The sequence below is a fragment of the Prionailurus viverrinus genome, chromosome B1 (assembly GCF_022837055.1).
Source record: "Prionailurus viverrinus isolate Anna chromosome B1, UM_Priviv_1.0, whole genome shotgun sequence".
Classification (NCBI taxonomy): domain Eukaryota; kingdom Metazoa; phylum Chordata; class Mammalia; order Carnivora; family Felidae; genus Prionailurus; species Prionailurus viverrinus.
In genome coordinates, this window is record NC_062564.1 from 72,186,460 (window position 1) to 72,330,638 (window position 144,179).

Below are 144,179 nucleotides of genomic sequence, written 5' to 3' on the forward strand. Positions count from 1 at the left end.
ATTTAGTGGTAGATGGAGTCTATTACTTGAGCTGCATGTGTCTATTCCAAAACAGTTCACAATTCTTAAAAGCCTCTAGATATCACATTACAACATTGATATTTTCTAGCCTACGTTCAGTTATATACTGAGTATTACTGATATCAAAGGAAACAGGAGAGAATGAGCCACTAATTCATTTGTTTGAATATTTGTTTGATTATCTTTTTTTGGTTGGAAAAAAAACAACAAAGAACAGGGTTATTAACTATGAGGACAATATAGTGTCATAGTTAATTGCATAGATTCTTTAGTCGGACTGCTTTTGCCCTACCATTTAGTAGCGGTGTCACATTGGACAGGTACTTGATTTTTTGAAGTGCAGTTTCATCACTTTTAAAATGGGAAAAATAGAATATTAAAAATATTACCTATCTCGCAGGTTTATTGTGAATAGCAAATTGCTAATGCAAATGTGTTGCTTAAAACAAGAGTGGCACCCTGAAGTACTAAGAAACTATTAGTTAATGGCCTTTTTGAAGTTGTTGCTGTTATTGCGGTTTTTACAATCAACCCTTAACATGAGTCAACTCCTTGCATCCCAGATATGTCATAGGTCCACTGGCATTGCACGCATGACGAAAAAAGCTGGAACACGGCAATTTAGAAGGTTTCAACCAGCCTTGTCAGTTACTGCTTGGCAGGTTAACCTGAGCTCCAAATTCCCCATTTTACAATGGTGATAACATTGCCTGGCCCACTTTCCTAAACTAAGGTTCAAGGAGAATCAAATGAGACATATTTGAAGGCTTCTCCATAAACCCTAAAGAGCTATACCGCCGAGTTACTGATTGTATGGGATTAGTAACTAAATAAGCCAAAGACTCACATAAGAAGCACTCAGTGACAAGTGACAATCTGACAATCTCTTGACTTTGTTAGAGGCCAAGGGCAGGCTGCCCCAAGATGGACCACTTTGGCATAAACATTGTTTTGAGTAAAGAGCAAATGAAACCTGGGGCGCCTGGAGGGTTCTGTGGGTTAAGTGTCTGACTTCAGCTCAGGTCATGATCTCGTAAGTTTGAGGCCCGCATTGGGCTTTGCCCTCAATGCAGAGTGCCGAGTGGGATTCTCTCACTCTCTCCCTCTCTTTCTGCCCCTCCTCCGCACCCACACACACTCTCTCTCTCTTAAAATAAATAAAACTTAAAAAAATATATATGTATAAGAACAAACAAAACCCAAAACCCAACAGGTTCAGAAAAAGCTCTTTAACTGTTCCCAACTGCCTGCAGGTACTAGGAAGAGAGCTATTAACAGAGATTCATCTTTATCTAAGATACTTATTTGTATAATAGGGGCACCCTTTGTTTTCCAAACATCTCTCAACTTCCTCCTAATGGTCTTTCTCATCTTTATATCCTTGGACTCCTGCCATCTCCTTCTCACATAAGCCTCATGTTGCCTTACTGTCTTTGGGATTTCATATCGATGTGGATTCCTCATATGTGTGAAATTCAATTTTTCTCCTATTAATCTGTCTTATGTCAGTTCAATTCTTAGTCCAGCTAGAAGGATCTTGAGGGCATAGTAAATTCTTTCTCCCCAACAGCGGCATCCACCTTTGACATTCATATTTGCTGTTCTTTAGCTTTTTGTTAAAAATAAAGTCCAAACATAATGGAATGATACAACAATGTTGTGCATTTTTTAACAAACACAACATGAGTAAAAATAATGAAATGAAAGTAAATTGACCACTGATCCATTTACACAGAGAATAAGCTTTTTTTTTTCTGAATGAGTACTTTTTCAGCAACATAAAAGGTTAAAATGTGATAAAATATTAATCATTTAATTGACATTTAAAGCAAAACAATTGCATTGAATGTAATCACAAGTATGTTTACCAAACCTAAGTACTTAATAAAATATCATTTAGAATGAATTTTGAATGTTCTTTAACTATGATTTCTGGTGTCTCCTTATGATGGCTCCCCACATAACAAAGAACATCAAACTAGAATGAATAAACAAACAGTCCTAAACTGTTTTAATTAGATTCAAAGAGCTGGCAGTGATGTTTCACTTGAGAAGCATCAATACCTTATTGAAAAAATTAGAGTGCAAAACAACATTTGCTCTACTAGAATGATTTTAATGCTATTTAGGTTTTTTTTTTAAATACATCTTGCCTCTAAATAGCCTTTGCCATTCACCTAGTACTTTCAAGCACATTATCCCCTTGTCTATGAGGGAGATGGGTTTGCTCATTTTAGATGTGAAGACCCAAGGGCGAAAAGGGTGAGGGACTCACACAATGATAAGGGCAATGGCTCTACTCATTGATCCCTTGGCAGGTCATTGATTCCAAACCCATAACTCTTTCCTTATGGCATCATTCTTTTCCTTTATGTGTCTGGAGAAATCAACAATTGGTGTTTGTTTATTATAATGCCTAATAGAGTAGAAAGAAATCAAATCAAAAGAGAAGTTATCTGCAATGAGCTATGTAAATTGGAAGGAACTAACATAAACCTCACTTTTCTTGTCTTTAAAACAAAGACATTATAAATAGTAACTTTTATGCCTTATGTAGGATTTTGGTAGGGATCAGATGAGTAAATACAAAGAAATTCATTTTATATACAGTACAATTAATGCACATTGTGTTTGCTCTCTTTATTATATGATTCTTTGAATGATATGAATGGTGAACATGAGTGTTTTCTTAACTCATGTTAAAATAAACTATGTACATTTTTATAAACACATTTCTTAAATGGATTGTAAATTCACATATGATGAGTATTTACTGTGCACCAAGCACTGTGATATGTCCTTTACATATATTATCATATTCCATCTCCACAATTGCCTTAAATCTTACAGCTTTAGACAGTTCAGTAACTGGTCCACAGTAGAACCAAATGCCAGCAGTCTTACATATCCCACTCTCCTATCTCCTTTGTGCTATTTTCTCACACGACAAAAGGGACTTTGTACATGTAAGTAAGTTAAGGATATTGATTTGGGGAGAGTCTCTTGGATTTTTCTGAGTAGGTCTAATGTAATCACAAAGGTTCTTATAAAAGAGGGACAAGAGCATCAGAGTCAGAGAAGATGTGGTGAGAGAGACAGAGGTGGGAGTGATTTGAGGCAAGAGCCATGAGCCAAGGAATGCAGGTGGCCCTAGGTAGGGAAGAAAATGGATTCTTCTCTGGAACCCCTAGAAGGAATGCAACGCTGCTGACACCTTGATTTTAAGACTTCTGACCTTCAGAACTGTAAGGAAATAACTTTGTGTTTTCAGGCACTGAATTTTTGGTGATTTGTTAAAGCAGCAATAAAATACTAATACAGTTTTTTCAGTATCTTTTCTGAACCAAATTCTGAGATCTCTTGAAGACCTTGTTAGGGACTGAATGTTTATATCCCCTAAAATCCATATGTTGAAGCATTTCTTAATTCCCAATGTGATGGGATTAGGGCCCTTGGTAGGTGATTAGGTTTAGATGAGGCCATAAGTGTGGGGTCCTTATGAGGGGATTAGTGTCCTTATAAGAAGAGGAAGAGGTCAGCCGTGTGAAGACACAACAAGAAAACAGGCATCTGTGAGCCAAGAAGAGAGACCTCACCAGGAACCAAATCTGTCAACACCTTGATCTTAGACTCCCTAGCTTCTAGAACTGTGAGAAGTATGATATTTAAGCCACCCCAGTCTATGGTATTTTGTTATGATAGCCTAAGATGACCAAGACAGACTTATAAATTATATTTTTATACTGAGCTTTCAGAGATGTTGGTAATAATAGCACATCTTCCACTCTATTCCATGCATATCCTATCACTATGTGTATAGATCTCTTGTTCTGCCATTGGCTATGTTGTGTTTACTGAGAAAAGGATCATACTGATAGAGCTGATATATAATGTAGGACCACCAGTGGGCCCCCTTCCCATGGTTAACCATAGCCTTCTTTGAAAGAATGATCTTTCCCCAGAATTATTGTCACAGAAATTGTTAGTCTTTCCATCAGTCCAAGTTCTGCATTGCAAGCAACATAAATTAGCTATGGCTAACTTAAACACAAAAGGAAACATACGAATACTGAGTAATTCACAGAATCACAAGGAAGACTGGAAAAATAGTGGGAAAAACATAAATTATGTGTAATTCTATTCATTTCCTGCATGAAGGGTGATCCAAGAGATATTGATTTGAGTCATCTGTATTGTATATATTACAAAAACATGTAGATTTGGGGACATTTCCTTTTTTACAAGAAGATAGATAGTTTTATTTAATAGTTTTTCATCTGGGGAACTAAAAAATATATCTCTGCTCTTTGTGCTGTAGCTGCCTTATAGGGTCTGAAGTTTTTTTCCTGCCTGTTTTCTTAGAGCTCTCCCTTCCACTACTATCAAAATATTTGGTCTGTTTCCCAACACTAATTAATTTTCCTTTTTTATAAATTGCACTTGAACATCAGGAATATGTAGAGGGAGGTAGTTCATCCTGAGAGTTGAGCATAAAGTTTGAGAAAATGCCAACAGTGAAACTAGAAGGCTGGGAAAGGAAAAGGGGAGCAACATATGAAACTAATCATCTCGGGGGTAGGGAAAAAAATCCCCAGAAGATGAGTCACATTTTAGTGATGAGTGTGAGAATAAAAATCAAAAGGCTATTTATCATGGGTTTAGCTAAAGATTCTGATAACGTATTTGAGAAAAAAATGCAGTGAAACCCCTGTAAACCAATTGATTGGCTTTTTTAGGTCTCAGTTCTACTATTTCATCTTCTGGTTCCTGACTTCCCTATTACTCCTTGGCACAGATTCTTACTATCTGTCATTTAGTCTTGGTCCCAAATGTAATCTGATGGTGTATGGTCTAGCATTTTAAGGTCCCTTTTACTCTAGACTCAGTGTACTGGACTGTACATATCATCTGCCTAACATACTGAGCCTTGGAGAGCTAGGAATAACCAAGATGGAAGGAATCCAAGGAAGCTGCATGTTCCTTACCTCTGTAAATACCACCATGGTCCAGAAAGTAGGGGAACTGTGAGTTGAAATGCTTACCAAGCAATCTACATAGTTAGAGAAATATTAGTTGTTAGCAGGTCTTTCCACCTGTTGGGTAAAACCTTAATAGTTACTCCAACACTTTGGAAAAGCTATAGTAGGTTATTGGGATTGAAAATGCTGATAAAAATCTCATGGGAAGTTTGTGTAAAATACAGATCTCTGGACCCCAATCCTGCTATTTAAACTGTTACGTCTGTGATTGTTTCCCTGGATTCTGCAAGTTTAACAAGCATCCTATTCCTCCAATGATTCTTTTATTTTGATGTTTATTTACTTTGAGAGAGAAAACAGGGGAGAGGCAGAGAGAGAAGAGAGGAAAGGAAAGAGAATCCCTAGCAGGCTTTGTGCTGCTAGCCCAGAGCCCAACGTGGGGCTCCAAAGGACGGTGAGATCATAACCTGAGCCAAAATCAAGAGTTGGATGCTTTTTTTTTTTTTTTTTAATTTTTTTTTTCAACGTTTATTTATTTTTGGGACAGAGAGAGACAGAGCATGAACGGGGGAGGGGCAGAGAGAGAGGGAGACACAGAATCAGAAACAGGCTCCAGGCTCTGAGCCATCAGCCCAGAGCCTGACGAGGGGCTCGAACTCACGGACCGCGAGATCGTGACCTGGCTGAAGCCGGACGCTTAACCGACTGCGCCACCCAGGCGCCCCAAGAGTTGGATGCTTAACTGACTGAGCTACCCAGGCACCCACCTCCAATGATTCTAAAGCAAGTGGCCCACATTTAGGGTTCCACTGTCTTGTTCTCAGATGAAGTCCAATGCGTGGTACTCTTGGTCTCCTCTTACTCCTTGTCAAGGTTGAAAAATGAATGACATCCAATGTGCAGGGAACACCCTGTAAAAAAACTATAATACATTTTTAGACAGGTTGGATCAGCTACAAGAAAATTCTATACAGACTCCTTCCAGCTCTGGCAGTGATTGGCTCCAATTAGCGATTGCTTTGTAAGGCTCCTATGCTTAGTGTAAAACGTGTCCTGAAAAAAACTGCCCTCAGTGTGCTGGTGGGGAGAGAACCAGCATGTAAGAACTGATTGGTCAGAGCATCTGGCCAATGAACGCTCCCAGAGTACCCTCATAGCTCATACTATAGCCAAAGAGTGGTGGCACCCACCATCCACATAAACAATCTAGAAGTAAGAGACATTTCCTTGCCTTGACTCATTATTTCTTATTAGGGGTGCCCTGTTCCCTCACCTGGGAACCACCAAGGTTTATAATAGGGAGTGCGATTTTTGCTCTTAACTCACATGTGTTTCATCTTTCCCTGGAGACAAAGGGTTCTGGGCTCCTGTCCAGTAGGCTCAGCAGATGATGGGCAAAATCCAAACAGCACCATCAATGGTTGTCCTGATATGGGAGAGGGAAAAGGGCACATCACGCTATCCCCACAGAAGCTTAGATGCATTGCCACATTGAGATTCTTCCTTCATTGTCACCTACTCTCAGTGCTACATGGCTTCCAGACTTGAGGATGGGCCTGATCTGGCCAAAAGCGTCCAGTCTCCTGAGTATGTAGAACTGCCAAATGATTTGTGGCACAAAGTACAAAGCACTGCCTGATCCCAGGTACGTCTTCCGTAAATCTTTGTGCCAGGAACTGCACTGATCAACCAAGTGATCAATTTCTTCCCCTGCCTTGCAGTGAAGCTGGCCATGTCACTTCGTTTAAGCTAACAAAATGTGAACCAAAGGGACATGGGTACAACCTGCCACACAAACATTCCCATTTTCTTTCCCCATCTGCCCAATGGGTATCCATGCTGAGGATGTTGCTGAAGATGAGAAAGTTTTGTCTGTCCAGGCCCTGAATGAATGGTGAAGCACCACTCTTCCCCATCCCTAGTTTGGTGAGAGATAAATAGCTCATGTGGGCTACAAACATTCAGGGTTTTATTTATTTGAGGGTTAGCCTACCTTAAATAACACAGGACTAGCTGAGGGCCTTGCAGACTGGATTACTCACCCTGGTAATAGGGTACCATATACAGCTTTCCTGGGACAGGAACTTGAGGAAATTGTTTCCCCTATATTCTGTCCATCCAAATGAGTGTGGGACTGTGCCTTGTCCTTGTGTTACTAATTTGATTCCAGTTAAAGGACACCTGGGTGGCTCAGACCATTAAGTGTCTGACCTCGGCTCAGGTCGTAATCTCACAGTTTGTGAGTTTGAGCCCCATGTTGGGCTCTGTGCTGACAGCTTGGAGCCTGCTTAAGATTCTGTGTGTCCCTCTCTCTCTGCACCTCCACCGCTCATGCTGTCTCTTTCTCTAAAAAATAAATAAACACTAAAAAAAAATAAATAAATAAAAAAAGAACTTGGTTCCAGTTAAGAGGATTACTTTTCCGTAAACAGGAAGCAAAGGTGTAATCTGCGACTTTATCTGGTCTCAAAATCATCAGCCAGAAGGTTTGGCATGAGTCATAATATTCAAGTTATTGACACAACAATTCTCTAGGGACCCCAAGCTGTGAATGTCTGTACTATTGGGCCAGCTCCAAAACACAAACCTACCACCCTGTGCCATCTACAAAATAAATACAGCTCTCTCGTAGCAGAACGATGAGAGAACAGTATTAAAGTAAATCTCACTTTGTAGAAGCTGTATTCCTGACAACTACATGCAGTTCTTAAGACCGTAAATCAAATCACATTTAGATGTACCAAGGGTAGATACTTAATGAAATCCTAAAATGAGCTAAGAGTTATAAAGGAAAGATTCTTTTGGCACAGTGAACATTCCATCTTCTCATAATTTTCGTAAAGCAGGTTTGCTATCCTGGTGAAATATGCAAGAGCCACAGTCTCTAAAGCCCACTGGGTTTGGGAAGGTAATATAAAGTGATGAGGCAGTTTGGATACATTTAAGATAAAAGAGAGTGTTGGGGAATGCAGTGAACTAGTCAGTATTTTTCCAGCCCCCGTGAGGCCTCTGCTACTCAGGGACAGCCTTTCATCGACAGGATAGATTGTGGGCCAATAATGCCAAATACACTGAAATTCCTTAGCGAGATCTATAACTAGATTTTTATGCAAAATAATCTAATTTTTGAATTTTGGCATTCTGTCCTACCTTTGCCTACTTGCAAGCTAACAAGTCAGCCTGAGGCAGTTCCAACGATGCTGGCAGAAAACTCCAGATTCAGGAGAGTGACTAAGGACTGTATTATTCACAGCAATAGCGATAGCCAGTTTCCTGAGTCCCAATTCCCACAGGGTGATGCAAAGTGGGCCAGGAGACACCTGTGTATGCAGTGGGTTAAAAGATAGGAGCCTTGACCTTAGGGAACCTAAGTGTTTTATCCTGAACTGTAAGGGCGCCTCCCTTTGCTCCAGAGGGAGATACTATCTGCATCTTCCAAAGTAGTTTGCTATACAAACATCCTTGAAAAAGATAGTGTGGAAAAAGACAGTCAGAGTCTCTGGTCATAACACCCACACAAATATGAGGGGTGCATGGAAAATGATCTCCCAACAATATTCATCCTTTGTTTCTACACCATCCTGGATTCTGGTGAATTTTAGAAGTATAGCACTCTGATTAATCTAATTGAAAGAGCTGAGTCCAAATTCGTTCAATTTGGCTCATACAACAGTTAATTATAGCTAGTGTCAACAGCACTTGGGCAACAGAATGAGGCCATGATGAAGTACTGACCTCAACCTTGCCCCAGAGTCCCAGACAGCTGAACAAGCCCCCAAAACCACCAGGTCTAATTTAGAAGGCCAGGTGGCTTTCTTGTCAAGTTTTTGTAGTGACCTCTCCACTCGGTTATGTTAGAGATTGCATAGACTCCACTTTGACCTGCAAGGGGAAAGTCTAGGGCAATTTTATCATCATTCACAATCACCCAGACCAGTCAGTTGAGGCTGAGTGTAATGCCTTGGAGGGCCTAGGTAGTGTCTTTGACTTTAGCTAAAGGCGGGGAAATTTTATTTTATTTTATTTTATTTTTTATTTTTTTTAACGTTTATTTATTTTTGAGACAGAGAGAGACAGAGCATGAATGGGGGAGGGACAGAGAGAGAGGGAGACACAGAATCGGAAGCAGGCTCCAGGCTCCAAGCCATCAGCCCAGAGCCTGACGCGGGGCTCGAACTCACGGACCGCGAGATCATGACCTGAGCTGAAGTCGGACGCTCAACTGACTGAGCCACCCAGGCGCCCCTAGGTGGGGAAATTTTAATTGCACCATTCTAACTGTATGACTCCCATCACAGGAACAACTGCTTGCAGTGTATGCATAAATAACCAGTCAGTTATTCATTCCTCCAGGAAGCTTCCCTGAGTAATCAAGGATGGCCCCACTCTGGAGAGATCTCTGTAGCTGTGTGCAGTTGTTTACTCTGTGTGTTGCATTAAACATTTGAAGGTCTCCTATTCCTTCCTTATTCCTCCATAACCCTACAGTACAAATCACTTGTTTTCAGAATGAAGGAAAATTAATGCTGTGCATCCACACAGGGAATACGGTCCCAGGTCGCATGCGGTGTCCCCAGAAAGGAAATGGCGTTGTTTACCATTCCTGGGATCTCTCAAGTGGATCCTGCTTTATTCGGGGGCACAGGTTGATAATGCCTCGTCTGCTGCTTCCCAGCAAGCTAGTAGACATTGGGGTGCCCAGTTCTGTTTCGATACATGAGTCTAGTCTTTGTTCGTGGAGGCACTGGGGGCAGATGGCCCAAGCTGTGCTGTAGATCCATGCCACCAGCCCATGGTATTCATTGGGTCCATGAAATGACTGAGCAACAGTCACAGGAATGGGGTGGAGAACACAGGTGGTTTGTGTAGGATACACATGTGCTACAGCCATCTCCTATCTGACAGATTCAGTAAAGTTAAGGGAGTGGTAATTAATTCATGTTCAGAGTTGTTTCAGAGGAAATGGCAGGCCAGTAATCAGCAAAAGTTAAGGCATTTAAAACAGTTTAGAGCCATATTAGAGCATTTTCTTTTATGAGAAAGGATCCAGGAGTGGCTCTGAATGATAAAGATCGTCAATATTCTTCCCTCTTCCACATCTCCTGGGGTTCAAAGTGTTTGCTCCCCGGGTGCCAGGGTTATTGCTCCTGCTTCACCACCATGAATCTGGGTCTTATTTTAGTAGTTATGACTTCATCTTTTTAAAATCTTCCTCTAATTGCACCCAAACCATTTATCTAGAAAGGTTAGATGGTGAAAGACAAGGGCATTTTTTAATGAAATTTAGAAAAATGGATTGAGTTCCCCACTTTGGCCTATCTGGGGACTCAATAAAAATTACAGTCAATCAGGGGCGCCTGGGTGGCGCAGTCGGTTAAGCGTCCGACTTCAGCCAGGTCAGGATCTCGCGGTCCGTGAGTTCGAGCCCCGCGTGGGGCTCTGGGCTGATGGCTCGGAGCCTGGAGCCTGTTTCCGATTCTGTGTCTCCCTCTCTCTCTGCCCCTCCCCCGTTCATGCTCTGTCTCTCTCTGTCCCAAAAATAAATAAAAATGTTGAAAAAAAAATTTAAAAAAAAATAAAAAAAAATTACAGTCAATCAAGAGGTCATCCTTATGATTTAGGACCATGTTAACACAACAAGGGAATCCAAGCGGCTAAACTCAAATTAAGTCTGAATTTTCTAGGTCCCATTGTATATGGGGTGCCAACCTAGAGGCTGGAGAGCTATGCTGGCCTGGGATTTTCTGTTAGGAACAGAAAGAAGCATCATGTCCAGAAAAAGTCAGAGCAAAATCCCAAATTTTTAAATTCGGTCTACTTAACAGCTCTTTATCCCTTTCATTCTGTTCATTATCCAAGAAGCAGCCTAGAAGAGATGATTCCTTTCTTCAGACAACTGCATTCAGTAATCAAACTTTCTTATTAAGGAAGGTGATGGGAATACTGTCAAAAAAATTGTAGTCAATTTTTGAGAAGCTCATTCTAGTCGTCAATGATACAAGTATTTGAGGATGGTAGGAAGTATGGAGGTGAAAATTTGAGTATCAGGGGCACCTGGGTGGCTCAGTTGGTTGAGCATCCGACTTCAGCTCAGGTTATGATCTCACAGCTCATGAGTTCAAGCCCCGCGTCAGGCTCTGTGCTGACAGCTTGGAGTCTGGAGCGTGCTTCAGATTCTGTGCCTCCTTCTCTCTCTGCCCCAGCCCACTTGCATTCTGTCTCTGTCTCTCTCAAAAATAAATAAACATTAAAAAAATTTTTTTTAAGAAGATTTGAGTTTCGGGGCGCCTGGGTGGCGCAGTCGGTTAAGCGTCCGACTTCAGCCAGGTCACGATCTTGCGGTCCGTGAGTTCGAGCCCCGCGTCGGGCTCTGGGCTGATGGCTCGGAGCCTGGAGCCTGCTTCTGATTCTGTGTCTCCCTCTCTCTCTGCCCCTCCCCCGTTCATGCTCTGTCTCTCTCTGTCCCAAAAATAAATAAACGTTGAAAAAAAAAGAAGATTTGAGTTTCAGCACATTGGTGAGGGGCTTTTGCACTAAAAACTACAGCATTGTTAGACTGTAAATGTTCCAAGAAACCTAAAACAATACAGAGCTTATGTGCAAGGACTACAATGCTTCAAGAAAGGGTCAAAGGTCTGAAACACATTGTTATGCCTGACCTATGATGGCAAATGTGTTGCTATGTTAGTTACAGTGATGGATCCAGGGTAGTGATGGTGGAAATCTGAATGGTGCAGTTTCATTCAGTCCCTGCATTTCATCCCGTATCGTTAGAGAACAGATTCTCATCGCAGGCATTTACATGAATGATTCAGCAATTGTCATTTGTTTTGAGTGTTCATGGCCCCAGAGAGGGGTGTCTTTAGTCTGCTAATATGTAGCCGTCCAAAGAGCCAGGACATTAGCAACAGCCCAAGAATAAGTAAAAATATAACAGGGCACCAATGGGTTTTAGCTTAGCTGAACCATCAGTGAACCAGGCCCAGAGAGGTGGGAAACCTCTGTCACCCAATGCCTCCACTGAGCCAGTAGCTTTCCTTTAAGTAGCAGAGTAGGATATAAAGTTTACCCCACAGTGACAGCTGTCACTTTTTCTTATAAAGCGGAGATGCTGCTCGTGTGAGGCTCGCTGCCTGCTTGAATATCCTGTTTCTATTTACCTAGTGAAGCTTGTGGACCATTCCCACCTTGTTAATTATTGAGGCTGAGTCAACCCACCCTGAAATGGGAATATCAGACTGGACAGTCACAAGACCCTTATGAGTAAGGCATTCAGTTTTGACAAGAGTCTAATAGCATGCTGCCCTTCCTTCCTTCCTTTATTCCTTCCTTCCTTCCTTCCTTCCTTCCTTCCTTCCTTCCTTCCTTCCAGAATTCCAGAATTCCTTCTGGCATTTAGGGAAAAAGGAAGTACAAGCATATAACACATCAAATATTAATATACATTCAGATATTGATGTGACAACAATGCACTGAATTAATCTAAAAGACCCCAAACACAAAGTATGTCTGCCTCCCTTCTCCACTATGATTCCTGCCTAAATCCCATTACTTTAATTCACTGCTCCATCCCACCAAGGACAGCTAGGATGATGATGTGTATACAACAGAGGTATACAATTTGATTTCCTTCCTTACTCCTCCCCAAAGGCCTCCCAGCTCCAGATATTTAGGCAAGAGCTTATTACCTTTGATTTTCCTTGACCCACCCATAATAGTCTTTCTCCTTAATGCAATTGAGGTCAGAGTAGAGAAGAAAGGATAGGTCAAGGGGTATAGAGGCCAAGAGTGGCTCTAATCCACTAAGCAAGGAACATCTACTATTAGTTTGGAGCACATGGTGGTAGCTCATGGATTGAAAAAATGAACTTCCAAAGTCTTTGACTCTGCACAACACTCTAGCAGGTGGACATCCTTTGATTCAGCAGCCACAGCAACATTGTATTCCAACTGGGGGCTTGGGGTTTGCTCACTTTAGCTGACAAGTGATTGACTTAGACAACAGCAACTTCTTTTTTTTTTTAATATATATATGAAATTTATTGTCAAATTGGTTTCCATACAACACCCAGTGCTCATCCCAAAAGGTGCCCTCCTCAATACCCATCACCCACCCTCTCCTCCCTCCCATCCCCCATCAACCCTCAGTTTGTTCTCAGTTTTTAAGTCTCTTATGCTTTGGCTGCCTCCCACTCTAACCTCTTTTTTTTTTTTTCCTTCTCCTCCCCCATGGGTTCCTGTTAAGTTTCTCAGGATCCACATAAGAGTGAAACCGTATGGTATCTGTCTTTCTCTGTATGGCTTATTTCACTTAGCATCACACTCTCCAGTTCCATCCACGTTGCTACAAAAGGCCATATTTCATTTTTTCTCATTGCCACGTAGAATTCCATTGTGTATATAAACCACAATTTCTTTATCCATTCATCAGTTGATGGACATTTAGGCTCTTTCCATAATTTGGCTATTGTTGAGAGTGCTGCTATGAACATTGGGGTACAAGTGCCCCTATGCATCAGTACTCCTGTATCCCTTGGATAAATTCCTAGCAGTGCTATTGCTGGGTCATAGGGTAGGTCTATTTTTAATTTTCTGAGGAACCTCCACACTGCTTTCCGGAGCGGCTGCACCACTTTGCATTCCCACCAACAGTGCAAGAGGGTTCCCGTTTCTCCACATCCTCTCCAGCATCTATAGTCTCCTGATTTGTTCATTTTGGCCACTCTGACTGGCGTGAGGTGATACCTGAGTGTGGTTTTGATTTGTATTTCCCTGATAAGGAGCGACGCTGAACATCTTTTCATGTGCCTGACAACAGCAACTTCTTAAGGAGATCACATTAGTCCGGGGAAATTGCCTCATTACTAAGAAAATATCTTTAAATTCTTGCCCAATTTAAATGTAAGGTCTAGGGGAGGTTTCCAAGGCTGCAGGTCTGCCTTCAATAATTGATCTATTTAAGTCTCTCGTTCTCCAGTTTGAGCTGCTCCACTTTGAGCAGCATTGTAAATCCAATTCAGAGCATTAAAAGTCCAAATATAGGCCAATGTCTGTATTAGCTACTAGGATTGCTGAAACAAGTATCTGGGTGGCTTAAACATTACAAATTTATTGTCTCCCAGTACAGAAGACAGTAAGTCCAAGATCAAGGTGTCAGAAGAGTTGGTTCCTTGTGAGGCTGTGGGAAAGAATCTGTCCTATGCCTCTCACTTAGCTTCTAGTTTTTCTTGGCAATAATTCATTTCCTTGGACTTGTAGAGTCATCACCTTGATCTCTGCCTTAATCTTCATATGGCATTTTCCCTGTGTTGTCTGTGTCTAAATTTCCCCTTTTTATAAGGTTATCAGTCAAATTGGGTTAGGGGCCTAACTGCTCTAGTATGACCTCATCTTAACTAGTTATATCTGTTCCAACCTCATTCCCAAATAAGGTCACATTCTGATGTAGTGGGACTGGAACTTCAACATATGAGTTTGCGGTAATACAATCCAACCCATAACAATGCCTTACTATAGTTTCCCATGGGAGTTTGTCTGTTTCAGGGAAATCTCCCCAAAAGAACCAAGCTCCCCTATGGCAGCCAGGACTATTGAAAAGAACATCAAGAACTTTAACTGTCATCTCTGAAGAGATCTAAGGTTAGCATGAAAGATTGCAGGAAGGGTTAAGCCTTAAGACTTCCCTCTACTGCCATCCTTCCTTCACGAGCATTGTGCATCCAGCAAGCTCCTTTCCCAAGTGAGCAATCTGAAATTTTAATAATTCACCTGGTTTATGCAGATTTCCTTCCTTTGCTTTGAGTGTAAATGTATATCTCAGTAACTATTGTCTGAAAAGGGTAGGAAACTTCTTTTAACCTGGGATTGTTCTTTCTACCATTTATGATATTGAGGTAGACTTGGGGCTGGCAGCCTGACTGGAGAGGAAGTCTTCTCCCCTAGGGGAGTATAAGCAACAATCAAGCTGCTGCTCAGGCAACTGGCTTTGAACATTCTTTCTGATACTTGACATGCAAATTCCTCTCTAATTCTTCCTCACTAGCAGACAACAAAATGGAGGACCATTTATCACCCTGCCGAACATACAATTGGGTCACCATCCTTGCCCCTGATTCTTACAGACTCGTCCCTCAAACCTTGTCTAATCAGCCCACAAGACCCTCATACCCTCTCTTCCAGGAAGCCATGTCTCTGTCAACATTCCATCCTCTGCCAAAACTGTTGATAACTATGAGGAGTGAGATTTTACACCATTTGCAAATTAACAAGTTAAAATGCCACAGTTATGTGGATGCAGCCAGAAGACACAAGATTCCTGGGTCAGAAATTAAAGACTTCATTTCTCACAACTATGATAGCAGACAGAGAACATCAGCTTTATCTTGCACTGGTTCCCTGGGTCCCAATTTCCACAGGGCAAAGGGGAGTTGCATTATAAAAAAGAAGCCCTGAGCTTAGGAACAGAAATTTTTATAATGGCCGCTAAATATGCCTGTCTTTTTGCTCAAGGGAAAACATCATCTCTATTTTCTAAGATGATTTCTTTTTTTTTTTTTTTTTTTTTTTAATTTTTTTTTTCAACGTTTATTTATTTTTGGGACAGAGAGAGACAGAGCATGAACGGGGGAGGGGCAGAGAGAGAGGGAGACACAGAATCGGAAACAGGCTCCAGGCTCTGAGCCATCAGCCCAGAGCCTGACGCGGGGCTCGAACTCACAGACCGCGAGATCGTGACCTGGCTGAAGTCGGACACTTAACCGACTGCGCCACCCAGGCGCCCCTAAGATGATTTCTTATACAAGCATCCTGAAAAGATAGTGTAGAACAAAGGCAGTCTGTCCTCCTGTTTCTCTACAAAATATAAAGGCAGTGATGGAAAGCATTTTTTTGGTGTTTTTTTTTGTTTGTTTTTTGGTTTTTTTGTTTGTTTGTTTGTTTTGTTTTTTTTAGCAGATTGTAGCTAAAACAAATTGTCCCCAGAGCTTATGCTACTAACCATTACACTTGGGTAGTCAGAGCACAGTTTTATTCTTTTTTTTTTTTTTTTTTAATTTTTTTTTTTTTTCAACGTTTATTTATTTTTGGGACAGAGAGAGACAGAGCTTGAACGGGGGAGGGGCAGAGAGAGAGGGAGACACAGAATCGGAAACAGGCTCCAGGCTCTGAGCCATCAGCCCAGAGCCTGACGCGGGGCTCGAACTCCCGGACCGCGAGATCGTGACCTGGTTGAAGTCGGACGCTTAACCGACTGCGCCACCCAGGCGCCCCGAGCACAGTTTTATTCTTAAGTTTAGGTTTAAAAAATAATTTGATATTATGGGTGACTTGAAAAACTTGGATGTGAGTTCTGTTGAAAATAAAAGCATTACATACCTAATGAAATGTATCTTGGTTACATTAGTACCATCATTAACTGCAACTTTTTGAAAAGGGATGATAGCTGTCAGTCCTGTTTTTCCACACTCTTGTGTTGGAGGTTCCCTCTATCTGTAGCAGCAAGACCTACATGAGAACAAATGTGTTTGTGCTACTTGAAACAGCATTGCTTTCACTTGATGCAACAGTTCATTTTTCTTTTTAGACAGCACTAGTTTTTAAATTTTAAAAAGGTTTTTATTTAACACTTGTTATAATATTTATGTGGCAGCACAAACAAGCTTCTGAGACACAGGATAACTTTTTGATAGACTTTGCAACTCTGCCAGAGGCAGAACTCAAAATAAATGTGTTATATAAAATATCACCTGTGAAAGTAATAATAAAAGGAGTGTTGTTAGTATCAAGGTTTTCAATGCAAGGTCCAACAGTGATTCTATTTCACATAGAGGAAAAGTGAAAAGAAGTACTTAAATTAGAAAAAAAAAAATTGGGATACTTCTAGCATACACATTTACCAAAAACTAGAGAAAAATAGGTCGAGAGATATGTTAAATATTGGCTGAAAAGAAACTTTAGTTGCCTATATGTGAAGCCCCATGAATTATTCTACAGAATAGTACCAAATAAACTAATTCCCTTTATTCCTCAAAAATCAAAAGTGGTTTCATCTAAACCAAAAGTCACTGACTTCTCCTGGTTGTACACTTCTCATTTCAAACATTATTTACTATTTTTCCCTCTCTTCTAGTAAGTTCTCAGTTTGAGGGTTATGCTACCTAACAAGAGTGGCCTAGGAATAGAATCCAGGGAGCCCTCTGGAAATACAGGTAAGTCTTAGGGTATAAGGTCATATGCACATTTTTGGAAGGATGATGGTCTGTATCTATCATCTTTTACCTAGTTCTCATAGTGATACAGGACTCAGTGAAAATGAAGACCCACTAGCCTATTGCAGCAGTTTCCAAAGTAAAATATAAAGATGATTGATTCACTCGGGTTAAGTGAAGAAAATATTAGAATTTTTATTTATATTCATGCTCATTCAAAAAATAAAATAAGTTTTACCACTATACCATAGTATATCAGATTGAGGGTAGCATATTATGTTTATAAATCATTAATCTTTGTAATATTTACATTTATGCTTATGTATTGATAATATACTGTCCATGTACCAAAATATCTTACTAATATTGTACAGGACTACAAAGATTGAAGAACACTGCTCTAGATTAGTGAATGTTAAGTTGTCATAAGATTTTGCAAGGCATCTTTAATTAACATGTGGGAGGAGGTGAAGGAACAGTATATTCTCAAATACTAATATATTTTTATTCACTTCAAATTTCCAAGACACAAGTTGTTTGGGGAAAAAGTTGGCTTATTGTAACTGAACTGTGCCTAGATGCTGCATATCCCTGTTTCACTGGTCATCACTCTCTCTGAAGGCACAGAATTCCGTGACCATTATCACTATAACTTTCTCTACCAGTTCAGTTTTGCCCCTTCCATTCTGCAATGTATTATGTGGGCTTGTCCAACTCCTGTAACTGTATGTTTGTTTCGCTGTGCTTTAATTTTCTCTGAGACTACCTCAGAGTTCTTTCTTCAATACAAATGGATTTGGCAACATTTCAGATGTAACAAATATCTTAGCAGCTACTTTAAGGTTTAGACATTATGCAAAGTCATTTTTCTGCCAAGCAAATTTCTTCACAATCTGTAAGGTTTATTTGCAATGTAATATGTTGACATTAAATACTAAAAAAAAAAAAAAAAGGAAAAGCAGCACAACTTTATCAAAAATCTTCTACCAGAATATCTGAAAAGTCCTAGATCTGCCATTTAAATTTTGTCCTGATTTCTACCCAGGTATTTAAATCTAAATTATTAACACTTTCCTGAAATGTAAATTCACTATGATGAAAAAGAATCTGTACTGATGATAAAAGAAGCCTGGCTTTTAGAATATCACCTTTTTTCTCCTTTTGCTTAGTTTGTTTTTATTCTTTTTAAATCAGAATCTATGCATTTATAAAACCTATGCTTTTTTGTTTGCTTTTTGTTTTTGTTTTGTTTTGTTTTTTCAGGCATTGAATAGAAGAAATGGGGGTAGGTAGGGGAAGAGCTTTGAATGAAAAACTGTGTAGATTGTGTGAGTTAGTCAAAACAGATGTAGGTGTGACAGGTTCAGAGCAAAGCTGCTTCACAGGAAATGTATAGATGGCAACAAAATGTAAAATGTTTGAGGTGCTTTAAAGTAACAATACCAAATGAGTGCATATCAACAACACAATAAAAGAAGCACTTAAAAGAAAGTTTGCACTTTACGTAAAACCTGGAAGCAGTGGTGGCTAAGAGCAGAAGGCTGAGTGCAACAAAGACTCCCAAGGACTAATTACTTCCATAAGCTTATGCTTTTCGGGACAGGAGTGATGCTTCACCTTCTCACTAGAGGATGCAAAGATTTCCCAGGCTTTCGGAAGAATCCTAACCGCAAATGTACATTTTTAACACTGTAAACTTTGATTAAAAATTACATTTTGGTGTTCTCTGCTCAATAAAGCAAGCTGTCCCTGCTTTTAGCTTGTATTTAGACAAGAGGATTGAACTTATCTAGGGTCTCTGTAGCACTCAGTTCTTGCACTGCAGAAGATGATAAGTCCTTCAACAAAGGAATTGCAACACCTTTTGCCTAGCTCCTTCCAGTACTGCCCTCCCACCCACAGGGCCGGGCCATATCCCCCAATCCTTCCACCTTTCAAATCTGCCTTTGTGTAACTTTCCATGTACAGCCATCTGAGTGAAATACCACCAAAGTGCACAATCAGGCAAAACACGTTTTATGTTGTATTGTTCAGTGAAAGATAATGACCTCTCAAGCCACCCCAATGAATGTGTATGAGAGATTCCTTTTCACTTTTTTTTTTTTGAGAGAGAGAAAAAGAATGCATGAGCAAGAGAGGGGAAGATGGAGAGGGAGAGAGAGATCGCCTTAAACAGGCTCCTTGCCCAGCATGGAGCCCAGTGTGGGGCTGGATCTCACAACCTTGAGATGATGACCTGAGCTGAAATCAAGAGTCATATGTTTAGCTGACTGAGCACCCAGGCACCTCTTCTTTTCACTTTTTAATAGTGATTTATCCAGGTAAAATCCACATGCTTAAAACTACTACAATAATTCATTAACTTATTCTTTTTGGGACTACTAACTCTTGCTTTAACAGGGATTTGAAAATTGCTTTAAAGCATTGTATAGCCCTAGACTTCATTGGGGCTTTGCATGTAAAACTCCAGTTTGGCACTTTCCCAGCTGGGGAGTCCCAGGGAGCCATGTCTATACCCCAGACACTATGTGGAGTAAACACTCCCCTTCGTTCACCTCTTCAGCTTGCTGGGCCCACCAGAGAACATCCTTTTCCATCCTAGGACTGCTTTTAACTTAACCATAGGACAAGACTGGAAAGGTCGGCCTTGGCATGACAGGCAATATGAGGGATAAGTAATTTGGAGAAAAGGTTAAAAAATGTTGAAGTAACTTTTCCTTCCTTTCCACCAAAGGTTCTGAAGGACTAATGGCCTTTAGAGTAATATGAAATTCCAATGCCTGACGCACCAGTTCCACCAGTTCATAACTACGTGTACACACCCAGGAAAAGTATCTTTTGAGATACAGAAGGAATAAGAAGCCACATATGGAGACAGTAAAACCAGAACTGAAGGAACAGTTCCTGGCATTCCTGGAGTTAGGAGAAGTAGGCTGACTGGGAAGCCCTTTTGGGACCCACATTACTTTTTAGAATAGTTGAACTGGCAACAATATTCAGAAGCGTTAGCCCCCAACCCCGTCATAGGCCCTCTCTGTCCATTTTTTCCTTTATCCTTAGTTCCACTCTTAACCTCAGAGGTGCTAGTTTGATCCCTTACTTTCCTTGAAAACTTACTCTCTTGGGTCTCTGGTTTCCATCAGTGGTCTGGATCTGAAAATGTCTCCATAACCACTACCCTCCAAAATGGATAAGAAAGAGAGACAAAAGGGACTCCTTAATGTGCTTGCCATCCATGCTGTGAATTTTGAACACACTCTATCATGGAAATGTATGTTAATCTTACTTATAATCCACAAGGTAATCTTTTGTAATTAATGTGCTTTTGTAGGCTGGGCTGGGTATCTATCACAGATGATTTCATTTCTCCATGAAAATACATTTCTGATAACTTTTTATTTGGGTAAAATGTCAAACTTATGGAGTAGTTACAGGAATAGTCCAAGGAATTCCCATATAGCTGTTACTCACATTGTTTACATTGTCTTCCATTGGTTCTGTGTGTGTGTATACCAAGAAAATACTTTTGAATTTTAATTAACTTACAAACTTAGAACATGAATTATTAAAATATTGGGGTGTGTTTAAAAATTTGATAAAGAAAACATTTTATTCTATGCTTTTTAATTTCCTTTAATCCCTTAATTCTTATTATTTCGCTATAATAAGGGTTCATTCCAAAATTCTGTTTTCCCAAGACCTGTGATACTTTCCAATAATAGGATTGGTATTTAGTGAGATATAATCAGTGCTTCAAGATGTTGGGATATCATTTAATAAATGATAATCATTGCCATATCTGTAGTAGAAAACTGGGGATGCTAGAGGTCAATGAATGGTGACTTTTTATTCCTGAGGTCAACAGGCTAGTGTATCAATGACTCTGCTAATACTGATTTAAAGATTGCAATGTTCATCTTTCTCCTGCTTTGAAACTGAGCTCTTTTAAAAATCAAATCCTTATCCAAAACCAAACTCTGTAGATTACTTTCTTCTTCAGAGAGCTTAGGCTAATGTCATTAAAAATAAAAGTTCCGGCTCCAGAAAAATGTTTAGGAATTTCCATAATGAAGTCGCAGCATCATTTTCATCAATACTAACATTCTCTTTAAAAAATAACATTGCGATATCTCAAATAGAATAGAAAAATTCACAGATGTGTACTTGATTAGACAAAAAAACTTGATGATTCTTAGGATATACATACACACCAAAGTGTCCAACACAAATACTTAAAAAAAAAGCTATTAGCAAAAAGAACAAGTGTCATTTCCCACTTCTGAACTTAAATTTCTCACTGGAACTTTATAGAACTCAACATGGCAATGCAGAATGGCTGCTGAAATAGATCCAAATCACTCTACGTGTGTGTGTGTGTGTGTGTGTGTGTGTGTTTAAATGTTTTGCATCTGTACTTCATGGTATATTCCCTGATCCTTACATTACTCCCATGTTACTTCTAATTAAATCAGAATGATATTACTGCATTTTTATATTGGCTATAAGCCTCTTGTATCCTGGATATTATGACATAAAATGAATTAATAGGAATTAAATTGCTAATATGAATGAAAATAGCCTTTACCAAAGTGCAGAATAATGTCAAACAAAAGTCAATATTTATTGATATGACACATTATGTTATGGCAGATATTTTTATAAAACAGTCTTTGATATTTATAGATGAACTATTTTATATTCATATTGCATCTAACCCATAATTGCTTATTTTCTTAAAAAATGGAGAAGAAACAGTGCAACAGAAAAAATACTCAACATATTTTGTTATCTATGCCAACAGTTAAATGAAGAAATGTAAGAAAAGGCAGACTTGAAAGGTTCAAAGAGCTTATGGTATCAAAGACTATCATTTCTATTCAGAAAGCTTTTTTAAGGCAACACTATCACAAATACACTTTAACAACCATTCCACTAGGGCACAGACTGCAGGTAACCCCATCAGTTTGTGCAAGTCAGGTCACTACAATTACCGGATATATGTACAAGGTGCTGAGTTTTGAGTACAGGTAATAAGTGTTTGTTATAGTAACAGAAATATCCCCCAAATGTCATTTTTGAGGCTTCTTTCCTTTTTTTTTTTCTCTGAAGACTTGAAGTATTGAAGTGAATACATTTTTGTCATGTTAAATGGAAGAAAAAGTAGATGGTGACTTAGCTCCTGAAATTTGAATATTGTTCTTAGTCATCTGCAATCTTAAAGTGCTTTCAGAGATTCCACACATGCTCATAGGAGTCAAAACCCAAGCCTAACAACCGGGTTTACATTTTGCTAATCTATTCCTGAGGCTTTGCCTAAAAAATTGGCATTGCCATCTTCAACATCTTTCGTTTGGAACCATGGTTTTGAATTTGCTCCTTGTTGATAAGCTTCCAGAAAATGACAGATTCCAGGAATTTCACTGGGGAAGTTTGGTGGGAGTTCCTCCCTTGATCGAGGGGTAAACACAAAACCAGGACAGTCTTTGAGTAATCTGAAAAAATTAAGATAAAAATATCAATATTAAAATCTACTACCGATATAACTGTCTACACAAGAAAAGACAACCTAAAAATGAATATTCCTGAAAATACAGATCTTCCTTGACTTATGATGGATTACATCTTAATAAATTGAAAATATCATGAACTGAAAATATCGTAAGTTGAAAATGCATTTGGTACACATAATATACAGAACATCATAGCTTAGCCTCGCCTGCTGTAATGTCCTCAGAACACTTACATTAGCCTGCAGTTTGGCAAAATCCTCTAACACACAGCCTGTTTTAGAATAAACGTTTATTATCTCATGTAATTTATCAAATATTTTATTGAAACTGACAAACAATGATTGTGCGAGTGCAGAATGGTTGTAAGTGTATGGGTTGTTTAAACCCCTGTTTGTGAACGTGGGTCATGTGGCATACTGGTAAACCAGAGAAAAGATCAAAATTCAAAATTCAAACTATGGTTTGTGCTAAATGCATGTAGGGTTTGTATCATGGTAAAGTTGAAAATTCGTTAAGTTGTATCATTGAAAGCCGAGGACTGTCTGTATTAATAAAGCAGCCATTTTCAGTATGATTGACAGATCTTAATGATGTTAACAAACATCTTCACAGAAGAACAATGAAGAATCAGTTCACAAGAACTGAAACAATTCTACCAAATAATATATTCACTCTTATTAGGAAAAGTAATTATAAAATATTTTTGTAAAGATATAATCAATAACTCATTTAACCATGAATTCACAGTACTGGGAGAAAATGCAAAATAACCCAAAAGTCTAATAATAGCAGGAAAACCCCAAGCCCATGCAGAAACATAATGTTATAGAATAAGGCTTCCTAAGTTGAAAGAGAAATAACATTGTCCCTTTAGCAATTCATTCCGTTTGTAAATACTATTGAGAAGCAATCAAGGGCAATAAATTATAGAAGAAAAATTCTATATAAGGTACATGCCAATAATGTGAGAATTACATTTGAATCTCAATAGAATTTATATGAATTCTAGGTTAGTAGGACTAAAAGGAGATTTAATTGTACAAATTGACACTCTTCTTAACTATCTGGTATTTGAAATATTTCTTCTTCTATCTGTTTACCAAATTTTATTATTTACTACTATTTGTCCAGTACTGTAAAGTCATTTTATTTTATTTATTTTTAATTTGTTTTAACGTTTTCATTTCTATTCCAGTTAGTTAACATACGGTTTATATTACAAACAATGTTATATTAGTTTCAGGTATACATCATAGTGACTCAACACTTCCATACAGCACCCGGTGCTCATCACAAGTGCCCTCCCTAATCCCCATCATCTATTTCACCCATCCCCCTGCCCACCTCCCCTCTGGTAACCATCAGTTTGTTCTCTATGGTGAAGCATCTGTATCTTTTTTTTTTTTAAGTTTATTTATTTATTTAGAAAGAGAGAGACAGAGACGCAGAGAGACCACGAATCTGCTGACAGCATGGAGCACGATGAGAGACTTGGATCTCGTGAACTATGAAATCAGGTCCTGAGCCCAAATCAAGAGTTGAATGCTTAACTGACTGAGCTACTCAGGTGCCCCAAGTGTCTGTTTCTTGGTTCCCAGCCCCTCTCTCTGTTTTCCCTGTGCTCATTTGTTTTGTTTCTTCCACATGAGTTCAATTCATTTTAAATTCCAATCCTACTGATGAAGTTACTGGCTCCTCTTCTACTTGCTTCCCTAGCTTTCTGTCAAATGCAAACTTAATAAGCGTCTTTCTAATCTATTATTCAGGCAATGGATGAAAAAATGTTGTCAGTTCTGGGCCCTAAACCAGACCATGGCCTCCTACTCATTAGTTTGTGATGTCATGTCCTAATGCAACTGGATGATGGTGCTGCATTAGATTTGGTACTGTGACACCATTCTATGCAATGAAGAAAAAAACTGAATAGAAACCTAGGTCTCACAAATGACAGCCTTCCAGCAGAAAAGAACATGTGAGTATTCAGTTAGCTCATTTTTGGAAAGTCATCAATAAATATGCAATCTGAAAAATAATTAATGAAATGATGCTTTAGTCATGATCCAGAAATATTTAAGTGTGTATTATTTATAAAGCATAATATTTGGTAATATATAATGAAAAGTTACAGAATTCCATAGTATTAAACATATAGGCTTCAAAGTCTGGTAGACCTAAGTTTGAATAGCAGCAAAGGTGTCCATTTTCTAGCCTGTGAAAAGGAATAATAGTACAGGTCTCTTAGGACAGTTGTGAAGATCAAATAAACAGATTAAACAGGATTGGTTAAGCATCAATTAGCTATCACTCAACATTCATACTGGTAACATTTCGGGAATAGAAACCTTCATATACCACTGGTGGAATATAAATCAACAAGACCAATTTGGACAGCTAATGGATGCTCAGCAAAGCTGAACTGGATATGGCCTATGATCTGGGAATACCATTTATAAGTATGTTATAGCTGTACATGGCTTATTCATACTCTAGAATACATATTATATCACATGCACAGATAGTCCCATGCTAGATCTAGCTCATGCTGGCTTATGAGGACCAACTGGTAAACATTCAGGAATTTTATGAGCCAATGAAACCATCTGTAGCCTGAAACTTGCTATGGTAGCAGTAGGTACACCACAGAAATTGGTAAATGCTAAAAAGGTAGAGATTCTCCGCTTTACCCCGCCCCACCCCACCCTCCCACCCCACCGCCCCAGTGCTGGTTTACTAGCACACCACTGCATTAGGAATAGTTTAAATAAATGAACTAGATTTACATTTCATCAAAAAAACAATCTCAAAAACATAGTATTCAACAGATTTAAGGCAAGTCGTGAAAGGATAGGGGCAGGTTGAATGGGAATCAATTTTTCTCTGGTTTTGCTTTTCTACCTGCAGGTACCTAAATGAGAGTTTAGCCTCCTGGCCTCTCTCTGTCCACTTTCTTTCCTGGTAATTAGAAGCAACGTGTCTTATTGGTGAGTTTGGGAGAAGCTGCTGAACATGCTCTTCTCAGTGCCTTCCTGCCTCTCTCTCTGGGAGCCTGTCCGTCTGTAGGAAATACATGTTCTCAGCAACTCCCGCAAACCCTAAGGGGCACAGAGTCCAGCACGTCAGACAGCAGGGGCTGGGGCCTAGAATATTTTAATTTTTTAATAAAACAGGGATCTCAAAAGAAATATGGCAAAATGCTGACATTTATTAAATACTAGCTTTGGCCACATGGGTATCATATTTTCTTTGATTTTTTTCTGTATGCTTGAAATATTTAAAAAATAATTATAAAAATGCCCGAAACTATAAAGGTTTGATAAATAAAAACATAAAATTGTAAGTGATTAAGGGCTTTCTTTTTTTCTGTCCACATTATCCCAACATTTCCTGTTAAATATGGTAATTAATTTTTTTCTTAACGTTTACTCACCTTTGAGAGACAGAGAGAGACAGAGCAGGAGTGGGGAAGGGGCAGAGAGAGAGGGAGACACAGAATCCGAAGCAGGCTCCAGGCTCTGAGCTGTCAGCACAGAGCCCGACGCAGGGCTTGAACCCACGAACCGTGAGATCATGACCTGAGCCGAAGTCAGACGCGCAACCGACTGAGCCACCCAGGCACCCCTTAAATATGGTAATTATAATCATAACTTTATATTTAAATTTATATAAAATATCCAGCATTTAGAAGTGGCTTTAAAGTATATCATTAGAATTTATTAAGTGCCTTGCTCAAGATGAGATATCTGGAAAGCTCTGTGTTTGGGGCTGTATGGCGTGTCTTCTGGATACAAGTTTTACGTTTTTTTCAAATTTTTTTAAATGTTTTTATTTATTTTTGAGACAGAGAGGGACAGAGAATGAGCAGGGGAGGGGCACAGAGAGAGGGAGACACAGAATCTGAAGCAGGCTCCAGGCTCCGAGCTGTCAGCATAGAGCCCGACGCAGGGCTCAAACTCACAGACTGCGAGATCATGACCTGAGCTGAAGTCAGACGCTCGACTGAGCCACCCAGGCGCCCCCAAGTTTTATGTTTTTTAAAGAAACATACAGATAAACACAATTAGAATGCCATGGAATTAGAACGTTCATTAAATCATCTTTAAGAAAAGATCAGAATTTTTAAGGGAAACAGGTGGAAAAAATAAAACCATTTAAATGAAAGCTTGATGGAATTAAGGCACATGAAAAGCAGTAACAGGCTCAGGCAGGTCATGGGAGTTTTCCTTACTCCTTCTTGACCAGATAACAGTTACCTCAAAATGCTGCATCAGGGGCGCCTGGGTGGCGCAGTCGGTTAAGCGTCCGACTTCAGCCAGGTCACGATCTCGCGGTCTGTGAGTTCAAGCCCCGCATCGGGCTCTGGGCTGATGGCTCAGACCCTGGAGCCTGTTTCCGATTCTGTGTCTCCCTCTCTCTCTGCCCCTCCCCTGTTCACTCTCTGTCCCAAAAATAAATAAACGTTGAAAAAAAAATTAAAAAAAAAAAATGCTGCATCAACTATCCTATTTTCTGTCATCTCTCCCACATTCTCTTTCTTCTCTTTGTTCTTTCCCCTTATAGAATTCAAGTCCTGTTTCCCTGCTATCAGTTCCCAGCTCTCTTGCAAATAAGAGTTCTGAGGTCTGCTACCTGCCTATACTGGGCAGTATCCATTTATATTCCCCAACTGCCATGCTTGTCTTTAATGATCCCTCACCACCACATAAACCTATCTCATTAATCCACTGACCTGAAACTTGGACAATATTTCTGTTTTCTGCACTTCAGTAACAGCTAACAGGAAAGCAGAAAACTGTCCCCAATAATAAACTCCTCATGACATTTAGAATAAAGGAATGTATAACGGTCATTACACAGCAACATTCTAAATTACTGATTAGAACTGGAAATGAAAGATAAGGATTTGAGGTTAGGGTTTTTTGTGCATGTGGGTTTGTACTCTGTCCTTTTTTTTTTTTTTAATTTTTTTTTTCAACTTTTTAATTTATTTTTGGGACAGAGAGAGACAGAGCATGAACGGGGGAGGGGCAGAGAGAGAGGGAGACACAGAATCGGAAACAGGCTCCAGGCTCTGAGCCATCAGCCCAGAGCCCGACGCGGGGCTCGAACTCATGGACCTCGAGATCGTGACCTGGCTGAAGTCGGACGCCCAACCGACTGCGCCACCCAGGCGCCCCTGTACTCTGTGTCTTAAATGTATAAGTGTTTCATAAATATATCAAGGAAGCTACATCAGATATTATTTTATTTTTTGACAAATGTCACCCTAAAATTCAATGTATTACCAATAAAGTTCTCCCAAGGAACTAAATAGGTTTTATATTTGTATAACTTTTAAAAAATTTTTTAATGTTTATTTATTTTTGAGAGAGAGAGAGAGAGAGAGAGAGAGAGAGAGATGGTGCACGAGTGGGGAAGGGGCAGAGAGAGAGGGAGACACAGAATCTGAAGCAGGCTCCAGGCTCCAAGAGCTGTCAGCACAGAACCCCAATGCAGGGTTCGAACTCACAAACCATGAGATCATGACCTGAGCTGAAGTTGGAGGCTTAACCGACTGAGCAACCCAGGCACCCCTATATTTGTACAACTTCTTTTTAATTTTTTTAATGTTTATTTATTTTTGAAAGAGAGAGAGAGAGAGACAGAGCACGAGCAGGGGAAGGGCAGAGAGAGAGGGAGACACAGAATATGAAGCAGGCTCCAGGCTCTGAGCTCCAGAGCCCAACACGGGGCTTGAATCCAAGTGAGCCAAAGTCAGACACTCAACCAACTGAGCCCCCCAGGCACCCCTGTACAACTTCTAATAGCTTCTACTATTTGTCCCCAACTTTGATGGAACTGAAATTATGTCTCTGTTTTATAATCCAATTATTAAATTTCACAAAGCATGGACTTTTTATTGAAATTTAAATTACTCTCTTTTTAAGTTTTTCTATCATTTGGAAAAAAATAAACTATTTTTAAAAGAAAGCATTTTAAAATGCTATTAGAGGTATTTCATGTTAAATATTTCTTTGTTTCCTACATAAAGCATTTTAACTGTCACTTGCCCTTTACGTAAGACATAAATATTTCCTATATAAGAGAGGTAAGTAAATTGAAAAAGGAAAAATAGTGGCACATGCACCCCAATGTTTGTAGCAGCACTATCAACAATAGCCAAATTATAGAAAGAGCCCAAATGTCCATCGACTGATGAATAGATAAATATATATATATACACATATGCATATATATACACAAATATATACACACATATATATATGTGTATATATATGAATATTACTCGGCCATCAAAAAGAATGAAATCTTGCCATTTGCAACAAAGTAGATGGAACGAGAGTGTATTATGCTAAATGAAATAAGTCAGTTAGAGGAAGACAAATAGTACATGACTTCACTCATATGTGGAATTTAAGAAAAAAAACCAGATACACATAGGGGAAGGGAAGGAAAAATAAAAATAAGATAAAACAGAGAGGGAGGCAAACCACAAGCGGCTCTTAACTATAGAGAACTGAGGGCTGCTGGAAGAAAGGTGGGCAGGGGACGGGTTAAATGGGTGATGGGTGTTAAGGTGGGGGGCACTTCTGGAGTGCCTTGGTGGCTGTCGGTTAAGCATCTGACTCTCGTTTTCAGCTCAGGTCATGATCTCGCGGTTTCATGAGTCTGATCCTGGCATTGGGCTCTGTGCTGGCAATGCGGAGTCTTCTTGGGATTCTCTCTCTCTCTTTCCCTCTCTCTCTGCCCCTCCCCTACTCATGCTGTCTCTATCTCTCTCAATTAAATAAACTTAAAAACAAAAAGGGAGGGGGCACTTGTGATGAACACTGGGTGTTACAGGTAAGTGAGAAGTCATTAAATTCTACTCCTGAAACTAATATTACACTATACACTAACTAGAATTTAAATAAAAACTTGAAACAAAAAAAAGGAAAGAATAGCATACCATATTTGTTTATAACAGATAGAAATAAAAATAGCAAATGCATTGATGCTCAGTATCGATTAAGTTTTCATTATCATTTATATATGTGCATATAAACACATACTAAGAAATAATTTTAAAAAAACAAAAAAGTGAATAGTTATGGTCTCTGGATACTGAAATTATGAGTTATTTTGATTTACGTATAACTTTCTGATATGCAAATATATAACTTTCTTATATGCAAATATAACTTCTGATATGCAAATATAACTTTCTGATATGCAAATATGCATATATATGCAAATATATATAAAAATATAAATTTTTTAGAAAAAAATTTTCTAAAATAAGCATAGGTTACTATTATAATACAAGATATTTTATTAATAAAAGGTAACACTGTAGTGTAAAATCCTGTTTTTGCACATCTAGTAAGTCTAGTAACATGGCCAACATGGTGAATCTAAGGATTGAAGCTATGGACCTTATCCTGTTGCCTTATATGTATATCAAAATGTCATGGTCCTCTGTTGGAAGACAAGAGATCCTGTATTACGTTTTGGGAGTAAAATGAGTTGCTGATATCAATGTTTCCTATCAAGATTCAAGACAACCAGACTTTGAGATATGAAACGAAGGAAGATTTTCTTTCATGCTGCTTAAAGACAATCAGAAGAAACAGAAAATCGCTTTTTCTATATGCAAAGGTTTGGTTTTAAGGATAGACACACACACACGGACTCCTCAACGTGCACATGCACATGTATGACGTTACTGAACACTCACCAGCAGTGACTGGACTAGCAACTAGTCATGTGATCACAGGATTCTTACTCTCCAATCCTCCAAAGAAAGCAAAGTCAAATCCTGAGACAGGAGTTCTCATCCCTTCCTGGTTTACCCGGGAAGCTTACAGGTCTATTACCATTACAATAATCCCTAGGAAGTTTTCCAATTCTCATGGATAGTGACTCATTTTCGTATCAAAGCGTGGACAGTCAATCAATAAATACTCACTACTTTCCTACTACTGTGTGCCAGGCATTGATCTGGGAACCAGGGAGAGAAAACGTCTACCACAGGAGGCTGACACTCTACAAGGGGAGGCAGGCAATAAACACATAAAGAAAACAACATTTTAGACACAGGTATGAGCTGAGAAGATGAAAAAAGTAAGATAACGTAAGGTGTGTGAGGTGAAAGTTGTTCCTCTAAGTATAACAGTTAAGGAGTGTCTTTTGTTTTTGAGAAGGGGGGGGGTGTGCACATGAGCAGGGGAGGGGCAGAGAGAAAGAGAATGATAAGCACTCCACACTCAGCATGGAGCCCAACGTGGGCTCATGACCCTGGCATCACGACCTGAGCCGAAATCAAGAGTCCGAGGCTCAACCGACTGAGCCACTGAGGTACCCCAGGAGTGTCTCTTTGAAGAGGGGATATTTGACTTAGGTCTAATTATGAGAAAGAAGAATACATACGATGATCTAGGAAAGGAGTGGGAAGCAGAGGAATAGCCAGTATCTTCGATTCAGGAAAGGGTTTAGGAAGTCTGATAAATAAAAGTAAGGCCAGGGTGGCCGGGTATCAGAGAGTGACGGAAAAAATGGAAGAAAATCAAGTGACACAGGCTGGCAGGATGTTGATCAAAGAGGACATTTTAGTCTGTGGTAACAAATTTAAATTTCATTCCGGCTGCCATGGGAAGCCATTAGAGGGTTTTTAACACAGGAATGATGATATCTGACTTGTACTTCAGGAAGATAGTCTGGCTACTGTGTGCAGGATGAACTGCGGGGAGGAGGTGAGCAAGAAAGTGAGCCGAAGAGTGAGGATGATCCTTGATTGGCTGAGGTGGAACAGATGAAGGAGGCTTGCCTTGGGGTGTAGTACTGAAGGAAGTCAAAAAAAGATGTATTCGGGGTATTGTAGGTGGAGGTGGCGAGCTGTAAGGGGGAGAAAGCAACGATCACTCTGAGGTTTATAGTCTAGGTAACACAATCGACGGTGGTGCCATTTTAAGGACATTGATAAAGAGGAGTGGGAAGTGGATTCATTTCATCAGATTGGAGTGTGTGGGAAATCACTTGTTCTAAGACTATCATGTTAATTTTAGTGTGTCGACTAGTCATCCAAGTAGAAATATAAAATATGATACATGAATCTGTAGCTCGGTGGAGAATTGTGGGATGGGCTAGAGAGAAGAGAAAAGGTGAGTCAATAAAGTTCAGACAAAGAAGAGAATAGGGACAGAGCTTTTGGGCACTACAACATTCGAAGGTTCGGTAGGGAAAGAGTACCGACATGAGACACTGAGAAGGTGCAGCCACAGGGTAATAAGAAAACCAGGTTAAGTGTGGTGTCACAGCCTAAGGAAGAAAATGTTTAAAGGAGGGAGTTCTCAAGCTCTTCAGTTGCCAGATGTTGAGGAACATAAGGGGAGAGAATCGACCATGATTTTAGCAAGCAACACTGACGGCCTTGATAAGAACCATTTCAGTGGGGTGCAAGGGACAAACACTGATCGGAGTGAATAGAAGGGCAAACAGGAGGTAAAAAAGTAGAAACGTGAACATAGACAGCTCTCGCAAGGAGTTTTGTTGGAAAAGGGGGCAGAAATATAGAGGAGTAGCTGAGATACACTGGGAAACAAGGAAGCAACTATTTTAAGAGTTTTAATAGTAAGATATGTCTATATTCTGATGGGAATGATCGTTTCACCCGAGAATTTAATCACAGAGGGAGAGCAGGTATTTTCAGAAGGCAAGTTTTGGAGAAGATGAGAGGCAGCGGCACTCAGAGCAAACCTGGAGGGATCATCTGGAAAGGAGCTGGTACACAGTCACTGGCCACCGGAATGAAGTCCTAAGACCAGGGTACCGGGATAGCTAGGCTGATGGGATCTGCCCGGGAAGGTGGTGCAGTGCTTACCTGACTGCATTTTTTTTCTTTTCCTGTGAAATATGAAGTGAAGTTATCAACTTAGAATTAGGGCCGGAAAGGAAAGGTTGTGGAGTTTTAAGGAGAAAGAAGATGCTATAAAATATTTGTCTCTGAGAATAGAAAAGACAACTCGCTTGGTGTAGTTTGATAAATCAGCTACCACACATCTGGAAAGCATTTTGTTATTCAAGCATTTTCATTATGATCGGATTCTTTTTTTTTAAATTTTTTTTTAACGTTTATTTGTTTTGAGAGAGAAAGAGTATGAGCAGGTGAGGGGCAGAGAGAGAGGGAGACACAGAATTTGAAGCAGGCTCCAGGCCCTGAACTGTCAGCAAAGAGCCGGATGCAGGGCTCGAACTCATGAACTGTGAGATCGTGACCTGAGCCAAAGTTGGACGCTTAACTGACTGAGTCACCCAGGCGTCCCTATGGTTGGATTCTTTTTTTTTTTTTAATTTTTTTTTAACGTTTTATTTATTTTTGAGACAGAAAGAGACAGAGCATGAACGGGGGAGGGGCAGAGAGAGAGGGAGACACAGAATCTGAAGCAGGCTCCAGGCTCTGAGCCATCAGCCCAGAGCCCGACGCGGGCTCGAACTCACGGACTGCGAGATCGTGACCTGTGACCTGAGCTGAAGTCGGACGCTTAACTGACTGAGTCACCCAGGTGCCCCTATGATTGGATTCTTAAAATGAGATGACACGTATCCTTGTCTGACACCTGAATTAAGGATATGTTGAGGACCATGCCCTATAACTTGTGGGGACCATGCTAACTCTGGCAGTTAGCTACTGTACTGGTCAGATTAGCCATCAAAGCACGGAGAGCATTAACACATGCTTCAGAAAGAATAGCGAGGGAAAACAGGATGTGCATCAAGGATTACAGCTGGGCTACAAATATCTCAGGAGGGTTGTTCTCATGATGCTAATGGGTAATTTTAGAAAAAGTGAGGATGATAAAGTCATTGCGTTCCTTTTCCTCGCAAGATTATCTAAGCAAGAAAATGTCATGGAGGATGAAGGAAACCAATGGGAAAGATACAACAACTCTGAATCAATAAAAATAATAGATTTCAGGCATTCAGTGCAAACAGTACCTGTACGTTGTCGGGCTGACGTTGATTTTCCGTGGTACGCTGCAGGACTCAAATTTGTTTGCCAAGGTGACGTTGTTTCCAAAAAGACAGTAACGAGGCATTTTAACGCCGACGACTCCAGCAAAAACTGACCCAGAATGTAGCCCAATCCGCATCTGAAGGCAAAAAGTAACACGGGGTCCTCACCGTCGGTAAAATGTCTCCTGCTAGTCGGTATTGTACGACTGCTGTTTATTTATTTATTTATTTTTTAATGTTTATTTATCTTGAGAGAAAACACATGAGCACTCAGGGTAGGGGCAGAGAGAGAGAGAGGGGGAGAGAAAGAATCCCAAGCAGGCTCCTTGCTGTCAGTACAGAGCCTGACATGGGGCTCGATCTCATAAACACATGAGATCACGACCTGAGCCAAAATCAAGAGTCAGACACTCAACTCCATTGACTGAGCCACTCAGGTGCCCTAAACGCTGTTTGAATGATTTTGCCTTTTGCTGTCGCTACACCATTCCTCCCTCGGCAACACCTCCTGCCAACTTCCTTCTTTTCGCATCCAATTACCAGTGCAGGGGCGCCTGGGTGGCTCAGCCAGTTAAACGGCCAACTCTTGATTTCGGTTCAGGTCATGATCTCAAGGTTCTTGAGTCTGAGCCCCACATCAGGCTCTGCGCTCACAGTGTGGAGCCTGCTTCGGAGCCTCTCTCTGCCCCTCCCCCACTCTCCTTTTCCCTCCCTTTCTCTCTCTCTCTCCCTGTGTCTCTTTCTCTCTCTCAAAAATAACGTTTAAAAAAATAAAAAAAAAACATTACTAGTGCAAAATCAATCACACTTCTCAACTCTTCTCCATTAAGCACCTACGTCTAAACAAGGCATCTTGCACCTGCCCTCAATGTCTGAAACACATTTCCACACATACCCATCACAGTCACCAGAGTGACAAGACAAAGGGTCTATGGGCAGTTTACGTGAACCTGTTCTGTCCATCAGGTGAGACAGACATAATTCCTGGACCCCAGGTGTTGTTTCCCAATGCGCTGTCAGAGAAGGGCAAGAGAAGCCAGCTCTTAGAAAAGAAAGAATAAAAAGAACTTTAAGACAAACACTACCCTACTGTTCAAATGACTCACAGGAAAGAAGAAAGGCACTGTGATGTTTTCATAGAAAATGACAGAGGAAGCAGAGCGGGAACCGCTTAGGTCCGCATCACAGTGACTATATCAACACTGTTGTTAAACACACCTGGACGCACAGAAAACCAGAGTTGTGCCATATCTAGATATGAGGTGCAGTCTGGGAAATGTTGGCGTAAAAGTTTAGGAATTCTGAAGGTTACCAGTGATTTGGAGAACAATTAAAACAATATCTTAAACTTGCATCTTCCAGAAGATCTGAATTCTTGATGATCTTAGAGGATGTGCAAATTCTTAAATTGATGCTACAACTCAGCAAGTTCAAGTGGGGATGTTTTATATCACAATCAGACACCGTGTTCATTATTTTCAAGTCCCATGTTTAGTTGACCATTTAAAAAAAGTTACATTATATATGAATTTTAAACAAAGGCCAAGTACTCAACAATTTAGATGTTATTCAAGGAGACTCCAGTTTTGCCTAGTTTTGCAACAAATTTTTGGTATTTGCTAACAACGTTCTAGAATCATTTGTTCAGAAGGTGTCAAATATGAATTCTGCAAAATTTTCAAACAAAGCACCAAATTATAAATCAGGAGATCTGCATTCTCAACCCAACTTTGCTAGTAACTGATGGTCTGACTTTCTGTAAGTCTCTTTATCTCCCTCTTATTATTTCCTTACCCATAAAATAGAGGATTGAATTAGTTTTACAGTCCCTTCTTTGTCAGTCTCATTTTAATCAGCAACACTTAGACATGTTACCTCTAGCATTTTCTTCTTTATGGGCAATATGGTTTTACACATCTACCAACTGATCAATATGAACAAAAAGCTATTTTCTGTGTATAAATGTCAAACACAATTTTAGCATATTTCAATCAAGAAGTTTCTGCTCTTTTTGGGCACTCTTCTGGTTAAACCAGTTTCTCTCTGTGTACTTAATTATTCTAGTTTCTTCTTTAAAAATTTTTTTTCCACAGATTTTATTTAAATCCAAGCCAATTAACATACAGTGTAGTAATGATTTTAAGAGCAGAGTAGTGATTTATCACTTACATATAACACCCACTGCTCATTCCAATAAGTGCCCTTCTTAATGCCCATCACCCATTTAGCCCATACCCCTAACCAACACCCCTCTAGCAACCCTCAGTTTGTTCTCTGTATTTAAGAGTCTCTTATGGTTTGCCTCCTTCTCTGTTTTTATCTTATTTTTCCTTCCCTTCCCCTATGTTCATCTGCTTTGTTTCTTAAGTTCCACATATGAGTGAAATCATATGCTATTTATCTTTCTCTGACTGACTTGTTTTGCTTAGCATAATACCTTCTAGTTCCATCCACATTGTTGCAAATGGCAAGGTTTCATTCTTTTGATGGCTGAGTAATATTCCGCTGTGTATATAAACCACATCTTCTTTATCCATTCGTCAGTCAATGGACACTTGGGCTCCTTCCATAATTTGGCTATTGTTGAAAGTGCTGCTATAAACATTGGGGTTCATGTGCCCCTTCGAATCAGCATTTTTGTATCCTTTGGATAAATACCCAGTTCCTCCCATGCTGCTCTCCCTCCCTCTCTCCCCTTCTCCAGTTCTGAATTTCACTCTTAACTCCACAGCTTTCTTATCAGGGAACTTTTCAAATTCACAAGCAAATTCACAAATTCATTTCAAATTCACAAGTAAATGATCCCAAATTTAAGATGCATATCAAGCCCTGACTGGAAACCTGTTGGGGGCATCTTCCATTTGGGGACCACTTTTGATGCAGCCCACGTCCCATCATGGACATCTGGGAACAGGAAGGGGGTTAACAGGAGTCTGTTTCCATGTTCACTTTGCACTCACTGACTTTCCCTGCCACATTCAGCGCTCTGGCTTCTATCAACATTCCACCTGCAGTTTTCTAAGCCAGAGTTGAGGGGTGTCAGTAAGGAAATCAACAGCGATAGAGGATTTATACACATGGCATGTTGGAGAAACACATAGAGCTTGAGGGGAAAAAAGGAAATATTTCCTATTCTTTCACTCTGATTCTAATCCATGGGGTGGCAGGGCAAGGAGGAGAAAAGGGCTGGGCTCAGACATATGGCTTCTATTACGAAGAGCACCAAGACTATGTTTTTGTATTTTGCATTTTTCTTTCTTTTCTCTATATCTTATAGCATGCCAGATAGGATTCTGTACTATTTCAAAGGCCCATTTCTGAAGGTCATCAGTTAAGGACCGTCCAATAAAAATTAAGTGGCAGTGGGGCGCCTGGGTGGCGCAGTCGGTTGAGCGTCCGACTTCAGCTCAGGTCACGATCTCGCGGTCCGTGAGTTCGAGCCCCGCGTCGGGCTCTGAGCTGATGGCTCAGAGCCTGGAGCCTGTTTCCGATTCTGTGTCTCCCTCTCTCTCTGCCCCTCCCCCGTTCATGCTCTGTTTCTCTCTGTCCCAAAAATAAATAAACGTTGAAAAAAAAATTAAAAAAAAAATTAAGTGGCAGATTCAATGTAAGTAGGACAAATAAAGGTAATCTTCTTGTGTTCTACTAAACCAATGCCTAGCATGGTAATTTTAGGTTCTCATCTGCAGTAAGACATTATTCTGAGATAATTTAGACATTTCAGAGTGTCACGGGCTTTGGAAAATATTGGTGGATTAGCGGTCGATTTTCGTTGTAGTGTAACGGCCTCCCCTGCAGGGACTGGAAAACCAAAAATTACACTTTCCCAACGCCCTTGCATTTTCTAGGCGCACTGAGGTTTGGTGAATCTGATACACTCACAAGAGGTCTGGAAGCCAGAATTTCTGCTGTGACGGCCTCCAAGTGCAAGCACAACTGTGGACGTCTTTATTCTGTGGACGTCATTCATTCTGTGAGGGTCATGATGCAGAATTTCCACGTTACTGATTCAAATTATAGTAAGTGCAGTTTTGTTCTGCAGCCAATAATGGAGGCAGCAGCTTTCTGAACACAGCAGTTTCCTGACTGTGGCTGTGGAGGTATGGTGCTGGAGCCAGGTTCTTGATCTTGGGAAAAACAATGGTTTCTGAAGTGCCGCTTTGGGAGCCATTTTGTGAAGGTTGAATGTATAGATGGCTTCTTTAGCTCTCTCGATAGTTCTGTAAGCCACTCGATACCCCCGAGTACATTCCTTCTCGCTTCCACAAGTTAGAGATTTTGCTCTCCGTCAACCCTGAGGGATGCACTATTCTTTGGGTAACTAAAAATCATTCACTCTCTGTGACACTTCCCGGACAATATCTATCTGCCTTACCTTGATAGGTTCTCCATGGGGAGACATAACTTCATCAGACAGCTCCATCATCTTCAGGGCCATCAGTGCTATCTGAACAGCATGGGTATCACTTTCTTTGTGTAATCCCCCAGCCACACAATATGCATCGCCAATGGTCTCCACCTACACAGAACAGATATTCCATATTACGAGTTCAGAGTTAGAGTGCACATCAGAGAGCAGAAAATCTCAGTGTTTGGGTCCTATAGGAAATCAGAGTAAGTCGGATACACTCAGCAATGGCTTTCCCTTTCGGGAAATTCATAAAGTTTAGATGCCTTATATCAGGCACTGCTCCGAAGGGCAGTGGGGTCCTGCGAGCCCAACGTTAGGAGGTGGCTTCTACTTCCAGACTTGCTGCTGAGTCAATACATCCATCAACTCACCTTTTCCCCCCTCACCATGTAAAATGGCTCTTTAGAGGCAAGTGATGCTATGTAAATGATATTTTGGGTTATAACAGAGATAAAGATCATTGGAATTACTTGCTGACTTTATATCCTTTTAGCCTGAAGTATTTTGAACAGTCACCACTCAATCAATGTCATATGAATTTAGTAAGAAGGTGCGACATAAAACTGAGACATTTTAGCTCTTCTAAAGGACCTGGAGGTTCTCATAGCAACTCTAAGTGTCTACATGAATATTAATCACAAAGTACAGAAACCGAGAAAGATGTCAAATAACGGTTCTTGGAAGGCTACTGAAAATTAAGCTGTTTGATAAATTCCGAGTATTATCATTGTCATTGCTGTTGTTGTAAGAAGTGATTTTTATGTCTGTGATGCTGATGACAAAGCTACCGGTTAATTTAAATCTACAAACAATCCACCCAATTTTAATCATTGCATTTTCTCCTCTAAATATTTATGATAGCTTATCAGATCATATCATTCCTCCTCTCCAAACCCTCCACTATGGAGGGATGGAGATGAGAAGAAAAAAAGGGAGACTAATCTTCGGTGATTCTCCATCTCCTCAGAATAAATGTTGAAACTGTTATAACACCTCCAAAGTTCTCCTAACTTGTCTGCAAATCTCTGACTTTATTTCCTAATCCTCTCCCTTGCTCACTTTGTCTCAGTGCCACTGGCCTCATGTTATCCCTCAAACATACCAAACATGTTCCTGCTTGCTATTCCTTTGCCTGCAGATACTCACTTGGCATGTCCCTCATTTCCTTCAGTGCCTGCTAAACATCACCATCTGAGAAATGCCTGTCCCAACTGCCTTCTATAAAGTAGCAATCACCCCTTACCTTCTGCACTTCGCCTCCTTTAACTTTATCCAGAATATTACACCAATTGGAATACTATAAAATATACTCATTTGTTTGTTTTCTGTCTTTCCCCCCGTAGAATATTAGCTCTCTGAGTTTGTCCGTTTTATTAACTCCTGAATTACCAGCACCCAGATATCTGCTAATGAATGAACCAGGCGGTAGTGCCTCTTATAAGATTTCCCTCAGTGAATACATAAGAAGTGCCTAAAATAATGTCTAACATATCTCCGGTGCTCAGTACGTGTCACTAATCAGAAGAAGTGGTGCCCTCACTCCTTGGTGTTCGATGTCTACTCTCTATGCTATTACAGCACCTTGTCCACGTGTGTTTGGGTTCGGGCATTCACCAGGTCATAGAGATCGGGCATCGGTCAGCCTCACCCTCCTTTCCTTCCACATATGAGATATTCTCACTCATGCTGGCCAATGCTGGATGACAGGAAATATTTGCTAAAACAACCAATAAATGAATACTGAATCAACTGAAAAATGGACAAAAGGCTGAAGGACAATAAGCAAATGAAATTAAATAAAATCCTGAAACAAACAGGTCCTGGAAAAGAAAAGTTCGACTATTCCTTGGAAGCCATCACACGCACAGGTAAGCGTGTGATGATACATTCTGTATATCTTACATTTATCTCATGGTTAAGACCCTTCCTGATGTCTTCACCGCTGCCTTCAGATATTTTCATGCAAAATCAGAAGTGAAGAGAAGGTGGAAATAAGGGCAGAGCAGATGGTTCCCTATCTAGCTTGGGTTGTGGATGGATTAACCAGGGAACTCTGTGGCTACTATCCTTGGAGCAAGGAGCACAGATCCTGAAAACTTCATTGGAATAACCACAGTGTTTCAGTTTCACCAGTTCGAAATTTGTAGAAAAGGTGGAATAACCACAGTGTTTCAGTTTCAACAATTCGAAATCTGTAGAAAAGGGCTGCTACTCCTGCAAGCAATCACAGCAGTTGCAAAGGAGACCAAGAATTTCTTCTCACAGTTTCGAGAGGAGACAATATCAAGATAGAAACTGTCTACAAACAAATACAGTCAATTCCACAAGAGGCCGTCAAGCTTAACCTAACTGAAGCCAATTATTTTATCTGTAATTATACATGGATCTCTTTTTTTTTCCCAAGGGAATCATGGTTCAGTCTGGAATTTCCTGCTAGATATTTTAAAAAGGAAGGCTTTACTTCTCGCCATCTAGATTGGAACAAAGCAGAAGCTTATGTATTCCCACAAATGGTATTTGTTTTCTCCTCAATAACTATTTATTTCTTGTCCGGCAAAGCTCTGAAATGCCGGGTTGTTACGCGGGAAACTAAAAGGTGAGTCAAGCCACACAAACGGGAAGGAAGATTCTTAATGCCAATAGCTAAAATAATGGAAAATACTTTAAATTAGTAAAAATATGTTTTAATTCTAAAAACACGGAACCCCAAATCACCTTATTAGTTCTCTTATTGCTAATAAAGTTACATTTTAAAAAGTTTATTACACATTAGGGGTAATTACTGTGCTTCCCTGTGCCTAGAGTGATGCGTGGTAAGCACTCAAGAAATCCTGCTGCATCGTGGATAACCGATGTCATTTTCCATAATCTTTAGAACAGTCTTGTTCATGAAGATAATGGGACATAATGTATGTTATTCATGCATATAAGCTCTGTAGGCGGATATCACTTTCTCTGTGTAAGAAATGGGAAAGGCTACTTGACTTTCCCAGCTTACAAAGCAAGTAGAGAACAAGATTTGAAGACAAACTCTCTTCTTCAGACATCTCTGCCCTTGGTCTCTTCAATAATGCCTTAAGTAGGGTTTTTTTTCCCCTCCTAATCAGCCATGCAAACTATCATGTTAACTCTGTATTTAGTTAATCTATTTATTTCTTTAAATTTATGTATTTATTTTGAGAAAGAAAAAGGTTGGGGGGTGGAGAGCACGCATAGTGGGGGAGGGGTAGAGAGAGAGGTAGAGAGAGAATCCCAAGCAGGCTCCGTGCCGTTAGGATAGAGTCCGAAGCGGGGTGAGTTAATCTATTTAAAGATCATATAATATTCATGTTTCTTCTATACTTTTATTTTTATAAAGGATAAATCTTCCTCATACAAGTCATATTTAAGAATCATCTCTCGCCTAATAACTCAGTTGCCACAGTCTAGTACCAGGTTCACTGATTCTTTTTTTTAATTTTTTTTTTAACGTTTATTTATTTTTGAGACAGAGACAAAGCATGAATGGGGGAGGGTCAGAGAGAGGGAGACACAGAATCGGAAACAGGCTCCAGGCACTGAGCTGTCAGCACAGAGCCCGACGCGGGGCTCGAACTCACGGACCGCGAGATCATGACCTGAGCCGAAGTCAGCCGCTTAACCGACTGAGCCACCCAGGTGCCTCCAGGTTCACTGATTCTTAAACTGTACCTGCTCAGGGGTCCTATACCCCATCCTCCACTCAGTCAATCACCCCTACATTCTGTGCCTCTTATCTGAGAAGACAATGTGTCAGTCCTTTCGTGGAATAACGATCTCTGTTTCTGAGCAGATTCAGAGCTATTTCTGGCTAGAAAACACCCACATGATTAATGCACAATGCCGGCTCCCAGGGTGCGGCTTGTGTAGCCCTGCAGAGAAAGCCCTTCGTCTGCCTTGTAACTCGAGACCTGGTTGCAGAGGTTTTTTTTCAGTGACTTTTGCCTGTAAAACGGGCCTAGCGCTCCTCCACCCCTACCTTGTAGACATCCAGCTCTCCGCACTGCCGGTCAAAGCGAGTGTACAGTGCATTGAGCATGGTGATAACCTGCAGCGGAGAGCACTGGGAGCAGATGGCGGTGAACCCAACGATGTCTGAGAAGAGCATGGTGACATCACTGAACTTCTTGGCTTGCACGACTTGCCCTTGCCACAGCTGCTGTGCAACCTCGCAGGGAAATATGGAGCACAGGAGATCCACGGTCTTCTTCTTCTCCTCCTCCAGGGCTTGGTGGGCCTGCTCAAGGGTGGCCTTCAGCTTGCCCAGCCTCTTCTTCAGGCCGTCCTGTGCCCTGGCCTGCTCCCCTATCAGCACCACGTCCCTCAGTGCATTGTGAATCGGGATGTCTGAGAGGTAGAGCCCTCGTCCCGTAAAATCTTCTAATCGGTCCACACAGGGTGAGCCCAAGAACAAGACTGCACTGGATTCAACAATGTAGATCATCTGGCCTTTGAGGTCCATCACCTGTGAAGCAAAGGCAAAGCCAACTCTCATGGTTTATCCAAGTTTTCAACACCTTTCTGAGACAAAAGGAAAGGCATTAGATACAACGACACTCCCTTTGCATTTAAACTTGATTGCTACCACTTGCAGAGAAGGAACAATATGCTTTCTATAGTTCTCATTTACTGTGCGTCCTAAAATGCATGCAGACATTTGAAGAACAGATAGACTGGAGAAACTCTACACAGAGATCATGATTTCCAATAAGCAGTGCAAAAAATTCTTGCCTCAAGGCGTTCTAACTAGGGGGAATGCTGATGCTTTTGCTATTATATTCCTTTGATAGCAGCAGATTGCGTGAAGGATTGTACCAAGGAAGCCTTGAGAGAGCTGAGGCTTTAGGTGATCATCCTGGGACACCAGATTTACTTTATGAGGGTGAACAAATATGTATATGTGTGTTCACTGCAGCAAAGAGTCCAAATCACCACAAATGTCCTCCAATAGGACTGGCTAAATAAAGTAGAGGATAACCATACAATGGGATTCTATGTGGCCGTTGTGAAAGTGAAATAGACCAATACCTCCTGACATGGAAGAATGCCCCAAATATTGTTTAGCGAGAAAAAGGAAGTGGCAAGTAGGATTTTGTTTTGATCTATCCCGAAAATGTATATAATTAACGTCTTTGATTTTTTTGCTGCAATGAACGTCTTTAAGTATTACCTATTTTGAACATCTACCGGCATTATTTTTTATGATAAAAAGTAGTAAGACTGTTTTCACTTTGGGAAAAAAAAATGCACAACTCCTGGAATTGTGCATGTTTCAAAGTGATATCCATCATAAGCCTGACAGTTGGCTTTACTTACGTACCCTCAACTATGATTTTGCAAACTCTTCCCTTAGACTAAATGCTTACCAAAGTTCTCTACCATCAGAACAATCCTCCCAACATTCCTCTAACAATTAAAAAAGTTAGCGATTCTCCATGTCTATTTTTTTTAATATTTTTTTTAACGTTTATTTATTTTTGAGACAGAGAGAGAGACAGAGCACTAACGGGGGAGGGTCAGAGAGAGAGGGAGACACAGAATCTGAAACAGGCTCCAGGCTCTGAGCAGTCAGCACAGAGCCCGACGCGGGGCTCGAACTCACACACCGCGAGATCGTGACCTGAGCCGAAGTCGGACGCTTAACCGACTGAGCCACCCAGGCGCCCCTCTCCATGTCTATTAAATATTGATTAAAAAACCCGTTTAGTCACCTCCAATTAGAAACAAGTAGTTTTTGTGTGTTTGTTGTAGAATAATGCTTCCTATTACCCCAAACTGTCAGCTATTTGGTGATAACTGAAAACATATGTTTAAATACATATTTATCTAGTTTGGTTTATAAAATACTCTGAAAGGATTTTAAAAGGTACACTGCATTCAATAAATGTTTGTGAAGTAATAAATCAAGTAAGCAAGCCAATGATTGCAAAAAGGATTTTGCTTTAAATTGATCTCAGCCTTAAAATTATGTCAGACTTGCCTTAAACATAAATGTTTTATCAACACATTTGAAGTGATGCATATGTTTTTACCTTTTTGATTCTAGTCCTTAAACAAGAAGTGACTTATTTCATATTCAAAACACTATTCCGTTCTCCTTACCCTGGAAGATTTCTTCACAGAGTTGTCCCACCTCCTCACTCGGACCACAAACTGCATGTTCAACATGGTCAGGATTCCACTGAACGTTTGCTTGATTTTTGGAGTCAGAATTTCAAAGTACTCTTCAAAATTAGGCTTTCCTTGAAAGTCTCTCCTGTTCATCAGCCTTCTAATGCCATTGCCAAACTGCAGAATTGTCATGTCTTTGTCGAACATGAAATGAAAAGGAAAGGTCTTGCAGAAGAGGGAAGCAGGAATCACCAGCGAGGACTGGGGCTTGCCCGGGGACAGGGATGGCTTGGTGCTTTTGACGTGAAGCGAGTATAACAAATAGGGCTGATTAACGAACTCGCTGCCTTCAGTACGGAAGCAGGGAGGCATCAGTGACACATCCACTTCGGTTTCGTACAAAATGTGAGCAGCTGCCTTAATGATGCCAGGAAGAATCAGAGACGTGATTCTCTTAGGGAAAAAATAGTAAACATTTAAGAAATTGTGATCTTTATCCAGGCATAGAATGGAAGCGTCCTCGAACCTGCCTCTCTTTTCTGCCTCTTGGCAGTGGCTGCTCTGTTTCAGAAGGGTGCTGAAGCTATTTAAAAAATCTTTGAGGGTTCCTCCAACCACACCTAAGATGTGTTCATCTTCCTCATAACATATTTTAAAAAGCTCTTCGCCGAGAGATTCTTTGATGATTTCTGCTGGAACTCCTGAAAGTAAATAATACATTTTTTGCCATATCAAACAGATCCTCTTGGAAGAGCTGTATCATTACTACTGTTTTTAACATTGTTTGATGATTTAGTTCCCTTTAAGTCTGGTAACAAGAGTTCCAACCAAAATTAACCACCTATATTCAAATTATCTACATGGATTAGTTTCTAAAATCCTGGTAGCTCCAAATAAAAACTTCCCACTCAGTTAATTATACAAGAATGATCAGTTAAGTCTAACACATAATTTTTAATCTCCCTTAAGAGACGGTTCTTACAAAAGAACACCTAGAATTTACAGAATCAAGTTCATTTCAGAAAAAGCTCTCCCACCCTTCTGTCAATGGCAAAAACGGTATGTCTTGATGAAGGGGGTACTGTCCCACCTGGAGGGCCCCCAGAAGTAGGAACGTCAGAGAGGAATTTAAAATCACTGCTCATGAAACTCAATTTGTCGTTTTTCTCTAGATGTGACAGAAAGTAATTGTTTTTTGTTTTGTTTTGTTTTGTTTTTTAGCAAAACAGCATTCTTGTTGTTTAGTGTTACCTGGAAGAATATTTGTTTGGAATATATTTACTTCCTCTAACTTCTCCTTCCGCAATCTCTTATTTTTTAAATTCTGTGTGTCATTTTTTTTTTTCTCCTCTGTAACTGCAAAGACAATAATGCCCTTTCACAGCACCGCTGTGATGTGTTGGGACTGTGTTTAGAATACTGCCTGGCTCCCAGGAAGGGCTCAGGATGTTTGCCATCACCATCATCGTCCTTAAATTCTTAATACCTTGTACCTTCAGAAAGATTTAACCCGTTACTCCATGCACTCCAATTTTGAAAAGGCCAGTATGACAAAGTTACTCATCTACTTGTTTTCCTCAAACTCATTAATACGAGAACTCTGTTAATCCTTTTTCCCACGATTGTTTCCAACCTTTAAACAAAATTCTTTATTTTAGTTTGTTGAGTAAAATTTCTCATGCATAAATGAGGAATACTTAGTTTAAGTTCAAGGCCAAAGCATGTAAATGTCTATGAGTCAGCTTCCCATGCAGCCTTATCTCCTTCTCAGCAGACACACATAAAGAAGAGGAAACGTTTTAGGTCAAACAAAAATACACAATTATTCTTTAAGTTAACACAATACATAATATTGAACACTTCATACTGGAAATCACCTTTCAGGTGAAAATATTAGTTTTACAGGTAAATATTTTCTACTAATAGAAAATATTAGTTTATAGGTAAAATATTAGTTCTGTAGTATAATTACTCCTTCATTACATACACTTAAACAATTCTATTACCTGCTGCAATTGCTTGGTCTGTAATTATTTTTTCAAAGTCTTCTCTTTCCAAAGATTTCCTGAAAATATGTCAACATCTTAAATTATAAACTGAAAACTGGATGTTACAACTTCAGATTATAACATACAAACATGACGATGGGAAATAATTTAAACTACCTTTTCTGCAGAGGTGAATCGTGACTGTTGAATTTACAGGAAAGGAGCCAGCCCAAACAATGTTGGAAAACCCCAAACTATACCTGATTTGCAGTGTTTCATCATCTTCTGAAGCATATTTACCTTTTAAGTTAACTTTACCTAGGCTAATACTGTGGGTGTTTACACTGGCAGGGAACCAACCAAAAGTATGAAGTGGTCAAGTAGGGGATGGTAATAAATCAGCCAAGGGGTCGTCTGATAACACAATCAAAAAGAAAAAATTACCTACTGATGGATTTCACTTTTTAAGTATCACCATGTTTTTTCCAAAGCAAATACGTAGCATGTCTTGCTTCTGAGTTTAAGGTTCTATACATTTAACTCTCAGGCATTATTACATTTAACTATCCACATATAAAAATTAGTAACTAAAGAAATCTATTCTTCATTCAATTACTGCATTCAGTTTTATCACATAGAGGTTGCTAATATCATAGCATACATTTTGAATGACAAAAAGTTTTGGCAATTTCAACTGGATAACTTATTGATTTATGTTTGCCTAACTGTTTTTTTATGATTTCTGATAGTGACTGATTTCTGACCAAGTTGGCCAAACTACAAACAAATTTTAAAAGACACCCAAAGTTCTATTTGTACTTCAATTTGCCATTAGATAATCCAAGTTTACAGACAGGCAAAAATCTAAATATTAGACAGATTCCAATAAAACACAAAACATGCAGAAAAGTTTCCAAAGGATATATTTTCAAGAAGGAAAACTGCTCAGTCCACTACTTTATCACACAAAGGTACATTGCTTTTAATTGTTTAAAATGTTATGGAGAAACACTTTCTTATCTAAACTGGTTGAGGGTCACTATGTAATTTTCTATTTAGTTCACATAATTTTATAACCTCTTGTTATATATTATTTTATATTAATCACTCTTCAGATTTGCTTATTTTTGTCATTTAAGCAATTTCTGTTTTTTTCTTTTCTTTTTCCTAAAGAATGAGAGCATTTCTGCTCAGGGGACTCTAATTCTGGCAATTCCCAGCATCCATGATATGCGATGTGAGCAAAACTTAGTTCAAATAGCATATAATGCAATTAAAAATAAGTTCGCTATCTTTAACTTAACAGAAAAAAAAGGAGTAAGCTTGCATATGTACCAGCAAATGTGTGTGTGCTTGTACACACACACACACACACACACACACACACACACACACACACACACCAGCCATGCACAGATATGATGATGTGGTCAAAAGATCCCAGGGAAAGAAACAAAGCAAAAGCTCTCTGTGAAACCAACCGAGAGAGATATCACAATGACTGTACTAAAATTCATTTACTTAAAAGGTGGGGTACAGGGAGCTCCAGTCTTTCATTTAGAGACAGTTTATTCTTTAATATATTTATTCTTTGCTTTTCAAATCACACAAGATACTGAACGTTCCACAAAAAAAAGAGTTAACTTATGGTCAGGCAAGCTGAGAACAGTAGAAAAGGCAGCTGACTTTCCAAAATGAAGATGGGGGAGAAACAGGAACAAAAAACAAATCCAAAAACTAAAAAAGCAAAGCAGAGAGAAGCCATTTAGCATATCAGCAGGCAGTCATGAGAAAAAAAGGCTTGTTATTTTATTTCAACAACTGAGTAATTATCATTAGGGCAGTTTAAAAGTATGATCAGCTCTTGAAGAAATAACGGCAGGGATAAAAAATTTTTCAAGATTTCCAAAGAAAATGACTTTGTTTTAAGTTCTTTAATTTTTAAAGAGATAGAACGCTGGGAGTACATCCTAACTGAACCCCTGCATCTAGTTTAGGAACATCTCAGAACACAAAGCCCTGAGAATAAATTCTGAGCAAACTGGCTGCCAAAGTCTTAAGGAGACAGACACAGTAGCATAGCTACAATGACTTGTGGCTATCTTATCAGCTTGACTGAGAATTAAGGTCAGAGGCATTCTGGAATGCTTTTGCTATCACTCGTGTAAACACAGCTTCTGTCAGACACACAGATTCACACTCTCTCCTTCTGGACCCCTCATGACCCCTTCTTGGCTTGCCTGCTGCCTGCAGTTTGGGACCAGTTAGTCAACAAGGAAAATTATGGGCAGATAATCCACTCATGAGAAATAGACGGATGAATGAATTTATAAAACATTCCCAACAATGGTGCTGGTTTGCAAAGCTGCAATGTTCAATTCTGCAAATTTGAATACGAGTACTTATTCCATTATTTGCAAAAGGAATAATCCTTGAGATTGCATGGAACCAAAAAATAAAAAAGCCAATCAAATTATCCACCAGTAGTGGATGTGCCAAGATATCTTTGAAAAATCAACTATAGGGGCGCCTGGGTGGCGCAGTCGGTTAAGCGTCCGACTTCAGCCAGGTCACGATCTCGCGGTCCGTGAGTTCGAGCCCCGCGTCAGGCTCTGGGCTGATGGCTCAGAGCCTGGAGCCTGTTTCCGATTCTGTGTCTCCCTCTCTCTCTGCCCCTCCCCCATTCATGCTCTGTCTCTCTGTCCCAAAAATAAATAAAAAACGTTGAAAAAAAATTAAAAAAAAAATCAACTATATAAAGCAGGTTTCTAAAAAAAAAAATCACATTATATATTAAGCCTTTACAGAAAGCATTCTTTAAAAAAATTTCAGACTACAAGAAAAAGGTATAAAAGGAACGTACACTCAGCCAGTGCACACAAGTATAACCCAACTGGTTATGAAAATATGGAAACACCTCCCTAAGGATTGATAAACTGTCGCTGCTGTTAACCCCCTGAGGCAACCCCTCCCTTTAAACAGCCTCCCAACTTTGATTCTTCTTGAATCTCCTCCTGATGCAGCGGCTGAAAGTTGAACCCGTGGGAGGCAAGGGCCACTGGGACCCTGCTCCACCTTTTGGCAGTATCCTTCAGGCACAGAGTCTGTATTGAGCATCCGGGATCCATGCCTTCCATGTTAAGTACTGTGGGGATGATTACCTCTTAGTAGGAAAGAACAGGTTTAATGACTTGTCAAAAGCAGCGGTATATGGCAACATGGTTAAAGCCACAGGCTCTGAAAAACCCAGGCTTGCAACTCAGATCTGCCTTTTCCTAAACGGCTGTAAAATCCTAAACATTTCACATAAATCTGAGCTTAGATGTATCAACTGTGAAAAATTAAGACACTTCCTTTCACATTAGTAGCAGCTAAAACACCTAATCCAGTTTCTGGCAGTGATTCGAAACACAGTGATGCATTTGCTAAGTGATGGCCATTGGCAATGGTATCAGTGATTGTAATGGGGAGTTCACACAACTAAAGTAAGCGGTTCAATTTACCTGCTTTCTTTTATTTTGTGTTTTGCCAATGTTCTCTGAAGTGCAAGGTTCAGCCGCTCCAACTAAAAATTGAAAAGAAAGCTTTTAAACATTCTCTTAAATAATAGTTTAATTGAAGACACGGATTTTACAAATTTGTACTGTAAGCTTCTTCTCAAGCAAAAACACGATTACTGGTAAGTGTGGCGAATTTACGCTTTGGAAACAGAGACTGATTTTCTAGAAGTTTCTCAAGCCTAGAAGAACCGATGAGCCCAGACTAATTTGAGTTTGGATGTGGGCTGTGGCTCACGGGCTCTGCCCTCTGTGGGTGGTCTCCCTGACAGCCACAACACAAGGTCAAGTTGAACCGAAATCCAAAGAGCAGACTCCAGTTTGGTAATGCCGGGTCTTCCAAGTAGAAATTGTAGATCACTTCCTCTGGGTCAGGAAATCCTCTTGGATGTGCTGCCAACACTTCAATCTCAGTATGGCTCTCGCCAAGCAAATTTCTGTTCTTTTCGCAAACTCTACACCCAGCCACCCCACTGTTTTGCCCCACCCTCAACTACAAATGGGAATTTATGTTGCCTATTTCATTTACATGTCCTGGCCTAGAAAACTCTGAAGCTATCCCTGCACCGTGCCCCCCCCCCACTTCTCTAATTCTCTAATCCCTTAAATCCAAGCTTTCACCAAGGTCAGTTGGTCACTGATTTGAAACAAATCTCGGATTTACCTTAACGTGTACTAAGTTCCCTTCTTAGAACTACTAATTTTCATCAAATACTTACACTTTTACTCTCTTAGATTTCTGAGTATTTCATGAGTTTCCCTACATGGCAAGTTATTTTTCTGTAAGTCTCCATACTTTGTAAATACCTGCCTATCAATTAATCTCTCTTAACAGGACACTCAGCCTGTTTTCTTTAACTAGGTCGTAAGTGGCAAGTACAACACTGGATAGCAGCACTGCCAATTTTTTTTTTGTTTTGCATTTCATATAAAAACCATATGTATCTATATGTGTACATATCATTGTTGACTCTTTCTGTAGTTTGCCCAGAGGAAAGTGAAAGATTTTCTGGTTATGTTCCAAGTTAGGAAATTCCTTTTTCCTTAAGAACTATTTATATCACGCTTAGAGTTTCCACTGGTCAAGTGAGGCAGCACTGTTAAGCAAAATAGAGCAAGCTTATGTTTCAATAAAATGAGTTATGAAAAGGACTTTCAGTTTTAAAATGCATATAGAGCTTAGAAACAAATCTAGAATTTATTGGAAAAAACAAATAGCACCTTTCCAGGCCCTTCTATTCTACTATTCTGGAATGACACCTCCCCACTCTAAATTTGCTATGGATCTGTATCCCACCCCCTGCCAAAAAAAAAAACAAAAAACAAAACAAAACAAAAACACAAAAACCATGATTGTGGAGTTAAATCGGATTATCTAAAAAGCAAGAGCTGTAATGTTGTCAAATGCTGTTTTGAGTCTCTCCTTTGGGTCCCTGATAGAACTGAAACTAAACAGTAGGCTAAGCATTAAATCTGTCCATTCAAAAAAGAATCAGTAAAAACAAAAACAAAAAAAAATGCTGTATTTGATCAAAGACATGCTGACATTTGGATGGCTGATGGAGTAATCTACACTGATCACCAGACAGTCCAAATGCATCCAGCACTGGGACATTTATTGTTATAAGGCAAAATGGCCTCAGTTGTCAGAGTTCTAGTTGCTAATGCCAAATGTACCTCTTTTACCCTCTAGAGTTCCTACAGCTTTGCCTTCCTTGCTACATGATGCTACAGTCAAATTTTGATGTTTGTTCCTATGAGTTCACAAACAACACAGATTATTCTAGAAAAAGAAAAAAGAAAAAAAAAGTAAAATATCATTTATATTTGGTATTCAGAATGTTTTTAAAAGAGATTCCAGGGGCGCCTGGGTGGCGCAGTCGGTTAGGCGTCCGACTTCAGCCAGGTCACGACCTCGCGGTCCGTGAGTTCGAGCCCCGCGTCGGGCTCTGGGCTGATGGCTCAGAGCCTGGAGCCTGTTTCCGATTCTGTGTCTCCCTCTCTCTCTGCCCCTCCCCCGTTCATGCTCTGTCTCTCTCTGTCCCAAAAATAAATAAATGTTGAAAAAAAAAATTAAAAAAAAAAAAAAAAAAAAAGAGATTCCAAAATGTGTCTGACTTCTATGGCAGGAATTCAAAATTTATCAAACAAAATAATGAAGCCAGGATGGTAATGACAGGACCCAAGGAGAGCATGGAAGCTCTCCAGCATCCCCATCATCACCATCTGTTCATCTCTGTGTATCTCACTCAGTTCTTGGAAATAAGAGTCTCAATCACTTCCCGGACTATGATGCCAACCAGCACCCTGAGAAAGGCGACATCGCTCATCCCAGCCAAAACTGGCTGTCTAGTGACTTGGGTGGGGAGAGAATAATGAAATATTCCCATTTCAAAGGCCATTAACCAAGGCGCGATTGTGCTAATACTGTATTTGAAGTGAGTTCCCTCAACTTTCTGCTGATTCTGCTTCCTCCATCTTCAAGCTACAGTGCTAGTCTCTTCTTTCACAGTCACTCTAGGCATACTGTTGACAGCAGTAATTGCTCTACCCCTGCAAAAGTTGGGTGACTTTAGTCAAGTCACTTAACCTCTCTAATCCTTCCTGGGAGTAAGACAAAATCACTTCTAAAGTTCCAGTAAGTTCTAAAAGTCAGCAATCTGTGGTTCTTCAGTGCTCTACACAAAGCAGAGGGTTGGTGCTGGGTCAATTAAACATTTTCAACAGATTATTATAGCTGGAGTCAGATTATATCAATGTCCAATCTCCCAGATGAAATGAGTTTACATAGAACTGTAAACACTGCCAGAAGGAGAAAGACATCATGAAGACTTTTTCAGCTGCTCTTCTCTTTAGCCCCACAGGGGGAGAGGAGCTCTCCATATACTCTGTGATTCCTAATATGTGACTTCATTAGATATTTGCCCTGCCCCCAAGGTTCTCCTATAGGTGGATTAACAGAAGGTGCTTCAGATCTTGAAGAGGCATTAGGCTACACAGCTCACAGAGCTATACTGAGAAGTGTCAGAGGTAATTTGCAAGCACAGGGCCATGACTCTGGCTCAAGGACTCTGGCTTGAACAGAGACTTCTGGGTCATACTCAGAGCCAGAGGAGGAAAGGGGAGATTTTCCCACCTCAACAAGTTGGCAGGGAACCTACGATGCTCTTTGGAATTAGAAGAAACTGGCAGAAAAATAAGTTATTCTTCAAGAAATTTAATTTAAAAATAATAGCTAACAACTACCAGGCACTTAAGGTATGGCAAGAGCTATGGATTATTTCACTTCATGCTCATTGAAACTCTAGGCAGTAGGTACTATAGATAAGGAAGCTGAGGATAAGAGGGCTTAAGCACTTGCTCAAAGTCATAAAGGCCATCGAGGCAGGATCCTTTAGAAAAGAATTCAAAATCTTAAACATTTAAGAATAAACACAATTGAAGAACATGATTGCTTGGGGCACCTGGGTGGCTCGGTCAGTTAAGTGTCTGACCGAAATCAGGTCAACTTTCACAGTCTGCAAGTTCGAGCCCTGCATTGGGCTCTCTGCTGTTGGCACAGAGCCTGCTTTGGATTCTCTGTCTCTCTCTCTTGCCCCTTCCCTCCTCACTCTCACTCTCTCAAAAATAAACAAACATTAAGAAAAAATATTTTTTAAAAAAGAACATGTTTGCTTTCAAGAAGTGTTTTTAGATGTTTCTAGGAAATACTCTACATCTATTATATACATATATCCTTGAAAGTGAGAAAGCAAATGTTTACATTCCCCTTAAAAAATGCTCTTTTACAATATTCAAAATATCAGGAAAATCTCAGAAGAGCAAGCACTCACCTCTGGGAAAATCAGTTTGCAAATGCTCTCTGCCAACGTGTGAAGGTAGACGCGGCTCCTACTGGTCTTTCTTTGAGGAAGACTTCTTGGTACATTCTTCTCAGGCACATCCTGACAGATGGGCAGAGTTGTTTTGCCACTCTCTGAGCTTCCTGCTACCTCTTCTGCGGGCTCTTTGGGAGCCTGCCCCGGTGCCAGTAAGGACAAAGGGCACTCTCCTGTGATCTTGAGATCTTTCAGCTTCGTGCAGAACATGGTGTTGGTAGCCTCTCGTCCTGCTGTGGATAGCCTCCCGATGAGCTGTTCTTTTTATGCGGGACTGACAAACAGAAGCCACTATCAGATCAAAGGTCCTGGTGACTGCGGTGTCTACCGGTAGTGGAGAGTCAGAAGAGAAAGGGAAGTGAGGACGTGTACTTGTGTAAACCGGAAAAGACAGGTGTAAAAAAGGCAAAGACCACATGTCCATGTGCCATTTTCAAGTAAAAAGAAAATTCTGGTGGACATGTCAGCTACTATATGGATGAAACATTTGGTAAAGACCTTAATAGGTGTGCATTTTAGTGTACTAAATACTCGGGTTTTGTATTCTTCAAATGGAATATAATCTTCTCCAAAATGTCCTTACCGCAAACTACTGATTTCCATTTTTATAGATAGCCCACTTCGTTAAGTTTGATTTCACAAGAGTGGAACTTTACGGTTTCATGACAGAAGAAAGTATAAATCTGTGTCTTAGTGCTAAGTCCTACTACATTCTCATTATGTTTCCCTTCCTGAAAAATCAGAATAGCATAAACTAGTGTCTCCGATACTTAAAAAAAAAAAAAAGTATGTGATGATGCTCAAAGATATGTTTTTGGCTGAAATACTGAGTTTTAGAGGAAAACAAAATTAATTGAAATGATTACTGCAGGGGCACCTGGGTGGCTCAGTCGGTTAAGCGGCCGACTTCGGCTCAGGTCATGATCTCGCGGTCCGTGAGTTCGAGCCCCGCGTCAGGCTCTGTGCAGACAGCTCAGAGCCTGGAGCCTGTTTCAGATTCTGTGTCTCCCTCTCTCTCTGCCCCTCCCCTGCTCATGCTCTGTCTCTCTCTCTGTCTCAGAAATAAATAAACGTTAAAAAAAATTAAAAAAAAAATGATTACTACAAAAGAAGACACTTGTTTCTATAAATAGCAAAATAATTTAAAAATATTATCAAAATGTAAGAAAGTAATATTTTTTTCCAAGAACTCTTGATCCCTAAGCACATGCCACTGGATTTGCAGGGGTCTCTGGATCCAAATCCAGAGGACACTGGAGTAAACCTCTCAGGGGCCCACGGGAATCATATATGTGGCTATTTCAGCATGTTCCCTTCGTACTTTTGTTTTTGCCGATGCGTGACTGTAAATCCTCCCACCCACAGTTTACAACCCATTTATAATTAGTTATTTGTCGCTCAAATGGTCTCATGAACTGTCAGCAATACTAACAGTCTTTAGTAACTGGGTCCACCAACCATCTTCATTCTTTGAAAAGCAAAAACACAAAAAGAGTGCAAAAAAGCCCAAGCTTACTTACTTCCTACGACGTGCCTGGCACGGTGCTGGGGATTCTGTATTTACAGTCAAGCCTCACGGGAACTGTTCCATCGATCCTCCCAACAGCCAGACGACACAATCCCCAACGATCCAGAGGCTCAAAAGTTTAGGCTATTTTCTTTCATTTGATGTGCTGGAAAGTGACAGAGCTAGGGTTCACAGGTAGGTCCCTCTGACACCAGAACCAATGTGTTTTCTATCAACCCAAACTCCTAGGCCAGTTTCTAAATAATCAGGCTTAGTTCATAAACTAGGAGTAAAGATATGGTTTGCAAGTTTATATTCAAAAGCAAACAAAAACATGATTCTCCTGCTCGTTGGTTGGTGGTAGTTGAATCATCCAGGATAAAACCTTATATTTCAGTCTTTAGAACTGGAGTTCAATTACTTATTTTTTTCTTTTCTGTGTGCCTCAATGCTCTTAATATGTTCTTCATGTATACCAGCAACAGATTGTAATTTGACACAGATATGTTCTCTAGTAAGTTTAGAACAATGGGCAATTCATTTTCTGAACTGGGGCAAATAAGGAAGCTAAATTCACCACGTACGTGATAGCCCTCGGGAGCATCATGAGGTATTAGGTATGGGCGAAGATTATGGATGCTGACAGGCCAGAAGAAGTGGGTGCTACTCTCTGTTACTTAAAATCCCCCAAATCTGTGATCACATGTAATTTATGACTCTTCAAGAAGACACAAGGAAGATCCTATATATTCACAAGCAGAGACCATTTCCTGCCGGAATAAAAGAAGCAGCTATTTCAGCAGGCTAGAATGACCCAAAGGTAATTTGGTAAGAGAGTGAATGGTTACTTTGATTTTGAAAGACCTAAAACTCCAAGGCTCTCAAGCACACTTATCTTGATTCAATTCCACAAATATGTGTTTCTCAGTCTTTAATGCATCCGAACATAACCATTACTCTTCACTCACTCCCGTCCTCATACATGCTTTCGATCAGTGGGCAGCAAACTTTTCTGTGAAGGGCCAGAGAGTAGATAACTTCAACTTTGCAAGTTTCTATCAGTGACTTAACTCCTGCCGTTACATCATGAATGCAACCACAGCTGATACACAAAGGAATGGTATGCATGTGTTCCAATAAAACTTTATTTGCAAAAACAGGCTGTGGATTTGGCCCTCAGAATGGCCTTATTGATTTGGATCAGGCCATGGCTTGCTGACCCCTGGTTGTAAAAAGCTGAGCAGGTTAACTGAAGCATTTTAATCCAGATATAATTTGGACTACAGGACCAGAGTCACTTCCTCATCTCCTCTACCCACTCCACTCCCAAAATACAGTAGCCCATGTGAATCCAGTTTAGTATAACTTGTAAGTAAAAAAGACAGTGTAGAAGATAATATTAAATAACTATAAAAATTCTCATACATTATGTTAATTTTCGAAGAAGAGCTATATTAACTGAATGCCATGATTTCAGTCATCAAAATATAACTAGAAGAAGACAGTACACACAAAAAAAGAAAAAAGCCAAAAAAATTTGAAGATTTTAGGTTGGATCTGATGAAGGTATAGAACTTCTCTCTAAAATAAGTCATTCTGATACATATTAGAATTTTAGTTTGGGATTTAGGAGTTTGACATAAAAGAGTTTATGATAAAGTCTCCCGTTAAGTTTCTTTTTAATGTTTATTTTTTTTATTCTTGAGGGGGGTTAAGAGAGAGAGGGGGACAGAGGATCAAAAGTGGGCTCTGTGCTGACAGCAGAGAGCCTGATGTGGGGCTCGAACTCAGGAATCCTGAGATCATGACCTGAGCTGATGTCATACACTTAACCGACTGAGCCACCCGGGTGCCCTGAAGTCTCCCATTAAGTTTAACCTTCTCATTAATGTTGGATTTCAACACTTGTCCCTGAACCCAACATTTTGACTCTCAATTTCCTGTTAAATCTCACTGCAGAAGGATAAAACGGACCAGTCAACCTTGAAATTCTTTCTTCTCCTGTATTGCACATCACTATAATTTCCAGAAAATGTGTCTAACGCTGTTTTTTTTATTAAGAAAAAACAGCAACAGGAAACAAGTTGTGCTTACTTTAAGTTCAGTTAAGTGTTTAGTCTCATTAAATCACATATGTATAAACAAACTAATTAGCATTCTTCATCTGTTCAACCGATGAAATTACATTATGAAACAGATGCTCTCAGTGCCGATACCTTGGAAACCTATGTTTGTCTTGTGTTTGCCTGCTAGGAATACAGAATATGTTCTTCGACTAAATGAGTGGTGATATTGATGTGTAACATCAGCAGTGACTTCGGAAGTGGTTTGGTCAATGGCTGAACTCAGTCCACAGCTGGTTATAGAAATGAGGGTATCACAGTAAGGGAAAAACAAATTAATTAAAATAATAAGCTCGGTGACAAGGCCTTGGCAAGCAGTGGGATATATGTTCTCAGAAACCCAGAGATGTTATTTGCTATCCCCAAGGTTAATGATTAAACAGCCTCTGAACATATTAAATGCTCTCTCCCTCTAACTAGTAAGTGATTAACCCTTCTATAGTGAGAAAAAGGACTCAGCTACTGGCCTCATATTAATAACCTGGATGCATTATTGTTCGGGTAAGGGGCCTGTCCGTCATTTAAACTCCAGAGTTATACACAAGAATCTTATTTTCTCCCTATCAAAGACCTGAGGGAAAACACTCACAATAAGGACTCTGACACAGAAAGCCCCTTTTGCAACAACTTAAATAGAACAGCAGGTCGTAAAGAGCAGGTTTCAAATTAGAAATTTCGAAAGGGGGCGCCTAAGAATTGAAGTCTCCTTAGTAGAAGTCAGTAGTTACATCGAGTGTCCAATATCAGGCCGAGGACCTAGCCGTGCCAAAATCCGGGGATAAAGAGATATAAGTGTTTTAAGATCAAATTCCAAAGTCCAAAATTTTAAGTTTATCTGAAGGGAGAAGAGAGGCTCGAAACACAAAGTGCCCTGGTAAGGGTAGAGTCTGCACACAGCAGCACAAACTAATCACGACGTTCATAAACCGATGTCAAGGAAAGAGCTTATTTTGCAGGTAGGCTGACAATCTGCAGTTTTTGTTCTTCAAAAATTGAAAACAATTAAAACTCCGTAAGTCAAACTTCCAAAGTGTGTTTCTTTTCATTTTGCAGTAGGAAATATTTATAGGACATTCCTCTGTGATATATCAGGAAAGCAGGACAAAGTACTAGAAAAACTGGTTGAGAATGTCCAAGTTACTCCAGGACTATATTTGAAAAAAAAACAAAAAAAGCAAGCAAATGTCAGACTCTCTCATCTCACCATGCCTCCTTCGCCTCGCCATTGTCTCTGCTCATGGTCACACTTCTTGAAAGATCAGGCCTTATGTGCTGGGTTCACTTCCTTACAAAATAGTAATTCCTAAGTCTACAACTCCCTGGCCTTTGCTTCCACTGGGTGACTGCCATGCACCTTGCTCAAGTCAATGACGACCTCTGAAAAGTTAAAACTCATGAACCTTTTGGCTTGTAACATACCTGAGTTCTCCAATGCTATTTGCATTTTCTTTTTTATAATCTCCACTCCCAAAGATTCTTTGATACACCGGATTACCGTCTACCGCATTCACTTTTCATTCTATTCAACAAGTATTTATGGATGACCTACTGTGTGTCGGGAATTCTTACAGACGCAGGGACAGAGCAGTGAATGAAGGACATCGCCTGCCCTCGTGGAGTCTACAATCCAGCAGGAGAACCATTTCTGACACATCAGTTCCATGTGTGATGCGTGCTAATGAAAGGGGAAGTGCATAGTGCTCTAGGAGTGCAAATCAGGGATCCAAACCCAGTCCCAGGAGGAAGAGACATCTAAGCTGAGCTATGACCCTGAAGCAGGTGAAGAGAGTTCCAGAAAGAACAGCATTCTTGGAGGTCGAGACAGACCTAGCCATGTTCTAGGAACTGAAATAATTCCAGAATGGCTAGAGCATGGGGTCAGGGAGAGCAGGGTGACGGTGGAGGGAGCTGAGACAGTGAGAGGTCACAATTGTGGAGGGCTCTCCAAACCTTGCTAAACAAAGGAAAACTCTATTCCAAGGGCAACTAACTGAAATCTAAGAGGTAAGGATGTGAACGTATTAGGTTGTATTTTTTAAAGATCATTTGGAACGGAGAATGAGAAATGTGGCAGAGTTGGACAGGTGGCTGATCTGGGTTGGACTAAAATAGTGACCCTGAAGATGAAAAAGTGGATCAATTCCAGAAGTATTTCAGATAGAAAAATCTACAGCCCTTGGCTACTGACTGCATATGGGGTCTGAAGGACAGTGAGGACATACTCCTCTGATCTCACTTCTCAATACCACAGCCCAGGAAAGACTCTAGGCCCCATGGGGAGCAATCAAGAGTCCATAATCCATTTCCCACAACGTTGGTTATTCAATCATAACCGAGCCCAGATTTTGGGTTCTCGCTATTACATAACACCTTGTGGGAGTCAGAATGCTCCAACTCTCTTGCTAAAAATCTCCTTTTGGAAAGTAATTTCTCCTGCTTCAGAAGCCCAGACGTGGGAAAGCTGACTCCAGTTTATGTCACAGCACAGAGTGTTCACCTTCCATGACTGCATTTACATGCAAGTGTAAGGTGCATCTTCTATCTGGATGAAGAGTAGGGGATACTTACCTTGAATTTTTGTAACTAGAGAGCCCATACTGTTAATCTTCCCACAACAAAGAAGTCAACTCCGGTGCTCGCTTCAGCAGCACAAACACAAAGAAATCGACTCTAAAGGCAATGGCCATGTCAATGCTAGGGCCCAAAATGCCAGAAATCCCCCTTCCCCTGATAGCAACTACCTCATCAGAACCACGGTACCGATTCAAATTATGTTTAATAATAATTGCCACAATTGTATTTAATACTGATAATTACAGTTTAACAAACTGTATTAATTCTTTATTAAGAATAATAGGGGTGTGATTCACAATCTTTTTTCATTGGAATAGGGAGCAATTCTCTGACATCTTTGAAGTGATAGCAGAGTTTAGTATACTCTAGTAGGGAGATTTTATCTCTGAGAATTAGCATTATGGGATTCTCAGTTTTTATAGCAAAATGCTTACAGCATACTTCATAACTATACAGCAAAAGTTTTGGGACTATAAATCCTAAATCTCTATGTTTAAAACTCTCTAGTGTGATTATCACCGAAACTTGAATACACGCAGTTAGTATGTCTTCAATATCATTACCACTGATGGCAGGTCATGTCGGTCATGAGGAAATCAGATAACCATTTCAATCTTTTGTTCCTGTGATATATAAAACAATTTCCTGCAGCTATTTCTGTAATTGCCATCATAGTTTTTTGGGGGTTTTTTGTTTTGTTTTGTTTTTTTACTAAAATAATTCCTTAGAGACTTGGTCCTTTAAAAATATATTTACTGAAAATATAACAATTATTGTGAAAGGAGTGAAATGAGAAATGGAATTCCTTCTTACCCCATAAAAAGCCATTCTGGTTTTTTATCTGTTTTCAGGTAAATACTGTGTATTTCTGTGATGTGAACTGGCTCAGACACAGTCATAAAGAGGTGAACAAAGTCGGTCTAGAGGAGTAGTCATGCTGGGTCTCCATCTACCCCATGGTCTTCCTCCTAGCTCCGTCTGACCATGTGTCCTATCTCGGAAGTACTTACTACGCTTGTCCTCTATTTCCTTCCCCATCTCCGACACTCAGCAGGCTCAGCACTTTCTTATAGCCCCTTCCCATCAAACTACTTTCACCCTTTCCCCTAATGTCAGGCTTATAATTGCTTTCGTGCAGGATTCCTCAGAATTCAGCTGATCTCCTTAACAAGCTCATACAGTTTTTATGATTGTTACTGCTTTTGTTGGTGCTCAGGGTGTCGACTGGTTTTTACCCTAACACATTTTCTTCCCACAAGTCCTTTTATTTTTAGTGTGGTTCTGCAGCATGCGAGGTTTTTCAGGAACATATGTAATGTGTTGTTTCAGAAATGCCTGTGCTCTCGACAATGTTTGATTTCAGTTTGCAAGGTGAAAAGCGGACATAACTACTTGGAAAACACACCCAATGAGGCCACATTCTTGAGGACGCTATAGATTCCATTATGATCTAGGTACTACAACTGGATGAAACTTTTAAATTTTTTTTTCAACTTTTTTTTAATTTATTTTTGGGACAGAGAGAGACAGAGCATGAACGGGGGAGGGGCAGAGAGAGAGGGAGACACAGAATCGGAAACAGGCTCCAGGCTCCGAGCCATCAGCCCAGAGCCCGACGCGGGGCTCGAACTCGCCGACCGCGAGATCGTGACCTGGCTGAAGTCGGACGCCTAACCGACTGCGCCACCCAGTCGCCCCTGGATGAAACTTTTAAAATGAAAACAAGTCCATGATGACGAAACAATTGGGCTGATTGGTAAATTTTGTTTAAGTAGCATAACAAAACTCCTGACTATTGTAACATCATTACTTCTCGATTTTCTTTTCTTTTTAACGTTGGTCAGTCAGGAAGACCTGGAAGCACGTGTTCGACTTGATAAACCTGCATACACGCACAGAAACACCTATTTTCCCTCTCGTGCAACAGTGGGTTGTTTTTAGTGTCTGAGACTCTATGTTTACTCATTATCTGTATCACTGTGAAGATACTTAGTGTGATAGAGACTTGGTGGTTGGAAAGATCAGTTCACACGAATGTTGGTGCCATGCACAGGTGTGCCCTGAGGTAGTGGAGTTAGTGCAGCAGTGATGAGCTCAGGCTCCAGGACCAAGGACCAGATGGTCTGTGTCTGCTCCCTGCCTCTACCATCTACTAGCTCTGTGACCTTAGTTAAATTCGTAACTGCACCTCAACTTTCTCCATCTGGAGAATAGGGACGTGAACAGCCACTATCTCATAAATGTGTTGTGAAAGTAAACAAACGGATAAGAGTAAAGGACTTAGAATAAGCACCTGGACCCAACATGTAATGATTAATGTTGACTATCGCAATTGCTATTTAGAAGGAGGGCGGCAGTGGGAAGGTTTCTCTCTCTTTTTTTTTAATGTTTATTTATTTTTGAGACAGAGAGAGGCAGAGCATGAACCGGGGGAGGGTCAGAGAGAGACGGAGACACAGAATCTGAAACAGGCTCCAGGCTCTGAGCGGTCAGCACAGAGCCCGACGCGGGGCTCGAACTCACAGACTGCGAGATCATGACCTGAGCCGAAGTCGGCCGCTTAACCGACTGAGCCACCCAGGCGCCCCGTGGGCAGGTTTCTTAACTTCACTGAGCTTCTGTTACCACGATTGTAAAATGGTAAAATAAAAAAAAATAAATAAATAAATAAATAAATAAGATTAAATAGAGATGTAGGAAGGATTAGAAAAGAATCTATGCAAAGGCACTGTACAAGATACAAGATGTAAAGCATGCTAAAGGAAGTCACTAAATAGAAGAATGACAAATTTATTCTATTTTCTCAGAAAGATCCAGTAATGTTTTATATCTATGACACCTTTCCTATAACTTGTCAAAACCAGTTTGAGGAAACTGATATATAGCAGGTGCTTGGTACTCTACAAATTTGGAAAACATTCTCCCCTTGAAATACATTAATACATACCGGGGAAAAATAACATCTATGTCAATACTTAGGGTTTATTTTATTGAATTACAAAATAATAGAGTTTACAGCACAGCCCAGATTAGTAAGATTCTAATTTGGTTTTATCTTATATAATTCCATTAGCTAATAAGTTGCATGTCAAATTTCTTTAATATGATATTAGAATAAAAATTGAAGGACGATGCTAGATTTTAAATCTCTTTTTCCACTCATGAAACCAAACCTGTTAAATAAATCAGGCAAGACTGACATCAGTGGAGTACATAGTATTTTCCATAAATCCACACAATTTCTAATGTGGAAACATTTTTAAACAAAATAAACCCGTAACAACCGAGCTTCAACAGAAATTCTGTGGTATCTGATTTTCTTTTCCTAGAATGTTAGATTGACAAATGATTAGTATTGTTACACAGACACTCTTGCCTCCGATCGTGGCTTTTATAAGCCAACTGTTCTCCATATTGATTCAGTGTTAACTCTTTTATGTACTTATCTCCTCAATATTTACTTATTTTGTATAAAGGCTTAAGAGATGGGCAGGAAGATATGAAACACTAACCAGCAATGTTAATTTTAGGATATTTGTGAAAACTAGGTAAGTCACCCAAAGTCTGATTAAAATAGAAAAATGACAGGGTTTTTAGCAAGAGTAAATAAAGTGGATTCTGGTTTTCACGGTCATACCTGCAGAGCAATTGAATTAACATTTCAACAATGAGGAGATATCAAAGTGGCCTCATCCTTGAAGGGAATAAAGGGATAATCCGTGCAGCACAGAATTCACCCTACGGTAGGCAAAAGTGCAATTATCTGGGCTTTAATTTGTCGTATTTGGAGAGAAAATTCTGGAAGAAGACACAATAGTGGCCCTCATGATTCTTCCACTCCAGCCCTTGAAACTTCTCTCAAAATCCTTGAGAAAAAGGGCCACAAACTAATAAAGCCATAAAAATATAGCACTTTTCTCTCAACAAAGAGAGAAAACACAAGAACAGGAACAGATATACCAATAGTAAAGGCTCAGGCAGTGAAGGAGATGCCCATACTGGGCCAGGGCCGGCAAGGGCAGATAAAGCCAAACCACCACTCAGGAACACACTGGACCTTTCGGACCCTTTAAAGCAGACTCTGGCATAAAATGGCCTGTGATCCAAATCTAACCTGCTGCCTTTCTTGTCCAGCCCTAGAGCTAAGAATGGTCTTTACGTCACTAAACGTTTGAAAAAATCAAAAGAAGAATATTTCACGATACTCGAACACTGTATGAGATTCAAATTTCAGTGTCCATAAATAAAGTTTCATTGGAACACAGCCGTGCTGTGACAGAATAAGGGATATATATTTGGTTTCTGCCTGTTGTTTCCTGGCACACAACTACTAAAACTCAAGGAATCTCCAAAGTGATAAGTCTCCTTGGATAGCTTCAGGATGGGGCCTGGTTGCCAGGGGAACCAACCAAGTGATTAGAGGGTTGGAACTCTCCATCCCACGGTGGTATCTGGAGAGAAGACAGAGTCCGAAGATTGAATTAATCATTAACAGTCAATGATTTCGTTAATCATTCCTACCTAATGAAGTCTCCATGAAAATTCCTAACCAACAGACTTTTGGAGAGCTTCTTAGATGCTGAATGCATGGAGGTGCTAGGTGGATAGCATCCCTGGGGAGGGCATGTAATGGCTGTATTTTGAAAAAGACCTCCGTCTTCTACAATTCCCTCAAAACTTCCACCCTGAAGACCCCAAGAAAGATGTTTCTCTGGAAGCTCCTGGGGACACGATGGGGCGGGGGGTTGGTCAAGAGCCTATGCTCTTTCTCCACTTCTCTGTTAAGTTAGCTAAGTGAAAAACCATACATGTGTCCAATACCTCACTGCTTTATCAGAAGCACTGAGCACAGTATCACGTATTATCTGGTATTCAATAAATATGAACTTTCATCAATAAAATACGCTATTATCAGGCTATTAATTATAACCAATATAAAGGACAAAACACAGACAAGAAAGTATAAAATAGAAGTAAAATGAGGCTAGATTGGAACATATAAAATGTGTTGCCCCTTGAAAACAAGTTTTATGAGCTATTAATAAATCAACCTTATTCAATCAATATTCACTAAGTTTCTGAAAAAGATAAAACTATTTCTTTCAAAGTCTAGTATGGGTGATATACATTTTCTTAAATGGCTAAAATAAAAGGTGGAGAATAGGTAGAGATAGAAGATTAATGATGTTTATAAAAAACATTGCTTTCAGGCAACAACAGCAAAACGGTGATCAGGGAAAACTTCTTGGAATGCAGGGAATTTGAGCTTAGTTTTGAAAATGACTAGGGTTTGGGCACAAAGTCATTAGTAAAAACTCATGCCAGAGAGGGAGAACAGTATAAGTGAATGTGAGTGAAGGAAGTTGTGGGAAAGGGCAGGAAAGCATGGGTGATAGAGATATTATAAAATTAAAGTTGGCGTCACATGGCCAATGACTAGGTCTGAAGAACAAGATGACTGAGGTTTTATCTGGAAAGATAATGGTGCCATTAATAGAAAGATGTAACAGAAGTAGGCTTGACAGAAGGGATGTTGAATTTTGTTTTGTACACATCTTGAACTGCTGGCAGGGCATCTATGCAGAGATGCATTTGAAAACTGGAATATTTAATTAAGGATTAGAGATAGGAGTGTGTGGTCTGCCACACTGAGGAAGCTATTAAAGTCGACTTTAATTCAAACTGTTCATTGTCAAAAGGATGCAAGTGGAGAGGGAAAATAGCCAAACTCATTACTTTGGGGGAACATTCATTATTTAAGAGTTGGAGAAGGACGTTATGACTAAGATGGAGAAGGAGCAATCAGAAAACTATGACTAAAGGGGCACCTGGGTGGCTCAGTGGGTTAAGCATGACTTCAGCTCAGGTCATGATCTTGTGGTTCGTGGGTTTGAGCCCCATGTTGGGCTCTGTGCTGACAGCTCAGAACCTGGAGCCTGCTTCAGATTCTGTATGTCTTTCTCTTTCTGCCCCTCCTCCACTCGTTCTCTCTCTCAAAAATAAATAAACATTAAAAAAAATTACGAAAACTATGATGAGAATGGAAACAAGAGAACACATGTTCAAAAACAAGTGTGCATTTTGCAAGTCTGAAGAGGGGAAGGGGGTGTATTAGTCAGCTCAGTCTGACACACACAACAAAATACCACAGACTGGGTGGCTTAAACAATAGGCATTTATTTCTCATAGTTCTAGAAGCTGGAAGTCCAAGGTCAGGTGCCAGCATGGTCGAAGAGCAAGCTGCCTCGTCTTATAAGGGCATTAATCCCATCATGAGGGTCTCACCTTCATGACTTCATCTACGCCTCATTATCTCCCAAAGGCCCCACTTCCAAATACATTGGGGATTTTTAAGAGCTTCAACATATGAACTTTGGTGGGGACACAATTCAGTCCACACCAGGAGGACTGAGAAAATATCATCTGACTTTTAGATTAAAAAAAATTTATAATTTTTATGAGACAAATTTCAATAAGAATAGTAGGGTAAAAGTAAAGAAAACAATGGGTTATGATGAGGAAATACTACAGTGTAACTGATTGCAGATTACACTGAAAAACAGCAAGTTTGAAAGAAGGATTTTGAGAATACGAAATCTTTTCTTCTTTGTTTATGTTTATTGGTAGTTTTCTGTAAACAGAAATACTTAACTAACTACATACTGTATCAAGTTAGTTCAAAGTCACAGTACAGAGACTTCACTTCTGATTAGGTTGTAGAAAATCACAAGAGACTCCCACTCAAGCCCCAATGATGAGAACTAACTTGATACACTACCTAATCATAGTTTTAAAAAACCTATCAGAGGGTATCTAAAAAAAACTACAGGTAAAGTCATACCCCAAGTTAAAGATTTAACACTTATGCAGGGATACCTCCTCTCACCACCCCTAATCAATTGCATTGAAATTAGATCCTAGCCATTGCAATAAGTTAAGAAAAGGAAATAAAAGACACAAAGATTAGAAAGAGAGAAGGGAAGGGGCACCTGGGTGGCTCAGTTGGGTGGCCCAACTTCCACTTGGGTCACGATCTCATGATTCGTGAGTTTGAGCCCTATGCCGGGCTCTGTGCTGCCCCTCCCTCCTTCACACTCTGTCTCTCTCCCTCTCAAAATTAATAATAAAAGAAAAAAAAAGAAGTGAAACTGTCCCCATTTGCTATATGTATATATAACTGTTCACATAGGAATTCCCAAGGGATCTACCAAATATAGGCATGTCTCAGAGACATTGCAAGTTTATATCCAGACAATGGCAATAAAGTAAAATTGCAATAAAGTGAGTAGAATTATTTTTCTGGTTTCCCAGTACAAATAAAAGTAAAAGTTGTATTTACACTATACTGTAGTCCATTAAGTGTACATTAAATGTGTATTATGTCTCTGTACATACCTTAATTGAAAAGTACTTTATTGCTTAGAAATGCTAACCATCATCTGAGCTTTCAGTGAGTTGTAATCACTGACCACAGATAACCATAACAAATACAATAATGAAAAAGCTTGAAATATCATGATAAATACCAAAATGTGACACAGAGATACAAAGTGAGCAAACGTTGGAAACATGGCATCAGCAGACTTGCTAGATTCAGGGTTGCCACAAACTTTTAATTTGTAAAAACACAGGATCTGTGAAGCACAATAAAGTGAAACACAAAATGAGGTATGTCTGTAACAACTATGATTAAGAAGTGAGTTTAGCAAGGTTGCAGTTATACCTATGTACTTATGTATGCTAATCTACAAAACTCCATTGTAATTTCTGTACCCATAGTAAATAACTGGGAAGTAACATTTTTAAAAACCTATATGTAATAATATAAATAAATATAAAGTACTTAGAAATAAATCCAACCATCCTAGTATCCAAAATCTATAAAGAACTCACCAAACTCCACACCCAAAAACCAAATAATCCAGTGAAGAAATGGGCAGAAGACATGAATAGACACTTTTCCAAAGAAGACATCCAGATGGCCAACAGACACATGAAAAGATGCTCAATGTCACATTTCATCAGGGAAATACAAATCAAAACCACACTGAGATACCACCTCACACTGGTCAGAGTGGCTACAATGAGCACATCAGGAGACTATAGATGCTGGAGAGTATGTGAAGAAATAGGAATCCTCTTGCACTGTTGGGAATGCAAACTGGTGCAGCCACTCTGGAAAACAGTGTAGAGGTTCGTCAAAAAATTAAAAATAGAACTACTCTATGACCCAGCAATAGCACTACTAGGAATTGACCCAAGGGATACAGGAGTACTGATGCATAGGGGCACTTGTACCCCAATGTTTATAGCAGCACTCTCAACAATAGCCAAATTATGGAAAGAGCCTAAATGTCCATCAACTGATGAATGGATAAAGAAGATGTGGTTTATATATACAATGGAATACTACTTGGCAATGAGAAAGAATGAAATCTGGCCATTTGTAGCAACGTGGATGGAACTGGAGGGTATTATGCTAAGTGAAATATGTCAGGCAGAGAAAGACATATGTTACCATATGTTTTCATTCATATGTGGGTCCTAAGAAACTTAACAGAAGACCATGGGGGAGGGGAAGGGGGAAAAAAGTTACAGACAGGGAGGAAGGCAAACCATAAGAGACTCTTAAATACTGAGAATGAACTGAGGGTTAATGGGGGGGTTAATGGGAAAGTGGGTGATGGGCATTGAGGAGGGCACCTGTTCGGATGAGCACTGGGTGTCGTATGGAAACCAACTTGACAAATTATATTTAATAAAAAAAAGAAAGAAAGAAATCTAAACCAAAGGTTTGCAAGACCTCTATACTGAAAACCACAAACACTGGTAAGATAAAATAAGGAAGGCAAAGAAATGGAGAGGTATATCATGCTTAATACTGTTAATGTATCCATTTTTCATAAACAGTCTACAGATTCAATTCAATCCCAGCGAAAATCCCAGGAATCATTTTGGTAGATATTGACAAAATGATACTAAGAGGTAATGAAAGACAGAGAATAGCTACATCAATACTAGAGAAGAAAAGCAACACGGGAAGATTTATACACTTTATTTTTAAAATTATTATAAAGCTAACATAATCCAGAGAGTTGGATATTGGTTTGAAAGAGTAACACAGAGATCAATGGACTCTTAGAGAGTCCAAAAACAGATCCAGATTTGGATGTTCAATTATACAACCAACATATCAAGGCAATTCAACGAGGAAAATTTTTTTTTCAATAAATGATGTTGGAGCAACATATGATGTTGGATATGCATATGGAAAAAAAATGAACATTGACCCATATTTCACACCACATACAAAAATTAATTCTGTATGGATCACAGCCATAAGTGTCGATGTTAAAATGGTAATACTTGTAGAAGAAAATAGGAGAAAATCTTTACCTTGTATGAAGCAAAGATGTTTATTTTTTATTTATTTTTTAAAGTTTATTTTTGAGAGAGAGAGAGAGAGAGGGAACAAGCGGGGGAGGGGCAGAGAGAGAGGGAAACACAGAATCTGAAGCAATTTCTAGGCTCTGAGCTGTCAGCACTGAGCCGTGGGGCTCAAATTCATGAACCATGAGATCATGACCTGAGCCGGAGTTGAACTCTTAAGTGACTGAGCCAACCCCGGTGCCCCAAAGCAAAGATGGTTAAATAGAAAAAACAAATCATGAAACATCAAAGCAAATGATAAATTAGAGTTCATCAAAATTTTAAATATTGCACTCTTCAAAAGATACCATTAAATAAACAGAAAGACAAGTCACACACTGGGAGAAAACATTTGCCACATATATATCAGCAAAGTAATTAAATCCAGAATATATAAAGTTTTACCACTAAATAAGAGAGCAAACAATTCAATTAAAAATGGGCAAGAGATCTGAACAGATATTTCACTAAAAATGATATAAGAATAGCCCATAAATATCTGTTTCTATGTTCAATAATATTGAGGCAAAACCCCACTGGGATGTCTAAAATTTGAAAGTTTGCCAATGTCAAGACTTAGTGATGATGTGAGATACCGGGCATTTTTTTGATATGTTGCTGGTGGGAATGTAAAAAGGAACAACCACTGTGGAAAACAGTTCCGTGGTTTCTTAAGACGTTAAACATGCCTTCTCATACCACCCAGCTATTCCATCGCTAAGCATTTCCCCAAAAGAAAGGTAAAGATATATTCAAACAAAGACTTGTATGCAAACATTTACAGCAGTTTTATTTGTAATAGCCAACACCTGGAAACAATTTAAATGTCTCTGTTCATGTGAACAAATAAAGATGTCGTATAGCCATACATGTAAAGAGCTATTAATTACTCAGCAGATACATGCAACAACGTAGCTAAATCTCCAAATCATTATGTTGTGTGAATGGGACCACGCATACAGGAATATCTCATTTTCACATAAAATCTAGATACTGCAAACAAACCTGTAAGTACAGAAGGCAGATCAGTGATTGTCTGGGGACAGAGGAAGAGGGAGGAATTGATTGGAAAAAGACACAAGAAAACTTTTAAGGGGTGATGGGAATCTTTTTTTATGTTGAGTTTGGGGGTAGTTTCACAGGTGTATACATCTATCAAATAGAGTCCAGTTGGGTATTTTATACATGTGGGATTTATTGTATATAAGTTATACATTGGTTAAGTTTGTTTTTTTTTAAGTCAAGGACTCATATACACCTAAATGAACTATATTCCTAAATAAATAAGTAAGTAAATAAGTAAGTAAATAAAAGGTCTAGGAGAGATGAGGGGCTATTTTCAACCCAGATGAAGTAGTGGAAGGTTACAGAATCTCCCCCAGGCAGGGGCCAAGAAAAGTTGGTTAATTGTTTATCAAACTTTTAACTGCCGTATGACAGATTAGAATCCGGAGAAGCCCCACAATTTATAATGACTCAGTCTTCTGTACTTGCAGCTTAATGTACACGTGTGCATAAGTAAATAGAGTATCCACTGAGAAACAGAAAGCAAAGAAAATGAAATAATTGGAAATGTGCTAAAAATGAAAAATACACAATCTGCAACAAAGAATTCCATTTAATTGGCTTAACATCAGAAGAGAGGATCAGTGGACTTGAAGTCAGGTTGATAGAAACAACTCCAACAGAATCACAAAAGAACAGAATAAACAGCAAAAATACAGAAGAGCACCTGACATCTATAGAACAATGTCAAAAGGTCTGCCATACATGTATTTAGACTCCTGGGGGGGGGGCGGTGGAGAGAGTGGGGATACAAGAAGAAATATTTGAAACGGCTAGAAATAGTCCCATGTTTGATAAAGCACTAACTCACAGATCCAAGAAGTTCAGCAAATCCTCATGCACAATAAATACAAAGAAAATCACACCTAAGCATATTGTTACCAAACTTCCGTAATTCAAAGATAAAAAGAAAAAAAAAACAGCGAAAGAATCATGGAAACTAGCAAATAATGAAACAAAAAGTTAAGGACTGAGGAAAGGAAACAAACAAAAAACAAACCTGTTTCCCTTAAATTATACATCCAACAAAATATTCTTCAAGAGTTAATATATGTGAAGAAAAGAGTTGCCTGACTATTGCAATCATAACTTTAGACTGATGGAAAACTTAAAGATACTTTATTTTAATTTGACTGAATTTCTATCAAAATTCTTTCAAATGCATTAATTTTCTGTTTCATGCATTAATTTGGAAGTTCACAGGTCTTTGAAACCTAACTCTAGAGTCTCATTTCACCCTGTAAAAGCAAATATGCTATTGATCATATGCAAAATCATTTACAAACCACCAGAAAAACTTATATATATCCAGGAAAGATGGTGAAGCATAGTATTTAAGAGGACGGACGCTGCTTAGCTACAAACACTGGTTCCACCACTAACTGAAGGTATGACATTAAGGCAAATTACTTTTCCGCTCTTGACTCCATTTCGTCACCTGGACATTAAGTGATAACGTAGGACATTTCTCAAGGGGCTTGGTAAAGTTTTCATTTTAATTCAGTTTTAACAGTGCTTAGAATATAGTATGTGCTTAATAAAATGTTGACTCCTATTTTCTGAAATTAGGTACAAAATTAGTCTGGCACCTCTCTGCTACATTGTTCAAGGCTTGGTTGATCTAAGGCGGCAGCACACTAGTTCTCAAAGTGTTGTCTGTAACTTCTTGGGGATGCCCCCGAGACCCTTTAAAGGGTGTGCAAGATCGGAGCTGTTTTCATTACAGTACTGAGGTATTATGTGCGCTTTTCATTCTCATTCTCTCAAAGGCACACAGTGCAGCTTTCCACAAACTATACAACATCTAACAATGTCCTCATTCTCCCAGCTAATGGAATGTGTGCTTGTGAAGAACTCTCTAAGGGAGCGGATTTAGTGTACAAATATATGTGTGTTCAGGGATTAACTCAGTTTGTTCTTAGAATTTGCACTGTGCTCTTCTCAGCAATCACTGGTTAGACTCGCTATTATCTCTGCAACCTCATCATTGTGCAGTGTTATTATTTTAAAATTCCCGAGTCTTCCTTACACCTACATGTATACACAAAAAGCAACTATACTCTGCTGTTTTGTTTTGTAGTAATATTAAATTATGTTAAAGTTTTCTAAATTTCAAATTTTCACTCAGCTGTTAGTTTAGAAGTTGATAATATTTATTTCAATTTAAAGGGAAATGTATTTGTATTTTTCATATATTTAAGGATGCACTCTTGGCTTGAAAAGATGACACTGGAAGACTTTCTCAGGCCACAGCTGTACCATCTACACCTGCCACGGCGGTCTTGACATCCTCCCAATACTTAAAACTCTTTCCAGATGATAGCCACGGCGATATTAACAAATGTGGTTTTTTGATAAAATGCAAAGTGTGTCAACATTTGGAAGATCTGAAAAGCTCAGTGAACCCGTATTTTCCAATGACCATGATGTTACAAAATCATATATTAATAAAGGATCCGTTCACAGAACACAGATTTTAGTGGTTTCATGTCCCATATTGCAAGTAACCTTTAAGTTATGATCATTTCAAATTTTGAAATTTTTACACCAGAAAAATCTACAATTATCTTTAAAATTTTTTTTTAATGTTGATTTATTTTTTGAGAGAGGGAGAGAGACAGAGCATGAACAGGGAAGGAGCAGAGAGAGAGGGAGACACAGCATCTGAAGCAGGCTCCAGGCTCTGAGCTGTCAGTGCAGATGTGGGACTTGAACTCACACACTGCGAGATCATGACCTGAGCCAAAGTCGGATGCTTAACTGACTGAGCCACTCAGGCTCCCCCACAATTATCTGAAAACACTATTAAATCACTCCTCCCTTTTCAACTGTGTACCAGAGTAAGGTGGAATTTTTTCATATACTTCAAAAAACCTGATTTTGTTTTATATTTTGTTTTAATATATTTTAATATGTTTTAATATAATACATTATATATTTTGTTTTAGTATTAAGAAAATATTACTTTTTATTTCAGACAATTATATAATTATTGTGGGTTCTTATACCAAATGCACAGTTAGTGCTTACAAATAATATACTTTCGGTTTATATCTCACAAATCAGTTGGGTGACACCACTTTACTCTTCCACAGGCTGTACCTTAATGTGACACTAATTCTATACCCAGTGGATCCTTCCCTGTGATACTGGACAAGACAATGTCTTTCCTCTTCAAAGTCTATGCATGGCTCCAGACTCTAAAGCAACATGCTTTCTCCAGGGTAATTCTTTATAATTACCTCATCTTCCCTTAAAATCTTTACTCTTTCTTCTACTAGAATCCCTCAATGTATCCATTCATCCATCCAACCATTCATTTATGTGTTCATATATCCTAGAAATATTTATTAAGCACCTCTATTATTGCATTCTAAGACATGAGGTTTCAAGAATTCGAAACAAAAACAAAACACCACTAGATCCTTAAGGAATGTGTCATGTAGGGATTGGGGTGTGGACAGAATAAAAACACACAAATTCAATTAAAAGGTGATCTCATGTGACAAGTGATGGGGACCCAGAAAATCTGCATCTAAATCTGACATGGTACATTGGTAAATGCTTCGTCAAAAAAAGAAAAAAAAAAAAAAGAGTTGAGTCTTCTAGAATAATTAAGAAATAATAAGGCACAGAAAACAAGAAAGGTATTCCAAGGAGTAGAAAAATACATTCAAAAGACAAAGACAGAAACAAAAAAAGAGTTTGGTGTCCAGTTACAGCAAAGGCAATATGGCTATAACACAGAATTCAAGTAAGAGAATAATCAAACACTGAATAGCAGAGTTAGACAGAAAAGTAAGGCTGTCAGAATACCTGCTTGAAATTATGAACACTGCATGTTTTTACATCACTTACAATGTCTTTTAACACGTGGCATGCAGCAAATTCTTAATACTCATACAATGACCAATGACTATTTATCGAGGACAGTTAATGTAAAGAAACATAGCCAAGTACCATTTCACTGTGTGTAAAACAGACTAAGACAACATACAACTACCCATTTCCATTATGTCCTGAAACAGATCCAATGTTAAGATAAAAATAACTCAACCAATATTACTCTGGTTTGATTTGTGTAGATAACCAAGGCCACAACATGCTGGTGAGGAAGATGTTCTAACCGCCCCCAGTTTGGACAGGAAACAAAAGTGTGAAGAAACAACTCTTTTCAGGACCTTCTTCACTTTTTTTAACCTTACTCTTCCTGTTTTAGCACCATATTGCCACCCAATGTACCCTACTTGTATCTAACCTTTCTTCTTTATGTCATGCATGCTACGTCTTTCAATTTTCTTTTTCTCCTATATTTAAAAGTCTACATCAACGAAACTATGCTCTTGGTTGACGGTAGAAGGCAACGTAATAAATGTGACTTTTGGTATTGGGCAAACAAGTTTATACTCCTCTTCTGAGTAACAAAGTTATTCTAGGGTTCCTAGAAATAAAATCCAAAGGACTACATCGATCCAAAGGAGTTGTCCCTAGTATCGGACAAGTGGAAGAAAAACTTTTGTGGTAGATGGTCTTATGATACCCCTTATATACATGCCTCTTATAAAACCTTCTTGCCCTTGGCCAAGCCATCAGGTGAGTTGCACGTGGTAACCTAGTCTAAGTCAAGATAAATTCTTATAGCTTCCAAGGATGGGGAAGAAAGAGAGGAGGAAAGATAGCAAATTCTACTAGGTATAATTTAGTATCTAACCCAAGGAACAGATTCTAGCAAGAAATATCACAACTTTTCTATATACTATCGCTGATATACATGTTTTTAAGCATAAGACAACACAACATGAGCTTAAGAATTACTTGTAAATCAGTCACTACAAAAAAAAAAAAAGAACCAGAAATAGATGCATGGCATATTAAATTATTATTTGGGGTAGAAGTGGAGAAAGAGGAATGTTACTTACAATTAGTGACTGTGAATATTTTAAAACATTTAAAAAATGGAATTTTACCCAAAGAATCTTCACTGAGAAAAGTGCCATTGCTAATCACATTTACAAATGAATGCTAATCTGGTGTAAGCATATCTTGTTTTAAATACTACATATCATATCATACTACTTGTTTTAAATACTACATATTGACAATGTTAATGTGTTTACCCAAATCTCTTCCATGCTACAGTTGTAATCGCCCATTGTGCTATATCAATTAAACTCTAGGTTCACAAATACACAACTTAAATGCTGATATTATGTCAGTGGAACATTGAAATCCCTTGTCCTGTGTGTTAACAATATAAACCAAAGAACATTTGACTACTTATAATAGTAAGTATCTGAAGCTGCAAAATGATTGAAAATTGAGCACAATTAGCAGCTAATAATTTCAGTTCCTACAAACAAAATTAGACTAGTAAAATAACAAAACTTCTCTAATAAAACACACGGCATTAAAGTCACAGGGTTTCCCGACCCCACAGATGGAAACACCTGATGCAAGGTAAGGAGCCAAATAATCCCTCGTTAAAGCTAGAAATGCATATCAAGCTTTGAATAGTTTGAATTGATTTATGAAGGTCTAATTAAAAGTCAGGAATATGCCGTATCCTGTCCCCAGACTCAAAAAACAAAATGGTTCTACATTACCTAATAAAGCGAAAACTCAGCCTGACATCCTGGCCTTTTGTAATCTAACCTCTCTTTACCTTAAATCTTTTTATAAATAAGTCCCCGCATAGCCTCATCACTCCAAGCAGGCCCCTCTCACATCACACATTTTTACTGAGTGCTCATGATCCATGGGACACTTCTATTAGGTGTCTGTGAACAGAATGAGAACTGAACAGCAATGGCGCCTCTGGCCACCGAACAGGAAGGAGTGTAATGGTGAAAACAGACAATTCGTTAAGCAATTACAGGACAATACAATCATATGACGGGCAAGTGCAGGGCTTCGAAGGAAAACATAACAAAACACTCCACGGAGACTCAGAAGGTCAGGGAAAGTTTCTGAGAAAGTAGAGCCTAGTTTGAGGTTTGAAGGATGAGTAGGTATGGGCCTCTCGATAACTGAGCAGAGGGAAAAGGGATCTAGAAGCGGAGGGAGGAGTAGAAGGGTTTTCCACAAAGGAATATTGCCAAGTTGTGCTTGAGAAGTCTCGGTGTGCCCTTTCCCCCTTCACACCCCGCTTCTACGTGGAGGCGCACGCACACCTGCACCCGCACTCATCCCACTCACCTGCTTCCGGCACCGCGCCTCCCTTTTCCTCTGCCCAGAACACTCTTCCCACGCTTCTCTATATTTAAGTCCTACGGGTCCTGCAAAGTCCGACACGGGTCCTCTTTTAAAATCGCAGCTAAGAGCCAGATCCTCTCTAGAAAGCCTTCAATGTTTCCATCCTGCAAAGCGCTTTCTCTTTCAAGTTCTTCAGAACTTATTAAAAAGGCACCCCAAATATTAAGCTCATTGTTAAGTGCTGACGTGTGTAATTCTGAGACTATTCCTGGGTTCTGTTATCTCTACGCGCAGACTTTAAATTCCCTCAAGTCGGGGGCTGTGTCATAAACTGTGCTTGTATGTCCCACAGTGACAACCATAATCCATAATAAACTTTATTGCGAGAAGTACAAAAAAGGGACTGAGCCTCTGAGAAGGGTATCGTAATACATAAAATAAGCCGAAGCTTCCAAAAATTACAAATGCAAAAAAAAAAAGTTCTTTCAATTCTTTATTACCAGATCAAGTGGAGATGATGGCATTTGCATCAGGTGTATGAGGAGTTCAAAGACTGGGGGGGATGTGAGAAAATTCAAATGATGGCACATGACTGGTCCAGCAGAATTACTATACTTTCATTTCAGCCCCATTCCTCAAGAAAATAATTTTCATACTGGCAAAAGTAAGACCAAAATCAAAATAACAAATTTCAGGTTCAAGATATGGAATGATGGTAAATATTCTAAATGAGTTTAAATCCATTCATTTGAAGAAACGGCATTACAACGTACCAAAAGCATTTGCGGAAAAGAAGGGGAGAGTTAAAGTCATCTTTAAAAATATTACAATGAAGAAAAGTGTTGATAGAGAACAAAGAATCCAGTCACTGTCTCAATTTTCAAAATAGAGAAGGTGAATTCCACCAACTGCAGCCTAGAGAGCTTGACATTTCATTCCAGGCACGATTCCCAAGAGATTCTTAAATCTACGGTATGGTATGGCAACTCAAAATGTGAGGTGTTGTTACCTACAAACTAGTGAAGTGTCGCAAGGAGCATATCATTCTAAATTGATCTAGTGTTATTTCCTTTTGTTCTTTTTTTTTTTTTAACGTTTATTTATTTTTGAGACAGAGAGAGACAGAGCATGAACAGGGGAGGGGCAGAGAGAGAGGGAGACACAGACTCTGAAGCAGGCTCCAGGCTCTGAGCTGTCAGCACAGAGCCCGATGCGGGGCTCGAACTCACGACCGTGAGATCATGACCTGAGCCGAAGTCGGACGCTTAACCGACTGAGCCACCCAGGCGCCCCTTCCTTTTGTTCTTAATAAGGGTACTTGGGATCTATTCTGCAGAAAGTGGAAATGCATTTTAGAAAGAAGTTTGACCAAGTCTATTACCTGTCTCTCCTGGGCCACATGAAGGAATGCAAACTCCAAAGAAAGAGAGTTACTTGACATTGTAACTGGTTGGACATCCATGTAAAGAGGACTACTAACTCACGGACTCATGTAAAGAAGAGGAAGGTATCTAGGATGGTGACAGATGTCCTTCCAGTTAGCATTTTTAACAGTTGCTTGGATGAAGACATTAACTGTATCATAATCAAATCTGTTACGGCCTCTGAATTGGGAAGAATGGCTAATCGTCATCAAAGAATCAGAATCCAAAAATACCTTGCAAGACCTTCTGGAACAAGAGGCTAACTAAAGGTAAAAATTAAATTTAATTGCAGCATCTTTAAAAGTCCCAACTTAAGTGGCCAAATGTATAACTGAGTAGAAGTGTATCTTCAGAAGAGTATGGATAAAAGGATGTATAATTAAACAGTGCAGTGTGGATGTAAAAAAAAGTGGGGGAAAAACAGATTCGATTTTTAGGATGATTTACTATATGGTATCCAGAGGAGATAATCAGATATATCCAATGATATCCGTCCACTCATCCATGTTCAGCTCGGGGCACCACATTTTAAGAAAAACACGAATGCATCCAAAAGAGAAATTCCCTGATGATAAGACTTACAAACCGTGTCAATTAAGGATGAGTTGAATGAACCGGATATTACCATAGAGACACAGGAGCTGTCATATATAAAAGCATTTTGTGTAAGTGCTCTAAGACATAAAAATCAGGATACGAATATTGCATTGTTAAATAGTTTCATGCAGTATAAGAAAAGGATTCTTGGGGCACCTGGGTGGCTCAGTCAGTTAAGTGTCTGACTTCGGCTCAGGTCATGATCTTACAGTTCACGAGTTCGAGCCCCGCATTGGGCTCTGTGCTGACAGCTCAGAGCCTGGAGCCTGCTTCAGAGTCTGTGTCTCCCTCTCTCTCTGCCCCTCCCCTGCTCATGCTCTGTCTCTCTCTCTTCTTCTCTCTCTCAAAAATAAATAGAAACATTAAAAAATTAAAAATAAAACAAAATAAAATAGTTTTTATGCTTAGGATGGGTCAAATAAAGAAATGCTTCCTAAGTTCCAGATAATTCCTGACAAATAGTTTGCCTAGACTGATCTTAATATTCTCTGTGAATCCGGACATCAGGTCATCCACTAAGAATGAAAAAAATCAGGATAATGTGGGTGGGCTGGAAAACCTGGAAACATCAAGAACAAGCACGATGGAGAATTTGATACGGAATTATCCAAGAAAGGATAAAAGAACTTCCTAGCACTGTTAATCATCCCTTAAGCTGAAGTCAGAGTGAACTAGATTCTGGTAGGTACAGTGGCTAGAGATCTGAAGTCTGCAGCAGAGTTGACATTGTCCAAGATGAGTGTGGTGAGTAAAGAGAGGAAAACATGAGCAAATTGGGCGTGGCCAATGAACAATAACGGGAGAGAAGGATGTTGGGTAGTTGTGCGTGAGTGGAAGGATCGGAAGGATAAGAGGCTGTGGAAGAAAGGACATGAAATTCTTAGCTTTCTGTTCAGCTGGGGCAATCCTGAGCGATAAGAAGACCCAGATGGGTAAATACCAGCAGACTCCAGAGCAGCAGAAGTAGAACAGGCCAAGGTGCTGTGAAAGCCAGATGCGTAGATGTTGAATTAGTTTCCGAACAATGACAGTTGATGAAAACCCTTCATTATTTTAGATTTCTGAGGAAAGGAGAATGTTCAGGATATCAAAAAGCACCGGTAGTGGGGCGAGGGTAACATGAGTGAAAGATGTAAATTTAAAAAGATAGAGGGTAGCGGCACCTGGGTGGCTCACACGGTTAAGTGTCTGACACTTGGTTTCGGCTCAGGTCATGATCTCACAGTCTGTGGGTTTGAGCCCCGTGTCGGGCTCTGGGCTGACAGCACAGAGCCTGCTTGGGATTGATTCTCTGTCTCCCTCTGTCTCTGCCCCTCCCCTGCTTTCTGTCTCTCTCTCTCAAAAATAAATAAACTTAAAAAAAAAAAAAGATAAAGGGTAACTGGATGATGATAAAAGAAATAACAGTTTACAAGCAGTTCTGAACAGACTGCATGCCATGAGAGAAAAGCAGAGCAGTGTCTCTGGATGATGAAGACGATAATATTCCACAGAAGGTCAGTGGAAAACAAATATATTTTTTTTAAAAATTATATTCTTAAACAAAATAACTTATAGCATCAAGACATACGAAAACCTTAATTCAATCATTACAAAGACAACATAATTAATCTTATTTGGCACCTACTATGTACCAGGCACTGTGGCTCCAACGGTTGAATATCCTGAAAGAGATGGGAGTTTGGTAGGCAATACAGACATCTTAACAGGAATTTTTAATGCAGTGTGGTGCAGACAAAGGAGATATATATGTAGACAGGTCAGACCTGGAAAAAATTTCAGGATTAAGAAGTTTTTCTTCGCCCAACTTCCTTTCCCCAGGGTGCTCCCTCTCAAAGCCATCGTCTTCTGTTGGCTTCTTGCTAATTCCTACTACAGTGAGTAGGAGGAGGTGGTCTGTGAGTTAATTAATTTGAGCTGCCTTTGATTTTCTGAAAAGGAGAGTACATTTTATAAAAAAGTATGAATTGCCAGAAAGCATTTCAGGTCGTTGACATGAGTAACTACAAGCAGTTAAAATCACATTTTTGTAGCAAGGGGAAATCATGACCAGAGACCCTCAGATTTTATAAGATAATCATTCTCTTCTACTGTAGGCTGAGGAAGGAGCTGGCCTATCTTTACTCCTTGCAAATAACTATTCATACTCAATAACCCTCATGGCTATAGGAAGATAAAATCTGTTGGCCTGAACCCAGGAAAGAGAAAAAAAAATATGAAATAGGTCAGACGCTTCCAAACTGTTTGAAAGAAATAAAATAAGCAAATATGATTCAGGATAGCCAAAAACTTATCCCAACCCCAAATAAGTCAACTAGTCTATGAACAACTAAATTTGTTCATAGAAAGCCCTAAAAGTTGCCCAAAGTTCTTATTGTATCAGGTCAAGATAGAGATACTCAAAACAAACTTATTGGATAAACACCTAATAAATACTTATTGAATACATCTAGATGTTCTAGAGACTAAAAACTATTGCAATTATTAATATTTTACAAAGAAAATATCTTTCTGCAAATATGCAGAAAAATAATAAGTAGTGATGTTTAAGAACAGTTGCTTGGATGAATATTTATAATCAAATGGTGTAAAAATTAGTGCCATAAAAGTTATATATCCTAGCAAATGAAAGAGAAAAGCTAAGCAACTTCCTGGCAAATCTGACATATAGAAAATATTCTGAATAACTAATTTCCTCCAAAATACTTTCCCATCAATAACATGTTTTTTGGTTTATTCAAATACTGCTTTAGCTTTCCACTTCTCTTTACCTGGAAAACTTCATTAAGGCTAATTTGAATTTTTTTCTATTTTTGAAAAAATACTAACTACAGACATTTTGGGTATCTATATTGTTTTAAACTAACTTGTAAAAAAAAATCAGTATTATCCCCTCTATAGTTATTATGAATTGTTAGCAAATGTAATGTATAAGTGTAAATATAAGATTTAATTTCCCTGACATGGTTTCTGACAAAATTCAAGGTTATCTAATCTTAATTTATAAAAAAAATGATATTAACTAAAGATTTTAGGCTTTTTTGTTTGAAAAATGTCTGCAACAAAACAGCTAACATTTAGGCACAAAAATATCTTATTGACATATTCATAATCACATGATAATGGTTTAATTTTATCACTTCTTTAGCTTTCAGTGCAATATTAATTAAAGCAGTTTTTCAAAATGACACCTTAGAACAAAATTGTTTCACAAACCATAGTTATAAGAGATATAAGGGCTAAGGCTTTGAAGTTTACCACATTTCTTTCTCCTTTGGTGTTGCCAGATAGAAGTCAAATACCTTTACAGTTTCTTTCACATTCTCTAAATGACAGAAAACGATCTTAGATATATTATACCTGGAAGGGCCTTTAGGAGATTATTTATATTTGTATACTTTGAAACACCACACCATGTAGAAGTACTTTATCTTTTTTTGGGGTTCCAAATAGAGAAAAATATAATTTTTATTTTCTATGTCATACACTAGAAAGAGATCTCCCAGTACAAGAAGAAACAGAATGTACCTATCTATTCATCACAAATTTCTACTAAACAAACTTCACCAACCTAAGTTGCCTGATACATTTAAAAACATGCAAGTGTTATATGAAATGTTTAAATATTACAACGCTAATTATTCTAGAATTTTCCTAGTTTATGTCTGCAGTCTTTATGCAGAAAGCCTATTGTTGTGACAAGAAGTAAAGCTTATATATTTTAACTTTGTAGTTCTTATTTTTCTGTTGAGTCAGAGATCCCTCTGGACTACCACCTAAAAATAGAGCGACTCAAATGTTTAAATACAGTATCAGGGGCTGCATGACCCTTTGAAGCAGATACACAGACTTGAGTTGGTTAATAACTAAACAGAACACAGACCATCTCACAAAAAAAGTAATAGAGTTTATATGGCTTTTTGACAAATTAAAGTTTGCTTGGAAATTTTAGATTTTCATACTGTTGTGATATTTTTGTTGCTCTTGATTTTTACCACTCTTCATAACATAGCACCTGAAATGACCCCTCTTGAAAAGAAAACATAGCCATTTTCGGAAAAGCAACAGATTACTTCTGCACTATGAACCAAGATATGAAAATCTCCACCATTAAGTGCTTCAACGTTTATGTATCTGTCACCAGAGGGTTAATGACGTTCCCACCAAGACTAGTTCAAGTAAGTAGGTAGACCTTTAGTGATATCACCAATGGAGGGCTGAGCCTGAAAAAAATCACTACTGATACAAAACAAAAGCTCAAAAAAACCCATATGTATATAGATATCTAGAGAGAGAGAGAGCTCCTCTTCTATTTAAAACTCAGACGGATTTTCAATATATTGTAAACCAAGGTGCCTTTGACCAGTTACCATTAAGCGAGAGGTTCACTGTGGTTTATTTCAGAAGACACAAACTGTTTTATCAAGTGCAAAATGAAGGAAGAACCATATGAAAATAAGCGAGCAAAAGAAAGACGCACGAAATCCATAGCCTGAATCACATGATCACGATGCACCGCAGCCCCTCGCACGACCGACCGCCACAGCGAAGCTGCTCAGCTCACCACTACAGGCTGCAGCCACAGACCCGACGCGCAGAGGCTGCTGTGATCCCCTGCTTACCATTACCCCGAAGCGCGGCGGTCACAATGAAAACAGAAATTAGACTGCCAAATTAGACCGCGAGCGCGCGCGCGCGCGGGCACACACACACGCACACGCACACGCACACACTTACTCTTCGGTCGAGCCCCGAGCAGCCCGGCTGGAAGTTTGCTGGATGCTTTGTCTAAGCAATTCAGCAATCATTCGCGGTTTGCTCTCCAGAAGGGCGATTGGCTCGCCCACGCAGCAGCCGGCGGGGTGAAGTTGCGGTAAAGCCGGGGCGCGGCCTCGAGCCCCGGCCGGCTCTGAGGTCCCCGCCGCCCTTTGCTCTGCCGCAGCTGAACCTCGCGTGCGCCGGAGGCCCGGGCGCCCCGGCCGTGGGAGAGCAGCGGCCCCAGCGCGCCCCGCGCGTTCTCACGCCCCGGCCGTGCGAGCCCGGCCGCTGGCGCTGCGCGGCCCGGCGCCTACCCCCTCAGTCCTCTTCCCTCAGGCCCCGCAGCTCCCCCGGGCCCTGAGCCGGGCCCCCGGGCGCCGTCTCCTCTGCTCCCTCGCTCCTCCCCAGCGTGGGAACCGCGCCCCGGCCCCGGGGGCTGAGCAGCTGGGAGCGCATGGAAGTCTCCCCAGGGAGGAGAAGGGGGACGAACCCAGCCCTGGAGCCCCGGCAGATGGCTTGCCCCTCTGGGGAGCCCCGACCCGCGTGGGCATGCAACGACCACTTACTCGCTGGCTTCCCAGACCTCGCGGCTGCGTTTCGGGATCTCCGGCAGCTCCAGGGCGCGCCTCGCAAATCCCCACTGCCAACGCAGAAAGAGAGTGGGCGTCAGGAACCAGAGATGGTGAGCGGGAGAGGGGACCCTACAGCGGCACCTGTCAGTCCGTGCTCGAGTGCACCTACTGCACAGGCGACCGCGGTACTGAAGCTCGGGCTCACTCCCGTCTACCTGCTCAACAGGCTGGGCGGGACGCGACGTGCCTTGCAAACCGTATTCCCCGCGCTGCTCCCAAACACTCAATCGGTTCTGGCCGTGGTCCCTCCCTGTCTCCGTATCTCTCTGCTGACCCCGAAGGATCCCTTATAATCCCTTTCCCTACTGCATTCAAGTTCTTTTCAGAATCCCTCCCCTTCTCTGCACCGAAAGACTGAAAAAGAAAGTAGCGACTAAAACGCACCATGGTGAGGTCACTCAGGGTCTGGGTCCTGCCGAGGCTCGTGACGCTCCCCGCCCCCTCTCCCCCGACCCAGCCTGCCGCAGGTATGGGTCGCCTAGGGCGGCTCCCCAGCTGCTCCCGGCTTTTTGCCTGGGATCGAGAGCAGCGAAACTGTCGGAAAGCTTCGAAAAAAACCTGCTTTGGAAAATCAGCTCAGTGTTGGAGTCCCACCCACTACGCCCAGACTAGGGCTGGGGACCCGAGTCCTGGCCTCTCCAGCCGTCACATCGCCATCCCAGCACTTACTGTGTGGAGACTGAGACGAAGGGACAGGGACAAAGAAAGAGAAACAAAACAAAAACAAAAGGAGGGAACTCAAGGAAAATCTGCTCCCCGCTCCGCCCCCCAAATCTTCTCCACCATGCATTGCTCCGGAAAATCTGTCGTTTTCAGCAGTAGTTAAAACCTCCAACATTTCTGCTGAGAAGTTAATATCTGCACAGATGGTTTTCCTGTCCTGGTTTACAGGTTTAAAAACAGTCTACGCCTTTGCAAATGCAACCTTATGGTTGCACAGTATATACCATCTTCCCAATAGAGTTCTGATACAGTTTGGTTCAGTGCATTTAGTTCTGCTGGGTGTGTGTGTATCCCAGCACAGAAAAATAGATTCTGATATTGATTTTGAGTCAATTTTCTGACTTAAAAATGTCATTATGCTATTTCGTTGTGAATTCATAATTAATCATGATTACCGTGTGATCCTTCTTCAAATTCAGTAACTCTGAAACATTGTTCTTGGTTATCTACAATTCTTAAACCTCTCCCAAACCCCACCACATAATCTGGTCTCATGTTAGATTCACCACATTTGCAAAATTTTCTCCCAGCCTTGTCGACTATGCTCTCCTCATGGCAGACATTAGTCAGAATAAGCAAAGAAAGGGAAAAAAAGACATTTAATTTTTTTTTTAAAAGGCATTTAAATAAACTTTGCCTTAGTATCAGGCAAAAAGTTCAGAGCTATAAATTTGATTTTTTTTGGTTCTACCATATCTGAAACCTTTTCTTCCCCTATAACCAACCCATGAAAATGTCTTAAGTCAGTAGGGCTTTTGTCTTCAGTGCTCTTAGAATTTAAGACCTAGAATAAAAAATAAAAATAAATACCTAGTAATGCATTGTTCACTAAAACTGCAGTAGGTGACTATGTTAGCATTGTGTGATTGTCTCAAGCGATCTCCTCAAGGAGAAATCAAGAACAGGAAAACAGGAAAACCAGTTAGGTAGAGGCAGGCAAACAATATTTTTGAACAACCAGATATGATAGATACATAATGTTTTGAGATGACTAAGGATCTTCATTGTGTCTATGTAGAAAGCACAAAACCGTAATTTTTACAACTATATTACAGTTATAACTACATTATATTTTACAACTGTATATACATATTTTTACAACTGAATTATACCTTATGATGTACAGGTATCTGGAGAACTACTTGTGAGCACATGTACCCCTTTCTCTTCTGTATATATAATTCTCTGTAGCTAACAAGCTTTGAAGTAATTCTTTGGAGCAATCGGAAATACTATGTCCCAGGCTATAGTCCTCAGTAAGACAACCTACTGTGGGGTTGGCTTTCTTTCAGTGGACACCATCATTAGAAGAGGGCCCTTACTATAATTGTTAAAAAATAAATTTGATGATGTGGAAGCTCAGAGGAGAAACAGCTATCTTCTGACAGGAGAAATACTTCTTAACAGAGCAGCATTAGAGTTAGGAAAGAAATACAGGAAATTTTTGTTCATTTTGTTTTGTTTTTGGGCCAAGGGAAACTTGTGAAGAAGGGCATGGAGGTGGGAAGGCATCAAGACCAATATTCAAGAAACAGAGAGTGATGCCATTAGGTAGAAATGCCAAGCAAATGGGAAAAAAAAAAAGTATAGGAAGATAAAGTGGAAACATCAGTTGGGGCCAAATGATCTCATTGGCCTGTCTTCTAGTTGCTGCACAGAAGACTTGTATAAAAGCAGTGTTTGTGTTTTTGTGTTCCTTTACTGGCATTACTCTTGTCAATATTCCTTTCATCCTGGAACACGACTTGCTTAACCCATTCATCTCTGCCTTTACCGTCCTAGTATCTCATAGCACACCAGAATCCATAGGACGTTTAACTTCAGTCCTCTCTGCAGGGGCCTACCAGCTTTACCAAGGGTAGACTCTCAGCTTGTATTCTCCTTCTCCCATCTTTTACGACTTCCAGGCAATGGGGTGTGTGGGAAAAGCAACCAATCTAGGGTGCCGGGTGATTGTGAAAAACATGTTCTAATCTGAATGTTTGATACGCCCTGACACAAGGTTAAGAGTTCCCTGCTGTTATGGAAGGAATCTTTGTAGCTAAGTGCCTAGCAATGTATACGGTTCCTAAGAGGGATTCAGTAAAATAATTATTGAGTGGCTAAATGCATATATGAGTGTTTCATCATCTTCCAGGTCTGTTCTTCTGTCTTATAGATAATGTGTAGGTTAAAGCCTACTTGTCTCCACTTTATTGAGAATCAGAAAGTTGTCATGACAACTTAATAAAAATGTTAACAACGACAAATATTTGGTTGAAAGCAAGTCTTGGTATTCTTGTCAGCTTTGGCAGAAAAGCTCAAGTTTTTCTTCTCAAAATGCTTTGTTTTTCCTGTATCCACAATTGATGATAGCACAAAAGCATTTAAATGTGTATTCTTTGCACACTTACAAATGACAATGGCAACCAGACATGTGATCTAACGCCTTGCTACTCAAGATATCAGCAATATCAGCATGACCTGTCTTCTTGTCAGAAATACAGAGCCTTGGACCTCACTCCAAACCTACTGAATCAGAATATTCATTTCACAACATCTTCAGGTGAGTCTTATGCATATTAAAGTTCCAGAAGCCCTGATCTAATGTCAATGCATTAAGTATGCTAGACCTAGAAACAGGTTGCATGAATCTGTTGAAACCTAGGAATTTTGAGAACGAGCATCTTTTTTTTTTTCTGGAATATTATTACCAAGTCAGTTTAAATAAAGTAATGGGACTAATTAAGTCATCTCTGCTGGCTTCTTGGTCCACTTAAGAACCAAACACAACTTCATAAACCAAAGGGAATTGAGAGAGAAATGAGGGGGGAGGGCAATGTGGCAGGAGGGAAGATATGAGAAACATTGTATACTTTTGTATATTATATCCTTTTAAATATATGTCACAGGCAGAGCTTCACTTTATTTTTTAGCAAACAAACTACTTGATTGTACTGTTTATCAAATCAGGATAACTTGTCAAACACAAGAAAGATAACTTGATTATCTTTTTCCCCTTTATTACTCTTTTTTTCTTCCTTCTTAAGATTATTTACTTCCTAAATTTTTAAATGTTTATTTATGCTTATTTACTTTCAATTCGTTTGAAATACAACTAGTTAGACAGACTTTACATTAGTAACTTGTAATTATGGGGGCCATGTTAGTACTCCAAAATGTCCCTTTTAGAATGTGAAGTATTAATTAGGAAAAGGCCATGTAGGGTTGGAGTCCCTAAATTTCCAGCTCTGGTATAGACATTCATGAAGCAGTTTGGACTCCAAGAGATTCTAATGGTGACAGAAATGTTCACCATGTTGTCTCAAACAGATGGTGTTTGTTATCAGTAAATAGGGTGGTAGGCAGAATAATGCCCAAAGATGCCCATACCATCCCTGAAAACTATGACTATGTTACAAAATGGCAAGGGGAAATTAGGCTGCACATAGAATTAAGATTGCTTGGGGTGCCTGGGTGGCTCAGTTGGTTGAGCGTCTGACTCTCGATTTCAGCTTAAGTCATGATCTCATGGTTCATGAGTTCCAGCCATGCATGGGGCTCCTGCGCTGACAGCGTGCAGCCTGCTTGGGATTCTGTCTCTCTCCCTCTGCCCCTCTCCCCGCTGTATCTCTCTCTCTCTCTCTCTCTCTCTCTCTCTCTGTCCCTCTCTCTGTCCCTCTCTCTGTCCCTCTCTCTCTCTCTCTCTCTCTCTCTCAAAATCAATAAATAAACTTTAAAAGGAAAAAGAAAAAAATTTTTTTTTAAAATGTTGCTAATCAACTGACCTTGAGCTGGGGAGATTATCTTAGATGATCCATATGACACACTGTAATCGCAAGGGTCCTTATAAATGAAAACTGGAGGGGAGCCTGGGTGGTTCAGTCTGTAAAGCATCCGACTTTGGCTCAGGTCCTGATCTCATGGCTCATGAGTTGGAGCCTGGCGTTGGGCTCTGTGTTGACAGCTCGGACCCTGGAGCCTGCTTCGGATTCTGTGTCTCCCTCTCTTCTCTCTCTGCCCCTCCCCTGCTCACACTCTGTCTCTCTCTTTCTCAAAAATAAATAAACATTAAAAAAAATATTTTTTTAATGAAAAATGGAGACAAGACAGTCAGGGTTAGAGTCAGAGGGATGCAGTGTAGAAAGACCTGACCAGCAATTGCTGGGTTGGAAGATGCAAAGGGGTTATTACCAAGGGATGTGTGCAGCCTCTAGAAACGGGATTAAGGTAAGAAATCCTATTCTCCCTGAAGTCCTCCAGAAAAGAAGCAGCCCTGCCAATAGTTTGATTTTTAATCTGATGAGACTCATTTCAGAGTCTCAGTTTGTTTGTTTCAAGCAACTAGGTTTGCAGTTATTTGTTGCAGCAGCAGTGGGCAGCTAATACAGATTTTGGTACTGGAGAGTGAACTGCGGTGGTAACACCTAGAAATGGGGAAGTGGCTTTGAAATGAGGCATCGGCAAAGCCTGCAAGAATTTTATTGAATATGATTTTTTAAAAGCCTGAGTTGCTTTGAATGAGCTGTTAGTGAAAACATGGCTGTTAACTCTGCTAGTGAGGACCCCATGTGGTGGAGAAGTAGAAGCATGGTTGGGAAAGCCTATAGCATTCTACAGAGCACTTGACGTGTCGTGATCTGACTGGTCGAATTATGATGTTAACAGCGCTGCCAGTGAGGACATAGATGGAGATGACGAATCCGTTACTGGAAACTGGAGGAAAGGCTTATCCTTATACACTGGCAGGACACTTAGCTGAACTGGAGTCTGCAGGTTTGCAGAAAGAATGAATTTGAATGTTTAGCGGAGATTTCTAAGCAAAGTGTTGAAGGTATGGCTTGGGCTTTTCTGGCTGCTTATTATCAAATGTGAGAGGAAAGAGAAATTGAAAGGAGGAACTATGAAGCAAAACGGAACCCGGATTGGTCATTTCGGACATCCTCAGTTCATCGAGACTGCAACAGATGCCATTCCACCCTTTTCTAGGTCCGTGTAATGTCCCTGTACTTTGGTGCCGTGGAGCGGCTTTCTCGATTGTCATATTTGAAAAATCTGCTGAACATACGGATACAACAGATCCCCAGATTCTAGGCTCGTGTCCTAAAGTACTAGTCACATTGACTCTTTCAGCCCCAATATCTTTACGTAGCACCAGTAGTATTCCATGAATTGCGCTTCAAAAGGCGGCCAATGTCGTAGCCTACAGACCTCCACATATTTACTGCTGTTGACTTCAGAAAATTGACAAGAAAATGTAGAGTGGAGACAGTGATGTAGAAGTCCTTAAGATGAATGGGTTGATGAATACTGCAAAGGAAACACTTGAGACACTTGCTCAAAGATATTTATTGAGTGTAACTCTTCGCCTCGTAAAACATATTTCATTTAAGTAAAAACTGACACATGTAAAAGGAACATTTCAGCCATACACAGATATGATGTCTCTGGAAACAAAACAAAAAGTCCATAGCTCCGGTTAAGCTATCATTCTAACTTAATTCAAAACACACTTATTTTTCAATATTGCTATTTCTTCTCTAGCTAAGTCCCCATTCCCTACCGTGCCTTTATAAGATTTCGAGACTTTCCAAAATAATTGACCATATAAAGACAGATTCTGTTTTCTGAGCCTTTTATTTTACTATTTTTTTTTTAAATAGAAAAACTAGTGCCAGCTTCTAGCAAAGGTTATCTGGACTATTTATTATAGCCCCACACTGGAAACAACTCAAATGTCCAGCAACAGATAAGTGGATGAGCAAATTATGATATATTCATAAAATGGAATACCACTCAGCAATAGAAAAAAAAAAAAGAAACGACTAATACAAAGAATAACAAGGATAGATCTCAAAAACATTGCGCTGGGGGAAGTGGGGAAGACATAAAAGAATACACGTCCTACATGATTGCCTTTGTACGGGATTCTAGAAAGGGCAAAGTTAATCTGTAATGACAGAGGGATGATTAGTAGTTGCCTGGGGCCAGGGTGGGAAGATGGCAGCAAAGGGGCACAGGTGACTCTTTGGGTGATGAAAATGTTTTATGTCATGATTGTGGCGGTGGTTCTGAGGGTATATACATGTATTCAAACTTATCGGACTGCACACTTAAAATGAGTGCATTTTATCGTATGTACATTTATCTAATAAAGTTGATTTGAAAACATTAACAACAACCAAAGTTAGCAAAAGGAGAATGGATGACTTCTGGGATTCGAACATTTTAGTTGTCAAGAAGAATCGTAATAGTTGGCATGGTAAGATATTAAATATGTTCCAGACACAGTTCAAAGCACTACACGCATTAGGTCATTCTTTTCTTCCAGTAATCCTTTGAGGTAAGCACTATGATTATATTTGCTTCACGCATGACAAATTGAGGTGTAGGAAGATTAAGTAACTTTCCCAAAAGCACACAGCTAGCAAGTGACAGAAACAGGACTCAGACTCAGGCCATCTGGTTCATAATCCTGAGGTGTGAATTACTCTAGTTATGTTGCAAAGAGCTTCTTAATTATGCAAAATAAAGAGCCCCAGTTCAGATGTATTAAATCAGATTCTTTGATGGGGCGCCTGAATGGCTCAATTGGTCAAGTCTGGCTTTGGCACAAGGTCTTGATTTCACTGTTCTGAGTTGGAGCCCCAAGTCGGTCTCTGTGCTGACGGCTCAGAGCCTGGATCCTGCTTCAGATTCTGTATCTCCTCTCCCTCTATGCCCCTTCCCCACTCGCACTCTGTCTCTCAAAAATAAGTAAACATTAAAAAATTTAAAAAGAAATCAGTTTCTTTGGGTACTGGTAGGTCCCAGAAACCTGCTTTTTAACAAACACCTGTGGATCATTTTGATGGTTGAGTATGATGCCCAGAAACAAATATTTCAAGGTAGTGTTGAGAATTCTTTGAACAGGGACATAGTCCTGACACAATTATGCAATAGGTTTGGATTTTCAACACTTGCATTTCAAACTGTGTATATATTCTCTTAAATTCTTTGCTTGACATTAGTTTTAAGCTACCAAGTAAGCAGTGGGGAACAAAAGTCAATAGCTCTCTTTTTTAATAGACTGGTTAATTAAATAAGGGTAGTATGTTCTCTATGAATTATGTATTTATAGAAAGAAAAGGGAAACAGAGAGAGAAGGAATGAAGGAAGGGAAGAACAGAGCTAGGAAGATTGCTGAAGAGGTAGGCAAAACATTGGGAGTATATTGGTAAGCAAAGCATCTCACAGAAGAAATTATTAAGGAAAACACACTTGGGTCATTTTCTCCCAATCCTTCAAATGTCATAAAGGTTCATTTCTTCTTGTTTTCTCTTGAAGCAAGGTATGTTAAAAAGTAATCATTGGGGCACCTAGGTGGCTCAGTTGGTTAAGCATCCGACTTCAGCTCGGGTAATGATCTCACTGTTCACGAGTTCAAACCCCCCATTGGGCTCTGTGGTAACAGTGCATAGCCTGCTTGGGGGTCTCTCTCCCTCTCTCTCTCTCTCTCTCTCTGTCACTCCCCCACTGGCTCGCTCTCTCTCTGAAAAATAAACATTTAAAAAATAATCAGCGATTAAATGAATGTACTATATGGAGAGTTGAAAATTCTCTAACACTTTTTATCTCTAGGCACTATATGTATAAACAACCCCAGGGCTCCTGTAAGTGAAACTCCCAAGAAATCTTCCTCCACAGTATGACAACACTATCTCAAGGGGTTCCCGTAGAGCTGGGTTAAAATACAGTTTAAAAATATCACAGTCTTAATAGAATATTACTTATAAAGGAGAGCATTTAATCAAAATGAGAATTTTTATATGTGACTATAAATATGTGAACATCTATCAATCCTTCAGTGTTAAAAGAAACATTCCAAGGCAACATGACCTACTGACCCATAGAAAAGAGAGCCACCTGTGTGCAAAGACACATTTTTAATTTTTTAAATAATGGTAAATGAAATGAAAAGTATGCTTTAGTCAGTAAAGGTATCCTCTCTCCTTTTAAGTGTTGTAACATAAAAACTTTGCTGCTTCCTGCATTACTCTATTATAATGCAAAGCCACAAAATATGGTATAAGAAGCATAATATGCCTCTCACTAAGCAGCCCAGTGTGACCATGACCCCAGTAGTTTTCATTATTCTAACACAGGACACTCACCAACTGGTGATGTGTTCTACTAATGAGCTAGATAGAGAGCTCTACTAATGTGTCAGAAACATCTGCTGAATGGGATCAATTTTGCTTTCGGTTTGCAATTTACTTCCAAAGCCAAGATGTTTTCTTTGAGCTTTGCTTATAAGAGTGTTTTATGTACGCTTCTCCTTCTGAGCACATGGATCTCGAAACTGGAAAAAGCAGCCAAGGAGACTGAGATGCTCTTGAATGATAGTCCCACCAGACGGGGCCAAAAGGCATCTCCTGTGCCACAGATTAAAAAAAGGGACGAATTCAAGTTTCAGAGTAACTCTGTTTTAACTCTGTTTTGACACTGAAAAAAAAATAGGCAAATTATGCACAGGCAGACTTGTTGAAATCTCATTTTGTGAAAATGACAGTTATAGCTGCTGCTTTTATATTTATAAAATAATGTGTTTAAATAGTTGGCAATAGTACCTAAGGGAAATAGTGCCTTACCAAATCTCTTCTTACTTGTTAAAATAGTCTATTTGGGTCTGATTATGAAAGTAATGCAAAGTAATAAAACAGGTCTTCCCTTTCCAACACTATGGCAGATGTGCAGAGAAACCCTGCCTGGGACACAACACTAGACGATGCTGGATAAAAAATTAAACATGACTTTAAGGTCTCACCAGGCTGGATGTCCGGAAAGTGTAACAAGCCCAAGCTAGATACAGTGAGAAAGAAAGACTTCCCTGGGAGGCAAGCACCGTAGCTGGGTAGCTGGCAATTGTTTAATGGGCATGTGCTTATCCACCGTGGGCCAGAGCTTGGGTTGTTGGACAACATGTGACCTAGAAGACAAAACCAAATGCAAAGAGGAAGTGACGGCACACTTACTAGGAATCTTGGAGGCCATGTTTTCACAAGGTAACTCTCTCTCATAAGGTATTGACTCAGAATGGAGGGGGGTGGGGGTGGGTGGAAAACAAGTCTCTCCTAAGTATTCCTGATCCCAAGCCAGTTTGGGACTGGAAGTTAATACAAATTCAGTGGCTTGAAAATCTGCAGGCAGAACCTGTATTTTAAAGTGGTCATGCATTGGGAATGCTACAAGGAACCTGGCAGAAGCAGACACAAATCTCCCCCCTGGGGGGATCCATTTTAAAGAAAGTCTTCAAATAATTTCTACAGATATAGTCCTAAGAAAACTGAGCCTGTAATAAGGAAGTCACCAAATACATGAGGAAAAAGACAACTATATTATAGAAAAAACTCAATAAATTAGAAGTCAGACCTACAAAGAGAAATTATTCAAAAAATATAAAATAAGTATGTTTAATATATTTTATAAAATAATATATATTCATTGTGTAAGAAAGAGACCAGAATATAAACTTGACCAGTCTGAAACTAGAACCAAAAGGAACTCTCAGGAATAAAAATATAATGATTGAGGGGGACCTGGGTGGCCTAGTCAGTTAAGCATCTGACTGTGGCTCAGGTCATGATCTCACAGTTTGTGGGTTCAAGCCCCACATCGGGCTCTGTGCTGACAGCTCAGAGCCTGGAGCCTGCTTCGGATTCTGTGTCTCCCTCTCTCTCTGCTCCTCCCCTGCTCCCACTCTGTCTCTCTCAAAACAAAAACACATAAAAAAAATATATATAATGATTGAAAATAACTCTTCTGCTGGGAGAGTTAAATAGCAGATTAAAGTGAAGAGAATACTAATAAACTGGAAAATAGATCTAGATAGATCTAGATAATTTTAGATAATTAGATACACAATTAGATACACAACTTAGATAATTAGTTGGGTAAAAATATAAAGGACAGGTGAAGATACTACTGAGAAGGAATAGACATCTAGTAGAAAGGTATTTAAAAGGATATTTAAAGGTATTTAAAGGTATTTAAAAGGATATTAAAAGGGACAATTGATAAAGTTTTCCAGAATTTAATTCCCATTGTCCTATCCTCTTGTTAGTCCAACAATTTGCAAAAAGGATAGATGCAGTTTTTAAAAATCCACTTATGAAGCATTTGATGAAATGACCCAACCAAAGATACATAGATTTTAAAAGTGACAAAAAAAAAAAAAATTAAGATCATCTACAATGGAATGACAGGTTGACTGCCAATTTTGCTAACTTCTGGACAGAAACGATTGAAGGTAGAAGAAAATACACTATTACCTTATAGGTGCTAGAAAGTGCTGAGAGAAAAAGAGCTGTCAATTTAGAACTGTTTATCCAACAAAATTGACTTGCAAGATTTGGCAGGTAGGGTGAGAGGAGGGTGATTTTATAGCCATCAAATTCTTTTTTTTTTTTAATTTTTTTTTCAACGTTTATTTATTTTTGGGACAGAGAGAGACAGAGCATGAACGGGGGAGGGGCAGAGAGAGAGGGAGACACAGAATCGGAAACAGGCTCCAGGCTCTGAGCCATCAGCCCAGAGCCTGACGCGGGGCTCGAACTCACGGACCGTGAGATCGTGACCTGGCTGAAGTCGGACGCTTAACCGACTGTGCCACCCAGGCGCCCCAGCCATCAAATTCTTAGTAACACAATGTCTAAAGATATACTCCATTTTTATTAGAAACATTTTTAGAAAAAAACAGTATCTCCAGTCAGACCATTGGAAAGCAAGGCAGAAGAGTCAGTAAAAAAAAAAAAAAAAGGAAATATTTAATATGTTTAAGATAAATTTAGACAAAGGAACTGATTGCTAAACTCTGACTAGTTTCATCAAAGACATTATAAAGAGACTAAAGAGACAAGATATAAACAAATTGAAGTTATTGACAACACATAATTAACAATGGATGAACAATTTTGTAAGTAAGTACGTTTGTTCACATGCCTTGTATTTTCCTTTATTCATTCCCAGGGATTTAGGTTCTAGAAAATGAGTTATTTTATGGTTACTAATGCCACTTGCCAAATTATTTCATAAGCTTTAATCAATTTATGATACGAATTTTGTACAAAGGATGTTCCACATGCTCGGTATTATTTTAATTAGACATTTATTTTAGGTTAAACATTTTCATGAAAAGTGAATCTCAAATTGTATTAGTTTCATAAATGATTTTAAATACTTTATTTATATACTTATGTGGTCATTATTATGATCATTATCTCTTGTTTTTTGAAATGTCAGTGTATGCCCTTTGCCCTTGGTTGGGGTATTAGTGCTTTCTTCCTAATTCGTGTGAAGGACCTGCTTATACACTTAGAATATTCTTCTGAAATATCAAAATTATCAACCCCCAAATTGAATTCTTCTTGATTAAAATGATAAGCAACTATAGATCACAATGGAATTTAATGATAAACCATGAGAAAAACACTACTCAGTGCTGGGCTGATTATTACCCTTTTCAAGTGAGTTAAAACTTACGGTGACCTTGGGGCGCCTGGGTGGCGCAGTCGGTTAAGCGTCCGACTTCAGCCAGGTCACGATCTCGCGGTCTGTGAGTTCGAGCCCCGCGTCAGGCTCTGGGCTGATGGCTCAGAGCCTGGAGCCTGTTTCCGATTCTGTGTCTCCCTCTCTCTCTGCCCCTCCCCCGTTCATGCTCTGTCTCTCTCTGTCCCAAAAATAAATAAACGTTGAAAAAAAAAAATTAAAAAAAAAAACAAAAAAAAACTTACGGTGACCATAGTAGACAATGAAGGAAGAACACGGCTGGAGGACTAGTCAAATAGGATAAGAACTTGCTTGAAATTAATACATGCATGCTCTGTTTCTTCTTACCCTAGTTGGGTCTCCTCTCCTTTTTTTTTTTTTTTTTTTTCTGTTTACTGACAGGAAGAATGAAAAAGCACTCCCTCAGATTCATGCATTTATTTAACTACTCGTATTGAGTAACAATCACGTAACAGGCACTGTTCTAGAAACTGGGGACTCAACAGTATGATAAACAAGGGTCCTTGTCGTCATGGCACTTTTACTCTAACGGGCAATTAAAAAGATTAAAAAGTAAAAGATACAGGGTGTCAGACAGTGATTTTGTGCTATGGAGAAAAATCAAGCAGAGAAGGAAGATGGAGGTGAGGTGCTAAGGAAGAGGTTCAACTGTTCAACCAAGAAGGTTTTTTAAAAAAAATATCTCAGCTATCAAATATTTAAGTTTTGGCATAACCACTATATCAGAATCTTTTTCTTCAGGAAAGCAGAAATCATCATGCATTTCAAGCAGAAAGAGGTGTTAGGAGAACTCCCGAAAGACCCTGAGGAGGAAAGTACAGATCAGAGGAAGATACCACTAAGGATGTTAGCTGCGTGTGGCATGCATGTAGCTGATACAAATCTCAAGAGTCTCTTTGTCAATGCAGGTGCCTGCTGCTGCCAGAGGGAAATGGCACTTCTTTTCTCTGCCATCTGAAGCTCACGATTCAAACTAAATCCTGTGGGTGAGGGATTCTGGGAACTGTAGTTTCCATGCTCCAGCTTGCATCCTTGCATTGCAAGAATACAGGAAGGGGCAGGGCTGATGTTCAGTTTACAAGACTGGCATAACAGCAAAGTTTGAAATAAATTTATTATTGCAAAAACTGCATAAGTGTGTTTTTGTCCTATTAGCTTATGCCATATTTTTGTTATGGGACATTGAATTTGCTCATCCAAGGTATAAATAAACCCACCAGTTTTGAGTTAATTAGCCAGAAGTTCAGGGCACGGAGATGGTGTTAGAAGAAGAGCAGGTTGCCTCTGTCACCGGGCCTCAAAGGCAGAGGAAGTGCTTCCTGGAGCACAGAGGAGGTACAAATCCTGTGAGCACGGCTTTCAGGGGAGACTCTCTTTGAAGCTCTTCCTGAATTCACGGTGGAGAGAACACGGCAGCCCAGAAAGCCAGGTGTGGAGATTGAACCTGTAGAGAAAGGGGTTCATCATGGCGGATGGCCTAAAGCGATTCCTGTATAGAAAATTACCAGGTGTTGAAGGACTCCATGCAATTGTTATGTCAGATAGAGATGAATTCCTGTTATTTAAGTGGCCAAAAATAAAGCTCCCGAGCATGCCTTGAGACCTGGTTTCTTATCTACCTTTGCCTTTGCAACAGACCAAAGGAGCAAACTTCTTTCAAAAAAATAAAAGTATCATCCACCAGGTGGTTCAATTCGATCATTTACAGTTGGTTGTGACTTTCATAGCCAGCAGCAATGCCAGTACAGAACTAATTGTCAACTTAGAAAAGGAACTTGCTCCGTTGTTTGAAGAATTGGGACAAGTTGTGGAAGTTTCTTAATCTGGCAGTGGTTTTGATGTACACCCTGTTTTCATCATAACAGACGCAATAGCAATCCAACAATCTTTAGACGACAATAATACTTGAATTTCATGTACTCAAGAAAGTACATGAAAGTCCTATTTCCTTTTCCTACCTTACACTAAAGAAAAGAGCCAAAAGATGTAATTTATAGACAGATTTATTGTGTGTGCGTGCGTGTGTGTGTGTGTGTGTGTGTAGGGTCTTTTCTTATTTAGTGAGATCTGGGGATACCACAGAAATAGTTCAATACATCACAACTCCCATGAAGTTAGTCCAGTCACCAAATATGCACGAGATTCTATTCAGTGGGTCAGAATCAAAATGGTGCTTTGATCCACACGGGCTATTAAGTGCTGCTTATTATAGAATATGCCCAGGACTGCAGAATGGAAGCAGACCCTTTTTATTGTGAATAATAACGAGGACACATTTTTCTTTATATTGTTTTATTTCTTTGCATTGAATGTGAGGAAGATAAAATGGCTTAGTAAAAGTAATAAAATTGATACAACCACTAGAAAGAAAGGAAGGAAGGAAGGAAGAAAAGGAAAACAGAAAAGAAAAGAAAGAAGAATAAAGGAGAAAAAGAGCAAGCCAGAAGAGAACATTGTGGGGAGATGGGGTTAAGGCTGACAGCAAAGGACAGCTCTATTGCCATCCATGCCCTTTATGAGCTGTTTGGTAAATCAAGAAAATCTAAATCACGAAGTGCAATATGAAATTTAATTCAATCAGCTATATTTCAGATTTATTCATTGATTTCACACATTGAAACAGTCTACCATTTCAGGAGATAAACTAATGCCACTAATAATAATGCTTCAATTAATTAATTAATTAATTCTTTCACTTGATTCAATAATATGTCATTAGTTGCCTATTAACCTAACTGTTGGGATTTTTTTTTTTTTTTACAAAAGTGATCTAATTATGGCCCTCCAGAAGTTCATAGTTTAAAAATGGAAAAGAAAATTGAAAAATAATTGCAATGCAGAAATGCAAATGCTCTGATAGAAATACTCAGAGAGTGCTCTAGGACTCCATGAAGGGTCATGAACAATTTGAAGAACTGATGATGTTTGAATTGAGATGTCAGGGCTGGCTAGTAATTTTCTAAGTGGAAGTATAAATTATTATTCCAATTTTACAGACCAAGACTTGAAGATTGAAAGGCTAATTTTGTGAAGCCATACAGTGGGCATAGTGTCTGTCACAGAACAGGGACTCCTAATGTGAATATTTATTGAATGGATGGAAAGGTGAAGGGTGATTTAGTGTCCAGAGCGATGGGGATGAGGGTATTACTGACTTTACTGAAGTTTTCTAAGGTTTATATTTTCAAATTTTAGAAAATGCTTAGTGCTTGCTTCAGATTCTTTTTGAAAGAATCGTGATGTACTTTTTTTTAAAAAAAGACAAAATTCAGGGCACCTGTGTGGCCTCTGACTGAGGCTCAGGTCACCATCTCGTGTTTTGTGAGTTTGAGCCCTGCCTCAGGCTCAGCACTGACAGTGCAGAGCCTATGTGGGATTTTCTCTCTCTACCCCTCCTGGACTTGCTCCGTCTCTGTCTCTGTCTCTCTCAAAAATAAATAAATAAACTTAAAAAAATGAAATAAGACAACATTCTTATTGTGATAATAACCTACCAAACAATACCAGTAATAAAAAAAAAAAGAATAAAGAAATCGAACCTGCTTAAAGGGCCTATTACATAATTACGTTAGATGATCATAACAAGGCGAACCAAGAAGGCGAGTGAAACCTTCAAGAAAATTAACAACTACATTCGTATATTTTAATTATGGCTTTATGTAATTCAACAAATGCTATTAAGAATTCCCAAATACTTTCTGTTTTTCCTGTAAATTTGTAATCTAAGTTAGAGATCAAAAATATAAGAACCAACTCAGACTATTGCTTTTACAGAACAATTATTTTAGCCTAGAGACCGTGGAAAGTAAATAGCAAGTTTCCAGGCACTTTTGACGAGTTATCAAGTAAATTAATTATTTTAACTATAATGGAGCAGCAAGAGCATTTTTATCCTATTACCTATATGCTTTTCTTCTACAAATAATAACTTTTTCTTTTGGGTATTAAAATGGGTAAATTAAAGTACCTAGAAATTTGATATGTTAACGAACAATTGTGGCTAGATAGAAAAAACAGTAAGAGTAGCAAAATTGCCATGGCTTAATTTTTCTTTCTTTGTACAAAGTTAATTTGGTACATGTAATAGAACTATTTTTAAGGACTTTAAGACCATCAGCTGAAATATAGAAATAATTTATAATGCAAAATAATTTAACATATTTAGTAATCAACTTTATCTGACATTTTGGTATGGAAAATGAGCAAAACAAGGCAGTTATAATGAGCAAATAAAAAGACCTGGCTATATTAAATTATTCAAAAGTCAGAACTGGTGATGGGTCTGAAGGTTGGAAGGATGACTTATCTAAACTGAGCCATTTATGAGAATGAAAAAGATAAGAGCAATTATTATGTTGGGATAATGGACATAAAACAAGAATTTCCCCCGGGGCAAATTGTCTCTATCTCTTTCCCCATCAACACCCTTAGGCGCCTCGCCTCCTACCCCCTACAGTGTGGTAGGATTGTAAGGTAATACATTTTACTGAACACAAATCCTCTGTTCCCACCACCCATATTCTCTTCTAGACTGTCAGATGCTGCAAATTTGGAATCTTTTCTTAGTTTGCCATCTCTCCAGTTTTATCAGGAAGGGTTCTTTCATCTCCCATCTTACTCAGGACGTCTTCCCCTAACCCTACAATGTCCAAGTCATGATGGACCGGTTGGCCATATTATTCTTGCCTATGGTTTCTCCTGTCAGATGCGGTAAGCAAGTTAGCAGCATCTACATGTACTACATAAATGTGACTCACAGAGATATGGGGCTTTGTGGTAAAGGGATCTGAGGAAATGGTAGATGGAGGAACAGAAAACAATGGTCTCTGGAGAACAGGATTTTCTATGTTTGAAGTCACAGTTGTGGGTCAGGAAAAGAGAGAGAGAAATTGAGAGGAGATTGGATTTTTGTGTAATATTAAAGAAGGAAAGGTATCCACATAGGTTATTTTTAAAGATACCAGAAAAACAATAAAAAAGAGAGTGAAGAACAGATACGGCTTTGTGGTTATGCAAATGAAACATGATATAATCTGATATCTGGACTTCCTTCTGGTCTTGGTAAATCACAGTGCAGTAGATTAATTGTTAACATATTATTAATGTTAGTATTTTATTTATTTTATTTGATTGTAATTTTTTATCTTCTGTTGCTTCAATAAAAAGACTACTGTAATTTGGGCTGCTGCTGGCTATTAACTCTTCTCAGATACGCATTAATTTCCAGTAAATTATCTGTGTTTTACACTGAGCTTCTCAGTTACTTCTCAAAAATTTTAAATTATTCTTGTGAACATTTATGTATAACTATTTCATGGTGAGTAACTCGACTTAGGGCACACACACCAATTTGGCAACGAGACTATTAGCAAAGTATAAGCTTTCCAGCACCCAGTGTTTTTCACTTTCCTTTGGAGGTGGGGTGAGAGTAAGGCTGAATCATCTCCATAGCCCCTCCTGGGTTACAAGCTTTTTATCACCTGAGTATTGTGAGGACATTTAAAGGGTTGGGATAAAAATCAGAAAAAAGTATATTCTTTTTCATTTCTTTTATATGTGTTGGAAATAGGCATGCAGAAATTTAAAGAAGAAATCTTCTTTTCAGTAGAAAATAAACATTGTAAGTTTAAATACCTATAATTTAACCTTTGTTAAAATTAGGTTGACAAGAAAAGATAAAGCTTCAAAAACAAACACCTTTAACAGAAGTTAAACAGTTAGCGATGCTAGTCCTTTAACACGTGAAGCAAAGGGTTGGGTAAACAATGCTTTTTTTTTTCTTTTTTTAAGCTAGAAAATATGTGTGCACCTGTGTTCATATAACAAGTATAATTTATACCTCTTGTGTATCTTATGTCCAAAAGCTGTTTCATTTTCATTGTATTCCCTAAAAGAAGCAAAGAATGGTCTTATTATATGGAGGATATGTTTCAATATACACAACTGAGATACAATTTTGAGAACATTAAATTTTTTGTAGAAAACTTTACTTGCTCGCTTAGTTATAAATGTTTGTCATCAGGAGGAAAGTTCACTCACCGTCTCTATGACAATTAATATACTGATTATTAACCCGTCGATCTCCTTTTAATTAACTCAACCAACCTAGAAAGACATTGCGGTGTCCTTTAAGAATGGGAAATACTTCGTAATTCTCCTTGCTAATAGGGAGTTTCATAAAAAAATAAATGCGACTCTCTTAGGTGAATATTATAATAGAGTACGGGATTTCAAGTTCCCGTGACAGTTTGGAAGCATGGTTTGGGGGCACACTTAAGGTTGATGGAGTAAAATTTGCTGTACAATTCGATTTTTTTTAGGTGTAGGTAATATTTCTTCCACCAGATTTTCTTTGAACAGTGCAGGATAACACTTTGTACACCTTCTCTAATGCTTCTTTTTTTTTTTTTAATTTTTTTTCAACGTTTTTATTTATTTTTGGGACAGAGAGAGACAGAGCATGAACGGGGGAGGGGCAGAGAGAGAGGGAGACACAGAATCGGAAACAGGCTCCAGGCTCTGAGCCATCAGCCCAGAGCCTGACGCGGGGCTCACACTCACGGACCGTGAGATCGTGACCTGGCTGAAGTCAGACGCTTAACTGACTGCGCCACCCAGGCGCCCCTCTAATGCTTCTATTGCAGACAGAAAGGCTCACTTCAGGTAACAGTGATTACTATGGACATTAAATAATTCAAGAAGTGTGTTTTAAACTTTCTGTAACATTGCAAAACTGCAGGAACTATTACCTGGAATTAGTAAAACATTAACATTGGACTCTTAATTTAGTCTGAATTTTATTTTCTTTCAGCATAAACTTTATTTTCAGAACTTGCTTAATTTAGCCTTGATTTTATTCCATAACTACGTGGAATGAAACTTTCTCAGTGAATGTAACGTCTTGTAAGCTGGATTCTCTCAAGAATTATTTAAATTTCCTGGTAAATTGAATAGTTACACAAAGCACTAAAGTTCGTCTTCTACTTACATCTTCTGTAAGAAAAGAAAGTGGTTTTCGTTATTTTTGGGAAAGACAATAGCTCAGCTTTTCCAGTGTTTTCTTCTTCATTTCAGCACCCCCCCCTTTCTGCTCTTATTGTCAGAAATTCATAGTGAAAACATAAATGTATTTGTATAAATGGCTATTTTTATTGTGGACGTTTGGGTGAGTGCTTGGCACAAGAGGATATTTTTGTGGTGATAAAACAATTATCAGAATGTTTTAGCTCTTTTTTTAGGTGATACGATATGAATTTCACCATATGGAGAGGGAAAGTTTATTCATCACAACACAAGAAGGAAGATATCAGAATTATCCACAAGCTTAGCCTGTCCAGAAAACACAATCGATTCACTCAGATTCCCAACATTCATCTTACTCAACTAAATTTAATCAATGTCAAATCATTATACTGTACACCTGAAACAAATATAACACTGTATATTAACTATACTGGAATTATTTAATTTTTATTATTTATTTTATTATTATTATTATGGTTGTTTATTTTTCAGAGAGAGACAGAGCATGAGCAGGGAGGAACAGAGAGAGAGGGAGACACAGAATCTGAAGCAGGCTCCAGGCTCTGAGCTGTCAGCACAGAGCCCGATGCCGGGCTCAAACTCATAAACAACAAAATCATGATCCAAGCCAAAGTCGGATGTTTAACTGAGCCACCCAAGCGCCTCTGGAATTAATTATTTTTTTAATTTCAAAATAAATAAATTTAATGAGCATTAGCCTTAAGATAATTCCAAATCTCCTTAAGAACATACTCTTGTTTTAGATATTGAAAAAAGAGAACAAACTAAACGTTCTTGATGCTATGCTTTTATTATTGTTCAGCTATAGTCATACTCCTGTAACCTAAGACGGGGCTATAGAACCCTGAATCTGTAGACCATCTTTCCCTTCATTCATCTTCTGAGAATCACCACATGAATTCATTTCTTAGGGCCGCCATAACACGTTATCACAACTTGGTAGCTTATAACAACAGACATATCTTCTCCCACAGGTCGGGAGGCCAAGAGTCAGAAGTCAAGGTGTTGGCTCCAAGGTGGGAGGCTCTGAGGGAGCACCCCTTCCATGCCTCTCTCAGAGCTTCTTCTTGCTGAGAAGGAGCAATGCTTGGCCTTCCTTGGCTTGTTGCTACATCACTTCCATCTCTGTCTCTGTCTTCAGGACTTCCCCCTCTGTGTCTCCATGTCCTCTCCTTTTCTGTCTCTGATAAAGACACTTGTCATTGGATTAAGGGCCCATCCTACTCCAGGAAGATCTCATCTTGAGATCCGTATCTTTTTTTTTTTTTTTTAATTTTTTTTCAACGTTTATTTATTTTTGGGACAGAGAGAGACAGAGCATGAACGGGGGAGGGGCAGAGAGAGAGGGAGACACAGAATCGGAAACAGGCTCCAGGCTCCGAGCCATCAGCCCAGAGCCTGATGCGGGGCTCGAACTCCCGGACCGTGAGATCGTGACCTGGCTGAAGTCGGACGCTTAACCGACTGTGCCACCCAGGCGCCCCTTGAGATCCGTATCTTAATCACATCTGCAAAGACCCTTATTCCGATTAAGGTCACATTCTGAGGTTGCAGATGGACCTATTTTTCAGGGGTCACAATTCAACCCACTACAACCGATTTATTAACAACTGGACAGTTTTCATGTAAACTCTAGTTTGCATGAAGTTTCAGTGAAGGATTTCAGGACTATCTTGTCATAAACACAAGAAATTAGGAACTTAAGAAAGGTGATCTCCAATTATACCCCATCCATCTCTAAGAGTCTGTAACTGTGATACTGTGATAATGATTACATTATGCCATTTGCAATATTGATGGTCTTATAAAATTATCACTTCATTTTGTGCTGTATCCAAACAATGGAAATAAAATCTATTCTTTATCTTTTCCTTTTCAATGAATCTAGTTTATTTTTCCACTGGAAAGATCAATGTCATTTTAAAAGATACTCTCACAGAGTATCATAATTTTAAAGAAATCAATCAGCCTCCAACAAGGGTTACAAAATTAAAAATGAGTGAAAGACCAATTTTTGCTTAAAATGAACATATTATTAAAATATATTTCTTTAAAAAAATTTTACATGTTTATTTTTGAGAGAAAGAGAGAGAGAGAGAGAGAGAGAGAGAGAGAGAGAGAGAGAGAGAAAGTGGGGGAGGGGCAGAGAGAGACAGACAGAATCCGAAGCAGGCTCCAGGCTCTGAACTGTCAGCACAGAGCCCAACAGGGCTCAAACCCATGAGCTGTGAGATCATGATCTGAGCTGAAGTCAGACACTTAACCAACTAAGCCACCTAGGTGCCCCTAAAATATATTTCTTATTAAAAATACATATTCAAGAATTTGTCTACAACAAAGTTTGGTTTATTCTTAGGCTTCCACTTATATTGATATGTTTCTTCATGCATCAGGATAGATCTATATATTTATTATTTGTTATTATATATTTACATATAATAAATATTTTGCCACATTTGCTAGTTTTTAAATAGTATAAAGAAATCAACTAGTGATACTGTATTCACCATAGACTGATTGATATTTCATTTCCAAACCACTTGTTATAAATCCCTTTTTGGACTCACAGCTCACTCTGTGTGTGTGTCTCTATCTTTCTCTGTCTTTCTTTCCACCTCTGTTTATCTCTCTCTCTCTCTCTCTACACACACTCTATATAAAACATATTAAATGTACATTATATAATTCAATATATGTAATATATATAACTTTGTATATTAATATATATAACTCCATATCTATATCATATTTGTACATATATATGTAATATATATACATATATATATATGTTTGTGTGTCTAATTAACATTTTCTCCAATAAAATGTTAAACTTTACTATAGCTTTGCCAGAATGGTTTTTAGTCACTTATTTCTTAAAGTATATTTCTGCAATTATCTTTGAAGTATCCTTTTAACTTTTTTCCTGGTTACAATAGTTTCTAATAGTTTTCTTAATAGTTCTTGTTCAAAAGCATATTCTCTCCGTGTATTACCAGAGAGCCAGACTAATGATTTATTTCTTTCATATTGCCTTCTTTTAGGCTGCTAGCATTTTTCTCTGCACTTTAAATAGCAGTCATGATCAAACAGTTGATTTTATAATCAGAGTTGTGGTAAATTGGTCACTTCTGTTAAAGTGAATTTTTGAAACTTCTCTTGTTCAACTTTTAAGTAGTTACATTACCTCTTTTAAATACACGGCAACTTTTATATGCCAATAAATATTAAATTTGTTAGAGAAGCCAAAAAGCAGGTGACTTGAATTGCTTTTGCTTGTTTTAATATCTTTTGTTACATACAAAAACGTTCTAACTTAAATACTAATTATTTACATTGGGATAATTAGTTTCCAAGAACCTCTCTAGACAAAGTGGTTCCTAGTGAAGTGAAAAATCTCTCATATAGTGAATTATAATCCAAAATCATAGCCCAAGAGCGCAGAGCCATACAGTTTTTCCCTGGAAGTATTACTGAGAGATGCTGATTCACCCTCTGTCAGGGCTGCTGGGTTGTGCTGGGAAGATACTTAGGGAAGGTGACATGTTACTTTACCCCATTCCATCTCTGAGATTCTGTAACTGTGATAATGGAGATTAGCTACGTCATCATTTCAATATAACCTTGAATTTCATATAGCATTCATTTATTTATTATTTAATAATAATGCAACACAAATTTAGCGGAAGAAACAAATGATCACTATAGAGAAACTTAACAATTAAAATTAAAATTTCATGTAACATTCACCATTTTGTAATATTTTGGCAGATATATTCTTATTATTTTATTCATTCATGTGCCTACCATTAAACTTCAAGTCAGAAATCAAATCGTATTTTCTTTCTTAAAATGACATTACATTCTCCTTGCTATTAATTACTCTAAATATTTCTAAACATTAATAGGTAATTACTAAGGATAAATTCCCCAAAATTTAACTGCTGAGCCAAAGATTACTATTGTCTTTAAGCCATGTTTGTTTGTTTGTTTTAAGTTTATTCATTTTGAGAGAGAGGGAGAGAGAGAGGGAGAGTGCGAGCTGAGGAGGGGCAGAGAGGGAATGAGAGAGAATCCCAAGCAGGCTCTGTACCACCAGCGTGGAGCCCAATGCAGGGCTTGAACTCTCAAACCGTGAGCTCATGACCTGAGCTGAAACCAAGAGTTGGACGCTTAACAGACCCAGGTGCCCCAAGCCATAGATGTTTTTTAAACAACTTACACATTTATGAAATAACTATTTCTTCTAGCATTAGCAATGATCCTCATAGGGAAACTGAAGCACAATTATCAGGTATAATAGTGTTGCCATTATAAACATATAAGTAATTAGAAAAATTTTTGAAATAAAACCAAGGCAAGAAATAGTTGTTCAGAATCCATGCTGTGTGAAATGCTGCAGTGTATTTCTGCATATGCCATCAGAGGATATAAAAAATGGAACAAGTTCAAAGCCTATGGGAGTTTCAATATTCTTGGAATAAAACATAGTCTGCACTATGTTTTTGGAACTCTTATAAAATAAGATGAATGACATATGATAACTAAAAAGGAAATAAAACAGATTTGTAAAACTCTCTGGATGTATTTATTTCATTCATATGAACCTTGCCATTTCAAAATTGTGTCCAGTTTTTTAAACATTTGTAATCTTGTGGGGCGCCTGAGTGACTCAGTTGGTTAAGTGTCCGACTAGGCTCAGGTTGTGATCTAACAGTTCGTAAGTTCGAGCCCTGCATTGGGCTCTGTGCTGACAGCTCAGAGTCCGGAGCCTGCTTAGAATTCTTTGTCTCCCTCTATCTCTGCCCCTCCCCACTCATTCTCTCTCTCTCTCTCTCTCTCTCTCAAAAATAAATAAATATTATTTAATGAATTATCTTTTCTCATATACATCTAGACTGATACTAGTTATATAACATTCATTGGAGACTAGGGCTTAAGTCTTTCGTGGAATACTGGTGGAGAAAGGCTGTCCTGTGATATTCATGCGCTTATGTGACCCGGGCATAGGACTAAGGCACAAGAATAGGATGACCACGTGGACGCGAGAAGGCCACGATGTCAGCACTGCAAACACCAGCTCACTGGGCGGTGAGTGAAGGAGCAAGCATGCTCTGGCAGCCTGACCTGATTATCACCAAAGAAGCTGGAATTATTTCTACCTGCCCAATGGGCTGTCTCTGAGCTTTGCCTCAGCCCAATGTAAAGAACATCCTTAATTACAGGATGGAGAGACCATAGATCGTGAAAGGGTCCAATAGCATGCCTTGTTTATTCCGAGAGCTGGGGCATAACATGGGTACACCATTGGAGCTCAGTGAATGTGGTGTAGAGGACAATAAACTGTAGACATCTTAATTCCGCAATCTCCATGAACTAGTCACCATTTAAGCCTCTGTTTCTCCATATAGAAAGTGGAGAACATGATACATGTACTTCAAAGGGATTGCTTCAAGAATAAAATCAAATAATGCTGGTAAAGATGATTTTGTGAATTTTAGAACTCCAAATAAGGGATTTTTTAGAAAGCAGCTTCCATGGGGACCAGTTCTCAAAAAGAGAATGTTAACATTTTGTTGTCTGGCTAAATTGCAGTACACATCTCCTCACTGACATGCTATTGTGTAATCAAGTACAAGAAATCTGTACTACTAAAATATAATTTTCCCCATGAGATTAAAAAATATTGTTTTATTTTAAATGGAAAAAAAAATGAATCCCATAAAAAACTTACTTTCCAGGAATAAACTTTGTTCCAAGTAGATTGTTTAGTTGGTTTAAACAATCTGAAGTTGACTAGTTTTATGCTATTGGAAGAATTTTAGATGGACTTAGGACAAATCCCCTAAAAATTGGTAGTCATATTTATATATAAAAACTGGTATTTTGGATGTAAAGGGGACATCACTATTGCAAAGACATATCTTCAGAGATTATATATGTAACTAGATCCAAAAAATATCTTCCATTAAAATTAAGTCTTTAAAAATACTTAATTTTGGGACACCTGGGTAGCTCAGTCAGTTGTGTCCAACTTCAGCTCAGGTCATGATCTCACAGTTCATGGGTTCGAGCCCCACTCAGGCTCTGTGCTGACAGCTCAGAGCCTGGAGCCTGCTTCGGATCCTGTGTCTCCCTCTCTCTGCCCCTCTCCCACCCATGCTGTGTGTCTCTCTCTCTGTCAAAAATAAATAAACATTAAAAAAATTTTTTTTAAATAAAAATAAAAATAAGTAATTTTGTTTTCAGAGTAATAAATGCCTTTATCTCATATATTTAATTCTGACTGAAAATTTTAAGAGGCCATTTATGTTTAGTAACATTATATAATCCATACTTGTTTAGCTAACCATTGTGATCTTTTATAAAAATTTTATTATTTTAGAGTTTGAATGTGATAATTTTTTTAATTAATTTTTTAAAGATTTATCTTTTTTTAGGACAATTTTAGGCTCACAGCAAAGTTGAAAGGAAGCTACCGAGATTTTCCACATACCCTTTGTGCCTATACATGCATAGCCTCCCCATTATCAACATCCCCCCCCCCCCCCAGTGATACATTTGTTATTTTTGATCAACCAACATTACCCATCATCTGCAAAGTTCACAGTTTTGCTAGGGTTCACTCTTGGCTTTGGACACATGTATTATGACATGTATTATCGTACCATGCCAGGTATTTTCACCGCCTCTTTGCTGTGCCTTTGATAGACCATTTAAATCATTAGACAGCCATTTAAAGAGGTCCATCACTACCACTCTTTTGTTTGACATCTGAAAATGTGTCATGTCAATTTCCAACAGCTCTTTTGAGAATGGAATAAAAGTTTTAAAGCAGGAAGAACTAAAATTTGGGGGCGTCAGGTTGGTTCAGTTGGTGAAGCGTCTGATTCTTGATTCTGGCTCAGGTCCTGATCTCACCTCAGGCTCTGCACGGACAGTACAGAGCCTGCTGGGGATTCTCTCTCCCTCTCTCTGCCCCATTGCTGCTTGTGCTCTCCTTCTCTCTCTCTCTCTCTCAAAATAAATAAACTTAAAAAAAAAAAGTGACCGTACCATTGTGAATTCCAACCAGCAGCTAATAAAAGATCATGTTGCTTTTCATTCTCACCAGCAACTGGTATTGTCAGATTTCGGGGTTTTAGGCACTATAATGTGTGTTAGAGTATCATTTTGTGTTAACTTGCAGTGCCTTCATGACAAATGATGGGAGCATTTTTGCTCGTGTGATTATTTGCTATCTGCATATCTTCTTTGCCTATTCAGATATTTTACCCGTTTTAAAATTGGCTTATTTGCGGGGCACCTGGGTGGCTCAGTCGGTTAAGTGGCTGACTTCGGCTCAGATTATAATCTCTCGGTCCGTGAGTTCGAGCCCCGCGTCGGGCTCTGGGCTGATGGCTCAGAGCCTGGAGCCTGTTTCAGATTCTGTGTCTCCCTCTCTCTGACCCTCCCCCGTTCATGCTCTGTCTCTCTCTGTCTCAAAAATAAATAAACGTTAAAAAAAAAAATTAAAGTTAGCTTATTTGCTTTTGTACTGTTGAGTCTTAAGAGTTCTTGTATAGTTGGGCATAATTTTTTATGAGATACATGGTTTGCAAAGATTTTCTTCTAGTTTATGATGCAACTTTTCATTCTTTTCATAGTGTCTTTTGTAGAGCACAATTTCTTAAAGGGACTTTATTTAAAAGATACAGCTTTACATTAATAGAAAACTTCAGAAGTAATTACAGAGTTCCCATATACCTTACATTCAGTTCCCCTTATTATTAACATCTTACATTAATATGGTACATTTGGTATAATTAATAAACCAATAATGATAAATTATTATTAACTAATAATATTCCCTTAGTTTTTATGAGATAGTGTACTTTTTTTTTTTTTTTTCAGAATCCCATCGAGCATGCTCTCTTTCTATACTATACACTGGTCTGTAGTTTTCTTTCTTGTAATGTCTCTCTGGCTTTAATATTAGGGTAATACTCACTTCATAGAATGAGTTAGGAGATATTTCTTCTGCTTCTATTTCTGAAAAAGATTGTTGGAAATTGTTATTTATTCCTTTAAGTTTTGGTAAAATTCACCAGTGAAACCATCTGTGTCTGGCGATTTCTTTTCTGGAAGGTTATTAATTTTTTACTCAATTTTTTTAGTAGGCATAGGACTATTCATCTTTCCTTGTGTGCGTTTTGGTAATTTCTGTCTTTCAAGAAATTGGTCCATTTCATCCAAGTTATCAGATTTATGGGCATAAAGCTGCTAATAATATTCCTTTTTCATTCTTTAGTGTCCATACGATCAGTAATGATAACCCTTCTCTCATTTCTGGTATTAGTAATTTGTGTATTCTCTCTTTTTTTCGTCATTTACTTAAGAGATTTATCAATTTTATTTATCTTTTTAAATGATCAACATTTGGGTTGACTTTCAAGTTTCTGTTTCCTACTTTCAAGTGCATTGCCATCTGCACTAATTTTTGCTGTTTCTTTTCTTCAGCTTATCTAGGCTTAAATTGACCTTCTTTCACTAGTTTTCTAAGGTAGAAGCTTAGATTTTATTTTTACATCTCTTCTTTTTTAATACATGAATTGAGTACTATAAATTTCCCTCTCAGTATCTTTCACTGCTTTTCACTTTTATTTAGCTCAAATATTTTTAAATTTCACTTGAGACTTCTTTGACCCATCGTATTCGGAAATACATTGTTCAATTTCCAAATATTTGGGGAATTTCCAGCTCTCTGTCTGCTAATGATTTCTAGTTTAATTTTATTGTGATCTGAGAAAATATGTCCTATGATTTGTACTCTTTTAAATCTGTTAATGTTATTTGTATTCTTTTAAAATTGTTAATGTGAGTTCTGTGGCCAAGAATGTGGTTTATCTTGGCAAATGGTCCATATGGGCTTAAAAAGAATGTGTAATCTGTTATTGTTGGGTGGATTATTCTACACATATCAATGAGATCAAATTAATTAGTGGAGCTATTCAGGTCATTTTTATCCTTATTAATTTTCTGCGTGCTTAATCTATTAATTATTAAATGAGAGATGTTGACGTCTTCAACAATAGTAGTGGATTTATTTGTTTACCTATCCTTTCAGTTCAGCTTTGCCTATTTTCATGCTCTGTTGTTTTCCATATTCACCGTTAGGACTGTAATGCTTTATTGGAGAATTGACCTTATTATCGTCAAAAGCCACTCTGTATACTGATAATTTTCTTTATGCTGAAGTCTACTTGGTCTGAGAGTCACACAGCTACTATAGTTTGCTTTAGATTAGTGTTAGTATTGTACGTTTTTCTCTACTGCTTTCCTTTTAGCCTCTCCATTTATATTTAAAGTGGGTTCCTTATAGACAATCCATTCATACAATTATCTTTTTTTAATTAGTGTATGTATACAGTTTAAGGTATTTATTGGTATAGCTAATATCCACCACACCTGCAACTTTTTTCTATTCATTACATTTGTTCCTTGTTTCTTTTTCCTTCCTGCTTTTCTGTTCCTGGTTTTAAAAGGCGTTTTCATGATTCTGTTTTATCTTGTTTCTTGGCATATCAGTTATATTTGTTTTAAAAAAAATTAGGGTTTTCCCTAAACTCTCTAATATATATATATAATAGAATATCACTTATTTTGAAAGAGAGATTGACAGAGCATGAGTGGGAGAATAGCTGAGAGAGAGGGAGACACAGAATCTGAAGCAGGCACCAGGCTCTGAGCTAGCAGCACAGAGCACGATGTGGGGTTTGAACTCACACTCTATGAAATCATGACATGAGCCAAAGTTGGATGCTCAACCAACTGAGCCACCCAGGCACCCCCCCCCCATATATATATATATATATACATATATATATATATAGGCATAAAGTTGTTCATAATATTATATGAACAACTAAATATATATATATTATAGCATATGGATAAGTGACATGAATGACATAGTGTCATAGGATGGGAACAGGAATAGAGAATATTCTAAGTTACCTACACTACATATGAAGCAGTCTAAGATTAGTTGAAGGATAATATATATATACGTATGTATATATGTATATATATACATATATATGTATACGTATACATATGTATATATATGTGTGTATATATGTATATGTATATACACATATAAATATAAATACATATATACACACATATATATAAATACATATATATATATTTAACTAATACAAGTTATCCTTCAACTAATGCTAGACTGCTTCTTATGTGGTGTAGGTAACTTAGAATATTCTCTATTCCTATTCCCATCCCTATGACATTGATGTCATTCATGTCACTTATGCATATGCTATAATCACTCAACACACTTTTACTATTGTTACTTTAAAGGAACAATAATTTTTTTACATAAACTTAAATAGGAAAAAGAAAAAAATACTTTTATTGTTTCTCCAACATGTTATTTTTGTGGATCCAAGCTTCTGACTTATATCATGGTCTTTCCCTTTGAAGAACTTTATACATTTCTTACTTGGTTGTTGGCAATGAATCTCCTCAGTTTTTGTTTGTCTGAGAAAGTCTTTATTTCTCTTTCATTTATAAAGGTTAATTTTGCTGGATATGTAATAGTTGGTGGGTGGATTTTTTTTCACTTAATACTTTATTTTTTTTTAAGTTTATTTAAGTAATCTTTACCAACGTGAGACTCAAACTCACAATCTCAGTGGCGATCAAGAGTCACGTGCTCCTCTGAGAGTCAGTCAGGTGCCCCTCACTTAATACTTTAAATATCTGACTCTACTTTCTTCTTGCGTGTTCCTTATGAGAAGTCCAGTATGATTCTTCTCTTCATTCTTCTACAGTTAGTATTTCCTTCCTCCCAACCACTCTTCAATTTTTTTTGAAGATTTTCTTTTTGCCTTTGTAGTTTTGCAGCTTGAATATTGTATGCCTAGGTGGTTTTTTTTTGTTTGTTTGTTTGTTTGTTTGTTTGCTCGTTTTGGTGTTTATCCTGCTTGGTGTTCCCTAAAATTTCTGCATCTGTGGTTTGCTGCCCTTCATTTTGGAAAGTTCTCAGCCATTATTATTTCAAATGTTTCTTTTGTTCTATCTTCTTCTAGTAATCCAATTATGTTATACCTTTTGAAATTTTCCCATTGTCCTTGAACGTTCTGTTCTGTTTGTTCTTTTTTTTTATTATTATTTTTTATTTATTTTTTGGTTTTTGAATTTCAGTTTGTAAAGATTCCATTAAACTGTCTTCAAGTTTCTTGATTTTTTCCTTGGCTGAGTCCTATTTACTAATAAATCAGTCCAAGTCATTCTTCATTTCTATTATCCTATTTTTTATTTCTATCATTTTCTTTTCATTCTTAAGAGTTCTCATCTCTCTGCTTATATTACCCATCTGTTCTTGCAAGTTGCCCACTTTTTTCATTAGCACCTTCAATATACTAATTTTGTTTTAAAATTAGTTGGTCTAATGATTCCAACATTGGTGTCACACCTGAGTCTGCTTCTGATGCTTGCTTCGTATTTTTTTTAATGTTTATATATTTTTGAGAGAGAGAGAGAGCATGAGCGGGAGGGAGAGAGGGAGACACAGAATCCGAAGCAGGCTCCAGGCTCTGAGCTGTCAGCACAGAGTCCGACAGGGGGCTTGAACCCACAAACAACAAGGCCATGACATCAGCTGAAGTCAGATGCTTAACTGACTGAGCCACCCAGGTGCCCCAACTTGCTTTGTTTCTTTAGACTGTGGGGGTTTTTGTTTGCTTGTTTTTATCATTGTTGTTTTCTTTCATTTTTTGGCATGACTTGTAATTTTTGGAGAGAGCTGTACGTATTACACTGTGTGATAGAAATTGAAGAAAATAGGACTTTAGTGTGAAAATTTATGTTATGAAAGATATTGGGGTGCTTGATGTTTGCTTTAGCTCTAGGTGCCCAAGGCTTCAAATTCCTTTAGTTTTTTTTTTTGTTTTTGTTTTCATGTCTCCTCTTGATTCTGGGCTTCCCCGAGTTTGTATATTGTGGCAATGTCAGCTGTGATCCACTACTGCTATGCGAGAGCTCTGTCGGTGTGGTGGTGAGATGTGGAAGATGAGAAAGTGTTCTATAATCTTATGATTGAATCTCAGTCTGTCAGTGGACCTGTGACTCTAGGATGTGACATTGATAGTGTTTTTCCAGTGGTTTCATTTGTCCCTCCCTTAGATAATACTGGGAGGTTGGAGTGGGAGGAATGCCTTCCTCCAGAAAAGATAAGGTTCTGGCAAAACTTTTTCCCTAGAGAATAGGTTTTTGTCATGGAGGAGGCAGTGGGCATATTTCACAATTATTTCTGTCTTTCCCTCTACTATTTTTCCCAGATCCTCACTATGAGAACATGAAGAGATGCCTGGAAGTAAAATCCACATGTATGGGGACCCTTATTAGACTGTGGCCTTCAGGAGTTTCTCACTCTCATCCCAGACCATTCTCAACATCTGGTGATTAATCAAAATGATCATGTGAATGTTTCTACCAGTTTATGTCGTCCCCCAATTCTCCCATCTCTTTAGATTTGGGGATTGTGATTTGCTGTGCCACCTCAGTTCTCTGGTGGGTTTAAAACAATAGCTGATATTCTGTTTATTGGAATTTTTCTTTTTGTGAAAACAGGGAGTGACAGCTTCTTAGCTCTTTACATGTCAGAGCTGAAGCTAAAAGTTCAGCTTACATTCAAAGTAGTCAGTATAGGGGCGCCTGGGTGGCGCAGTCGGTTAAGCGTCCGACTTCAGCCAGGTCACGATCTCGCGGCCCGTGAGTTCGAGCCCCGCGTCGGGCTCTGGGCTGACGGCTCATAGCCTGGAGCCTGTTTCCGATTCTGTGTCTCCCTCTCTCTCTCTGCCCCTCCCCCGTTCATGCTCTGTCTCTCTCTGTCCCAAAAATAAATAAACGTTGAAAAAAAAAATTAAAAAAAAAAAAAACAAAGTAGTCAGTATAAAAAAGATTAAAAAGGGGTGTCTGGGTGGCTTGGTCATTTAAGCATCCGACCTCGGCTCAGGTCATGATCTCACTGTCCGTGAGTTCGAGCCCCCGTCGGGCTCTGTGCTGACAGCTCAGAGCCTGGAGCCTGTTTCAGATTCTGTGTCTCCTTCTCTCTCTGCCCCTCCCCTGTTCATGCTCTGTCTCTCTCTGTCTCAAAAATAAATAAACGTTTAAAAAAAAAAGATTAAAAATATCACTTTGATTTAATTTATAGAGAGAGGCAAAAGGAGAGAGAGAGAGAGAGAGAGAGAGAGAGAATCTCAAGCAGGCTCCATGCTCAGTGCAGAGCTCAACGTGGAGCTCAATCGATCTCACGACCATGAAATTGTGACCTGAGCTGAAATCAAGAGTCAGACGCTTAACCAACTGAGCCACCCAGGTGCCCCTAGATATGTTACTTTTAAGAAGAAAATACTTTTGAAAACAGATGTATTTTTTAAAAAATCCACAATATACGAAAAGTGTCTTATCAGAAAAAGTTAAACATTTTGAAAGTTATATTTATATAATTTTAATTTTACTGTTAGTATTCTCTTGCCATCTCAAAAGTGTTTGAATTGGACTATACATAGTATGGGGAAACTTGAGAACCTACAGAGCCCTGTGCAAGTGTTTGACTATAATGTATTCTGTTTCATCTACAATGACTCATTATCTAGTTGTCATTACCATATTCAAATATTTGGTAAATATAAAATCATCCTGCATTCACAGAAAATGGTGTAGACTTGCCAATAACTAAATACACTTACCTATATTAGGTACAAACAGCAAATATTCCCATCAAGTTGATAAGAATGTTGTTGAATATCTATTTCTTTAGAAGGAGCAAGTAAATTTCTGTGCGAGGGATTTCTTGGATTTGTTATTAAGTTATTTTTATTCCTAGGTGGGAATAGATGTTAGCAATAATAACTTTCTTAGAAGTTATGGAAAAGGAAACATCCAACTTCCTCTGTTTATAACAGAAATTTCCTATGCTTCACTTTAGAAGGGCCTGTGGCTCAGAGGTCTTTTCTTTCTCAGAAGAAAATTTTTATAACTGCCAAGTTAGATGTATCAAAAGAACAGCAAAAATGAAAAAGTGGACAGTAAAGATTTTTCCCTTAAGCCTTACTTTTGAAAAAGCAAAGCTAATTTTCCTTTTCGAAAATTAGAGATTATATACTAGAAGGTGCAATGGAAAATAAATAAAACATCTGATTTGAATAGTCTATGTTGAGATTCAGAAATGAAGGGTACCACTGAAGGAGTCATAACAAAGGAGTATATCAAAGATAACTTTTTCAAATATATTTAAGCATATATTTTATTTATTAACTAAAGTCTAGACTAAATACACGTTAACTAAATACAGTGGGGAGCCAAACAGTTTAATATTTTGTCCATATTTAGTGAGGTGGGAAACAATAGCCAAATATGTAATTAAAAACAGCCTAAGTGCTATGAAAAAAACAAAGAACAGGGAAGAATGAGAACTTACAAAGGGGCAATCTGATTTTCTCAGATGGGAGGTGGATAGGTGGTCAGGGACCTCCCAGAGGAAGTGAAGTTGAAGCTGAGATGTGATCTGTGCTTGGGAATTTCATGGAGTGTGGGGGAAGGAAGGGTGTTTTTTTGACAGAAGGAACAGTATATGCAAGAGCCCTGAGGATAGGAAACAAAGCGTGGTGGAAGAACTGAAAGGGAGATGAGTGTAGCTGGTATGGAAATGGCAGAGAGAAAGACATGGTGGCCTTGCAATGTATAAGAACAACTTCTGACTTTGATCTGGGTTTCAAAGCGCAGTGGTCCAGGGGGGAGTCAGAGATCACATTCTCTGATCTCCATGTCCACCTTGGACCCATGTTGTACTCTATTCTCTTATAAATTTGTATTTCTTCTCAGAAAACATTACCACCTGCAGGATGCAGGGGAATTTGGCTCTGTTGTGAAGAAGCCCCGACCTCAGCCCCTTGTACACTCTTCCATGGAGATTTCTTCTTCTATTCCAGAGGTTAGAGAAGCCGAGCATGGCACTGACATTCTTATGGGTCCTACTCCCTTTGCTGATCTAACTTCCTGTCGCGTGCGAAGTCTCCCACTCTAGGCCCAAACCCTAAAGAAAGATCGAGCCTACTTCTTTTTTGTTTTGCACATACATGGATTTAGGATTTAGGATGTTATATTGCACTATTTTGTTTACAACAGTCTGCATTACTTGACTATGAGCTGTTTGAGAAAGAATTTCTATACATTAGAAATTAATATATATTTGTTGAATGGATGAGTAAAATAAAGCTTATGTAGTTACTAGAGAATTAGAACTTTGACGCTGAATTCATTCCCTTTAGGCTTTACCTAAGACGAGTGGCCTGGTCAGCAGAAAGTCTTCATTTGCAATAACCATGGAAGGGTGGCCAAAGGGGGCATTGAGTCGGGCCAGACACAGCTGCCAATGCAAATCTGCTGCCCGTGACTCTGGGTCTCAAGGTTGTTTGTTTGTTTGTTTTCACTTTCCTATTCTTAAAGGTCGGAACTTTATCTTGACTAGACTGTATTTGTGAATCTAACTCATTTTCAGAGCAGGCCTCCTCTTTTTTTGTCTTCCCAACACATCGTGCCCCACATTCCCATGGGTCCACCTCTAGTAGGGACTGTGGTACAGGCAGAAGGGGGCACTGATTAGACAGTCCTAGAGGTGCTCACTTAAGGTGTCATTCCTCACCAGCTACTCCAGAAAGCACTTTGAGATGCAAATGAGAGTGACACTACTGTAGGGATAACCTTGAATCTACTTTATTTTTCAAGCAAAGCTTGCACGTACTTGAGGATTTTGCTAAAAATCGGTCAGGTTTTGAACGCAGTTCACAATTCAATCTTAACAAACCGTAATTTAGGACTCCTGTCTCGTTTAACACAGTCACTCTGAAAGGAACAGAGTAAATTTTCTCTTAGCAAACGTAGGGCCAATCGTGACATAAAAGTGAGAATCATATTAATCATCAAACCTGTTAATCAAAACATTAATACCAAGCCACTTGCAGGCTCTCAGGACAGGTGAAGATTGTACACATTGCATACTGCACAGCTCCGGGAATACCAGTCACCTGTACTCATGTAAATCGTAGCTGCACGTGGAGTCTCTGTGGACCTTCCCAGGGTATTATGTGATATGTCATTACCAAATTAAAGACCACTGATGTACCAGTAATGCATTCCAGACAGTTCCAAGTGCATTCACCAGATTAGTTTCCTATAATTTATTAAAGACAAACAAACAAACTACAGCCGATGATTTGTTAAAAAAAAATTCTTTTCGGTGATTTGTTCAATTAATTTTGTCAACAGACGAGGTAAGTAGGTGAATAAATCTTGCTCAAGGTTTTTTTTGGTTTTTTTTTGTTTTTTTGTTTCTGTTTGTTTTGTTTTTGGTTTTTTTTAACAGACTGATTATTTGACTTCAAGCTCCACCAAATTATAAACTCCTTAAAAACAGGGACTGCGTCTTATTATCTGTGTGTCTCTAAATCTGGCGGAAGAAAAGGTGTATGTTAGGTGGTTGAAGTGTTGGCTATATGTGAGACGAGGCATGTGTATTTTTAAGAAATACTGCTAATAAAAAATCACTTAATATTGAGTGAATCAGTCCATTTATTTAAGATGTTTAAGTAGTGATTTGTATAAATAACTTACATATATTTATTTTATTTTATTTTTGAGAAGAGAGGAGGGGAGGGGCAACGAGAGGGGGAGAGAATTCCACGCGGTCTCCGTGATGTCAGCAGAGAGCGCAGCGTGGGCCTTGCACTTGGATCATGACCTGAGCTGAAACCAAGAATCACTCAACCAACTGAGCCACCCAGGTGCCCCATGATCTGAATGTGTTTTAATGATTATACTCCCACAATCATACAATATTCATAATAAAAAAATAAACAAATAACAATTTTTGATAATTACAATTATTTTTTACCTAAAGATCCTTTGATAAGTAGCCATAAAAGGTTTTCATAGCAAGGACTTATTAAGTTGATTCAAAGTGAGTTTTAAATGTGGACTGTCTAAAAAGAAATATATTAAGTATTGTTACAAAGCCAATATATTAAGATTTATTTTTAAGGAACTACATTTCTAAGATCTCATGCTAGTTAAAATTTTTTTTTTAATTTAAATTTTAGTTAGTTAACATACCGTGGAATTTTGGCTTTAGGAGTAGAATTCAGTGATTCATTGCTTATATATCACACCCAGTGCTCATCACAATAAGTGCCCTCCTTAGCACCCATCACCCATCTAACCAATCTCCCACCCACCTCCCTCCATCAACCCATAGTTTGTTCTCCATCACTAAGAGTCTTTTGTCATTTGTTTCCCTCTCTTTTCTATTTCTGCCCCCTTCCCATATGTTTATCTGTTTTGTTTCTTAAATTCCAAATATGAGTGAAATCATATGGTATTGGTCTTTCTCTGATTGAGTTGTTTCACTTAGCATAATCTATTCTAGCTCCATTCACATCACTGCAAATCATAAGATTTCATTCTTTTTGATGGCTGAGTATACTCCATTGCATATATATACCACATCTTCTTTATCCATTCATCAGTTGATGGACATTTAGGCTCTCTCCATAGTTTGATAATGTTGCTATAAACATTGCTATTGTTGATAATGCTGCTATAAACATTGTGGTGCATGTACCCCTTCAAATCTATATTTTTGCATCTTTTGGGTAAATGCCTAAACATACAATTGCTGGATCATAGGGTAGTTCTGTTTTTAGTTTCTTAACGATCCTCCATACTGTTCCGCAGAATGGCTGCACCAGTTTGCATTCCCATCAACAGTGTGAGAGTGTTCTTTTTTTCTCCACATCCTCACCAACACCTGTTATTTTTTATGTTGTTAATTTCAGCCATTTTGACAGGTGTGAGGTGGTATCTCATCGTGGTTTTGATTTGTATTTCCCTGATGATGAGCGATGTTGAGCATCTCTTCATGTGTCTGTTGGCCATCTGGCTGTCTTCTTTAGAAAAATGTCTATTCATGTCTTCTGCCCATTTCTTTTTTCTAAATTTTTTTTTAATGTTTATTTTTATTTTTGAGACAGAGAGAGACAGAGCATGAGCAGGGGAGGGGCAGAGAGAGAGGGAGACTCAGAATCTGAAGCAGGCTCCAGGCTCCAAGCTGTCAGCCCAGAGCCCGACACAGGCCTCGAACTCCAAGACTGCAAGATCATGACCTGAGCCAAAGTCAGATGTTCAACCGACTGGACCACCCAGGCACCCCTCTTCTGCCCGTTTCTTAACTGTGTTATTTGTTTTCTGGGTGTTGAGTTTGACAAGTTCTTAACAGATTTTGGATACTAACCTTTTATCAGATATGTCATTTGCAAATATCTTCTCCCATTCTGTAGGCTGCCCTTTAGTTTTGTTGATTGTTTCCTTTGTTATGCAGAAGATTTTATCTTGATGAAGTCTTCATAGTTCAGGTTTGCTTTTGTTTCCCTTGCCTTCCGATACGTGTCTAGTAAGACGTTGCTCTGGCCAAGATCAAAGAAGTTGCTGCCTGTGTTTTGCTCTAGGATTTTGATGGTTTCCTGCCTCACATTTAGGTAAGATCTCACATTATGATGCTATGGACAATGAGATATCATTGCATTTTTCCATGACAGTTGGAAATCTGTTTCATGCTGTCAACCAAGAACTGTGCACTGTAATAAAGTTTCCAAGCACCCCCAGCCAAGAGGTCCAGTATAACTCTCATCACACAGCTTGATATATATATATTATAAACTATATATATAGTTTATATATACATATACATATATATACATATACATATGTATATAAACTATATGTATATTTTATGATATACATATCATAAACTATAAATATCAGACATGTATTGTTAAATAAATACTAAAAGATGAATCTGTTGAAAATTTGACTTGAAAAAGGGACAGATATAAAATGTGGTTCAACAGGTGGAATATTTAAAACAGAAACAGCTGCTTATCTTCAGTCAACGCATTTTCTTTAACAAATCTCATTTCCCAGTCATTAAAACACTTTTTTCAAGGCAATGTACATAGTTTGGAATAGCTATTTTGTCAACACACGTCCGCATGATCTTAAAAGCTACCTGATGTGACTTTACAATGCAATTACTGGAGTTTCGCTTGAAAGAGCCTAAAATAATGTAAAAAAGAGGAAAACGCCTCTCAATAAGAAGCAAAAGGATGTATTCCAGAAGAATAATGATAACTTTCCACATTAGTGCATAATAAATGTCCATTTTGTTATTGCTTTACAAACAGTAATGAAAAGAGAAGCTGAAATATGAAAAAATAAGCTGTAGTCATGGAAGTGATAAATTGCATAAGATTTTAAGTCAACATGTTCTTCCATTTCTAAAATAACAGTTTACTTGAAGTGAGCGCAGTGATAATTGTTAGATGAGCATTTAATGATTAACAATTAGCAAGCACTTCATTCTTTTTGGATGGTAGTAAAGGGTGACAGAGAGGATACTGGCCAAAAGTAATAATTCAATATTCCATAAGTCGTGTTAATACCTGTAAAAAGTAGTTGTATACAAGTTTCACTCTTATAGCATAATTCAAGTTACAAGAAAGATTTGTTTTTACACTCAAAGATTGTATCTACATACAAGATGTATCTACTATACAATAGGATGAAATACATTTATGTTTCGGTGTTTATCACTATCTAGAGTGTTGGTCTCAGAGTGGCAAATCAGTTTCTCTTCTTTGCCAATTCTAAGTGATTAGTAGTGGCTGCCTGTTGTGTTGAGAGAGATTCTGAGGACACTTTGAGAAGACATATAATGACAAGTTAGTGACTTTGGGGGTGGGGGTGGTGGGTCATCACCCATATACTTAATATATATTATTTCTAGAGCTAAATTACATTAGAAATGAACCGTAAAGACCAACATTTCTAATTATATATCCCTTAATATATAGTTAGCATTTGATTCCTCAAAATTCAAATTTAATTGCATGTATAGTGAAGGTTTTATTTCTTTTTCTCTCTAAATCACACTTAATACTTTCCGTGGTATACAAAAACTTTCAGATTGCTTTCAGGTTTGGGGCAATTTGGGTTTGTGAAAATAAAACAAAGAAATTACAGTAAACCGAAAGCATAAATCCTACTCTTGATAGAATACTTAAAGTAACACTTTAAAAAATAACACTTGACATACAACCAAGAGTCCAAACTTTCTTATAAACTGCTTGGATAGTGGGTACTAAAGAGTTTTTACATCCGAGTTGACAATAACAAAACATATAAACAATGATAGTGAAGATTGGCTCTAATCTAAATAAATGAAAATTGTTGAAAAGGAGGTTGTAATTACTGTTGGAAAATGTAAGTTATAGGAAACACATTCACTGGGCCATTGGGGGTGCAAAACTCAACTCCTGGTTTCTGGCCTCTAAACAAGTCTTCTGGAATTAATTTTTTTTATAAGTACGATGGTGTTCAAAGTTTTTGGTTCATACAGAGCTCCACAGGAAAGATCGCTAAAGATTTGGTAACGTAATTGGAAAATGGAACTATTTTATCCACCATTCAAGCGTATCTGCCTGAGGGGGGAAAAGACAAAGATTAAGGTTAGGGTTAGGGCCAGAGGGCAACACTTATAGAAGTAATAGACACGTCCAAAACGAGCAACGTGAAAAACAGCAGTCTCACACGGAAAAGACTTCCTAAAACGTTTGTTTTCCTTCAGTTTCTATTTAAAAGGAGCTGACCCTTATCTGATACTTGGTTTTCAAAGGAAGAATGAGTCATGTCAGAAATGTTGTCAATTTTTCTTTTATGAGGTTTGGCAAAGAACTTTCTATTTTCTGCGTATTTTATGAGATCTCGAAATAGATTTAGGAATTTCCCCTCCTAGAGTGAACATCATAATACCAGTTTGTATTGAAAAGATACTTTTCAGCTTCCAAAGAGCTTTCGTCTATATTATTCAGCTTTGCCCGTTCTGACAACCTCACTCAGTGTGGAATGGGGGTGTTAGCACCCACGTGTCACCAATGAGAGAATTAAGACAGGGCTGATTAAAGGTTTTTCCAAGAACACATGGTTGCTATGAGCAAAACTAGGAACTGAGACGCAAACCTCACGACTCACTAGTGAATTGGTCTGACCACACTAAGATGAGTGCTGGGCCGATCCTGAGGAAGCACCTAGGGCCCTTCTCAGAGAACGATGGCCCTTCCTCTACCAGCAGACTAATAAAAGTATGGGGAGTACACTTTCAATAAAGGCCGGAGAAAATCTCTGCACAAGAAAAATATGTTGTGCTGCATTAAATTTTAATACTCTCTCCTTTCATACCATCTCCCTGGATGACATCAGTCACTCTATAGCTTAGTTTACACAAACTGTATCCTGATGACTCCCGTATTTATATCTCTCTGGCTTGGATTTTCCTTCTTCCATAACTTTAGATCTAAATGAGTGCCTGTCTACTGGATACTTTCAGCAGAATGCCTTCCAGGGAGCCGCACTCAAAATGTCCCAAACAGATTTCCCATCTTGTTCCAAAACCTGATCCCTCTCTGTGTTTTCTGCATTGGGATTAATATCACTCTACCAAATCAAAAAACAAACAAACAAACAAAAACCTTGAGCTGCTTCTTTACTTCCTTTCCTGTTAACCTCTCATATCCAAGCATTCTCCAACCACTGCTGAGTCAGTTTTCCAAACATTCCATAAATCTTAGTGGCTTTTTCTATTCCTTCTGGTTTTATTTGGGTCTCATGATTTTTCAACCGGCTTAAGACCCACACTTTCAGGGGCGCCTGGGTGGCGCAGTCGGTTAAGCGTCCGACTTCAGCCAGGTCACGATCTCGCGGTCCGGGAGTTCGAGCCCCGCGTCAGGCTCTGGGCTGATGGCTCAGAGCCTGGAGCCTGTTTCCGATTCTGTGTCTCCCTCTCCCTCTGCCCCACCCCCGTTCATGCTCTGTCTCTCTCTGTCCCAAAAATAAATAAACGTTGAAAAAAAAAAATTAAAAAAAAAAAAAAAAAAAACAAAAAAACCCACACTTTCAAACTGGTCCCTCTTACTTCGATCTGGCCTGTCTCCAATCTAGTTTCCATGTTCCAGTCAGTCATCAAAGGCTACCCAAAGCATTTATGATAAGGTTCTCACTTCTTAATTGCCCTGTAGAGCTTACTTAATCCAGCTCATGCTCACTAATCCAGCTTTATGCCTGGTCACTTTTCTGCTTCATCATCTAAGCTCTAGCAAATTGAAATCATTTTAAGTCTTAGGCTATACCAAATTCTGTGTTGGGTCTGTCCCTTTGTTTATACCGCTGATAGATGATTTCATTGTTCTGCTGTTACATCCAGTTCTCAATGTGGCTCCCCTCCCTGCCCATTGGATGATTATACATCCTTGTCCTGTGGATTTGGCCACATGATTTGCTTTGTCCAGTGAAATGTAAACAGAAGCGGCACTTGTCACTTCTGGATGACAGCTTTAAGAGCCATTGTGTGCTTAAACAGGATATATGTCTTCTGCCACACACAGCCAATGTCTCAACTGAAGGATGATTCATCAACTTGCATCCTGGAAAAAAGAAGATGTGGAGAAAAGCTGCAACCTATCTCTGATGGACACACAGAATGGAAGCAAAATCAGCCTCCGTAGTTGTCAACCATGATACTTGGAGATCTTATCTGAGCATAACTTTGCCTACCTACTTTTACTAATACATCTGCCTGGAAGAGTCTTCTTCTTTGCCCATCTAACTCCTATCTCTTGTTTCAGCTGAAATTTTATTCTTTTCATAATCCATTTCTCAATTCTTGGCTGGTACCAACTCTTGTGTTTCTACAGCACTCTGTAATAATAGTGCTTATTGCATTGCATTGTGATTATTTGGTTGTTTGTATCCCCTACTAGGTGGTCAACTCTGGGAGGACATGGCATTCTTTCTTTTTCGTCTCTTAGTATCTTGAGTACCATGGCCATGTTGTATGAATGAATGACAAACAAATAAATGAAGGAAAAGTAGTCAAAGCAGTTCTCACATCCGTAAGTGTTGGGGGAGATTGTGTGAGCGACAACGCTACATCGAGATTTTCTCTGCTGTGGTGACAGATGGGATTCTAAAAGGAAAAGCGTTACCACTGACCTATAACGTGCACCAGTCCCACTTTGTGTTAATCACACATTTTCAAACTACAGAACTCTGTGAAAAGTTTTAGTCACAAACTGCAGCCTAGATTACATTTTTGTCAGATGAGTCCCCTGAATGTGTTCAATTTCATAGTGGTAGTCATGCCCCCTAATGATTTCAGCAGCCACAAAGGACAATTTATCTTTGGGTCACAAATGTGAGACAGCAAGGCCAGCCTATTTCAGGCAGACCTATAGAAGTTTTACATGAAGATTTGGTAAATCACCATCTTCCTTAATCTGCTTTCTTCTTTATGATGTATATTTTTATAAACAATGTTTGGCAGTCTAATTTTTATCTAGAAATATGATAATTTTAGTTTTACATTAACATCACAGTGTAGTTTTAGGTCCGTGTTTATGATATATGTTGCTGACTCTCTAGAATAGTGTCATACATGCAACAGGTTTTTCTTTTCTTTTTTTTTCTTTCGTTTATTTATTTATTTACTTTGAGAGAGAGAGAAAGAATGAACAGGAGAAGGGCAGAGAGGGAGAGAGAGAGAAAGAGAGAGGGAGAGAAAGAATCCCCAGTGCTAACAGTGCAGAGCCTGATGCAGGGCTTGATCCCACAAACAGTGAGATCATGACCTGAGCTGAAACCAAGAGTCAGTCAGATGCTTAAATAACTGAGCAACCCATATGCCCCCATGAAATAGGTTTTTAATAAATATTTTCCCCAACCTACCTCTTGCTAATACATACTTTTTCCCCTTCACTATTAGATGTCTTGAAAGCATTTAAAGAATGATTTATGTATTTTCACCTTCATTTTCTAACATTTCATTTACATTTTAGCCCATTGCTTTTTAGTTTTTAACTATCACACACACACACACACACACACACACACACACACACCAGCCAGGTAAAAGATTTTAGCTTAGATCATGATGATTCTGTGACAAAATTCTTCTAAGAGAAATTTCCTAGAACATTTCTCCACCTCATTTGTATTTTTCTCCCTTCTGCCTAACTCTTTTAGATTGTTGATTTTCTTGGGTAGTATAATTGGCTTTGGATTCAGATTCTTCCTAAGATGATATCTTAAATTATTATTTTGTGCTACATATTGTAGCCCATGAGAGATGCCTATCCTATAATTTACCCAGACTCCCAAATACTGTACCCCAACTCTTGCTCAGAATTTCAGATCCTGATTACTTAGGAAGGGGAAATTAGAGAATCACAGGCTCTTTTACTCCCCTTCAGTAATGTTGAGCACCACCTGGGAAAGGGGGTGCTTGTTGAGAACTCTCCTTAAATCTAGGGGCCTCTGATAATTTAGCTTTAATGACACCATCTGGAAAACAGGAACATCTGAAGAAAAGTCATAAAGTGTTAGAACTAGAAGAGACCTTATGCCACACACCCTATGTATGCCTCATCTCATAGATGAAGACATTGAAAGCCAGGGGATGTTTAATGGTTTACTAGCACTAATTAGTGGGAAGTACAGAAGTAGAACCTGGATCTCCTAAAGCTTTATTGAGTACTTTTTTATTTACAGCGTCTTTTCTTTTTTAATTTTTTTAATGTTTATTTTATTTTTGAGAGAGACAGAGACAGAATGCGAGTGGGTTGGGGCAGAGAGAGATGGAGACACAGAATCTGAAGCAGACTCCAGGCTCTGAGCTGTCAGCACAGAGCCTGACATGGGGCTCGAACTCACAAACCACAAGATCATGACCTGAGCCGAGGTCAGAAGCTTAACCAACTGAGCCACCCAGGTGCCCCTATTTACAGCATCTTTTTTCTTTTTCCTTTTCTTTTCCTTTCCTCTTTCTTTCTTTCTTTCTTTCTTTTTTCTTTCTTTTTTCTTCTTCCCTTCTTCTTCTTTCCTTTTTTAACAATTTTCTTATTCCAACCACAAAAATAAATTCAAAATGGATTACAGACCTAAATGTGAGAAATGAAACCATAAAAGTCCTAGAGAAGAACATAGGCAGTAACCTTTTTAACATAAGTCATAGCAACTTCCTTCTAGATATGTCTCCTGAGGCAAAAGAAACAAAAGGAAAAATGAACTATTGGAACTGTATCAAAATAAAAAGCTTCTGCACAGCAAAGGAAACCATCAACAAAGCTAAAAGGCAGCCTATGGAATGGGAGAAGATATTTGCAAATGACATATCTAATAAAGGATTAGTATCCAAAATCTACAAAGAACTTAGACAACTCAACACACAAAAAATGAATAATCCAGTTAAAAATGAGCAGGAGACATGAACAGACATTTCTACAAAGAAGACATACAGATGGCCAACAGACACATGAAAAGATGCCCAATATCACTGATCATCAGGAAAAAAAAAAAAGGAAGAAGAGATACCACCTCACAACTGTCCAAATAGCTAAAATCAACAACACAAGAAACAACAAGCGTTGGTGAGGATGTAGAGAATAAGGAACCCTCTTGCATTGTTTATGGGACTGTAAATTGGTGCAGCTACTGTGGAAAACAGTATGGAGGAGTTCTAAAGATAGAATTACCTTATGATCCAGCAAATTTACTACCCAGTATTTACCCCAAAAATACAAAAATACTAATTCAAAAGGATACATATAGCCCCCTACATTTATAGCAGCATTATTTACAATAGCCAAATTATGGAAAGAGTCCAAATGCTCGTAAACTGGTGACTGGATAAGGAAAACATATATACAATGGAATATTACTCATCCATAAAAAGAATGAAATCTTGCTATTTGCAACATGAATGGAGCTAGAGTGTATAATGTTAAGCAAAATAAGTCAGTCAGAGAAAGACAAATATCATAAGATTTCACTCATATGTAGAATTTAAGAAACAAAACAAACGAGCAAAGGGGAAAAAAGAGAGAAAGAGAGACAAACCAAGAAATAGACTCTTAAGTATAGTGAACAAACTGATGGTTACCAGAGGGGAGGTAGATGGGGGGATGGGTGAAATAGATGATGAGGATTAAAGAGGGCACTTGTGATGACCACCAGGTGTTATGGAAGTGTTGAATAACTACATTGTACACCTGAAACTAATATTACACTGTATGTTAACTAACTAGAATTTAAACAAATCTTAAAAACAGTGCCTATTTCTCAAGTAGTTTCTGAACCTCATTTGACTCACTGTTGACATTTCAAAAGAAGCCCTTCAGAGGACCTGTTGCAAAACCCAGGCATTCTGCACATGGGGTGACCAATCAATAGTAAACTAAATAAACTGATATCTCAGATGAACGAGTTGGAAGAGAACATAGGAAATTAAAGCAGTGGTTTTCTAAGTATTAGGAATAACTTAAGGTAGAAGGCTGACACGATGTATATGGTTGGGATAATGTGCTATTAAGGTTTTTTTTAGGAGAAAAGAGAAGGAAGATTACAAGTTTAGGTTTAAATATATTGAATTTGAAGTGACAATGATTTACCCTGCTGGAAATATCCAGCAGGCAGTAGGGATGAAGAAGAAGAAGGAGAAGAAGAAGAAAGAAGGAGAAGGAGAAGACGAAGAAGGCAGAGGGGGAGGAGGAGGAGAAGGAGAGGGAGGAGAAGTGGGGAGTAGAAGAGAAGTCAAGAGAAGTCAAGGCTGATGAAAAATGTTGACCAGGAGAGGTGTTCTTTAAATGCTGAGTGTGCCTCTGAAGAGGAAATTTAGAGACAGGCAAGAGAGGGGAGGCTATGCCTACAATGAGTACTTCTGGCAAAGGAAGCAGAGAAAATGCAGCCAGAGGTGTTCTCCTTCTCTAAATAATAGTGATATAGTTTCCTAGAAACCAAGAGTGGAAAGATTCTGTGGAAACAGTTAAGACTACAGGTAGGAGGAAGCATGATTATGCGTTTGGCTTGTCCCTCAGATGCTTTCTCTAGGACTATTGACTCTTCCTTGAAGAAGTGAACTTGGACTCTTACACAAAGAAGCTTGGAGACTGAAATAAGCAAGGTTCTTGGTGTGTGAGAAAAACAGACTGCTTTAGCCACGGGAACTGGGCAGCCAGCAAATCCTATGGCCTCTTTGTTCTTGCCAGATTTCCTGAGCAGGTCCTCAGCTTCCCATTGATCATGAAGTCCCTGGTTCTGCTCAAACTTCTTTCTTATTTCAGATGGCCAGCACCAGTTTCTGTTTCTTGTTGCAAAGCACCATTTCTGACACACTGGGTGTCATCATATTATTTCTGGGAGCCTAGAGAAGTATTCATTTCTGCAAGTAGGACTGGGAATGGCAAGGACTAAGAAGGAGCTACATTTAATGTTGAAGAAGTCATCGGTGATCTTAAAAGGGTCAAGTTTAATAGCCTGTGGAAGGTTAGATGTTGCCATGTAGGGAATCATTATGCAGGGAATGAGGAACTGGTGATTTAAAAGAGGCCATAAGTACAGAAAAGTTCAGGCAATTTGGAATTATTATGAATCTTCAAATTTATTTGTGGATGGGATATGGATGTATGGCAGGGGCGGTACAAATGTCATGAGGATAAATGTGACAAAATCAAACATAGCACACTTAGGGTAGATCAACCAAACATGTAACTAGATGTGTTGGTGAGGGTGAGGTGACATGGCATTATAGCCACAGAAGTGAATAGAATTATTTTTGCATATTAAATGCTAATGTGATGGGATTTCACTATTATAATCTTTATTTATACCAATATCACAATTGAGATAAATTATATTACACTAAGAAAAAACAGTCAATAAATTGCTACCATTAACCACCTTGATCATCACTATTATTGACATAAACTCAAGCACCAATGAAAGTAGGTTCATGATTATTGGCTAAGAAGGCATTTTCCCCCAATTGTTCCATATATCCTAAATTATGAAACATTTTTGACACCTGAAACCTTTTACATGGGATTGGGGAAATATACCCATCTAGTGTATGAAAATTCACTGTTGATGTACGAATTAGTTCTCTTAACATACATTAGTCAGTCACATTTATTTTTCCATGAGAAATCCTGTTTTGGTCATACAGAGCTTTATAGGAAGTATGATTAAATATAGAATAGCTTTATTTTTTTTCCCTCCACTGTTACTGCAGATAGATGAGCCATATTGTGTGTGTGGGGATGATTAGCAAATTTCACAGTTGTCAACAAATTTATAAAACATTGCATTTAGTAATTTCATAAAAAATTTTCTTTCTTTTATGTTTCAAATATATTTTGAGTTAATCTGAAGTAAAGAAATTTTAAAGTCCAAAGAAGAATTTTTTTAATGTTATTAAATTATAGAATCTTAAAAAAAAGCAAACACTAGGGTGGCTCAGTTGGTTAAGTGTCTGACTTTGGCTCATGGTTGGTGAGTTCAAGCCCCACATAGGGCTGTGTGCTGACAGCTCAGAGCCTGGAGCCTGTTTCAGATTTTGTGTCTCCCTCTTGCTCTCTGCCCCTCCCCGGCTCATGCTTTGTCTCTCTTTCTCCCTCAAAACTAGTAAAAATAAACATTAAAAAAAAAGCAAACACTAAAAAGAACCATTGATTCTTTTGGTTAATTTCTTGACAGAAAACATCAACATGTTGGATACATACATAGAGTAGACTCCATGGAGCCACTAGTATGCCTATTCACCATTCTGCTCTTAGCACCTGGCACTGAGCTCAGCACATGGTAAGTATGCAATAAACACTGGTGAATTAGTGAATGAACGGGTGGATGAAATGATACTTATGGGAAATACCTTGATTAAATGACTTATACGTAACTGGTTTCTATAATAGCCACTCAGTACCCAAAAAGCCAAGGAGGGAACAAGTAGTAATCTCTGTATCTCTACAAAACTATGAAAGTTGAAGCATACCAAACAGGCTAATGTTAAAAATTCCTGCGTCTGGGGGCACCTGGGTAGCTCAGTCAGTTAAGCAACCAACTGTTGGTTTCTGCTCAGGTCATGATCTCCTGAGTTCGTGGGATAGAGATCTGCATGGGGCTCTGCATTGACAGCAGGGAGCCTACTTGGGATTCTCTCTCTCCTCTCTCTCTGCCTTTCCCCCTGCTTGCATGTGTTCTCTAAAAAAATAAAAAATAATAATAAATTAAAAATAAATAAATAAATAAGCAAGCATTTAAAAATCCATGCATATGGCTTGGAAAGCTCACCTTTCAGTGGGAGGCTTTTGGCATGAAATTAGCTTTAACTGATAAATCTATATCTATATATATTTACATCTCTATCTATAGTTTATCCATATCCATATCTGTAGTGATAAAGTATATATTATATTTAATATATCGATAATATATATAGTCATGCAAAATTTAAAAAATATATGAAGCTAAAAAACCTTGTTGAAAAGTCTTATAGTGCTCTGGATATAATAAGTTAATAAAACTAAACATTTTATTTTGATCACTTAGGAATAGTCTAATTTTTATAATAGTAAATTTTTTTTTGTATATGGCAATTATTATTTCATGACCCAAGACACTACACATACAGGAACAAGTTGGAAGACTTTTAAGACTGAACAAATTCTTTTTTTTTTTTAAAGCATTTACTTTTCTGAGAATTGAATATTCTTGAAATTGTGCTATTATTTGATCAAACTGAGTCAAGAGGAGGAAAAGAAAAAAAGTGCTGTTGAGGAGCTTGTTGAAGAGCTATGATTTGATACTATCTCAAAGAAATATAGCAACTTGCATTTTTTCAAAATGTGGTTCGTCATCATGAAATTTCGACAAAGCCATATGTCATAAGATGAGAAAGATATCATCTCTGGTCTAGAAATAAAATGTTACAGTTTTCTGAAATATTAATTAACTTGGTACCACAGTCATACCATTAATGAAGAAACAAATTAGTGACTAATACACATGACTCCTGTCTGCTAAATGAATACATGTTATATGCATGTTTCTTATAAACATCTTAATTTTATGCTGTGTACCTTCCGACTATCTTTCAGTAATGACAGTAAGGACTCTCCTGACTTTGGCGTGAATACAATGTTAACAACATCATTAAATGAGTATGTATCCAAGTCATAATGTTAAGTGTAGAAAGAAATTTAAATATGGTTCTCCTGCTCTTCCTCAACAGCAACAAAAAATGGATTTTTTTAGTTACTAGTATTGAGATTGCTCATTTACCAGCCACAATAGGGATCTTTAGAGTATAGGGATAATACAGAAAATTAAGTAACCACAAACTATGGCTTTTAATTATGTCATTTTATAATTGTTTTGGAACCTATAGGATTGAGCAATAAATTAGCAAACCAGGATTTAAAAGATTCCACGTATTACATTCTTTCTGACATCATAATACCTTTAATATCCTCAATATCCTTCCAATTCTGCATTCACCAAACATTTATCCCATCCTATAGGAAGAGTCAAGGCTTATTAAATACATTTTTTTTCTAAGGCCTGGTTTTCATATTTATATATAGAATTGACATATCAATTATATTTAAGAACACTCATGACTGAAATAAGGGTCAGGCTTTGCTTTTATGATCTTATCTAAATTAGGAAAATTAGTTTTCTAATTTTTTTTTTCAACGTTTATTTATTTTTGGGACAGAGAGAGACAGAGCATGAACGGGGGAGGGGCAGAGAGAGAGGGAGACACAGAATCGGAAACAGGCTCCAGGCTCTGAGCCATCAGCCCAGAGCCCGACACGGGGCTCGAACTCACGGACCACGAGATCGTGACCTGGCTGAAGTCAGACGCTTAACCGACTGCGCCACCCAGGCGCCCCAGGAAAATTAGTTTTCTATGGGAAAGAAGAGGGACTATTGTTACAAAAAATATCTCATGCCCTAGAGGAGATCTTAAAGTCAGTTAGCTAAATAAACAAATAAAGAAAAAAAATCTTTAAATATTAGTCTCTACAACAACCCAACACTGAATAAGAATTTCAGATACTGTGCACAGCAAAGGAACAAAACTAAAAGACAACCTACTGAATGAGAGAAAATATTTTCAAGTGACATATCTGATAAAGGGTTAGTATCCAAAATATATAAAGAACTTATACAACTGAACATGCCAAAACCAAATAATTCATTTAAAAAATGGGTAGAAAACACGAACAAACAGTTCCCCAAAGAAGACATACAGATGGTCAACAGACACATGAAAAGTTGCTCAACATCACTCATCATCATAGAAATTCGAATCAAAAACACAGTGAGATAGCACATCTGTCAGAATGGCCAAAATAAAAACAAAAACAAAAACCCAAGAAACAACAAGTGCTGCCGAGGATGTGGAGAAAAAAAGAACCCTCATGCATTGTTGGTGGGGCTGTAAACTGGTGCAGCCACTGTGGAAGTAGGGAGGTTACTCAAAAATTTTTGAGGTTCCTCAAAATATTAAAAATAGAAGTACTCAGTAATCTCACTACTGAGTATTTACCTAAAGAACAAGAGAACACTAATTTGAAAGAATGCACACAATCTTATGTTTATAGCAGCATTATCTACAATAGCCAAATTATGGAAGCAGCTCCAGTGTCCATCCGTAGATGAATGGATAAAGAAGATGTGGTATATATGCAATGGAATATTACTCAGCCATCAAAAAGAATGGAATCTTGCCATTTGCAGCAACATGGATGGAGCTACAGAGTATAATGCTAAAAGAAATGTTAGAGAAAGACAAATACCATATGATTTCACTCATGTGTGGAATTTATTTTTATTTTTTTATTTTTATTTTTTTTAACGTTTATTTATTTTTGAGACAGAGAGAGACAGAGCATGAATGGGGGAGGGGCAGAGAGAGAGGGAGACACAGAATCTGAAACAGGCTCCAGGCTCTGAGCGGTTGGCACAGAGCCCGACGCAGGGCTCAAACTCACGGACCGTGAGATCATGACCTGAGCTGAAGTCGGAGCCTTAACCGACTGAGCCACCCATGCGCCCCTCATTTGTGGAATTTAAGAAACAAAACAAACAAGCCAAGAAAAAAAAGGGGAGACAAACCAAGAAACAGACTCTAGAGAACAAACAAATGGTTACCACAGGGGAGGTGGGTAGGAGATTCATGAAATAGGTGAAGGGAATTTAGAATGCACTTATCACCATGAACATGGAGTAACATATGGAAGAGTTGAATCACTATATTGTTCACCTGAAACTAATATAACACTGTATTTTAACTATACTGGAATTTAAATTTAAAAAACAATTAAAAAATAATGAAGGAATGTCAGATACCTGCTTTGGATACAGAGAAAAATGGAAAAGATTCCACTTTTCTGTCAGTTGGCCTACTCTAAATAACTGAATGTTAAGTTTCTCCATGATTAATTTTAGGATCCTAAAAATGGCAATTAAGATTTAGAGCTTTTCCCTCCTTCATTAATAGTATTAGATCACTGAATATATCTTGTGAGTTCCAAAATCCTTAGTATTTTCCTCCTTCTTCACCAATACACTGAATCCATAGTTCAGACAATTGACGATGATGAAAACCATTAAAGATCATTTATGAAAATATTTTTAATATATTTTTAAAAATTTTATTTTAGAGAGAAAGAGAGTGAGCAGGGAAGAGGGGCAGAAGGAGAGAGAGAGAGAGAGAGAGAGAGAGAGAGAAAGAGAGTGAGGGAGAATCTTAAGCAGACTACATTCAGGGAGGAACATGATGCAGGGCTTGATCCCATGATCCTGGGATCATGACCTAAACTAAAATCAGTCAGATGCTCAATTGACTGAGCCAACCAGGCGCCCCTGTGAAAATATATTTTTTGCAGGATGCTTATGTTCTGTTGGTTGTTAAAGATTTGGTCTGTGTTGATGTGCATGTATGGTGAGGGACAGAAAGGAAAGTTATTTGCCAAAGCAAATTTGGTAAACAGTGGATTAAATAAAGTTAAAGCATTTGTTTAGCACAGGAAATTTTCCAACCATTAATAAATTAATAGCATTTCTAAATCATATGTCATCATGTAACACTGTTACCTGCAACGACCCAACAACGCCACCACTGTAGAACCAACTGTATATTTCTGGGAACTTAAGTGTTTCACTGACCTCCTACTTGGAAAATGCTGACACAGAGACCAACCAGCTGCTCACCCCATATGTTGTCTAGAAGGCCTGCAATACCAAAGTCCCCTTGCCCCATCAAGGGAGACTTTTGACATATTTTCTGGTTGCTGCTATTCTATCAAATGAAGAAAGCAAACCTGGAGCAAGGCTGAAATAATTGATCCGTGGGTAGTGTCGAGTTCAAGTCTCTTATGCAGGATAAGACTGTCTTGCTTCTTCAAACTCTAGCTATTCTCTAATTTCTAACAAAATCTTTGCAGATAAGTTTTTCACTCCATTCTCTTCTGATTTAGGAAATATAATGATTCCTTAAATTCCTACGTTTTCTCTTTAAGACCTACAAAAATCCAACAAGACATTTGGCCCTTTCAAATTTACCCTGGAAAAATTACAATTTCAAAGGTTTGCCTGTGGTCCATTGTCTAGTCTTTTATTACTTTTTGGTTACTTATGAAGGGAAAAAGGTGTATTTTCCAAGATCACTTGATATTATCTCCCACATGGTTTTTTTTTGTTGTTGTTGTTAGGATCTTCCCATGACTAGGAAGTTTTTGCTCAACAGCGGTGGGAGGGGGAAAAAATTGACTAATAAAAATACAAGTCAATCGTTGTTTGGAACTCCTAATTACTTTCTCACCTAAAAAGGAAATGATATTTAAAGTTGGCCTTTCATCAGTTTAACTGGCAGAATGACTGAATTAGCCGCGGTGAGGGTATTGTTAAAATTGCAATTTGTTTGAAATTAGGCTGTGGGAAAGAGGATTTTCTACAGTAAGTTAAGCCAAGTTAAACAGAGAAGGAAAAACATAACTGTTATTCCCTTTACTCCAAGTCTGGGTTAAAGGGTTGATTATGTGGGAACATGCCAAAGGGTCAGATATTCAAAACCCAGGGAATCTGGCTTCTTGACAAACACCTAAATATAACTTATGGCTTTAAGTACTTTTTTCTATCTTGTTCCATTAATTTGGAAATTCTGATATAGATTATAATCAAGACCCAAGAAATCAGTTGATTCTTCTTACAAATGATGTAGATATTTGCAATTAGATAAAAAGATAATATAATACATTCTGCCTACACATTTGTATGGTTTTATAGACATACATTTTATATGAAATATAATATACTCATTATGTAATTAACTCTTAATACCTTTTTTATGCATCCATAATATCATGGTTTCATTCAATCTTTACAGAAGATTCTTAATGGAATATACCAGCAATTCCTATAGAATTTTCTAGTGCTTCCTTTAAACATGAAGCTACAACAATTTGACATTCTTATGTATTAGGAAATTGACTTAAAATGAAATCATTTAATCATGTAAATTATTGAAACCAAACTTTGGGAAGAATTTCTTCATCTTAAATCTGGTATCAGTTTGATGATATGTATCTATGTTGTTATTAATGGAAGGTTACATTGGAAAATTGGTCTTCTGTGGTCAACCATATGCTGTGTTGCTTTATTTTAGCATGACTTTGGTCCAATATATACACTGCTCAATTGCAACATCAATATAAATATTATGGGATTGTTGGTATAGTAGATCCCTCATATGTACTGATTATTACATTGAAAAAACAACTTGATTCTTTTCCAAGAATCATAGTGCTGTTATTTTTGGTTAAGCTTTATGTTCCTTTGGTTGTGGTTTTTAGACTTGAAAGAAATCCCTTAAACTATCTTGAAACTCAAAGCAATTTTTTCTTTTTCTTTTCCTCTTTCCGACTCAATGTCTTATGGCTGCCCTGATTTAAATCTGTTTTGAATTAATTGTTCCTTTGACCAAGAGCTAATAATTTTTCCCCATAGTCCATTCACCCTACTTTAGGAAGTTCAAGATGTTTCTGGAAAGGATTGAGTACTTTTTCTTTCCTTGCTAAGCAAGGATTGCTGTTATTTATCCTCTGATGGTAAACAGAAATGTCAGTGAATGTGGAGTTATGATCAGACAACAATTTAATGAGAATGAACAGACCATACACATTGTCTTACTAAAAAAATCTTCTTTCAACAAATTTTATTTAGGCTTCCCATGTTGCTATTCTGGAAAATGTGCAAAAGATCTGGTCTTTTAAAATAGATGTTAGCTTCATTGAAATAATGCAATGATAGAAAATAATCTTCAATCAGTATAGGAATTTAAACCTCAGAAGACAAAATGAACTTTGATTAAAAAATAGCTTATATGGGGGGCACCTGGGTGGCGCAGTCAGTTAAGCGTCCGACTTCAGCCAGGTCATGATCTCACGGTCTGTGAGTTCGAGCCCCGCGTCAGGCTCTGGGCTGATGGCTCAGAGCCTGGAGCCTGTTTCCGATTCTGTGTCTCCCTCTCTCTCTGCCCCTCCCCCGTTCATGCTCTGTCTCTCTCTGTCCCCAAAATAAATAAACGTTGAAGAACTGAGATTCTTTAAAAAAAAAAAAAAAAAAAAAAAAAAAAATAGCTTATATGGTTTAATTTTTACTTCCTTCTTATGAAAAATATAGTTTCTTTAGAAAGAAAGGTCAACTACTTTTTGCTATGTGAGTAATGTCTATCCTTCATTAAAATTCTTGTCATTAGATAAAGTTAATAAACATTAAGCTTAATAAAGAAATTTTTAGATCAACACAGTATAGGTTCAAGGAGGCAATGCTGAAATAGAAAATTCTTAGATGGAAAATTTTAGACTAGAGTGAAGCTATTTTCTTGCCCTTCTTGAACACACAGAAGCAGATAAAGGAAAATATTCAGTTAGCAATTTTGAGCTTGTCGGTTCTGAGTCTCATTTGTGACCTTACACACCAATCTTCCTTTTTTTTTTTTTTTTTGGAAAAAAAATATATACGTATATATATGTACTTATTTTGTTACTTGAGTATAGTTGACATGCAATGTTACATTAGTTTCAGGTGTAAAACTGAGTGATTTGACAAGTTTGTCAATATTATGCTATGTTTACTACTAGTAAAGTTATCATCTGTCCCATTATGTAGCTATTACAATATCATCGACTGTATTCCTTAGGCTGGGCCTTTTATTCCTGTGACTTATTCATTCTGTAATTGGAAGCCTGTATCTCCCACTCTCCTTCACCCATTTTTACCCAATCCCCACTGCCTCCTCTCCAGCAACCATCAGTTTGTTCTCTGTATTTATAGAACTAACTCAGCTTTTTGTTTGTTTATTCATTTTATTTTAGAGCCCATTTATGAGTGCTCATATGGCCAATGACAGATCAAGATAGAACCACCATAGTTTATCTGGTGCATTGTTATGGGAAATATGTCCAGATTGTTAAGCCAACATATCAATGACAGTGCATAATTTAAAGTTAACAAATATTGTCACTTCGTCCTTTGACTAGGCAAGTCTCTAGGATTTCTCTATTGTTGGAAAGATGCAAGTCAGTCAGAAAAAACAATATGGCCAATGTTTTCCAGGTTTGCTTGTAAGCTCCCATAGCATTTCATGGAGAAAAATCTAATTACCTTATTGGATTAAGAACTAATCCAATTTACCACGAGCCCTTTACCTTTTCTGATACGCCTTTAATGTTTAGTAACCACCACTGAATGCATGGAATTAGAGAAGGTATCATCCTTTCTAAGTACAGTGGGTTTGGAATTTCAGGCAAGTCTTTTGAATGGCATATGTTTTACAGCAGTGGTTGAAGTAAGAAAAGAAGGAAAAGAAAAAGGCAGTTGGAAGTGAAAAAGATAAGATGGAGAATAGAAGGAGTAAAAAAAGAAAGTTAAAGTTAGGATGTATGGTGAGAAGAAGAGAAGAGAGAACAGAAGAAAGGGAAGGTTTAGTCAGAAGAGGGAAAACAAAAGAAGAAACTAAAGGGGAGAGAGAAGTCAAAGAGATAGTAGTTATATGTCTGAAGACATTTGCTGCTGAAGTGACCACAGAAATTGAAATTGTACTCCTTTTCCATTGAGGATGGTGCCACTCTTGGTGACTTTGACCCAAGATAGGGAGAGGAAAAGTTGGATTCTTATTAACCCTCTGGGTGTCTGTGATTGGACAGGCTTCTCTTGGTGTTCTCTGTCCTGGGTCTGGTTACCTACTTCATGGCTATATTTCCAAATGAAACAGCACTACAAACAGACTAGCTCAACTTCCAGAAACTCTGCTCGGTGGGGAAAGAAAATTCCCTATTGCAAAGGAGAAGCATGAACTGAAATATGACCCCTCTTATTTGCCCTTCACACGCATAAGGTTGTCCTATGCAAAGAAAAAAAAAAGGTAGAAAAGTAGGCAACTGTAAACAAATAGCAACAAAGGAAGCTCATTTTTACCATGGCTTGGGATAATACACATAATCATCTTAACTGGATTTAAAAGCAAGCAATTAAAGACGCAATTACTAATATCCATAGTTTTTGTATTTCTATGGTATAGACTTTGTAATGTTCTTAAAAGGTCTTTCCAAATCTAGGAAAACATTTGAATTAGATCCAAAACCATCATCATCAAGTTGTCTTCATTCCTGTCTTGGTCTTCATGAGTCTTAGCCAAAATATAGACATAATATTTTCAAATTCTGGCATCAGAATATAACAGTTTTCCTGTATCTATGATCACGAACTTTGGCACTGGCAAAAAAAAAAAAAAAAAGGCATTTTCTTCCAATCTGATTTACTGATAAGCAGAAACAAAATCTTTCTCACACTAATTAGGTCTTATCAGGAAAAACAGAAAACAGTAACAATAAATTACAGTTATCATATAGCCCTTTTTAAAAGTAATCCATCTTAAGTAAATAATTAGTTGAAAAATTAAACAATATATGCATTTAAAAAGAAAGAAAAATAATAGCTGGCAATATTATAGTAGCTGTTAAAATTGGTCTGTGCCAATGTTTAAGTTTCAGGGAGATAGTGAAGATTAGCTGACTTAAGTATAGCTATCTAGGGGTCAGGAGCAAGTCAGATTGGAATGGATTTTGTTTGCGTCTTTCAAACTATATATGCATCCACCCTTATAAAACTTCCAGTTACCATTTCCTTTCACATAATTTTCCTGACAAGTTTTGATTTGCTTTCCAATCACCCCCATCGACATACAATCTACTCTGAGTATTCTTTTGCCCCCATACAGGCACAGAAAAGTAAGATGAAATGTACCATTCCTTTCCAACTGATAATGTTAATGCTTTCCACCTTTAGTCTTTTGATGACCAAAAATATATGTCTGTACATTCTTTCGGTTATTAATAGGATTAATAAGATTCCACATCTGAAATTCATATTAAAATTAAAGCTTAGAATTCAATATTATAATATTACAAATTGTTTATTTATTTTTTTATTAGTGAGGAGGCAGAAGCTATGTTCTAAGCCATCTCTTACCAGAAGAGTCACCTCTGAGAATGAATTCCACTGTATCAACTTCATTGTTTCAAAATAGCTGCTGATGGACACAGAGATAGAAAATGGGAGGGGTGGGGAACAGAACTTGACTTAAGGATCTTTATGTCCTCAGTAAGATACCAGATTTATATTCTTTCCTGCCAGAAGCACTAATCAGAAAATTTTAATTAATCACCTACTCACTGGTGTTCTGGGTACATATTAATAGGTGGTTACGAATTGGTGTTCTGGGTACATATTAATAGGTGGTTATGAATAAGAGAGACCCTGTGCTGATGAGCAGTCTAGTTAAAATGTCATTGTCAGAATGAGAGGATGGGCCCTATTAGAAAATAAAGAAGTCTTACTTTTTCTGATACCTGGGGCCAAGTCATGAGGAAAATATTTCCATAGAGATGGGATACTACCATTTCCCATCTCTGGCTATGTGGAGATTTTGGAGAAGGGGATCTAGTTTAAAAGGAAGAAGATAAATTGAGATCTAATACAGGAGCACTCTGTGAAGCCATCGCATTCTTAGCTCCCCTCAATATATATTTCCCCTCTTTTTCTCTGAGAACAGAATCCAGGATTTATTTATTGAAGCATTGTGTCTCAATAAGATTTCACTTATCAGCTTTTCTTGCAGCTATAGATAGATAGAGACAGAGATAGTTGAAAGAGAGAAAGAAGGAAGAAGGAAGGAAGAGAGGGAGGGAGGGAGGAAAGAAAGAAAGAAAGAAAGAAAGAAAGAAAGAAAGAAAGAAAGAGAGAAAGAGAAAGAAAGAAAGAAAGAAAGAAAGAAAGAAAGAAAGAAAGAAGAGAGAAAGGAAGGAAGGAAGGAAGGAAGGAAGGAAGGAAGGAAGAAAGCTTAGTGTCTTAAAACAATACACATTTGTTATTTCACAGTTTTTGTGGACCAGAAATGCAGGCTGAACTCTCAACTTCAAGGTCCCATCAGGTTTCAATCCAGGTATTGGCTAGGGACACTGTCTTACTAGAGGCTCACAAGGGGATGATTTTCTTTCATGCTCCCTCAGATTGTTTGCAGAATTCATTTCTTTGAACTGCAGGACTGAGGGCTTCGGTTTCTTTCTGGAGATTACCTTAAGCTCCTAGGAGCTGCCCACAGTTTCTTTCCACATGGGTTTCTCCAACATGGCTGCTTACTTTATGACAATTTGCTTCTTCAGTGCAGGTGAGGGAGAAAACCTTAGAGTTAGTCTGCCAGCCAGATGAAGTATCATATAATATAACGTATCGTGGGAGTGACAACCCCTCACCTTTGCATATTCTATTGGTTAGAAGCTAGTCACAGGTCATGTCCACTCTCGAAGGGAGAGAATTGTACAAGGGTGTGGATCCCAGAACACAGAGATCACGTGGGTCACATTAAGCTCTGTCTCCTACAATGTGTGTAATGGTCACAAATTTCACAACTGTCTTGTGATCTTGAAGATGAGAGTTGAGTGATAAGGATGACAAACTTTAGTCCCTGAGGACCTCATAGAGCTGCTGAACCAACTTTAGAATGCCTACCTCTGGTCTTCTTATTACATGAGAAAATTAGTCTCTAATTTGTACAGACTTTTGTATTTCTGTCTGTCTCTGGTGGTTGAACACATTTCATTACTGATTCAGGAATTCACTTTTTTAAACTACTTTTCAACCATGTATTAGGCATATAATTATGAACTACATACACCATCTCGTTTCTTTTCTACGAAAACATGAATTCTCCCCCTTATTGCAGATGATCACATCCATTAGAACCACCGCCATACTAACTACAAGCTGATTAGTCCCAAAATGGTGCCTCCACTATCTTCACCGTGGATCTTTGGATTTCTTAACTGTGATATGCTAAGGCACTTCAAATTCAAGGGTACCTTCTTTCCAGCTGTCCAAGTCAGAAACTTGGGGATGCCTCTTCAATTTAATTGGGCATACTTCCTCCAAGGTTTAAGTGACTAGTGCTCTGTCACTTGTAATTCGAAGCTGAGAAGGATTTACAGTGTTTCAGCATAATAAATGCCAGAAAGTTTTGCTTGCAGGGGAATGAAACTGTCATCTTCCTGTATGGACCATTGGCGAGAAGATGTTGTTTGCGGTGGAAGAGCTTTATCTCCTGACACTCATGCAAGACTAAAGAAAAGTAGAAATCAAAAGAAATAGAAATCTTTAGCTCCAAGCAAAGGCAAGCATATTCCAGGATTTGAAATTCGCATTCTGCAACTCACCAGCATAAATGAGAGGAAGAAAAATAGTCTCAATACACCATATTACTGGAGCAACACTGTCAAATATGGCAGCTACCAGTGACATGAGACTATGGAGTGTTTGCAATGTGGCTAATGCGACCAAAAAACTGAATTTTTA

The 144,179-nt window shown here is 38.6% G+C and overlaps 1 protein-coding gene and 1 pseudogene across 9 annotated transcripts; one reads left to right on the forward strand and one right to left on the reverse strand.

The window, feature by feature from the left end:
* Nucleotides 1-20,583: 20,583 nt before the first annotated feature.
* GUCY1A1 (guanylate cyclase 1 soluble subunit alpha 1) lies at nt 20,584-84,679 on the reverse strand. Of its 9 annotated transcripts, none has more exons than XM_047855568.1 (11): nt 84,639-84,679; nt 83,904-83,977; nt 55,189-55,341; nt 53,624-53,992; nt 49,737-49,798; nt 46,252-46,310; nt 44,237-44,946; nt 42,114-42,599; nt 38,081-38,224; nt 33,688-33,842; nt 20,584-22,698 (listed from the first exon to the last, which is right to left on the reverse strand). In XM_047855568.1, the coding sequence occupies exons 4-11, from the start codon at nt 53,876-53,878 to the stop codon at nt 22,497-22,499; spliced, it is 2,073 nt and encodes a 690-aa protein (XP_047711524.1). In that variant the 5' UTR covers nt 53,879-53,992; nt 55,189-55,341; nt 83,904-83,977; nt 84,639-84,679; the 3' UTR covers nt 20,584-22,496. The 9 variants fall into 9 exon arrangements, with proteins under 9 accessions (XP_047711524.1, XP_047711526.1, XP_047711521.1 ...); XM_047855570.1 differs by lacking the exon at nt 84,639-84,679 and adding an exon at nt 84,354-84,495 and having other exon boundaries at nt 53,624-53,942; XM_047855565.1 differs by lacking the exon at nt 84,639-84,679 and adding an exon at nt 84,354-84,495.
* A 13,004-nt stretch (nt 84,680-97,683) lies between these two features.
* On the forward strand, nt 97,684-98,040 carry LOC125164399 (ragulator complex protein LAMTOR3-like; annotated as a pseudogene).
* Nucleotides 98,041-144,179: the final 46,139 nt, after the last annotated feature.

Bases quoted from the DNA above. Each gene is read 5' to 3' on its own strand.
- GUCY1A1 (XM_047855568.1), bottom strand. From the start codon at position 53,878: ATGTTCTGCACGAAGCTGAAAGATCTCAAGATCACAGGAGAGTGCCCT. The intron at 49,799-53,623 runs GTGAGTGCTTGC...TTCAATTTTTAG, and splicing joins GCAAACTGATTTTCCCAGAG to TTGGAGCGGCTGAACCTTGC. The intron at 33,843-38,080 runs GTAAGGCAGATA...TTTTGCCTTCAG, and splicing joins CCCATGGAGAACCTATCAAG to ATGCGGATTGGGCTACATTC.